The following is a 110,231-nucleotide window of genomic DNA, read 5'->3' as shown; positions in this document are numbered from 1 at the left end:
TGTGCTCTCGTTCCCTTCTGAGTGACCGGCTGGGCTGTGAATTTTTCAACTTGCTCATAGAGGAGCAATGTGAGTTGCTGTCAGAGAGCCTTCAGGAGACGCGAGAATTGTTCATCCACTGCTTCCCAGGAAGCAGGAAGACAGCCCTAGCCATAAAGATCATGGAGAAAATCAAGGACCTATTCCACTGCAAACCAAGAGAGATCCTCTACGTTTGCGAACATGACTCCTTAAAGGATTATGTGGCGTGAGTGTTTCGCTGACTAAACACAGTAAATGTGTTGAGTCAGTCTTTTCAACAATATCACCAAAGTAATTTGTATTACTTAAGATTTTGCAATGCCTTAACTATGTAAGTGCAGGAGCCCAAACCTTTGCAAGTGACCAGGTAGTTGAGCTATAAATGGGTACTTTGCTATTTCCAGCCTTCAGTATTTCATCATAAATCAGCCAAGTCTGCCTACATTTAAGTTTATGTAACTAGGAACAGTTTCTCACAATCTGTGGTCTTAAATGTAAAGAAAAATAGAAATGAAACTATCTTGATTTAAGGAAATATTTTTCTTGCTGTTTAATATTTTAAAGCCACAGTATATTTCAGTTGATGAGACATTCTACCACTAGCAACTTGAATTTAAATACCATTTGATTTTGTTTATAAAATATTTTCATTTGTTTGACTTGTTCTGAATCAGTAATTTTAGAAGACATACAATTCTGCTTCTGATTTAAATCTTTAGGTTTTAATTTAGTAAAAGCATTGGTTGCTTTGTAATTCAGCAAATGAGGGCAAACTCATTTTAATTTTTGTCTGGTTTACTTACTTATTTGACAAATCTTTTTGAGCACCATGTATATGCTAGGTACTGTGTACACTGAGTGCTGGTGGGAATAAAGACATTGAAGACCTGGCCATAAAGCCCAAAAAAAGGGGACAAAAAATAAAATAAGCAATGTGAATATTATATAATTAGTATGGCAGTAAAGATATGCTTATCTTAACTTGAGCTGAAGGTTGGTCAGTAAATTCTCCCCAGTGAAGAAGATCTTTAAGAAGGATACACTCTTTTTTTTTTTAATTTAATTTAATTTATTATTATTATTATTTTTTTAAATATATTTTTTATTGATTTTATACAGAAAGGAAGGGAGGGAGATAGAGAGTTAGAAACATCGATGAGAGAGAGTCATCGATCAGCTGCCTCTTGCACACCCCCTACTGGGGATATGCCTGCAACCAAGGTACAATACATGCCCTTGACCAGAATCGAACCCGGGTCCCTTCAGTCCCCAAGCCGACGCTCTATCCATTGAGCCAAACCAGTCCCGGCAAGGATACACTCTTAAGAAGTCAGTAGGGAAAGTGAATAAAATAAGGGCTTTTTCGGCAAAGGGCACAGCGTGTGCAAAGGCATGGATATGTTTAGAGAATCAAGAGGGTAAGTCTAACTAGAGCAGTGGGGGTGGGGTATGGTTATGTAGTAGGTGATGGAATTGGAAAAGGAGGAAGATGCCATATTATGAAAGATTTGTAAATTGTGCTATGGGTTAAGTTCTTTATTGTGCTCTATAGGTAAATTTAAAAATGCTCCGGTCAATTCAACAAATATCTATTGAACCCTAGTGTGAGAAGGATACAGAGAATGGCTGGGAATCATTGCTTTTCTTCAAGATGTCTACACAGTCCAAACTGGAAGAGCAAAACATGACCAGTTGTGATTCAGGGAGTGAAGCCCCAGGGACTGCGGATGTAACATCCAGAAATCCATAGACAGGAGTGATATTACCTGGATCCAAATTAGAGGAGGCAACAAGCAAACTTGATTGTTTCTTGCCTCCTCTAAGGTGTTCCTCCTCCTCTGAAATGCTAAAACATACTGTAAAGGGAACCTGAACACGCTAAACAGGATTATAGCCCTGTAGATTTATTACCCAGTTGACATGTCATGGAACTCAGCAGCCTCTTCCTGTTTTCCTTACCAAAAGCTAAAGAGGCTTCTGGTTTTGTACTACAAGTAAATGGAGTGATGGGATTTGCTTTAGAGGAATTTGTATTTACCCATACCTCTTTTCCACATAAAAAAAGAATGATATGCCTCCAGATATCTGTTCTCTAGCTTTAAGAAGGACAGAAAGTGAAGAGCTTGTCTTCAGGGATTATCAAGCAGCAGAATTGTTACTAATAGAAAAAATAACGTTCCTACCTAGGTTTATTTCAAAAGTTTCACATGCATATTTAAACTAGGTAAACCTGAAAAGTAGGGTTTACAATGAAGTGTTCTCTCTATCAGGTAACTTGTAAGTAGAGCAGTTTTGTAGTATTCCGCATACAACTGGCTCAATGAATCATCATTCAGGTGAGAACTAGTCTCTAATTTCAATCCTGAGAGTAATGAGTGCATGGTGCTCCCTGAAATCCAATTCTCTCTTTCATCCTTACAGCCAACAAACCACCTGCCAGGCCGTGACCCGGAAAACCTTCATGCAAGGGGAGTTCCTAAAGATTAAACACATAGTGATGGATGAGACCGAGAATTTCTGCAGTGTGTATGGTGATTGGTACAAGAAGGCTAAGGGTATCACCCATCCAGAGGGGAGGGGAGCTGGAAGGAAAAACCTTCACCATGGGGTTCTCTGGCTCTTTCTGGACCCCTTCCAAGTCCGTCATGCTGATGTCAACGGCCTCCCCCCTCCATCTGCTCAGTTTCCTCGGAAAACAATCACTAAAGGGATCCACTGTTCTCTGGAAATAGCAATGGTCATGAAACAAGAAATGAGGAAGATCAAAGAAAATCCTCCCTCCAACATGTTTCTGGACACACTGGCACTCTTCAGGGAAGCTGCCTACGAGGCAGCAATGTGTGCCCAGGCTCTTCCTGGGGTGTGTGAAACGGAGACCAACCTGACAATAGAACAAATCGCAAAGTACGTGGCAGAAAGATGTCACCACCTGTTCCAGTGTGGCTATCTGCCCAAAGATATAGCAATTCTGTGCAGGAGAGGGGAGGACAGAGGACGCTACGAGCTTGCACTGCTAAAAGCAATGGAATTAATTGAGACCCGCAGAGCCGCAGAAGTTGTGTTCAGCCAGGCCTCTGGTGTTTTGGGCAGTCACATCATTTTAGACAGCATTCAGCAGTTTTCAGGCCTAGAGAGGAATATTGTGTTTGGGCTTAGTCCAGAATGCACTCCTTCAGAGGAAACGCATAAGCTCTCCTTCGCCTCAAGAGCCATTAAACACCTCTACCTGCTTTATGAAAAGAGAACAGCCTTCTGAAAACCATTTCAAACAAAACAGGAAGCCAAAGGAGCAGAGTCCCTTCTCCTAGGCAGGCTGCAGGTACTCCTTTTCACATATTACAAATGGGAAGATCAAGGCACAATCAGTATGGCAGAGAGCCACAGACACGTCTCTTGGGACTGATCCTGCCACTGCATTTGCAGTGTCACTGTCCTTTTCCCAGTCCACTTCACCTCCTCTATGCACACTTACAACAGACTTATAATTGGTCCCCTGCCTCTGGTTTTTCCTTGTCCAATCCAGCTTTCATCCTGTCAACCAGAGATGTTCTTTTCAAACAGAGAACTGATTTTATGACATTCCCTGCTAATGTGTCTTCAGGGAGTCCCTGCAATGTTTAAACCAAGCCATTTTTCAATGCTTTCCATGATATACCCTGACTTACTCTCTTAACACAGTATTTTTCTCTCCCTTCCTCTCTCTAACATCAGTTATTATATAAATAAATAAAAAAGAAAAAGAAGAGTAATATACTTCTATTGTGTTAAATTTGAGAAATGGAGAAAGGCAAAATAAAAAGTACTTATTATCTTGTTACCCAGGCCCAGTGATTTTTTTTTTTAAATTTTTGCTTACTTATTTCTATTCTTTGTTGATAGGCAAAAATATTTTTACATAGTTATGGCCAAGTTGTACAATCAACTTTATATCATGTGCATATGTTTTTCCACATCACCTTTTTGTTATAGTCTATACCAGCATTTCCCAAACTTTTGACATAGGTGTACCCCTTCTATAATTTTCATAACGTTGAATACCCCTCATACTCATGAGAACGTAGAATTAGGCGCAGCTAAGCACGGTGCAGTGCATATCCCCACCAAACTCTTCCCATACCCCTGGGGGTACACGTACCACACTTTGGGAAACACTGGTATACTATTGTTCCCAATACTTCTCCCTCTCCCTCTCCCTATACCCTTTATCGTTCCTAACATTACAGTTGGAGTATATTTTCCCACCCCCTTGATATGGGCTTGGCCGTGTCACTTTATTTGGCCAAGGACATGTTAGTGCAGAGGCTTTACGCATTTCAGTATTACTAAATCTGTTCTCTTGGCTTCTGCTACTGTGAAGACTGTGCTTTTGGCATCCCATCAGTCACCGAGAAATGAGATGTGAAGCAAGCAGTCTTGAACTCAACTCTTGATGCAGAGCCAAGTTGGACTGATCCTAACTAGATAGCCAAAACCCAACTGATTTGCAATGTGTAACTGATAAATAAGTGCTTATTATTGTTTGAGTGAGATTTCAAGTTTGTTTCTTTTGCAGCAGTACCTGACTGATGCAGGCATTTCTTGATGTTGTAGCATCATCTTAAAAATTACCATTTTAGCCCTGTCCAGTTTGGCTCAGTGGATAGAGCATCACCCCATACTCAGGCATACAAAACTAACTTTTCTTCCTTTGGCATATTTATAAAGCCCCAGAGATTATATTATTGGATCAAAAGGGTGGCCTAGATAAAATATTCACTTTATTTATATTGGTTCTGATGGAAAGTGCATAGACAAACCCTAATCATTGTACCTGACAACATACAGATTTGTTGCCTTAAGTAACAGAACAAACAGGTTCTGAAGCAAAAAAAAAAGGACATCGCTATCTCAGAAACAGGCGGCTTAGAACGTGCTGTTTCTGGAGAGTGAAACCAAGGCTCATCACCCTAGCCCAGAACCCTAGAAGAAGGGAATTACAATGGAAACATGAATTATGTAACCAAACATTTTGTAGGAAAAAACTCTGATCACCTGAAACTGATGTACGTCACTGTCTCAGAAAAAATACAGTATGCCTCAACAGCACTTCTTCTGTTGTTGTTAGTCCTCATTCCGGGATATTTTTTCCATTGATTTTTAGAGAGAGTGGAAGGGAGGGGGAGAGAGAAAGAGAAACATTGATGTGAGAGAGACACATCAATTGATTGCCTCCTGCTTTTGATCAGGGCCAGAGCCTGCAACCAAGATACTAGTACATTCCCTTGGTCGGAATGGGACCCAGGGCCCTTCAGTCCACAGGCCGATGCTTTATCCACTGAGCAAAACTATGTAGGGCGACTTTTTAAAATTTTTAATTTTTTTTTTAAAGAGAAACTATGGCATGGAGAAGCCCATTTAAGAAAGGAAGAAGAAGCATAAACTAGATTTTTCTATAAAGTTGAGCTCCCTGTTTCCTCAAGGTTTGGGGGAGGCCAAACATAAAATTATTATTTTAAAAAAATATATTTTATTGATTTTTTTACAGAGAGGAAGAGAGAAGGATAGAGGGTTAGAAACATCGATGAGAGAGAATCATTGATCAGCTGCCTCTTGCACACCCCCTACTGGGAATGTGCCCGCAACCAAGATACATGCCCTTGACTGGAATCGAACCCAGGATCTTTCAGTCTCTATCCATTGAGCCAAACCGGTTTCAGCCATAAAATTATTTTTAAGAAGCTTCAGTTGGGAAATAAGCACATTTATAATAACTGTATGTTACTATTTATTGAGATATCACTACAACCAGCTACTACCCTGTTTCCCCCAAAATAGGACAGTGTCTTATATTAATTTTTTCTCCCAAAGTTGTGCTAGGTCTTATTTTCAGGGGATGTCTTATCTTTCCATGCGCTAGGTCTTATTTTCGGAGGATGTCTTATTTTCGGGGAAACACGGTATTTGCTAATGCTTTGTATATTTTCACAACTACATGAAGTATATACATTTTATCTCCATTTTATACATTATGAAGCACAGAGAATTTAACTTTCTCAAAAGCACATTTCTAGTAAGTGTCTAAGCTGAGTAAATAGAACATCTAAATAGAATCCTTGATGGGGTCATCTCAATCTTGAGAATGTGAGAACACTCTGAAAACACTCCCCAGAGCTGAGAATACTCATGTTTGCTTTCAGGGCCCTCTGTCAAGTTCTCATCTCTAGAGAGCATTGACTTCATTATAAGTGAAAACAGCTGACTAAACTGTTTCCTATACTAACAGTTGAGGTTTCTCCCTGAGTCACCTGATCATTCTAGAAAAACCTTACTTTCTTCTTCTGTAAAGCTCAGAAACAGACTCAGTTCATATTCCTGACTCGTCCAAGGTCAGGCACTCTGACTTGAACTGCCAGACCCACTCTAAGGCTGCTGCATCTTGATTCAATATCTTCAGTTGACGGAAGCAACATGATTTTGAAATAAATGAGATCAGTTTTGCTTCTTCTTTCATTCTCAGCCTGAAATGGAAGTGAAAAATAAGGAATTAGGACATGGCTATTGCGTACTTTGTCTTATTGTTTACTGCCTCAGGTCATTTGCATTTAAAATGCACCCTCACCCCTGCTTTAATCAGGGCAGGCTATCTTCTTTGCCCAATTATACAGACTGGAAGAGACATGAGTTAGAGGGGGGCAGGGAGGCAAGCAAGGGATCCCAGGTATGACAAATAAACCCATTAGTCAATGGCTAATTCATCACAATACCTCTATAGCTCCATTCCTATATCCTCTGATATCCTATATAATAAATAGGTAATATGCAAATTGGCCATCACTCCAACACATAAGATGGCCACCCCCAGGTGGACACAAGATGGCCACCACAAGATGGCCTTCAGGGGAGAGCAGTTGTAGGTGATCAGGCCAGCAGGGGAAGGCAGATGGGAGGGACCAGGCCTGCAAGGGAGGACAGGTGGGGGCGACCAGGCCTTCAGGGGAGGACAGTTGGGGTGGGGGGGAACCAGGCCTACAAGGAGGACAGTTAGGGGCAACCATGCCAGCAGGGGAGGGCAGTTAGGGGTGATCAGGTTGGCAGCGGAGGGCAGTTAGGGGCAATCAGGCTGGCAGGGGTGTTTAAGATGTGATCAGGTTGGCAGGCAAAAGCAGTTAGGGGCAATCAGGCAGGCAGGCAGGCAGGCAGGCAAGCACATGGTTGGGAGCCAGCAGTCCTGGATTCTGAGAGGGATTTCTGACTTCCCATTTAGGCCCGATCCCACTAAACAGGCAATTGGACATCCCTCAAGAGGTCTCAGATTGGAGAGGGTGCAGGCTGGGCAGAGGGACACCCCCTTCCCCCACCACACACACACACAAATTTTGTGCACTGGGCCTCTAGTATAGTATAAAATTATAGTTAACAGATAGTAAATGCTTACTATGTGTCAGACACTGCAAAATGTTTTAATTACATTATAACTTTTATCCTACCAGCAACCTTTGAATTATGTTTAGCAATACTATGTAAAATAAGATAACGTGGTGTTAAGAGCACAAGTCCTAGAAGCAAACCAACCCTGGCTTTGAATTCAAACTCAATTCTTAATTAGCTGGATGACTTTAGACAAGTTAATTTTTCCCTTTAAACCTTGGGTTTCTGGTCCCTGGCCAGGTAGTTCAGTTGTTTAGACTCTAAACTTTAGAGCATTGTCCTGATACACCCAGGATGTGAGTTTGATCCCTGGTCAGGGCACATACAAGAATCAACCAATGAATGCATAAATTAGTGGAATAACAAATTGAAGTTTCTTTCTCGCTCTGCTTCTCTTTTTTTGCCTCCCTTCCCCTTTCTCTCTTAAGTAAAAAATAAAATAAAAAAATAAAAAAAATAAATATATATATATATATATATATATTTTAAACTCAGGTTTCTCATCTGTAAAGCAGAGATGAAATTCAGACCTGTGCCTTAAGATAAAGATGAGGATTGAAATAAATAATCCATTTAAATAAAGCCTGACATACAGAAAGCTCTCAATACATTTGGCCCTGATTAGCTTTAATTTATAGTTGAGGAAGCTGTGGCTTACAGGTAAATACCTTGCCCAAGATCACAGAACTATGAAGCCCTGAACCCGTGTCTGCCTGACTCCAAAATCCATTTTAGCCTCTATGCTTTTCTGCCTTCCTGTACATCAAAGTTACAGACACGAGTCTCCATGATCTGTGATCTGATGTTAAGACCAGGCTTGAATATATTTATAAAATTTGTGATATTAAGCAACATGGTTATTGTTAGTTTCTAAAATTTTCCTACAAAATTGATAGAATTAAAGTGACTTACATAACAAAAATGTTTAGAGAAAAACATTCAACACTAAGAAACTTAATATACCTTTCATTTCTAAGTCTGTATAGGCTTACAGTTCTGATGGAAAATTATGCAATAATTAATAAATAATAATACAAGAATAAATTTTGTGCTTCTCATATTCACAACTGTAAATCTACTTTTGCCCTACCCTGGTTAATGACATCACGGAAAGCTTAGAAAATATGGGACAAAAAACAACAACAACTCATTCCCAGTATTACCACCATACCACACAGTTTGTCATTTTTGCTTATTCATTTCCAGTGTGGGTTCATTGACAGATATATTTCAGCAGAGTTGTAATCATTGTGTACATTCCATTTTTTATCCTGTTTGGGTCGATTTTTCTGGAAGCCATTCCTATTCTTCATTGTGTGAGACAGTTTCCACACTGCAGCCTAGGATGGGCAACTTTGAGTAGAGAGGAGTCTCCCACGTTCCATTTGATTTCTTGGCCCAGTCCACCGTCAGAGAGGAAGACGGTGACGAACAAGTGAAGGATCCAAGGTGCCTTACCAAGCTCCATGAAATATGGAGGTGGGGTGGAATGAAGATGTTTTAGGGAACTCAGCAACAGAGCTCCACAATTAGGACTGAAGCATTCTTCTTCCCTGGCTTTGGTGGCTGTGCCATCCTCACAAAATGGCAGCTTGCAGGAGCACAACTCAGGAGGTCTGTAGGACAAACCTTCACTTACACAAAGCAACCTAAACAGAGTTTTCCAGCTTTGCCCCATAAAAACTACCTGGTGTGATTGTTACAGTCCCAGGTCCCTCTCAGCGCTAGGACAGGTGCCTGAGACTAATTTGGAGATCATGTGGGAAATATTCCATTGAATGTTGAAATGGGTAGAAAAACATCCACCCACTACTTAGAATCCTACCCGGGGATGACCAGCTTCCATTTGATGGAGCTTTGGGGTACCCAGGTACTAGTGTGGGTTTAAAGTCAGATGTGACAAGGTTCAAATGTGATCTGGGCAAATTAACTGGTCTTTCTTTAAAAAAATAAAATCTATATCTAGGTATGTATTTTATTGATTTTAGAGAGGAATGGAGAGGGAGAGAAACATCAATGATGAGAGAGTATCTTGCACTCCCACTGGGGACCGAGCCCACAATCAGGACACATACCCTTGACCAAAATAGAACCTGGCTCACAGGCTGGCACTCTACCCTCTAAGCCAGTGTTTCCCAAAGTGTGGTAGGCATACCCCACACTTTGGGAAACACTGTGTTTGTGGTAGGGGTACGGGAAGAGTTTGGTGAGGGTACGCGTTGCACCAGAGTTTGGTGGGGATATGCACTGCACCATGCTTAGCTGCGCCTAATTCTACGTTCTCATGAGTACGAGGGGTACTCAGCGTTACGAAAATTATAGAAGGGGTACACATATGTCAAAAGTTTGGGAAACACTGCACTAAGCAAAACCAGCTAAGGCTGAACTTCCTTTTGTAAAACAGAAATAATAATATATCTCAGATGATTGTTGTGAAGATTAAGTGCTTTGTTTCATGTGACTGGCACAAACCAAAGTGCCTACAACCAGTAGCTATTAAACTCAGTTCTCAGTGCCTGGCCTATAAATGGTCAAGGACTCAGTGATTGGGAGATGTCACTTTATCAGCTTTGTTACTTAACCTTTCTGAAGCATAGTTTCTTCCTAGAGATAACCAACGTGTAGGATTTAGCACAACATTAAATCCTCTGTAAACATAGTTAAGACATCCTCTGGACTCTGTTGAGTTTTTCTCACTGGATATTTTTAGAGCATGATTTTTATGTGTTTTTATAAAATTGATTTTGAGAGAGAAAGAGGAAGGTGTAAGGTTTGAGGCACAGGAAACTGACCACCAAGGAGTTTTAAAGTAAAGTTTATAATGAGCGGGACCATTACGGAGGTAGAGAAATCAGAATTGAAGGAGTTGGGAGGGGAGATGGACCTAGCTGGGCTGCCACCTGGACATGGAGGATCAGCAGCACGTGGCTGGTCTGGGGGTCTTTTTAAGGGGAGGAACAGGAGAGGGTTGGACCCAGGGCAGAACAGGAAGGGGTGGGCTCCAGGACACTTTGGCAGGCGCTGATTAATGGCTCAATGTCTAGGAGATGTCTCTGTGACAGGTGCCAGTAATGCCATAACTCCGCCCACCAGTTGGGAGGAGGGAGAACCTTATAGAAGAGGGAGGGAGAGAATTGGTTGTCTCCCACAGGTACCTAACCAGGGATCAAACCCACAACCTGGAAATGTGCCCCAACCAAGTGAGCCACAACAGCCAGGGCTCAAGTTTGATTAAAAAAAAAAAAAAAAAGCTGTGTTTTCAGGGGGTAATTTATAGATTGTAATATTTTTCTGCACTAAGAGTTACTCTGTTTGACACACATAGGCAACATCATGAAATGATAATGATGGCCATATTGGAAACAGATTTGGTACAAATTGGATTTCTGTGGCAGACTGTGATACTACGGTAGTAAGTTCTGTGACAATCCACCATGAACTGAGCCTGGAGACTGTAATAATGGGAGGTGGAAATGGAGTACAATAGTTCCTGGCTGATCAGAATTACCCGGGATCTTAAAAATAGATCCACTGTTAGATTCTGTATGTCTAGGGAGGAGCCCTAGAATCTGCATTTTTTAAAAAGTGTGCTAAAAGATTGGGAACTTAGTTGTGTTTCGCCCGGACTTGGTGATCCCCAAGGACCACCAGGGAGCCGAGTCCGATGCAATAAACAAAAGAGCCTCTTCCATGCTAGCATGGGCTCTGCCCCACTCATGCCGACAGCATGGCAAAGAGAGACCGAACTTCGACAGGTCAAGGAGTTTTATAGGGGTGGTGATGTCACTGCTTTGGCTGACCCTGATTGGTTGGGTGAGGGCTAGGGCCCAGTTACACAAAATGGAGGATAGCTCCGTCCTGCTCCTCCCTGCCCACAGTATGAAATGGAGTCAGGAGTTAGCCTCGCCCGGCCCGCCCCACAATCTCAGTTGTAATGTATTTTTCCTTTTGCACTGTAAATGACTCACGTAAATGCCAGGCATCCATTTCAAAGAGGATCTACTTCAAAGACGACAGTCTTGAATAAACACATTACTAACCAAGTGACAAGGTAAAGAGATAGGCCACCTCCTCCTCCTAAGACTCCTTTGTTTTAGAGATCTTGGTTGATTTCATAACTGATCATTTGGGCTGCTGTTTCTTTAAATTTTCTCTTGCTTTAACTTCCTCACTCTAATCCACCAATCAGAAATGAGCCCGCGAAACCTTATGCTCCACCTTCAACTTCAGCTTCAATAAAAAGCAGATCAAGCCAATTCCTCTTTCTCTAACTGAAACCTCGCCTTGTGACTCTGTGCTTTGTGACTGACAGGTCCAGTAAGTAAAAAACCTTTATGTTTTTCAGTTACCTGATGATTATTGCTGAAGGAGGTCTTATGAGACTGGCATAAAACACTGGTTCATGACATCTTAAACTAAATTCCCTCTAGGACACTTTTCCTTTCCTCATAGTTAAAAATTATTACTAAAGTCATATGTACTAATAAAAGGATAATATACTAATTAGCCCGGGTTGACTGGACATCTTCCAGATGTCTGACTTCCTTCCGGACAAAGCCACGGAGGAAGCGGGAGTGTGAGGGTGAGGGGGGAGGCGGTTGGGAGTGATCAGGATGGCATGGGGCCAGTTAGGAGGCGATCAAGCCAGCAAGCAGAGGCAGTTAGGGACAATCAGGAAAGCAGGTAGAGTGGTTAGGGGCAATCAGGCAGGCAGGCAGGCAAGCGGTTAGAAGCCAGTGGTCCAGATTGTGAGAGGGATGCCCAACTTTGGAATGGGGCTGAACCTGGCAGTCAGACATCCCCACAGGGGTCCTGGATTGGAGAGGGTGCAGGCCAGGCTGAAGGACCCCTCCCCCACTCCATGCACAAATTTCATGCCCCAGGTCTCTAATACTGTAATAATTCTTGAAATCTGTATGGACGGACATATGAAAGAAACCAAACAAGAGCTTTCTGCTGGATTTCCTATTATTGATTTGGCGGCAAATGCTGTTGCTAATCGTTCTAAGTTTCTTCCGTTTATCACATTGATTTGTAACTCCCCTCCACAGCCTACACAAGTCACTTTTCTCCACGGGGGCTCTTCCTGCTGAGGGTTATCACAGTCCTCGGTCCTGACCCGAACAGATCCGGACTCCAGGAGTTTTCTCTAACATCCCAACCCAGAGGAATCTTCTAATTCCCAAGGTCAGTGCAGACTGTCTGGAAAGGCCCACGCCTTGGCAGTTCAACAGAAAGGATGGTCTCAAATAGAGATTTAAAAAAACACAACTCTGCCCTGGCAAGTGTGCTCTGTGATCAGAGCGTCACCCACCCCACCCCTGCACCAGAGGAACTAGGGTTTGATTCCCGGTCAAGCCAGCAAGCAGAGGCAGTTAGGGACTGCTGGATTGCAGGTTTGATCCCTTGGCCCCCATTGTGAGAAGCCAGTAGATGTGTCTCACATCAGTTTTTCCCCCCTCCTTCCCTCACTCCCTTCCTCTCTCTCTCTAAAAATCAATGGAAAAAATATCCTCAGGTGAGGATTAACAACAAAAAAACCTCTAACATGAAAATCCACCCTGTGACCCTTCCCAATATATCTTGCCTGTATATTTAGGCAAGAGAGGCTGAGGTGGACACAAACAGCCACACATTTCTTAAATGAATGAAATAGACAGAACTGGTCTGTAGATGGGACTCACCTTGTTCAGGCCAGCAATGCAGGACTCCAGTCCAGAAAACCTGGCAGAGTTCTGAGACAGACAGTGGTGTAAGCGGGTTATATAGGACGAGCCAATCAAAGATCTGGGGGGTGGGGGGGGGGGGACTTTCAAATAGGACAGGGAGGAGCTATAGCTTTGGTGGGAAGAGATGACTGTTCAAATTATTTCTGTTTTTTTATTGTTTTTTTGCTTTTGTTTTCATAGTATATACATTTTCATTCTCAGGAGAAACTTAAGCTATATTGATTGGGAAGCTCTGAGCCATTTGGATTTTCCAGGTTATTTTTGCAAGTGTCAAAAGTACGTGTGCTGTTTTGTTCACCAACATTAATCAAAAGCACCAGAAAGTGCTTTTAAACAAGTTGCTTCTTCAAATCTTTCTAGTGTTGGGGCACGAATGAATATGCGGTATAACTATGAGTACTTCAGCAGGTGGGTAGTTGAGAAATAGTTGGCATTCTACAATAGAAAACGATGATCTGTAACAACAGATGTTTATTTTACAAGGCACAAGCAACACCTACATACATTCTCTAGCCACTATGACAACATAAATGTTTCCATTATTTCAGCCATAAATGTAAGATGATGATTTAGACCCAAATTAAGTAGACGATTTCCGTATATGTGTGAACAAACTACTGGAGACAGTAATTAGGCAATGAGGTGGGGGAAAGAAAGAAACCAGAGGAGCTCACGTAAATCCCGGCTTAACTCCTCTGTGTGAAATACACACACACAGCATATGCTTGGGGCAGTGGAGCCGGGATCTAGGATGCCTGGTTGTGGGCCCTAATCTTCTGAGTCCCAGGGGACCCTAACCTATTTCCTGATTCCGTTCTTCCCGGTGGGGCCGCGGGCAGAGGCTCCCCACACGCCAAGCCACTCCTTAGTAAGGTGAGCAGACGTCCTGCTTTTGAACAATTTGTCCCGCGGCGTTTTAAAAAAGTCCCGATTTTTGGAAAGACTGAAGCGGGATGTCTGGTCACCTTATTTAGGCCGCATTTCCAGAGCAGCAAACACTCAGACACACACCAGCTCTGGCCCCGGACCCCGAGCTGCGGTGCCCAAGCTGCCCTGCAGGAGCCCCGCTGGCAGAACTCCCGCGGGCAGAACTCGCGAGAGCGGCGCTGACCTTGGACATCGGGGAAGCCACTCGGTTGGCGGTGGCGGAGCCACAGAGAAGCAACACTGGGCGGAGGTGCTGGTCAGGAGCCGGGGAGGCGGGAGGCGGGGAGGGCGGGGAGGCGGGGAGGGCGGGGAAGGGCGGGGAGGCGGGAAGGGCGGGAAGGCGGGAAGGCGGGAAGGCGGGAAGGGCAGGGAGGAGGAGGCAGGCAGTGTGTACACTGATGCTGCAGCAAGGCTTTTTTTTTTTTTCTTTTTTTCTTTTTTTAATATATATTGATTTTACACAGAGAGGAATTGAGAGGGATAGAGAGTTAGAAACGTCGATGAGAGAGAAACATTGACCCACTGCCTCCTGCACGCCCCCCACCGGGGATGTGCCCGCAACCAACGTACATGCCCTTGATCAGAATCAAACCAGGGACCCTTCAGTCCACAGACCGATACTCTACCACTGAGCCAAACCGGCTTCGGCTGCAGCAAGGCTTTCTTAAGTTAAAACATGTTCCTGTTACTATTTTTTTTTTTTACACTATTACAGATGTCCCTCACTCCTGTGACTCTTTTTAAGTAATGCTTCTCTAGAATAATTTGTAAATAGTATCAAACACATGTTTAATGTATTTAGATATATTTGACTTTGTATCAATTGCCCATGTCATATTTTATATCTGTTCGTGATGTTTCTTGTATGTGAAACCATTTATTCTGTGATAAATGCAATTTTAATTGGTGCAGTATGTGTCTGTGTGTTTAACAACAGCAATAATAAGAAACTTAAGTACAAATATAACAAACACTCCTTTTGTTCCCTTAAGTTTTGTTACCCCATTACCTCAAAACCATGAATATGGTAATAATATGTTTAATTTTGTAAGAAACTAGAATGTCTTTTAAAGTGGCTGTACCATTTTTCATGTTGTTGGGTTTTTGTTTTCTTTTTTAAACCATTTTAATAGGTGTGTTGTGATATTCATTATTGTGTTAATTAGCAAATTCCTGATGATGAATCTTTTCATATACTTATTTGCCATCTCTATATCTTTTTTGGTAAGATGTCTGTCCTTATGATTTGCCCATTTTAAGATTTGGGTTGTTTTATTGTTGAGTTTTAAGAGTTCTTTGTATATTTTAGATACCAATACTTTATCAGGAATGTACTTTACAAAAATTTCCTCTTCATTCTCATAACAGTCTTTTGTGCAACTTATTGATTTTAATGAAGTCCAACATCAACTTTTTCATGGATCATGCTTTTGGTATTGTATCTGAAATGTCATTAGCAAACCCAAGGACTCAGCGCCACGCCTGCACAGAGGCTAGACCTATTCCCCAGCTGGCCTGGCCCCAGATCACTGTGGGGCTAACGCTAAGAAGTGAGGGCCAAGGACCTGCAGCTGCGGCAGCTGGCAGTGGCAGCAGCAGTGGGGTGATGGGGACAGCAACCTTCTCCTGATTGGCCCAGTTGCCTCCCGCTGAGGAGGACATCCCCTGAGGGCTCCTGGACTGTGAGAGGGGCAGGCCTGGCTGAGGGACAAACCACCAGTGCAAGAATTTTCATGCACTGGCCCTCTACTGTTGAATAAGAGTGGTGAAAGGGGATATCCTTGCCTTGTTCCTGATCTTAGTGGGAAAGCATCCAGTTTTTCACCATTGAGTATGATGTTGTTAGAAATGCTCTCAACAATGTCACAGGAATGAGACAAACACTTGAAACTGGATCAGCCAGGCAAATTTACTCCTGTGCAGAGTGTGCTGTTGTCAGCTGGAAATTCATGGGCAAGGAAGTCCACTTGGGTTTTATTTCCTAACACAGGTCTTCCATCCCCTCACTCTGAACTCTGACTTGTTGGTCAAGGCTCAGAGCTCAGATTCCCATTATTACATGATTGGCTAACTCAGACGAAGGGGAGAGGTAAGACAGAGCCAAAGATGGCAACCCCCAGGGGAGGTGGAAGTCATGGGAGCCAAAATGGTGGCTCCCTTAACTGTTCTTTGACAGAAAAGATTACTTGTTTATTCTCACAATATTAGCTATATATATATATTTAAAATATATTTTATTGATTTTTTTACAGAGAGGAAGGGAGAGAGATAGAGAGCTAGAAACGTCGATGAGAGAGAAACATAGACCAGCTGCCTCTTGCACACCCCCTATCAGGGATGTGCCGGCAACCAATGTACATGCCCTTGACGGGAATCGAACCTGGGACCTTTCAGTCTGCAGACCGACGCTCTACCACTGAGCCAAACCGGTTTTGGCAATATTAGCTATATTTTTATACATGTTTTTTTTTTAATAGAGAAAGACACATTTAATTTTATTTAAGTAAAATCACAACACTTTATTTTCCAACTGCAGCAAAGTGAATCTACAATTTGCTATTACAGATCTACTTTTTTAATTTTTATTTTATTGTTTTAAGATATTACAAGTAGTACATATATTTCCTTTATTTCTACCCCCCAATTGACCTCCCCATTGCCTCTCCTACCCCTCAGCATCTGCCCTCATCCCCCCCCACCCCAGGGTCTTGCATCTGTTGATTGTGCTTATATGCATGCATACAAGTCCTTCTGTTGATCTCCTAACCCATTTACCATTGCACCAAGAAAATTAAGATACCTAGGAATAAACTTAACTAAGGAGATAAAAGACCTATACAGGACACTGAAAAAAGAAATAATGGAAAATGACAGGACACTGAAAAAAAGAGATAGAGGAAGACGTAAACAGATGGAAGAACATACCATGTTCATGGATTTGTAGAATCAACATAATTAAAATGTCCATACTACCCAAAGCAATCTATAGATTCAATGCACTCCCCATTAAAATGCTAACAGCTTATTTCACAGACCTAGAAAGAACTCTCCAAAAATTCATCTGGAATAAAAAAAAAGATCCCTAATAGCCACAGCAATCCTGAGAAAGAAGAATAAAGTATGAGGGATTGCAGTACCAGATTTCAAGCTGTATTACAAAGCCACTGTTCTCAAAACAGCCTGGTACTGGCACAGTTAGGTGTTTACCTATGCTGCCATCTTGGTTTCTCCACCCAGATTCTCCTTTTTATTAACAATATAAAATTGATCTGTTTCTGTTTCTTCTTTTATTCTTGGAATCATTTGTCTCTGTACAGTGAAAAAGACCAATTCATTTCAATGTTAAAATTATCACTTTCTCCAAGACAAATGAATATGTTTGAATATTTCAAAATTTACATCTTTACTGTCTTCAACACAAAATTCAATAATGACGTAGTTCCTTTGATTCTTTCACTTGCAGAAGCAGGCTGAGGGACAGGTGAGTGGGTGGGTAGGGTGGTGCAACGCTTTCTCCTAGGTGCAGCCTCTTTACTTCCCTTAAGCAACAAGCAGGCTAGATAGATCTGTGTCCCCAGAATGCAGCATTGAGAACTGACTCCTCCAGTTGACAAGATGAAGAAAGTGACAAAAAGGGGCTTGAGGGTGGGGAATGACTGCATGCAAATGAGTGAGGGCTGGTGAGGCTGTTGACTCAGCAAAATGCCCATAAATATTCTTTTTTAATATATATATATATTATTGATTTTTTACAGAGAGGAAGAGAGAGGGGTAGTTAAAACATCAATGAGAGAGAATCATCAATCAGCTGCCTCTTGCACACCTCCTACTGGGGATGTGCCCGCAACCAAGGTAGATGCCCTTGACCAGAATCGAACATGGGACCTTTCAGTCCACAGGCCAATGCTCTATCCACTGACCCAAACCGGTTTCGCTAAATATTCTTTTTTTAAATGTGAAACCATTGCCTATTATAAGAGGTTGGATTTTGGCAACCTCCATATGCAATAAAGAAATGTGTCGGGAGATCCAAGATGGCTGCGCCCAGGTGAACACCTAGCTGCAGCCGCACACAATTTCAATAAAATACAACTAAAATATAAACCGGACATTGCCCAGAACTACAGGAAGGTTGACTGACTGGAAATTCTACAGCGAGAAGCAAGGAGAAAACCAGAAGGAGGCGCGGAGGAGCTGGAAAAGCCCAAGGTACGGAGACGAGGCGCGGAGAGGACGGAGCCAGAGAGGAGGAAGGCCGAGTGCCTGGCGGGGGTTCCCAAGCTGGAAGGAGATAAAACTCCGACTGTGCTGGGCCCCCGACTGCTCTGAACCCCAGTTTTAGGCCAGACCCCGGGGACTCAGGCTCAGCCATAGGGAGCCGGGCTATAAGGCGGAACCCCGGGGAGAGGGGAAAGGAGGTCCCGGAGGCGCGCACACTGCGCGCAGAGAAGGGACGGTCGGCTGTGCCGGGGGATTGCCCTGACGGGAAGGAGACTGGGGCTCCAGACTGCTCTGAACGCCACCTCCAACTCCACTTCCAACGGAACTGAACCCCAATATCGGGCTCATTGGGGGAGAGCATAGACTGTTTGGCAGCAGACGAAAATCGAGGGCACCTTTCTCTCAGAGGCGTCGGCAGCAAGCGCTGAAGGACCCGCATAGGGCGGGGCTGACGGAAGCCAAAGCTGCAGGTTCCACCCTGAAACCCCATCCCATCTGTAACTGCGAAATGCAACAACAAAATAGATCACAAATGAAAGAAATGGAGGACAAAAAGCGTCTGGATATAGAGTTCAAATCTACGCTTACAAGGTTTTTCAAGAATTTCCTAGAAAAGATGGATAAGACCTATGAGGACATGAAAAGAGATCAACTAGAATTAATAAGGAGTCAACAAGAAATGATAAGGGATCAACAAGAAATGATAAGGGATCAACAAGAAATAAAGAATACATTGTCTGAAATAAAAAATATTTTACAGAGTCCTAAAAACAGAAGGGAAGATCGCAAGAATCAAGTCAAAGATTTGGAACATAAAGAGCCAGAAGACACTCCTCCACAGAAGCTAGAAGGCAAAAGAATCCAGAAAATTGAAGATAATGTAAGAAACCTCTGGGACAACTTCAAGCGAACCAACATCAGAATTATGGGGGTCCCAGAAGATGAGAGAGAGCAAGATATCGAAAACATACTGAAAGAAATAGTGACAGAAAACTTCCCCCACCTGGTGAAAGAATTAGATTTACAAGTCCAGGAAGCGCACAGAACTCCAAACAAAAGGAATCCAAAGAGGACCACACCGAGACACATAATTATTAAAATTCCAAGAGCAAAAGACAAAGAGAGAATATTAAAAGAAGCAAGAGCAAAGAAGGTAGTAACCTATAAAGGAGCACCTATACAATTGTCAGCTGACTTCTCAACAGAAACCATGCAGGCCAGAAGGGAATGGCAAGAAATATTCAAAGTGATGAATAGCAAGAACCTACAGCCAAAAATAATCTATCCAGCAAAGCTATCACTCAGAATCGAAGGCCAGATAAAGAGCTTCACTAATAAAAAAAAGCTAAAGGAGTTCACCGCCAAACCAGAATTATATGAATTGCTGAAGGGGGTTCTTTCAGAAGAGAAAGTAAACAAAGATAAAAATTATGAACAACAAATACGTAACTATCAACAAGTGAATCTAAAAACCAAGGAAATTAAAAAAATCTGAACAATATTAACTTGAATATAATAGAATCAGAGGTATGGAAGGGGAGTGAACTGATGATTCTTGGGGAAAAGGGGAGAGGGGGATGTGGGAAGAGACTGAACATAAACTGTGCACCTATGGATGAGGACAATGGGGAGAGGGGAAAGGGCAGAGGGTGGGGTGGGAACCTGGTAGAGGAGAGCAATGGTGGGGGGGGGGGAAAGGAACATTTGTAATAATATGAACAATAAAAACTTATTAAAAAAAAAAAGAAATGTGTCTACACAGGGTGAATAGAGTATTATCTTGCCATTATCTCTCAAGTCACATCACCTAGACCAGTGGTCGGCAAACTCACTAGTCAACAGAGCCAAATATAAACAATACAATGATAGAAATTTCTTTTTAAAAAAATATATTTTAAGTATATTTTTATTGATTTCAGAGAGAAAAGGAGAGAGAGAGAGAGAGAGAGAATCATTGGTAGGTTGCCTCCTGCATGCCCCCCACTGGGGATCAAGCCTAAACCTGGGCATGTGCCCTTGACGGGAATTGAACCTGGGACCCTTCAGTCCACAGACTGATGCTCTATCCACTGAGCCAAAGTGGCTAGGACTCATTTTTTATCTACCACTTAATCTCCAGCTCCCAGCACTTAGCAGGAATCAATAAATATTTTCAGATAAATTAATGAATGAATGCATTTTTATGTTCTATGTAATGTACTTCGTCATCAACATGAGATGTTTTAATGGTTTCTGTTGCAGAACAAACATGAAGAAACATAATCCATCTTTGGTGGTAGAATCTTCTTACCCAGACTTGGTCATCAATGTAGGAGAAGTAACTCTTGGGGAAGGAAACAGAAAGAAGCTGCAGAAAACTCAGAGAGATCAAGAGAAGGAGAAAGTGGCCCGGGCTGCCTGTGCTTTATTAAACTCAGGAGGAGGAGTGATTCGGATGGAAATGGCTAACAGAGATGAGCATCCTGTGGAGATGGGACAGGATTTAGAAGAGTCTTTGAGAACACTTACTCAGTCTTCAGACTTCCAGGATTTCTTTGAGACTAAGCAACACGGGAGGTGTTTTTACATTTTTGTCAAATCTTGGAACACTGACTTTTCCCCTGAAGATCGTTTCAAGCCCCGAATTTGCAGCCTGGATTCTTCATTACACCGTAGATTTGCCACCAAAGTGCTTCTCATGGATTCAAGAGAAGCATTTAATTTTCTGGAAAACAAGAAAAGAAATGCAAAATTTTTAGGGGAAGAACCTTCTAGTAAAATTCTCAGGGATGCAAATCAAAACTTCCATGACTCGAATCCTGCTCACCTAATTTTCCAAAAAGACCAGCTTGAGCATGGTGAAATCCTGCCTTTTCCTGAGTCTCAATACGTTGAGTTTAAACAGTTCTCTACGGAAAACGCTCTAGTCCGTATAAAAGAGATGGTTCCAAAGTATATAGCTGCATTTGCAAATACTAAGGGAGGTTATCTTTTTATTGGAGTGGAGGATAAGAGTAGGAAGGTTTTGGGATGTGCTGAAAAAAACATTAAGGGTGAGGATTTGGAAAAAGTAATAGAAGAAGCAATAAATAAATTACCTCGTGCCCATTTTTGCCAATCCAAATGCCAGATAACTTTTACAGTCAGATTCTTGAATGTGTTATCCAAGGAGGAGTTGAAAAGTTATGTGTGTGTGATCAGAGTGGAGCCATTCTGTGGTGCAGTGTTCTCAGAAGCCCCCAGGTCATGGATGGTGAAAGACGGGGAAGTCTGCTGCCTGACAACTGAGGAATGGATAGACATGATGACGGACACAGACCCAGGTGAGAGGGGAAAATACCTCCCTCCCTGCCCTTTTCTTGCTCTAGTACCTCATACTAAACAGGCTTTCCTTTGTTTCCTATGGCTTTGAACTTCTCACACCCACTAGACTCTATTATTCAAATCTCCCAGTATCCTGCTTTCCATACATGGTAAAATTTTGCCAGGTAATTAGAAGCCCAAATCAAGTGTCTTATAATAGGCAATGTTTTCACATCAAAAGATGAAAAGAAAATTTGGGGAATTGTTGCTTTGTAGTAGCTCTGACTGGCTCAAGGGTCATTTATTAATATTTCAAGAATTTTTGTGAGCCAGTTGTTAAACACAGTCATTATTATATAAATTTATAATTAAATTATATTAAAAACAAATGCAAACTTACAACTTCTGAATGATTTACTACATTTTAATTGTATCTTTGCTTGTGAGGTTTTTTTTACATCTATTGTATCTGTATGGTAGAAATATTGTAAAAGGCTGTGCTATTGTGTTTCTTATCAATTCTGCACTTAGTGATGTCAGTTTCATTGGTAGCTTGAAACTGTCTGTGATGGGAATATTTACACCAAAGAAATACAAATGAAATGCTAGCTAGACATAGAGAGTGAAGAATTATATTAAATGGGAAACACATTCAAACTTCCAAATAATGTCTCTTGGTTGTTGAATTTTGGCAACCTCCATATGCAATAAAGACATGTGTCTGCACAGGGTGAGTAGAGCATTATCTTGCCATTATCTCTCAAGTCACAACACCTAGACCGGTGGTCGGCAAACTCATTAGTCAACAGAGCCTAATATAAACAGTACAATGATAGAAATTTCTTTCTTTTTTTAAAAAAATATATTTTATTGATTTTTTTACAGAGAGGAAGGGAGAGGGATAGAGAGTTAGAAACATAGATGAGAGAGGAACATTGATAAGCTGCCTCCTGCACACCCCCCACTGGAGATGTGCCTGCAACCAAGGTACATGCCCTTCAGTCCGCAGGCCGACGCTCTATCCACTAAGCCAAACCGGTTAGGAATAGAAATTTCTTTTGAGAGCCAAATTTTTTAAACTTAAACTATATAGGTAGGTACATTGTTATTAACTTAATTAGGATATTCCTAAGCTGGCCTTTGCTAAAAACTCAAGGGGCCAAAGAGATGCATGTGACTCGTTTGCCCACCACTGACCTAGACAGTCATAGAACACACCTACTTATAAGGCTTCTTGCAGTGGTGAAAGAATGGACTAACATGTCAAAATAACGTGAGATTTTTTTTTTCTTAAGAGCTTCAGAATTTGTCCGAAGACTTTGAATCTCAGCTGAGTCTGTCTAGCAGGCCTCCTCGTAGCAGCCCGGTGTACTCCAAGAAAGGCCTGGAATACAAGGAAGATCTCCAGCGACTTTTATTTTCAGGTAGAAACTGTGGTCTGCCTACTTGACACCAGCCAGTTTCTATGCTAGGATAAAGGGGGGTGAAGGGGGTGTTAAATGGTTATGCTTGTTTTTTAAAATCCTGAAAATATACTCTCCAAACCTATACAAGATGATGATGCTACCAGTATATCGGTAATAAGTAATTTAGAAATGAATCTTCACTGACCCCACTGGCTGAGGCAGTACCACAGATGGAATCCAGGATTATTATTATCCTTAAAGACTATTGTTATTTGGTCTTTAAGTTCTCAAATTACACTGATCAGCAGTATTTCTGATTATTTTTAAAAGTATAGATACCGGCCGGGACCAGTTTGGCTCAATGGATAGAGCGTCGGCTTGGGGACTGAAAGGTCCCGGGTTCGATTCCGGTCAAGGGCATGTACCTTGGTTGCGGGCATATCCCCAGTAGGGGGTGTGCAAGAGGCAGCTGATCGATGACTCTCTCTCATCGATGTTTCTAACTCTCTATCTCTCTTCCTTCCTCTCTGTACAAAATCAATAAAATATATTAAAAAAAAAAAAAGTATAGATACCGAATTCCTCACTCCAGATTCAAGAACTTAAGACTATCTGGGATATGTCTCAATGTACATTTTTATCAAGGTTACTCGCATGATTTTGATATCCATCCATCTAGACTGGAAATCTTTTTACCTAGTGAACTAGAGGCGTACACTGCACCAACAGAAACAAAAAATTGCCCACCTCTGCCATATTTTCCAGAGAAGTAGCTGCTATGAATATAAAAAAGAATAAAGATTTATATCAAGTTGTAACACAAGCCCTAGCTGGTTTGGCTTAGTGGATAGAGCATTGACCTTTGGACAGAAAGGTCCCAGGTTTGATTCCCAGCAGGAACATGAGAGGTTTTTCCATTTATTTGCATATCAAATTTATATTTTAAAATTGTCCACAATAAATTGTATTAGATACAAGAGTAAGCATAAACATTGATAACTATTTTCAAAAACCAATAAGCTCTATTTTAGTAGAGCTTATTACCATGGAATAAGTTATAACTAAAACAAAACAACAGATTATATGCAACAATCTATTTTTCTTATATAAAAATCAAATTTTTGCTCCAGCCAGTTTCTGTCAGTGGCTAGAACATGTCATCAGCCTGTGGAATGAAGGGTCCCAGGTTTGAGCCCAGTCTAGGGCACATGCCCAGGTTGTGGGCTTGATCCCTAGCAGGGGGTGTGCATATGGCAGCCTATCAATGATTCTCTCTCATCATTGATGTTTCTATCTCTCTTTCCTTCTCCATTCCTTTCTGAGATCAATAAAAATACATTTTTTAAAATTCAAATTTTCAGGAATTGTACCAAAAATCTAAAGAATCATTTTTAATCCTCACCCAAGGAGTGAGGATATTTTTCCATTGATTTTTAAAAAGAATGGAAGGGATGGGGAAGTGGGGAAAGAGAGTGAGAGGGAGAGAGAAAAACATCAATGTGATAGAGACACATCAATTGGTTGCCTCCTGCTCTCACCCCAACCAGGGCCAGGGATTGAACCTGCAGCTGAGGTACATGCTATTGACATGCAATCCTTCAGTCCCCAGGCCAATATTCCAAGCACTGAGCTAAACTGGCTAGGGTGAAAGAGACTTCTTGCCTTGACATAATTTTTTTAGGAAGCATGTTCTATTATATAGTTAAAGTAAGACCTATTCAATGATGAGATAAAACTCACTTGGTTTGAAATTCTTCAGTGCTTTTCTCCATTTATCTGGAGGGATAGTCTGCAGGGCAGTGCAGTAGAGTGGAAACCACAATAGTGCCTGAGGCTTGGGTTTGGATGCTGGCTCTGCCATTTCCTATGGGTGTGGCCATGGGCAACTCACCTGACCTGTCTGAGTTCCAGTTTTCTCATAAAAAAAAAAGGATAAATGAGTATATATCCCTTGCACAATTGAGAGACCCAGAAATGTCCATAATCCCCCTAGTACAAGCAACAAATGATATGTTTTCTTTTTTAAAAAATATATTTTATTAATTTTTACGAAGAGAGGAACTGAGAGGGATAGAGAGTTAGAAATGTTGATGAGAGAGATACATCAATCAGCTGCCTCTTGCACATACCCCACTGGGGATGTGCCCGCAACCAAGGTACATGCCCTTGACCAGAATCGAACCCGGGACCCTTCAGTCAGCAGGCCGACACTCTATCCACTGAGCCAAACCGGTTTCAGCATGTTTTCTTATTTTATACTTCTTTTTGTTTCTAAAGTTCTATTTTAAACATATCCTTATATTATTCTATTTCATCCATTCTAAGCAGTGTGTTTCCCCTGATGTTTCATAATGGATGCCATCTCCCACTGGCTATCATCCAGGTTGCAGACATAATCAAGTCTTGTGAACACGGGGTACAAGTGAGAAAGCATCAGCAACAGCAAGACAATAAACAATTACCAATGAACTTTGGCTAATTTCACTTAAAATTACCACTACAAATCTGACACCGTGCAACAGGATAAAACAGTCTTTTAACTTCCTCCTCCAATCTTTGAACAAATGACCATTGAAAGAAGCTTAAAACCCTACATTATTCTCATGTCACATCATTGTTCCTTGCTCCCTCGTGACAAAGGGAGACTTTGTGCAAAGGGATGCAGTCTCACCCTGATGTGTGTGATACCAGAGTTTAGCTTCAGGAGGGTTAGCTCAGGGCCCAACTCCAGGGTCTCTCAGGCCAGGACCACAGGGAATTCTCTGTGAATAAAAGGTTTAACATGGCTCCATCTTTTCCGAAAATACTTACTGAGCACCTTCTTCCAGGGAGGGCTCCTCCTACCTCCATCAAGGGGAACTGTTCAGGGAAAAATTGAGATTCAACAGAACTATATAACATTTCCCAAGCAGCAATAATGAACCAGATATTTTATGCTTTTTATTTATTCCTCACCATGAGAAATGTGCTATTTGTTAATGCGGGTCTTTTTTTTTTTTTAATTTTATTTGTTTTTTGTTTGTTTGTTTTTTTGTTTGTTTTACAGATGCGGGAATAGTCTTATAAAAACTAAGAAATTTCCCAAGGTTATAAACATAATAAGCACATAGATGAAGTGTGCCAGGTTTTCAAGACTTCTTTTCCTTTATTATAAAACAACTAGAGGCCTGATGCATTCCTTTCTTCAGCTGCTGGCACCTGCTTCCCTCCTCTGGCCTCCAGCAGGCACCTGGGACCCGGGCTTCCCTCTGGCCCCGGCTTTGTCCAGAATGATGTCCAATATAATTAGTATATTACCATTTTATGATTATAGATAATATTTATAAAAGAACATATACCAAAAATATTTAATTTATCATAAGATTAATTATGATTGAGTATAAGTATAATAGTTACTTTTATTATAGTTAATCATGCAAATAAATATCCATTTATAACTCTTTCCATATCTAGTATCTTCAGTAGACTTGCAATTTACTCCTGAATCTCTCTTGGAGGAGCTGTGCTCAGAGTATGAAGGCCTGGAGGAATTAATAAAGAAGCAAATTCATCCTTTCTCCCGAGGGATTTTGATCCTTTCCAGAAGCTGGGCTGTGGACCTGAACTTACAAGAGAAACAGGGAGTCATTTGCGATGCTCTGCTGGTAACACAGAACAGCCCCCCCATTCTCTATACCATTCTCAGGGAGCAGGATGCAGATGGGCAGTTGTACTGCACCCGTACTGCCTTTACCTTGAAGCAGAAGCTGGTGAACATGGGGTGCTACACCGGGAAGCTGTGTGTCATGGCCAAGGTCCTCCATCTGAGTCCTGAAAGCAATGCAGAGTCCTTTGAAGGTTCAGACTCTCTGATTAAGTACCCTAAGTCCTATTACCTTGCAGACACCGAGGAAATGGAAGCCTTGCTGCAGTCCCTTGTGATTGTCTTGCTCAGCTTCAGGTCTTTCCTGAGTGACCAGCTTGGCTGTGAGATTTTAAATCTGCTCACGGTCCAACAGTATGAGATCATCTCAAAAAACCTCCACAAGACCCCAGAATTGTTTATCCATGGTTTACCTGGCTCAGGGAAGACTATCGTGGCCATGAAGATCATAGAGAAGATCAAGAATACGATGGGTTGTGAGATAAATAAAATTCTCTATGTTTGTGAGAACCAACCTCTGAGGGACTTGACTGGGTAAGCTGTTGGGTTGACACCAATGAGGTTCAGTTTGAAATCATTCCATGTCTCCTTCTACTCAAATAATTTTGTTCCTTTTTAAAAAAATCCTCATCTGAGGGTATTTTCCCATTGATTTTTAGAAAGAGTGGAAGAGAGAGGGAAAGACAGAGGTAAATATCAATGACACATTCATTGGTTGGGAAGGGTTCAGGCTGGAGAGGAGCCTGCAACTGAGGTACGTGCCCTTGACTGGAATCGAACCCAAGATCCTTCGGTCCACAGGCCTATGCTCTATCTACTGAGCAAAACTGGCTAGGGTATCACTTTGTTCCTTGACAATAGGGTGGTAAATTGATCTGTATAACAGTCCTGTGTTTATAGGAGTATGATATAGTAATTTTCCTCCTTTATATACTTAGAGAAAACCTGATTGTGTCTTTTTAATTTTTACAGTAAAAAAGGTATCTGCCGGGCAGTGACCCGAAAAGCCTTCATGAAAATAAATTCAAACTTTGAAAACATTCAACACATCATCATTGACGAAGCTCAGAATTTCCAAACTGAAGATGGGGACTGGTATGAGAAGGCAAAAACCATCACTCGGAGAGGAAAGGGTGGCCCTGGAATTCTCTGGATCTTTCTGGACTACTTTCAGACCAGTCACGTGTACCACAGTGGCCTCCCTGACCTTCAGGACCAGTACCCAAGAGAAGAGCTCATCAGAATGGTCCGCAATGCAGAGGAAATAGCCAACTACCTGAAAGAAATAATGCACAAAGTCAGAGAAAATCCACCACCTAACATTCCCTCCGAGTCCCTGAACATATTCAGTGAAGCTGAATGGTCTCGAGGTGTTCCAGGCAACTTTAACTATTATAATTATAAGGATATGGAACAGTTAGTGCATGATATAGAAAAACAATGCCATTTACTTTTGAAGGCTGGATATTCCTGCAAGGATATTGCTGTGATTTGCAACACAGTAGAGGATGTACAGGAATATAAATCTAAGCTTGAAAGTGCACTAAGGAAGAGAAAAAGGTCTCGGTCCAGGGAGGAATCTAATCTGTTAGTAATAGAAGATGCATCAGCGATCACGGGCAATCACATTGTATTGGACAGTGTCCGTCGATTTTCAGGCCTGGAAAGGAACATTGTGTTTGGGATCATTCCAAAAGCAGCTCAGCCAGCTTTTTCCTACAGCCTTTTGCTCTGTCTAGCTTCCAGGGCAAGGAAATATCTGTATATTTTTATTCCCTCTGAAGAAATGACTAATTCTGCATCATTTTAATAATGGTCTTAATTTTTCCTATCAATGAGCACAGTATATGCTTCCACTTATTTGTATCTCCCTCAATTTCTTTCTTCAGTATCTGATAATTTTCTTATTACAGGTCTTTTACCACCTTGGCTAAATTTACTTCTAGCTACCTTATTTTTGTTGTTGTTGTAATAGTAAATGGATTTTTTCCCCCTTACTTTCTCTTTCTTATAGTTCATTATTGGTGTATAAAAATGAATTTATGAACACTAATTCTGTATACCACTACTTGGCCAAGTTCATTTATTAGATATAGTAGGGTTGTTTTTTTTTTTTATAGGATCTTTAGGATTTTCTATGTACAATATCATATCATCTGCAAATACTGTCAGTTTTACTTCCTCCTTTCCAGTTTGGATGCCTTGCTTGAGTAAACCCAGCAGAGATCACTCAGGCTGTCCCAGGGCAGACAACCAATACAACTTATAGAATGTTTAGCTAGCCGAAACTGGTTTTGCTCCGTGGATAGAGCATCAGCCTGCGGACTGAAAGGTCTAGGTTCGATTCCGGTCAAGTGTATTTGCCTTGGTTGGAGGCACATTCCCAGTAGGGAGTATGCAAGAGGCAGCTAATCAATGACTCTCTCTCATCGATGTTTCTAACTCTCTGTCCCTCTCTCTTTCTCTCTGTGAAAAATCAATAAAATATATATTTAAAAAAAGAATGTTTAATTATATAAATGGTTATTGTTTTCTACCATTAAATTTTGGGTGGATATGTTAAACAACAAACACTGATAGAATAACTTATCAAAGAGATATCTGCACACCCATGTCTATTGCAGCATTATTCACAACAACCAAGATATGGAAACAACCTAAGTATCTATCAAAGGGTGAATGGAAAAAAATGTGGGATATATACACAATGAAATGTTATTCAGCCATGAGAAAGAAGGAAATCCTGCCATTTGTGACAACATGGATGAATTTTGAGGGCATCATGCTAAGTGAGATAAGTCAGCTGAGAAAGACAAATACTAGGTAATGTCACTTATATGTGGAATCTAAAAAAACTGAAGTGGAGAGAAGAAAAGTGGGTACAGCAGTTGGGGACAAGGGGGTTGAGAAGATATTGTTTAAGGTTATGAACCTGCATCTAGTAGATTAAAAAGTTCTGGAGATCAAGAGGACAACATAGTGTATATCGCGAATAATTCTGTATTATAAACATCAGGTTTCTCAGAGACTAGATCTTAGTTGTTCTTACCACACACACAAAGAAAGAAATTATAATTATGTGACTTGAGATAGTCACTCTACAACATAAAAATGTGTCCAACCAATATCTTGTTTATCTTAAACTTATAAAATGTTATGGCAATTAATCTCAATAAAAATAAATAAATGTTAGCTATTGCTTTTATTACTATTGGATATAGCAAGTTGCATTAGCTCTATACATAGTACTGTTAAACAAAACAACCTTAAGAAGAAGGTTTAAAATATACAAACTTGCCGAAGCCAATATGGCTCAGTGGTGGAGAGTCGGTCTGCCTGAAAGGTCCCAGGTTCGATTCCGGTCAAGGGCATGTACATTGGTTGCGGGCACATCTCCAATAGGGTGTGTGCAAGAGGCAGCTTGTTGATGTTTCTCTCTCATCGACGTTTCTAGCTCTCTATCTCTCTCCCTTCCTCTCTGTAAAAAATCAATAAAATATATTTAATTATACACACACACGCACACACACACACACACACACAAACTTAGCCCTAACTCAATAGCTCCATAGGTTAGTGTCATCCTGATATGCTAAGATTTCATGTTCGATCCCTGGTCAGGGCATGTACACAAATCAACCAATGAATGAATAAGTAAGTGGAACAACCACTCTCTCTCTCTCTTTCTCTCTCTCTCTTCCTCCCTCCCTCTCTCAAAATCAATAAACAAAAAAATTTGAAAAATAAAATATATAAACCTCATTATACTTCCTTGAAAGACTAGAGGCACAAATTTTGAGATCAGATTCAATCCCCACTAACAGGAAAATGGGGAAGAAAAATCTTTGTTCATTGTTACTGAACTTACACAATAACGAATAATAGCCAGATTTATTGAGCAACTACTATCTCTTCTGGGCACTTTACTTCTACACACTCCCTCAATCCTTCTCACAGCTCTATAATGTAGGTACTATTACCTCCGTTTTATGGATGAGAAAGCCAACTCAGGTCACAAAGAGATGACATTGAAAAGTCCAAAGTTGTAGAACTGTTAAGTGACAGAGACAGCAGACCCACTGTCCTCACCACGATGTACTGTGTTCCTCTCCAAGGGACTCTTTCACTCTAGGCCTGGAAAGTGCACCAGTTTCGGAGAAGACAAGAGATTACGAGAGGAGCCCATGGCCAAAGACGTAACTGGCCTGTGTAGACATGGGACACAGGTTTTGGAAAGCATCAGCTGTACCTCCGGTTCAAAAACCTGCTGATGGGGATTCTTCAGCTGGCAAAAGAAGAGGAGACACTGCTCAGAAAAGTTAGAAGTTCCAGAGCAGGAGAGGACAGGAGTAGCATCAATCAGCATGCCATGTGGCCAAAAAATTATCTTGGAATATTGCTAGGTAAGACAGGAAGAAGAGCCCTAATTAAAAGGAAGTAGGGGTTGTGTGACCAGAAAGGAGGTGTGGGCTTTGATTCAACTCAGAAATAGCAGGGAATGGGGAAAAGGGGATATGGAAAGTAAGGTTTCAGAACGCATGGGACTGACACTGGGAGGCAGTATGTGTTGAGGAATATCCTGAGGACTGGAGTTGCCATCACTGCAGGAAGCAACCGATCAATATGTCTATCTCATATTGATATCTCAATCTTATCATCCCCCCACCCCTGCCCTTCCATTCTCTAAAAGTCAATGGAAAAAATATCCTTAGGTAAGAATTAACAATCAAATATATATATATATATATATATATATATATATATATATATATATATATATATATATATGTTCATATATATGTTCATATATATTTGTTCATATATATTTGTTCAATATATAATTGATTTTTTCACAGAGAGAAAGGGAGTGGGATAGAGAGCTAGAAACATCAATGAGAGAGATACATCGACCAGCTGCCTCCTGCACACCCCCCACCAGGGATGTGCCCACAACCAATGTACATGCCCTTGACCAGAATCGAACCCGGGACCCTTAAGTCCGCAGACTGACGCTCTATCCACTGAGCCAAACAGGTTTTGGCGAAATTCTTTTGACTGCCAGCTATCTCCTTGGGGAAAAGGTCTTCACCTTCGGGCCATGTAGGGATTGAACTCTTACAAGGGGGGGCCTGAGTCCTGAGGAACATCAGCATCAGGTTGTGAGGCAGCTGGCCCCAAACCTCTCAAAATGCTTCTTTGCCCAGGAAGGCAGCTTCTCTTGGGCTCGGTGTGCCTGTCCTTCTAAAGGTACTTGGGGGTCCAGAGTTCCCAGCACTTCCCCAAACATCCTCTTTCATGACTCGGGGTCTCACTCCTTCCACACCCATGCCCTTCCCTCAGTGCAAGAGACCTGGTGTGGTTGTAGGCTTTCACACTGATCTCAGCAACCAGAACCATCAGGCCTTCGGCATGGTGCTCAGCCATGTCTGTCCTGCAACTACAGGGGATGAGGGACTCCTGCCAAACTGTAAAGGCCTTTGAGTTTTCCATGGATCTTTTGAATAGTTTTGTTCACAATCTCTGTTTTTTATTATTGTTATTATTATTATTATTGTTATTGTTATTATTATTATTATTATTACTTTACTGTTTATTCTTTCTAGAGCCATCAGAGAGTTTATTCCATAGAAACTAAATGCCTCAGACTAGAAGGGGGTCAAAGGGGAACATAAGTAATACTTTCAACAATAACATTAAAAAAAGAAGAAGAAACTAAATGCCAGTCATGTGATTTCCCAGTGCCTTGTCCTCCACCTTCATTTCATCCTATGCTACTCCTGATAATAATGATGCCACCGTGTGTGTGTGTGTGTGTGTGTGTGTGTGTGTAAAATTGTTATCAGGTAGCTTGCAACTATCCCCACTAAAGCCATGGTGGTTTCTGCTGCTGGGGAAAGGGGAGAGAAGTTATAGAGGAAAGACAAAACAATGAATTCAAATTTCTATAAGCTATTTTATTTCTTTTATTTTTTTAAAAAGTTTGAAACAAATATAAAAAATTAGCACTTATCAATCCTCTATAGCAAAGATGTATTATACATAATTTTTAGAACTTTTTGTGTTGTTTAAATTTTATCCCTCCTCACTAACTACACATACATCCTTATTCATTATAATCTTGAAGGGCTGTTCCCATAGTATGGGTTAATAAAAAACTAAGAAAGTAATTCATAAAACCATTACAAACAAGTACAAACACACAACTGGCAAAATCATATCATTAACCAAAATATCTGCACTGCTCCAAAACCAAAAGTCATAAAAATCAAAAGCTGTCTTTTTCTCATCTGTGTTCCCTCACATTCATTTGTCCTTCCCTAGAGCCAAACACTATTACCAGTTTTTTTAGTACACTTTCAAAAATATTTAATGTATTTACAAAGACATCTTCATATCAGTTCTATAAGTCAAGGACATTTTAAAAACATTGCTTTGTTCAACCTACAATATATCTTAAAGGTGATCCCACATCAATACCTCATAATATCAAAGTGTGTTGGTATGACATATGTTAATCAATTCAACCTATTGAGGGGGATATTTACTATTTTGCAGTCTTTCACTATTAAAGATAAAGTGAAGTTCAATGAACTGTACAGAAGTCAATGCACATCTTTGAACATATGTGTAGAATGGCTACCTAACGGGAAATGTGCATTTAAAATGTTGGTAGATAATAAAAAATAAATAAAATAAAATGTTGGTAGATTGTTCTTGATAGAAGTTGTACTACTTTATAGCAATGTCTGAAAGTGCTTTTCCGCTGCCAAACAGTAAAATCATTAAGTTGGAATGTAATGATTTTGTCAATCTAATAAGTGGAAGGGAGTGATACATTGTTGTAGTTTTTAGTTGCTATGTCTATATTATGACTAAAGATTCCATGTTTAGAAACTTTTAAATTCCTTTTCCGAGTTCTTCTGCTTCCTCACATCCATTGCCCCCACCCCCCCTTTTTTTTTCTTCTTTGTGATCTTAGAATTTTTCTCTTTGTTTTTAAAAACTTGTTTAAAAATAAGGAGTAAATTATTTATTTATAACTTTTGTTGCAAATATTTGTCCAGTTGTGTTGTTTGTTTCTTGGCCCATTTTCATGGTGTTTTTACTTCGAAGATAATTTTGTTTAAAATAGTCAATATTTTCTTTCATGGTTTCTAATCAGGGACTATATTTAGGCCTTCCCTATCCTGACATAATAGAAATTGAATGTCCTACTTTGGCTTCATGTACTTTCATCACTCCATATTTTTACATTTAAGTATTGAATCCACCTGGAATTTATTTTGCTGTCAAGTATAATGTATATAGCCAATGGCTAATTTTTTGCAGATAGGTACCCAAGTCATTCAAAATAACTTGTGGAATAACCCATCTTTGCCCAACAAAATTGAAAGCCACCTTTAACATATACTACATTCCCACATATATTTTAATTTATTTTTGGACATTCTAATCTGCTCCATTCCTGCCACCTAATAAAACCACATTGTTGTAATTATTGTAGCTTTATGTTCTAACATTTGGTAATGCTAATTGCTCTCAGGTTTTCCCATTTTTAGATTTTTCCTGGGTGCTCATGCTTTTTATTTTTCAATAAACTTTAAAATTATTTTGATGCTTTGGGGAAAGTTCTGTAGGTATTTTTATAGGATGATATTGGATTTATAGATTAACTTAGTAAAAATAGATATATTTATGATTCTGAGTCTTCTTATCCAAAAACATCCTGTGCTTTTTATCTGTTCAAGTTCTCTTTTGTGTTCTTCAGTTTCATTTCATGGTTTTATTCATAAAGAACTTATGCATTTTTTATTACAGTTATTCTTAATTAGTTTATCTTTTTTGTTGTTGTTGGAATTAGTACTGGGCTTTTTTCTTTCAGAATATCTTTCAACTAAATGCAGTTTGCATATAGGAAGGCAATGAGATTATTTGCCAATTGACAAATAAAACATATAGGTTTACCTTATATTTTACTGGTTTATTTGTTCAACCTTCTTCCTTGAAACCACTACTTTCTTCCCAGTTCATTTTTTTTTTTTTCTTACTGAAGTACACTATTCACTAATTATTTCAGGGATGGGCTATGAATGATTAAGAGAAAATCCCAAGTTGTTACAAGTCTGAAAATTTAATTATTTTGCCCTCAACCTTGAGTGACAGTGTGACTGGGGAGAAGAGCCTAGGATCCAAGCCTCCAAACCTGAAGAGAAGGGCGCACAAAACATATTGGATGGAATAATGACTAAAATTTTTCCAAATTTGGTGAAACTATTTACCCACAGATGCAAGAAGTTCTTAAAAACCTCAACCATAAGAAATTTTCTTAATTGCCAAAGATCATCATAATTATTTTTCTTAAGTCAATAATAAAAATGAGAAAATCTTCAAAGTACTCAGAAAAAAATGACACATTATGTGCAGAGGTACAAAGATAAGGAGGACAGCACATTTATCACTGGAAAAGAAATAAGATAGAAGACAAGGGAGCAACATATTTAAGTTACTGAAAGACAAAACTATCACCCTAGCCCTCTACCCAGCAGGTATCTTTCAAAAACAAAGGTGAACTGAAGACTTTGTTTCATACGTACAAAACCTGAATGAATTCAGCAGCAGCAGACCTGCCGTATCAGAAATGTTAAAGTAATTCCTTTGAGCAGAAGGAAAATCATGCAAAATGGAAATCTAGATTTACACAAAGGAATAAAAATCACCAGAAATGGTACTGCATAGGTAAGTATAAAGAATTTTTTTTCCATAGTATTTAAATCTCTTTAAAAGATAATTGGCTGAGCCGAAACCGGTTTGGCTTAGTGGTAGAGCGTCGGTCTGCGGACCGAAAGGTGCCAGGTTCGATTCCGGGCAAGGGCATGTACATTGGTTGCAGGCACATTTCTGGTAGGGGGTGTGCAAGAGGCAGCTGGTCAATGTTTCTCTCTCACTGACGTTTCTAGCTCTCTATCTCTCTCCCTTCCTCTTGTAAAAAAATCAATAAAATATATTTAAATATATATATATATAATTGGCTGAAAACTTTGGCCCTACAGGTTGCTTGTTGTCATTAAAAAAGAAAAAGAAAAAAAAAAGATAATTGGCTGCTTAAAGCAAAAATAATATCAACATATTATGGTATTTATGACATATATAGAAGTAAAATATACCTTAACAATAGCACAAAGGCTTGGAAAGAAAAAAATGGAATAATTTTTTTGGAATTGTTGTGGAATAATACCACTTGGAAGTTCAGAGATATACACTGTGGCCTTGGCCAGTGACTGTTGGTTGGTGCTGTGCCATGCACCAAAAGGTTGGCCTTTTGATTCATGGTCAGGGCACCTGCCCTGTTGTGGCTCAGTCCCCAGTGGGGGGAGTGCAGGAGGCAGCCCATCAATGTTTCCATCTCACATAGATATTTCTCTCTCTCTAAAAAAAGGAACTAAAAATGTTTTTTAAAAGATAATATACTATGAACTCTAGGGCTATGACTACAATAACCAACCAAAACATTATAACAAATATGCCAATAAAGAAGATAAAAATGTAATTATTTTAAAATGCACAATTAAGTCAAAGGATGCAGAAGAAAAGAAAGAAAAAAAAAAAAACAGAAAGAAGGGACAAAGAAAAAAATGGAAAAATAGCAAACAAAGCAGAGCAGATGAAAACCTAAATCTAGCAATAATCACATGAAAATTAAATGGCCTAGGAAGGGGTGAAAGATACAGGGGATCCTTCTATACAACCTGGCACTACACATTTATTGAATGTTTATGTCATGAGGTTGAGCTCCATTCTTTGCCTCTCTCTCTTTTTTTTTTAATCAATCTTTATTGTTCATATTATTACAAAGGTTCCTCATTTCTTCCCCCCTCCACCAGGTTCCCACCCCACCCTCCACCCCCTCCCCATCCCCCATTGTCCTCATCCATAGGTGCACAGTTTATGTTCAGTCTCTTCCTCCCTCCCTTTCCCCGATAGTAAATCCCTTTTCAGATAGTAAATCAGTTACTTAGCATTTTCTCATATCAATAATACCTCCACATGCCCAATGATACATTTCACACAAAAGACATTTCCAAATAGGTCAACCAGCCTCATCCAGGCCCTACCCAAGGCACTCACAGATCAACACCCCAGCACTATACTAATTCAACACATCCAGATTTAAGCCTTCATCACTTGATTCAGCAGACCCTCAAGTTCCCACAAAAGTTTCCAGCCATGTCTGAGAGGCAGCCGTGGGGCAGGGGCAGGTGAGGAGCGAGCTGTTCCGGGCCTGGCTGCTCCAGGCCTGGCCTCTGTTGCTCTGGTTCATTCCACAACCAGCTGCTCCGGGTCTGGTCACTGCCGCTCCTGACCTAGTTGCTCTGGACTTGGCTGCTGCTGCTCCGGGCCTGGCCGTACCCGACCCGGCTGCTCTGGGCCCGGCCGCTCACAGCCTGGCAGCTCCTGCTCCGGGCCTGGCCGCTCACAGCCTGGCAGCTGCTGCTCCGGGCCTGGCTGCACCCAACCCGGCTGCTCCAGGCCTGGCCACTCCCAGCCTGGCAGCTGCTGCTCTGGGCCTGTCTTTGCCTCTCTCTTAATGGTAAACTTTTGGCTATAGTTTTACTATTTTTTTCAATTCCTTTTAGACATTGGTAAAGAGACAGTCTGTGAACTTGACTGATCTAGCTTTGTATTAAGAATTGTCAATTTTTGTATTTATTTTATTTTAAAAGTATCTTTCTATACTATTATATTCTAAGTGATGTGTAACTTATTCCACATTAGCTGCACATCATCTCACAATAAATTAATTCCATGCTTCCTAATGGGTGTGTCTCAAAAATTTTAATATTATAACCAGCTGCCAGAAGTAACCAATGCTAGCTTCATGTTCACATTTCTTATTGTACATTGTTATTTCAATTTTGTTGGTCATTAAATTAAATGAAAAATACAGTGTAACCTTGAGTTCAGTACATTCATCCTCTTAGGGCCTCTTTCATTTAAAAAAAAGAAAAAACACACAAAAGCGCACAAAGAAATGGCAGTGGGCCCTCACCAGTTTGGCTCAGTGGATGGAGCGTCAGCCTGTGGACTGAGGGGTCCCAGGTCCAATTCCGGTGAAGGGCATGTACCTTGGTTGCGGGCACATCCCTAGTAGGGGGTGTGCAGGAGGCAGCTGATTGATGTTTCTCTCTCATGATGTTTCTGGCTCTCTATCCCTCTCCTTTGCTCTCTGTAAAAAAATCAATAAAATATATATTTTTTAAAAAGAAATGGCGCTGGCCCATGTGGCTCAGTTGGTTGGATGTGCACCGAAGGTTGCTAGTTCAATTCCCAGGCAGGGCACATGGTCGGGTTTTGGGCTTAATCCCCAGTGCGGAGCATGCAGGAGGTAGCCTATTGATATTCTGCTCTCACATCAATGTTTCTCTTTCTTTTTCCCTTTCTTTCTCTCTAAAAAGGTAATTAAAATATTAAAACACACACATACAATATGTCTCCCTGAGCAACTGTGGCAATCTTACCTTCAAATAGTAATCTAAGATTCTTCACAGGAACAATATTAAGAAGCAGAGCTAAAGAACTGAGGTTTGCCCTGACTGGTTTGGCTCAGTGGAAAAGCATTCGTCTGCGGACTGAAGGGTCCCAGGTTCGATTCTGGTCAAGGTCATGTACCTTGGTTGCAGGCACATCCGCAGTGGGGAGTGTGCAGGAGGCAGCTGATCGATGTTTCTCTCTTTCATCGATGTTTCCAACTCTCTATCCTTCTCCGTTCTCTCTGTAAAAATATATTTAACAAAAAACAACAACAAAAAAAAGACCCTGAGATTTCAAGAGAAAAGCACACATAATTTTTTTAAATTGTGTTACAAAAATACTAACACCATTAAAAGGAATATAATGAAGTAGTGTATATGGTGTTTAAAAAATTATAATTTGCACCTTGGCTGCCTTGCTCAGTGATTAGTGCGTTGGCCCACACAGCAAAGGGTCTCAGGTTCAATTCCCGGTCAAGGACACACACCTTGTTTGCAGCTTCAATCCCAGGCCCCTGGGTGGGGGCTAGTGCTGGAGACAAACAATTGATGTGTCTCTCACATCGATGTTTCTCTCTTTCTCTCCCTCTTCCTCCCTTCCACTCTCTCTAAAAATCAATAGAAAGAACAACACCAAATGTAATTTGTGCCTTCTCGTCATACATTTCGAAACATGCTACAATCATTCCTGGCCAATAAGAGCCCAGACATACTACCTGTTTCCATTCCTCATACCCTCCCAGAATGTCATAGTCAAGCATTTCTGTCCCAGGGCTGTGTTAAAAATAATGAAAATAGCCCTAGCCAGTTTGGCTCAGTGGATAGAGCGTTGGCCTGTGGACTGAAGGGTCCCAGTTTTGATTCTGGTCAAGGGTATGTACTTTGGTTGTGGGCACATCTCCAGTAGGAGGTGTGCAGGAGGCAGCTGATTGATGTTTCTCTCTCATCAATGTTTCTAATTCTTTATCCCTCTCCCTTCCTCTCTGTAAAAAATCAATAAAATATATTTAAGAAATAATAATAATGAAAATATCTGAGTCTGCCTGGCACGTACAGCTCAGAGATTTTCTCATGACTTCCCTCACTGAGCACTTCTCAGACCACCCTAAATAACCAACCCCTCTTCCTATCTACCTGCCTACCTACACACACACACACACACACACACACACACACACACACAATGTCTGCATCTCAGGTCCCTCCAATTACTAGTCTGGTGTCCTTTACTACCATTGAAATTTCTTGAATTGGTTTGCTCTCTGTGAATCTAACCTGTCTTATTTGCTAACCATTCCCCAATCCCCAGTACTTAGCTCACAGTGAGTCTTCATTAAATATTTGATGATTAATGTTTAAATCACATAGTTTCACACTTAACCAGAAATGAGGGCTACTTAGATTAGGATCTTCGCTTCAGTTGGAAAACTTCAGAATATACAGCTGTTTCTTTGCCCTAGAAGCCAAAGAGAGCAGAAGATTGTGGAAAACAGCTGGCTGAGCTGTCATTGGATTGATCCCAAACACAATGTTCCTTTCCAGGCCTGAAAATCGACGGACACTGTCCAATACAATGTGATTGCCCATGATCGCTGATGCACTTTCTACTACTAACAGATCAGATTCCTCATTGGACTGAGACCTTTTTCTCTTCCTCAGTGCTCTTCGAAGCTTACCTGTATATTTGTGTACATCACTTGCTATGCTGCAAATCACAGCAATATCCTGGCAGGAATACCCCGCCTTCACAAGTGAATGGCATTTTTCTGCTATATAATCTACCAACTGCTCCATGTCCTTGTGCTCGCTAATCTCTAAGTAGCCTGGAACACCGCGAGACCATTCAGCTTCCCTGAATATATTCAGGGACTCGGAGGAGATGTTAGGTGGTGGATATTCTTTGACTTTTTGCATTATTTCTTGCAGGTACTTGGCTATTGGGTCTGCATTGCGGACCACTCTGCTGAGCTCTTCTCTTGGGTACTGGTCTTGAAGGTCGGGGAGGCCAGAGTGTTCCGTGTGACTGGTCTGAAAGTAGTCCAGAAAGACCCAGAGAATTCCGGGGCCACCCTTTCCTCTCCGAGTGATGGCTTTTGCCTTCTCATACCAGTCCCCATCTTCAGTGCGGAAATTCTGAGCTTCGTCGATGATGATGTGTTGAATGTTTTCAAAGTTTGAATTTGTTATCATGAAGGCTTTTCGGGTCACTGCCTGACAGATGTTTTTGCGGCTGAAAATGTAAGAAACACAGTTAAGTGTCCCCAATCAAGAAAAGGAAGTCAATTTTACTCTTAAACTAAGGTGACCAGACGTCCCGCTTTTTAACAATTTGTCCCGCGTCCCGCCAAAAGCGGGACCCTGGTTACCTTATCTTAAACTCATCTTGACATAGTAAATAACAATATGAATCTTAGCATGTAAACTCAAAGCCACACCGGCTGAACGTACTTAAGAAATGAAAATGAATGCCGTCAGGCTACATACCTCACGAATTCTTTCAGAGGCTGGTTCTCGCAGATGTAAAGGATGCCACCTGGTTGACAGTGAAACACATTCCTAATCTTTTCCATTATCCTAAAGGCCAAGATGGTCTTCCCTGATCCAGGTAGGCCATGCACAAATAGCAACCTGGTCTTGCAGAGGTTCATTGAAAGCAACTCATATTGTTTGTCGGTGAGTAGGTTCAAAACCTCACAGCCCAGCTCCTCACTTAACAAAGATCTGAACCCACCCAACACTATCAGTAGGGACTGCAACAGAACTTCCATGTCCTCCGTGGTCATCCTGCAGTAGGACACAGGGTAGCTTGGCAGTTTTGAACCATTAAGGGCTTTTGCTGTTGTGTCAGGATTCAGCAGGAAGGCCTTGGGAAGAAGGCACAATTTTCCAGTGTAGCCACCGGTGTTCACCAACTTCTGCTTTAAGGTACGGGCGACTCTCATCGTATAGTCCTTCCAGCAGCCATCGTCCTTTCTGAGGATGGTGTAGAGGACCGGGATTTTTTCTTGGGAAAGTAGAAGAACGTCACAGATGACTTCCTGCTTCTCTTGCAAGCCCACATCCACAGCCCAGCTTCGAGAAAAAATCAACAGTCCTTGAGAGACACCCTGCATTTCCTTATTTATTAAGCGTTTGAGTCCTCCATTTTCTAAGAAGAGCTCCATGTAGAGTTTTTGTGGAACATATTCCACGTTCTCCGATGATACTAGACAAGGAAGGAATTGGAGTAAATGAGAGAGTTCGCAGACAAGCTAGTCTTCATCATTCTATGTAACAGATTCAGTCCACACTTGGGTCTACCATGTGTTAGGACTAGGTTTGCATTAGTTAACACAAGCTCAAACAATTCCAGTCCGAGGGAACTGACAAGCAACGGGCATAAACAGAAACAGTGATAGTCACACAAAGTAGTAAATTAATGGGAAAGCATTATGTGAACACCACGGAGGGGTGCAGCGTAGAAGAGAAGAGAAGATGAAGAAGGTGACCCCTTACAGGACGATTGAAGTTAGCCAGGTGAAGGAAGGGAGAATAGAGAGATGGGAAAAGGGTATATGAGTAAAGCATGGAGGCGAGAAACAGCAAGGGCCGTTCAGGCAACTCCAAGCAGATCGTGTTGCTGATGTCTAGAGTGAAAAGCAAAAAGGTGGAGATGAGGAGGAAGGCATTATAGTGCTATTTTATTTATTTATTTGTTTGTTTGTTTGTTTGTTTGTTTGTTTTTAAATATTTTATTGATTTTTTTACAGAAAGAAAGGGAGAGGGATAGAAAGTTAGAAACATCGATGAGAGAGAATCATCAATCGGCTGCCTCTTGCACACCCTCTACTGGGGATGTGCCCGCAATCAAGGTACATGCCCTTGACCGGAATAGAACCCAGGACCTTTCAGTCCACAGGCCAACACTCTCTCCACTGAGCCAAACCAGTTTCAGCTATAGTGCCATTTTAATACCTGGCAGTGCTCACTATAGTTAATAATACTGTATTATTATATAATACAGTTAAGACAGATCTTAGATATTTTCAACACACACACACACATACACACACACGCACACACACACAAATGGTTAATTAATCTTATTGTGGTGGTCATTTCACAATATATAGGTGTATGAAAGCATTATGCCGCACACCTTATACATTGTGTTACCTGTTATAACTCCACAAAGCTGGGGGAGAGGGGGACCTAGCAAATGTTATATACAATATTAACTTCATCTACATGGCACCCTGTGAAAGGCAAAACTATAGAAATTAAGAACAGATGAAACCAGTTTGGCTCAATGGATAGAGCGTCGGCTTGGGGACTGAAGGGTCCCGGGTTCGATTTCGGTCGAGGGCATGTACCTTGGTTGCGGGCATATCCCCAGTAGGGGGTGTGCAAGAGGCAGCTGATCGATGACTCTCTTTCATCGATGTTTCTAACTATCTCTCTCCCTTCCTCTCTATACAAAATCAATAAAATATATTAAAAAAAAAAAAAAGAAATGAAGAACAGATCAATGGCTGCAGGGAGTTAGGGGTTAGAGGAAATTTTGACTACAAATGGGCAACATGAAGGAGCCTTTTTGTTGTTGTTGTTAATCCTCACCTGAGGAGATTTTTTCCATTGATTTTTTTTTTAGAAAGAGTGGAAGGGAAGGACAGAGAGGAAGAGAAGAGAAACATTGGTGTGATAGACACACATGAATTGGTTGCCTTTTCACATGCGAACAGGTCCAGAATCATACCTGTAACCCAAACTTGCCCTTGATTGGAAATCAAACCCATGACCCTTCAGTGCACCAGCCCAACATCCTAACACTGGCCAGGGCAGGAGCCATTTTTTTTTTTTGTGATTGAATTGTTCTGTATCTTGACTGTGGTGGGCACACAAATTATACATATTTTAAAACCCTTAATCTGTTTACAAAGAAAGATCGATTTCACATTTGTATTTTTAAAAAATTATTTAGCTGAAACCGGTTTGGCTCAGTGGTGGCTAGAGCATCGGCCTGTGGACTGAAAGGTCCCGGGTTCAATTCCGGTCAAGGGCAAGTACCTTGGTTGCGGGCACATCCCCAGTGAGGGGTGTGCAAGAGGCAGCTGGTCGATGTTTCTCTCTCATCGACATTTCTGGCTCTCTATCTCTCTCCCTTCCTCTCTGTGTAAAATCAATAAAAATATAAAACAAACAAACAAACAAACAAATTAATTATTTAAAGTGCTTTTTAAAAAAAAAGTTTGGCTTTTCCTATATGTATATAAAACCTTTTGGGGTCAGGAGCCCAAATTTGGAATCTAACCAAAACTATGAATCCTCTTCTCAGAAACACACACACACACACACACACACACACACACACACATGGGGAAGAGACAAGGATGAATCCAGATTTCAGTGCTTGGCTGGGTGGAGGATGGATTCTCTAATTGATAGAGATAATTTGAAAAGAATACTTAATACAGAATAATATGAGGAGTATAGAGAGGAAATAGAAGATTGTTAGAGTGGGAGATTGATTTTGGAAATGCTCAGCTTGGGATACCTGTTGAACATCAAGCTATCCAGCAAGCCATTGGACACACCAGTAAAATTTGTCTGGACTCAGAATTACTAGTGTTATCCTATGTGATAAAAGGCTAATATGCAAAATGACTGAACGCTGGAATGACCAGTCATTACGACATGAACTGACCACCAGGGGGCAAACGCTCAACACAGGGGGAGCGCCACTCAGCAAGAAGCCCTGAGCTGGGCTCACAGCTGGCAAGTACAGCAGCAGTGTCAGGAGCCTCTTTCAATCTCACTGCAGCACTAAGGATATCTGCCAGCTTAGGCCCGCTACCCAAGTCAATCAGACATCCCCCAAGGATTCCTGGACTGCGAGAGGGCACAGACCTGCCTGAAGGATCTCCCCCGCAAGTGCACAAATTTCATGCACCGGGCCTCTAGTTTTCTACAAAAGTGAACGAAACTAAAGGCACTTCCTATTACTACTTCCATTTAATATTATTCTGGAATTATTGGCCAATGAATTGAAATAAGTAAAAGAAATAGTGTATATAAATATAAAAAAGTTCAAAATTACTTTTGCTTTTGCATTAATAAAAGTATTATGTAAAATGTTTGGAAATGGCATAATCTAAAACTATGAGCTTTCCTACATGCCAGCAATTCACAATCAGAAATTATTTTCGTATAAAGATCTCATTCTAGAAATAAAATTTAACATATATGGTAACAATATGAATAAAACTTTGAAACTATTAAGAGGCATACCATATTTCATTAATTATAAGTGTACTTTAATATCTTTTATTCTCAAAGAGAATTTTTTTATTGATGAGAGACTTGCTGTTTCACTTATTTATGCATTCATTGGTTGATTCTTGTATGTGCTTCAACCAGGGATTAAATTTTTAAGTAATAAGGCTGTTTTATGTAATTTCTGTGTATATATAGTATATTCCACAATAAAAACAGCTAGAGCTGTTGAGGAATATTATAAGATATTTTCTTTCTTTTTTTTATTTTCTTTTTTTTTTTTATTGATTTTTAACAGAGAGAAAGGGAGAGCGATAGAGAGCTAGAAATGTCGATGAGAGAGAAACATCGACCAGCTGCCTCCTGCACACCCCCCACCGGGGATGTGCCCGCAACCAAGGAACATGCCCTTGACTGGAATCGAACCCGGGACCTTTCAGTCCGCAGACCAACGCTCTAGCACTGAGCCAAACCAGCTTCGGCAAGATATTTTCTTATATAATAAAAGGATAATATGCAAATTGATCTTAACTGCAGAACGACTGGGAACAACTGGTCACTATGATGTCACCAACCATCAGGGGGCAGATGCTTAGTGCAGGATCTGCCCTTGATGGTCAGTGTGCTTCCACACGGGGCACTCTGCTCAGCCAGAAGCTGGCTCATGGCTGGCCAGTGGTGGTATTCTCTCCCATCTCCAAGGAAGCACTAAAAATGGGGGTGAGTGGGCCCAATGGGGGATGTTCACCTGCCGGGCTGCCAGAGAGATGTCTGACTGTCAACTTAGGTCCAATCCCCCAGGGAGTGGGCCTAAGCCAGCAGGTGAAAATCCCCTGAGGAGTCCTGGACTGCGAGAGGGCACAGGCCAGGCTGAGGGATCCCCAGAGTGCACAAATTTTTGTGCACCGGGCCTCTAGTATAATCAATAAAAGAATTGGGTAAATCTGTGAGTTAACTCATGACAAGATGTACATATACATTACTCAGATTTAGCCCTATGCTTGCATATAGCTGTAGTATATTTATTTTACTACTGAATGATAATATTCTGTTATGTGAATATATTACAGTATATTTATGAATTATTGTGATAATAGATAATTTGGTTGTTTCCTAGTTGGTGCAATTGCAAACAGTGAACTTATGAACACTATGAGATATTGGTAAATATCCAATTATATGTATTTACTGATGTGTATGCCCACATTTTTCTTTAGAAACTAGAAAGAATTGCTAGAGTATGTAAATAACCAATTATACAAGGTAATATCAAGTTTGTTTCCCAAAGGGATTTGGCCAATTTAAATTCCCAGCAGCAATATTAAAAAAAGATCCTGATTAGCTACAACTTCTCCAATGCCTGTTATGTGGTGAGCATCCTATCTAATAAAAGAGAAACATGCAAATTGACCATACCTTCGCAATACCCACAAGCCATGCCAACCAGCCAATCAGGGCAAGTATGCAAATTAACCCACCCAAGATGGCAGTTAATTTGTGTATCCAGGCACAGAGCGAAGACTGAAGACAGTGTAGAAAGAAGCCAAGTGCTGCAGAGGGGAGGGAGGCTGCGGAGAAGCAAGCAGGCGGGGTGGCGGAGACCGCGGCAGGAAGCCCTATTGCAGGAGTCTTCTTGCAATGGGCCTCTAGTTTCTTCATAACTGTATTGGTCATGTGTCTTCTTTTCTCAGAAAGTCATCTTTATAACCATTTCCCATTTTTCTATTTGTTCTTTTGAAAAACTATGTAAATTATTTTAAAAATATATATTTTATTGATTTTTTTTTAATAGAGAGCCAGAAACATCGATGAGAGAGAAACATCAACCAGCTGCCTCCTGCACACCTCCCACCGGGGATGTGCCAGCAACCAAAGCATGTGCCCTTCACTGGAATTGAACCCGGGACCCCTCAGTCCTCAGGCAGATGCTCTATTCACTGAGCCAAACCGGTTTTGGCAAGATTATGTAAATTCTTTATATATTATTGATACAAATTCTTTGTCAACTACATGGATTGTACATGTCTTTCAAGATTGTAGTTAAATCTTTTCACTCTTTTGAGGAGCATAAGTTCTTAATTTTAAAATAGCAAAATTTATCAGTCTTTTTGTTTAAGTTTAATTCTTTTGTGTCTGGTTAAAGAAACTCTTTCTTATCTGAACAACACTAAATTATTCACATATATTTTCTAATAAGAGTTTGAAAGGTTTGTTTCTGACATTTATTCCCCCAAACCTTCTGGACTTGATTTTTTTTTTCTTTTCTATAACTTAAAACAAGAGTCCAATTCTGTTTTTTTCCATGTGGATGCACAACCCACCTGTTCCTAAGCAACCACCGATAATGAATTACCTGGAAAGTAGCGTTTTTGCTGTTCTCTCAGAAATTCCAAATTCTTATGAGTGCACACACTCCTGCTCTTGGGTGTGGCGGATGACACACTCAGCTGAAGGACCATGTCAGAATTTCTGGAAAGATCTTAGGAAACAAGAACCAAGGGTTTAATATGCAAAAAGGCTGAACCCCAACTTAGAGTTGCACTGTGTTGCACAACCTTTCACTTAGTCTTAGAACTCAAAGTCTTGGCCCACAGATATTTGATTTACATCCCAAGTCAGCTCAGAAAAACCTACTGATATTTGGGGGTGGCAAAGGGACTAGTGAGTGTCACATGTTGGCTCTCAAAAAGGAAAAGTAGAAAAGGAGGACAGCCATGGTATGGTCATCTTTTAATTTTCTTTAATCCTTACTCAAGGACATGCTTTTGATTGGTGAGAGAGAGAGAGAGAGAGAGAGAGAGAGAGAGAGAGAGAGAGAGAGAGAGAGAGGCAGAATGAGAGAGAGAGAGAGAAGGAGGTAGAGGGAGAGAGAGAAAAGGAGGGAGAGGGAGAGAGGCAGAAGGAGGGAGAGGGAGAGAGGCAGAAGGAGAGAGAGAAACATTGATGTGAGAGTGAAACATTGATCGTTGCCTTCCACAAGGGAATCAAACCCACAACCTGGGTATGTGCCCTGATGGGGAATCGAACTTGCAAACTTCAGTGTACAGAACAATGTTCCAACTAACTGAACCACAGGGGCCAGGGCAGTGTGGTCATCTTTTAGCTCAAAAACAGAAGTGGGACAGTAAGAAAGGGAGAACATTTAATCCAGGGAACGGGCCATCGTGGGGAGGAAGTGGCAATAAATTAAAGAGGACACGTGAAAAGGAATTTCCTGAATAATTATAAATGTGAGTTTATGATCAGAAAAAGCAATACCTCCCTTCCCTGCCTCCAAGCCCCCCACCTAACATTACACTTTATGTGGATTCTGCTTCCTGACCTGGGTCGGTTTCTATCATCCAAGTTGCCCATTCCTTTGGGGCCAGCCGTATCACCCAGTTGTCCTTCACTTGCCAGGCACTGGGCTCTTCGGCAAACACTGCACAGCAGAATTGCTCCACTTTGACGGCACAGACATATCCACGGAGGGCCCCTTGGTTTTTCACTTCAAAGAACTTGATGGCATATTTTATCTCACACCTCTGGGTACAGAAATGATGGACGGGTAACTTTCTAATCCAGCTACCGATGGAGTCCCTCATGGTGGTGGGATCTATTTTCTCTTCTTCACATCCGATAACTTGCCGTGTCTCTTTATGCACCCCCCAAAATATGTACCCTCCTTCGGTGTTTGCAAATGCAGACACACATCTGGAAAGTTCCTTCTCAAAATGTTGCAATTCCTCTTCGGAGAACATTTTAAACTCAACGTGAGTGGACTGAGTGAAACTGAGTGTTTCCAAGTACTGGAGGTGATTTCGATCAAATAAAGCAGCAGCGGAGGCCTTTATGTCTTCTTCGCTTTGTACACCATCCTGAATGTTCTTTGGGCTTAAACTGAAAGTATTCCTAAATGTCTGAGTCTTCTCTCTGAGAAACGCCAGTGCTTCCTCAGATGTCATCTTATTCGTAGATGTTTTATGTCTCTGGTACAAATTGGAGGACAAAGTGGCAAGCCGTACCCCAGAGGCCTTTGCATTCCATGATTTCACAAAAATAAAAAGGAGGTTTTGGTCTTCCTGTTGGAGCTCGTCCAGATAGCCTTTGAACATTGCAGGCAATTCCAACCCTACTCCGTGGATTCTGTAATCGTAGTCCTCGTTCGCAATCTCAATCTTGATCACTCCTCCACCAGAATTCAGCAGCGCACATATGGCATGCAAGATGCTTTGATTCTGTTCTTTCTGCAGGTCCGGGTCCATCTCACTCCTTTGCTTCTCCCCGAGGATGACTTTTCCTGCGTTTAAAACACACTCAGCAAAGTTCGTTTCCAAATCAGTCTTGAGACTCATCTTCTTGGCCCTTTTCCTATTCTTACCCCCGAAATGTTCTCCTAAAAAACAGGAAGGCACAACCATTAGAATAGGATACAAATAGGGGCAGTAGAAAATTGACACTCTTTTAAAGAGGATGACATAATTTCTTTCCACTGAGCTTGAGGCCAGACTCATACATGAAGGATATACAACAGGTTGAGGAACTAAGTCCGCTGGGAGCCCGTTGCCACCACAGAAATGATCAAGCGGCTATTTTTATGTTTCTGCCAAGTTCTGTAAATGACATTTCTCAAGACACCTGCAGAAAGCAGGAAGCACTGCAAAAATAAATACACACAGATAAGAGCTGCAATGCAACGGAAAAGATTTCATGGTCAAAATATCTTCGCTATTTAATGTTATTCTTGGTTCTCGGTCACGGGTTCGATTCCCAGTCAGGGCACATCCCCGGGTTGTGAGCTTGATCCCCAGGAGGGAGTGTGCAGGCAGCTGATTGAGGTTGATGATGAGAGAGAAACATCAATGTTCCTCTCTCTCTCTCCCTCTTCCTTCCTCTCTCTCTAAAACCAATAAAAATATATTTTTTAAAAAGAATAATGAGCCGAAACCGGTTTGGCTCAATGGATAGAGCGTTGGCTTGGGGACTAAAGGGTCCCCGGGTTCGATTCCAGTCAAGGGCATGTACCTTGGTTGCGGGCACATCCCCAGTAGGGGGTGTGCAGGAGGCAGCTGATCGATGACTCTCTCTCATTGATGTTTCTAACTCTCTATCCCTCTCTCTTCCTCTCTGTACAAAATCAATAAAATATATTATAAAAAAAAGAATAATGAGACATCACTCCACATCTACTTGGATAGTAGTAATAATAGTAGTAGTAGTTAAAAAAAAACAACAACAACAAGAGTTGGGGAGGATGTAGAAGAAGCATGTCAAACTCGCAGGTCGGCAGGCTGCAAGCCTCATTTATAAATATATACTTCTTAAACTTAAATCTCTCTTAAAATTAGAGTACTGGCATTCACTGATTTCAAGCCTTTTTATAGAATCACAGTAACCAAGGTAGTATAGAATTGGTATAAAGATGAAAAAATTTGTCCATGAAATAAAATATGGCATCATATATATATAAACAATGAAGGTGCAAAGTGGGGAAAATATAATGTTTTCAACAAGTAGCACTAGAACAGTTGGATACCCACCTACAAAAGAAATGAACTTCAATTCATAGTTCACACCATTTACAAAAGTACTCAAAGATGTCTTAGACCAACATGTAAAACCTAAACCCTGTGGAAATAAATGAAGGAGACCATGCAGAGGGTATTAATTCATCTCACTGTACTTAGGAAAAGAGCCATGGTCACTTGTGGTGGCAAAGGAACGCTTTATAGTTTAAAAAGGGGAAGGCTCAGGAAGGCTGATTTTTGTTGTTGGCTTTTGTGTGTGTGTTTTAAAATAATTCCTTATTGTTGAAGAATTTTTTACTTTATTTCTCTCCCCCCCCCCCCCCCCCCCATTAACCTCCTCCAGCCCTCTCCTGCGCCCCCTCCGGCCCCAATGTCTGTGTCCACGGGCCATGCATATATGCATACAAAGTCCTCCACCCACCCACTCTCCCCTGCCTTCCCTCCGAGATTTCAAATTCTGTTCCACGCTTCCACGCGCTCTGCTAGGAGTATATCTGTGATAGGATTAGTTTCTCTTTCCCAACCAGGGCAGGCGAAGCTTCGCCTCTTCCCCCCTTAGCCACCGCACCCATTTCCTCCTAGAGACTTGGCTCTGAGGTCAGGACGGGTGCAGAAGAACCCGCAGGAGCCAAGCAGAGGTCCCGCCGTCCAGCATCCCTTCCCTTCACACCAGCCCCGAGGACTCCTTTCTGACTCCTAGACAGTCATGTGCAAAAGCGGACCAGAGCCGCTTGGTTAGAGCTTCTTTTTACCCCAAGGTTTCGGGTTCCATCCCCCCCACCCAATCAGGGCACACACGAGAACCCGCCCATGGGGATGAGTGGTGGGAGGAGAATCAATAGGTGAAAGCAGAACTGAGCGGAACAAGTCAACGTCTCTCTTTCCTCTCTGTCTCTCAAATCAATTTTTACAAAAGATTTACAAATATAATAAATTTTAAAAATTATGTATAGTATTATTTTATTCTTTGGCATGTTTCTCATTGGAGTGATTTTATTTTTAATAGATTGCTGTCGTTGTTTAAAAGGTCATGACATTTTTCACCAGGATTTGTTAAATTATATTTCACACACAAAATGGCTTTCAAAGCCTCACTTAATTGTGATTTTTCTGGTGTCCACACTTTATTTACCGTAGGGAAAAAAAACAAAAACACCCGCGTTCAGTCGCAGCATTTGGTTCCTGGTAAGGACAGCGCGTATTCCACAATTCTAACAGCTGATCAACCATGGGAACTTGGATAAGCAGTTCTCCGCAATGATTTGTTATTATTAAAGTTTAACATTGTAACATTAACAAAAACAACGTAAAACTCATATCCTGGCTAAATAGCCACATGGCCGCCGAAAAACCGTATATTCCCTTCCCGTTCTCCCGCCGTTCCCTAGCTTGTCTGCATTCTTTCCAAAAACCGGGACTTTTTTTTAAAACCGACGCGGGACGCGGAACAAATTATGAAGAATTGGGACTGTCCCGCCAAAAGCGGGACGTCTGGTCAACTTGGTGTTTTCCAAACTTTTGACATATGTGTACACCTTCTATAATTTTCGTAACGCTGAGTACCCCTCGCCCGCATGAGAACGTAGAATTAGGCGCAGCTAAGCTCGGTGCAGTGCATGTCCCCACCAAACTCCGGTGCAACGCGTACCCCCACCCAACTTTTCCCATACCCCTGGGGGTACGCGTACCACACTTTGGGAAACACTGCCAGGGCCCACAAACCCAGGCTCCCGGCCGGAGAGGGGCTCCCGGGATGGGCCCCAGGCCCAGGGCTGCACCCCGCCTTCACCCCACCGCAGGGTCCGCACCTGCGCGAACCTGGGGAGGGGAACCGAGTTTTGGGGGGACCTGCACCAAGGGGCGCGGGGACTCCTTACCGTCAAGGTTCCTCCTCTGCAGCGCGCCTCCCTCCAGAGAAAGCGATGGGGCGCCCCAAGTCCAGAGCCTTGGCCTTGACCCTGCAGGGCCAGGTCCTCAAATCACCTGAGATCGGGGACACTTCCTGGGGCGGGCACAGCAGGCAGAGGACAGCCCAGGGGGTTCGCTCTGTGGACCCGGAGCCCCACTTCTGCAAGTTCAGCCCCCTCGGCGATCTTTGGAGGGTACCTGCGGGGTGTGTTTATTGGTTTCGCATTAGTGGGGGGCGGTACTCGCCTCCTCCAGGGAGGGATTTTCCGGTGCAATCCCCTCCTCCTCTCGCCCTGCCCGGAAGCCCCAGCTGCCCACGGCTGCAGTTCTCTCCCCCCAACGCCTCCAGCCTGGTTTGGGGCTAGAGGTGCGGGATCAGTCGCCTGGTTTACCTACTTCTTCTTTTCTTGTGTTTTCTTTCATTGGTAACCCTATGCTGTTACTATTTCATTTTTTTGAAATATTGGGGAAAATTTTTTAAAGGGAGTGAAACATAGATTTACCACCCAAAGACTGTATCCATCTGGCCTTTATTTCTTTAAAAAAAATTTTTTTTTCAGATCAGGCATTAAATAATAGTGCATTTAAAAATATTTATTGTTCCTGTCTATAGCAGAGGGAAATGTAAAATATCACAGCAGAGTTCTCTCTGGTTTCTTTTTCACACATTGCGCAAGCGTGAGAGGGAGAAACAAAACCACAAAAATGCAGACTCACCGAAACCGGTTTGGCTCAGTGGATAGAGCGTCGGTCTGCTGACTGAAAGGTCCCAGGTTGGATTCTGGTTGCGGGCACATCCCCAGTAGGGGGTGTGCAAGAGGCAGCTGGTCGATGTTTCTCTCTCATCGATGTTTCTAGCTCTCTATCTCTCTCCCTTCCTCTCTGTGAAAAATCAATAAAATATATTTTTTAAAAATGCAGACTCATTGTCTGTGAAGAAGGGCTCAGGGCTTCCAAGGGCAGTAGAGATGAGGACACCAAGAGAGAAACCTGCATCTGCAGGTGCTGGCGCAGCCACAGGAGGGGGCGTCTCTGTGGTGAGGGCCTTACAGACCCCGAGAAGGAAAAGCAATGGCTGCTTGTTAGGAACAACCAGACTGAAGGGCTTTTGGAATTTTCTTATCCCTGGGTAGATGGCAGAACTGGCAAAAGAGGCATGATATCTTTGAAATCACTGGTCAGGGCTGGAAAGCATCTGTGAGAGAGAAACAGCTCTGCCACTGCCAGCATTTAGCCTCTTAAAAGAGGGAAACTACACCAACCCTCATAACGGTTCATTATAAAACTCCACGTTATATTTACTGTGAATCAGGGAAAGGTTTGTGCCCCAAGCATTGCCCAACTATACTCGTGCAGGAGACAACAATTAACCCCCAGAAGGAGGGGGAGAAACTGGATATAAGGCCTGACTGGGTAGGTCAGTTGGTCAAAGTGTTATCTGATACGCCAAGGTTGTGGGTTTGATCTCCAGTCAGGACACATACAAGAATCAACCAATGGCCTGGCTGGTGTGGCTCAGTGTTTGAGCATCGACCTATGAACCAGGAGGTCATGGTTCGATTCCCGGTCAGGGCACATGGCTGGGACATGGCTCGATCCCCAGTCTGGGGCCTGCAGGAGGCAGCTGATCAATGATTCTCTCTTCATTGCTGTTTCTTTCTCTTCCTCTCTGAAATCAAAATTAATCAACCAATGAGTGCATGAATAAGTGGAACAATAAATGGATGTTTTCCTCTCTCTCACTCAAAATCCATCAATAAATATATTTTTTAAAGTTAAACCCTGGCTATATGGAAAGGAGGAGCCCAGTAGGACAGCTGAGGAGTGGGCCTACAGATCCTACAAATCAGGATCCAAAGGAAGAGGGTTAAGGGGAATATATCCAGAAGATCAAAATTATTGCTAACGGTAATGTGTATAATTAACAACAAGTTTTCTTGCCTGAGGCAGAGAATTTGGAAGTTAGTTAGTGTTAGATAGATAGAAAACTAAACAAGCATAAAGTCAGATGATTATAAATCCTGAGTCAAGCAGAAAAGTGTACAGGAAATGAGATGTACTCACAATGTATGATCTAACACAGCTGTGGTTAGAGACTCATAACACGATAAACATTGAATATTGTTCTAACCCAAAATGGTACAATCATATTGGCAGGATGTGCATAGTGGTAGATAGAAAGGAAGATTTGAGAGTTAAAAATAAAAATAAAAAGAACTAGAACTATTTGACTCCATTAGGAAGAGCAAAATAAGAATAACCATAAGCCCTGGCCGTGTAGCTTAGTTGGTTGGGCATCATCTTGTGTACTGAAAGGTTGTGGGTTTGATTCCTGGTCAGGCTACATGCCCCAAGCTGATCAAGAATTCTCTCTCATCATTGATGTTTCTATCTCTTCCTCTCCCTTTCTCTCTGAAATCAATAAAAATATGTTTTTAAAAAAGACACTCATCACTATTTTTTACTTTTATTTTCACATACATTTCAGAAACAGCTTACCAGTCTCTGTCTTCCCTAACACCTCCAGGCCCCCCCGCCCCCCGCCCCCCCTGCCACCTGCCCCTACCAAAGGCTCAGAGTTTAGTTGGTATTTCCTAGGAACATGGCAAGTGTTCTATTGTATAACATGACAGATAGAGGGAGACAGGGAGCAAGAGAGCCAATGGAACAGACACACTTTGGGAGAAGGAGGAGATTTACAACTCAGGGAACAATCAAGTATTTTTTTTTTTTTTTTTTTTAACATGGAGACTTCATTGTCACTACCACGATCCCTAGACGAACTGACATTCCAAGAGTTCCCAGCTCAGGACTCTGCACAATACAGGATCAGCCCCAGACCCCTGGTGGGCTCCTGTCTAAGACACTGGTTTAATGAAGCCATAATCCATGCACTTGATGAGACATTCCCGGGCTGTCTGAATCACCGCTGCCCTCTTCTCGTCCGGTTCCTGTTTGCCCACCACAGTCAGGATCTCCAGCAGCTCACTCTCCACCAGCTTCTTGGCCAGCTCGGCATCAGCCTGCAGCAGGTTGTAGGCAATGACCAGGCCCCGGTGTTGAACAGACAGCTGGTCATGCAGGCAAAGCCGTTGTAGGATCTCCAACCACTGGGTTGTCTGGAGGGGGAAGATGGATAAGGAAGGATTGGAGAAATCCGTGGGTGGACCGAGAGAGAGGAGAATTTTGGACAAGATAAACAGAAGGCATTGGCCAAGCCCAGATTCTGGACTCTGAAAGGGCGAGGGAGCGGGGACTCTGGTTATGTGTGTATGGGACTCAGAATATGCCTATCTTACCAGAACCCGAGCAGGAATTGGAGAACTAATAGGAACTTGAAATAATCCAATCCCTTTCATTTTATAAGTGGAGTGATTGAGGTCCAGGGAGGGAAAGTAACTTAGCCATCTATGGTCGCACATCGGGAAATAGTGGAAAATAAATATCCACACTTCTATTTATTTTTTAAGCATCTGAACAAGCAGAGGGACAGGATCACTGCATGCCTGAGCAGAATGAGGATGGAGGGTCTCAAAGAGGAGGATTCTAACGCTGGGCACAAGGTCAAGGCCTGTTTCTGCTAACCCAGGTGCCCCTTGAGACAGGACCTCTAGGTATGCACTCCACCAGCCTTGACTTCAACTGGATCAACACAGGAATTGGAGTGTATCTTCTCCTCCATCCCTCTCCCCCTTCTCTCCGTCTCTCTCTGTCTCTCTGTCTGTCTCTCTCTCTCCCTCTCTTCCATTCTCAGGTGTGAAGCATCCCAACCATTGTGCATGGGAAGACAGGACTCCAGATCCTCCGGTCACCCCAGGAGACAGAGTAGGAGCTGAGAATAAAACTAGGAGGCTTGGCTCTTCATCATTCAACAGACATATGTGGGGAGCAGAGTAGAACAGTTATCAGCATGGGTCTTGGAGTCAAAAAGACAAATGTTCAGGTCCCAGCTCAGCCACTTACCAATGGTATGACCTGGGCTAAGTTATCTAACCTCTGCCAGCCTCAGGAGATGATCGTGGAAAGAGCTTAGCATGGGAGCTAGAGCACAGTGAGAGCCCAACAAATGAAAGTGGACAGGAATGATGATTGTAGGCACTAACCCAAAGATTTCCTCTGTGCTTCCTGTTACCACTCCCTCCATTAAGAAGCAGAAAAACCTTCCGACATGCACTGCTCTCAGATGGGGAGAGGACAGGGGGAAGAAAAGGCAAATTCTTGACTTTCGAGCTTCTAGGTAGACTTTTGCACCGAGTCTCCGATCACAAAGAAAGGAAGTGAAACTCTACACTGAGTCTCCTACTACAAAGATAGGAAGGTGAGGTTCAGCTAGCTGTGGTAGGTTCAGGAAATGATTTGATGCTGGTGGACTGACTGATAATGCGCCCAGGGTCCATCAGTTTCTGGAATGAGCCGCGGGGGGTGAAAGGAAGGGCGATAATCCTGTTGGGATAGGAATCCCAGCAGGAAAATCTATTGCCTGGCTTCCCAGGACATATCCCAGCAGGTGTGAGACTGAGAGAGGCCCAGCATCCAACGTGGCCCCAGGGTTGTGCAAAAGATGGGTCTGGCCGGCTTCGAGGGGTCATCAGGACACCATTGTAGGGACAGGAATGCAGCCAGTATTTCTGAGCCCCTTGGGAAGAAGGGAGACGTGGCCAGGAGAGGGTCAACAAGCCCATGGGATTCCACTTCCTTCCCGACTGACTAACTGTGTGGCCTTGAGCTACTTTTCTGCACTCAGTCTCCTCATCGGTAAAATAGGGATCATCATCATCATCACACCCACTGCACGGGGCTTGGGGGAGGATGGAGTGATTTGATAGATAGAAACACTTAGAGGGATGCCTGGGGCCCTGCAGAGGAGTGTCCGTAGGGGCTGTGTGGCCAGGTGCTTCACAGAGGCTGCTTAGGGCCGCAGTTTCAACGTGGTCTCCAGGCTGGAAGCACCCCACCCTGATTCCGAATCGGAATATCTGGGGAAAGTACTTTGACCAGCCCTCCAGGTGACTCTTGCACACCCCACAGCAGTGTTTCCCAAACTTTTGACATATGTGTAACCCTTTTATAATTTTTGCAACGCTGAGTACCCCTCGTACTCATGAGAACATAAGAATTAGGCGCAGCTAAGCACGGCGCAGTGCATGTCCCCACCAAACTCTGGTGCAACGCGTACCCCCACCAAACTCTTCCCGTACCTCTGGGGGTACGCGTACCACACTTTGGGAAACACTGCCCTACCGTGTTGAGAAGCTTGCCTCAAGGAACAAATGCTGAAGCCCCTTATGTGGTAGGAGCAGGGGGGCTGGGGGTGGTTACCACGGAGACAGGCTTTGCCCCCAGAGGATCCCCCAGGGCAATGTGGTCGGGATGAGGAGAGATTCCCTAGAGCCCATGCCCTCGCTGGCCTCCAGGCGCACTCTCACCACTTGGGTCATCTTGAGGCACAGTTTCTTGTGCGCCGCTGTCAGCATGGCCAGGGCCCCTGCGGCCGCATTCTGCAACTTGTCATCATCCTCCCCGCAGAGCAGGACCACCAGCTTCAGCCGGTCATTGCCATCCGCCAGGAACCTCTCCTGGACCTGCGGGAGGGAGGTACGTGGCTCAGGAGAAAGTGCCCTCCCCTGCCCAGCCTGGGGCGGGAAAGGTGCACCTGCAGCCGCATTCCCCGGCCCCGGGGTCTCTGGGCGCTTTCCTCTGAGCAGCTCACCCATGCCGCCGCCCCCTGGAAGTCTTTCCTGATTGGCTGGATGAAGGGGCTACCATCTCCTCCAGCTAAAAGGTTAGAGAAAGTAAAGGATTCCCCAGAGAGCGTGCTCCACAACCTCTGTTTGCATTCAGCTATCCACCCAGGGAAAGAGGCCCACAGACTCAAGGGTAGGTGTTGCCGAAACAGGTTTGGCTCGGTGACTAGAGCGCCAGCCTGCGGACTGAAGGGTCCCGGGTTCGATTCCAGTCAAGGGCACATGCCCGGGTTGTGGGCTTGATCCCCAGTAGGGGATGGGCAGGAGGCAGATGGTCAATGATTCTCATCATTGATGTTTCTATATATCTCTCCCTTCCTCTCTGAAATAAAAAAAAAATTTAAAAAAAAAAAAAATATATATATATATATATATATATATATATATATATATATATATATATATATTTTAATACTCTAGCAGGATGGAAAAGAGAAGACATGTGTTCACCACATGGTTACAATTTATCCCATTACTGGACCATAAGGTCATTGACGTGTTCTGGATTCATTTTTACTATTATAAACCCTGCGATTATTCTGTGAAGAGCACAGATAGAGTGAAATGTAGTTTCTATGGAAACAGCAATATTTCATTCATGTTAACGTGTACAATATTCTAAAATTGTAACTATTTTCACATTTCTTCCATACATCTTCAATGCTGCCTCAGTACATTGTAACAACCCCAGTCACGCCCGGCCTGGCCCATGGCCTGACTCTCCAGGCCTCTATCGCTGCCCAGCCCCAGGCCGAGCCCCCACACCTCCTTGTTCAGCACCATGTTGCACATGCACTCGGTGGCCGCCTGCCGCAGCTGGTCGTGGTTCTCAAACATGTAGTTCTCGATGTCCGGCAAGGCCTTCTCCTTGAAGATCTTCTGCCTGGGGCGGGAGGAGTGGAGCAAGAGAGGCCACTGAGTTCTCTGTCGTGAACATGTGGGATTCTGGGCCACCTCCGCGCCCTTTCCCCATCCCAGCGGTACCCCTCCCACATCCCTGGCCAGCAGCGCTCCTGTGGCACAGATCCTGCCCCCAGCGCCAGGAGGGGCGCCAGTGGGCATGGACTAGTTGATGTGGCTCAGCATCCTGGCCGCAGTGACGGGTTCCAGAGTGAAAACGTCACTGCAACATGAGCCCAGACTGGGGAGAGAACCACAACCATTTGGTGTGACCCTCCAACCAACGGAGCCACCCGGCTGGCGCTGGAGGCTCTTATCGCTGAAGAAGAGAAATTCTCTTTGCCTCTCTTTCCTGCTGGATATGAAGATGAAGCCTTGTGACTGAGGGAGAGGGGGAAAGCCCATCTGAGAGTTAAAACACAGACAGGAGCCCAGCATGTGGTTGAACGCTGACCTGTGAACCCTGAGGTCATGGTTCAGTTCTGGGTCAGAGGACATGCCGGGTTGTGGGCTCCATCCCCAGTGGGGGGCGTGCAGGAGGCAGCCGATCAATGATTCCCTCTCATCACTGATGTTTCTATCTCTCTCTCCCTCTCCCTTCCTCTCTCTGAAATCAATAAAAATATGTTCACACACACACACACACACACACACACACATAAACACACAGACAGGAGAGGTACAGAGAACCAGGACAGCTTTTAACCCCTGCATCAAGTTCACCTGAATCCGGAGTGCCCAGACTGTGTTTACGTGAGCCAGTAAATACCTTTATGCTCAGACCAGTTGGTACCAGAGGAAGCTCAACTCAGTACTATACCCTGCACCGTCTCCTGCTTCAGAGAAGTAACATACTTCTCCCTACCCCTCCTCCTGGGCATCTTTTTACAACTTAAGAAAGAAGCCTTTCTCGTCTCCTCTGGCTTGTACGTTCACCATGTGGTTTTTCCAAGTTGATTCAAGCCCCTCCCACTGTCTTTCTTCCGCTGCTTTTGACCCAGCCCTTGGAGGGGCGCAGTTTTCGCACGTGGTATACATATGTGCAACTCAACCGGACACTCCATGGGAGCCCTGTCTTCACGCCTGCTCCCTCCACACCCGGCTCACCGCAGTTTGTCGCTCCGCCCGGACAGGTTGGTGAGGCCGAGGAGGGCCTCGTAGTTCTGCAGCCCGTCCCTCTGTGTGTCCAGGAGTCTCACCAGGGGCCGCACCACCTCATACACCTGTGGGGGAGGGGGAAGCGGGGGACAGGAGGCTATGATTCCCCTCCCCCTCCCGCCAGCCCCTGACTTTTACAGGTGTCCAGCTTTACAATTTCCAAAGCGCTTGTCCACCCATGGGTCTGGTTGGACCTTAATGCCGATCCTGAGAAGCAGGACCCTTCCCTTTACTTTGCAGATGAGAGGAGTTCCCCAGAGGCCAGCCCCGGGAGGCAGGCGGAGCTAGGCCTGGACGCCGGGCACCTCCAAGTCATTGCCTCTCTGTGACACCACCATGGCCCTCCCAAGCCAGGAGCAGGGTGACAAGGAGAAAGGCCCCTAGGAGCAGAGGAGACCGCTGCCACTGCCCCATCCCACCCCACCCCCAAACACCCACCCGCTCCCCCGGGAAGGCGATGTCCGGGTTGGAGACGGCAGCGATCTTTGCTAGGGCGTGGGCTGCCTTCACCTTGCCCACGTCCGTGCCCTCCAAGGCCAGGGGAATCAGGGCCTGCAAGAGAGGGCATGCTCACTGCTGGGTCACAGACACCCTGTGACATTCTGCAAAGTGTGTGCCTCCCCACCCTGTTTTACAGACGCGAAAACTGGGGCTCAGGGAGATTGAGTCGTTTGCCCAAGGTTGTGCAGCAGCTGACATGGGGACGGACAAGGACTCCATGATGAGTCTTCCGTAGCAGCGGGCACAGCCATGGGACCTGCACCAGGCTTCCTCCCTGTCGCCGGGAGAACAGATGGGATTCCACAGGAAGTCCCATGACCCATCCCAGAATCAGGCAGAAACGGGGTTGGGGCCATGAGAACAGACAGCACAGTTTCCAGAAGGACCATATTCCAGGGGGTCGGGTGGGGACAGAGGGTACATTTATTCTTGAGTCAGGCATAGAGTATGCATGCATGTGCGTACACACACACACACACGCACACACACACACACACGCTCCTCCCCAGTAGAGCACCTTTGAGGATGCCGAGAACCTTATCCCACCCAATTACCTTGCCACCACCTTGAGCCACAACGGTGCCTCGGTCCTTCGAGCTGTCACACAGTGCCAGGAACACCCTGTGGAGAAAGGATAGAGGGCATTTAATGTGCCAGCCATCCTCCTGGGCATCAGCAGGCCAGCCGGCCAGAGCCAGAGAAGCCCTGGAAAGTGCTGCCGGTGTGCGCGTGCCCTTGGGAAGTACTGCCCAGAACATAAGTGGCACCCTAACCCCCTAACAGGTTTGGCTCAGTGGATAGAGCGTCGGCCTGCGGACTGAAAGGTCCCAGATTTGATTCCGGTCAAGGGCATGTACCTTGGTTGCAGGCACATCCCCAGTGGGGAGTGTGCAGGAGGCAGCTGATCGATGTTTCTCTCTCATTGATGTTTCTAGCTCTCTATCCCTCTCCCTTCCACTCTGTAAAAAATCAATAAAATATATTTTTAAAGAACATAAGAGGCTATGGAGGAAGTGCGGCTGCAAAGGGGCCCCTCATCCTTATTCAGGGAGAGAACCAATGGCTCCTTGCTGCCTACTCCCCCGGAGAAACACCCGGGACCCCTGGGACCTGGCCCTTGCCTCCCTCCCTCTCTGGTCTTTTTAAAAATATATATATTTTATTTATTTTTTACAGAGAGGAAGGGAGAGAGATAGAGAGCTAGAAATGTCGATGAGAGAGAAACATCGACCAGCTGCCTCCCACACACCCCCTACTGGGGATGTGCCCGCAACCAAGGTACATGCCCTTGACCAGAATCGAACCTGGGACCTTCCAGTCCGCAGACCGACGCTCTACCACTGAGCCAAACCAGTTTCAGCCCTCCCTCTCCGGTCTTACCTAACACTGCTCGTTCCTGTGCACTCTGTGCTCCAGACACATAGCAGGAAAACCCCAAATGCACTCTTTCTTCCTCCATCCTTGGTGCCTTCGTGTATGCTGTTCCACCCACCTGGAGCCCTTCCCTCCCGGCAGTGGAGTGGCTCCTTTGAGTTGTCACATCCTCCAGGAAGCCTTCCTGGCTGCCCACCTTTCCAGGCTGGCTGGAGGGGTGCCACTGCTGTGCTCCAACCAACACTCTGCCTTCCCCCTCGTGGCACCCACTGCCTTGGACTCTCCCGTGAGCCTGGCTGCCTGCCCCGCCAGGTCGCACAGATACGGTGCCTTCCATCTCTGGACTAGCAGGTCCCACGCAAAACCGGGGAACCAGGCAACTGGACAGTGACCTCTTTCTTCCTGATGCAAACTTGCACTTGTGAGGACCTGCCCGCCATGTCACTTTCCATGCTGAACCCCTTTAGGCTGCTCTCCAGCCCCCCCCGGCCCCCCCCAAATGGCTCATTCCCTTATTAACTCCGGGCCATTTCTATCTCCCTGCCCAGCCAGAGCCCAGCCCGGCCCCCTGCAGCCACACCTGGCCAGCAGCTCCTTGGTCTGGTCGGTGAGGATGGCGCTGTCTGCCTTCACCATGCAGGCCAGCGCCGAGATGACACCTGCCTTCAGGAGCCGCTTCACCCGCATGTCCACGAAGTCCTTCTTGTCCTGGGGAGACAAAGGGGGGCAATGGGCAAGGGGCCCGGGCACCAGGCCAGTCCATATTGGTACTAGGATGGCACATTTCTGACTTCTTGGGGTACTTCCAATAATGGGCCCTCCAGGTGTCCGTGTCCTAATCCCCAGAACCCGTGAATATGTTACCTTCCACGGCACAAAGGACTTTGCAGATATGATTAAGTTATGGATCTTGAGCCGGAACCAGTTTGGCTCAATGGATAGAGCATCGGCTTGGGGACTGAGGGGTCCCAGGTTCGATTCCGGTCAAGGGCATGTACCTTGGTTGTGGGCACATCCCCAGTAGGGGGTGTGCAAGAGGCAGCTGATCAATGACTCTCATTGATGTTTCTAACTATCTCTCTCCCTTCCTCTCTGTACAAAATCAATTAAAAAAAAAAGTTATGGATCTTGAGCTGGGGAGATAGTCCTAGATTATCTGGGCAGGCCCAATGTTATCATCAGGAACTTTATTTTTATTATTTAAAAATATATATATCTTATTGAGTTTTTACAGAGAGGAAGGGAGAAGGGTAGGGGGAAAAAAGCGGGGGAGGGAAAGGTGCAAGAAAAAAACAAAGCCTCTGGAAGGTAAAGTAACATACCCAGATGGCAAGGGTTGGGGGGAGGGGGGGTGATGTCATTGTAAATTCTTAATTTCTTTTGTCTGCTCTCCACCCTTTTATTTGTGTTGTAACACAGTTTTATTACTTTGATCATTTAAAAAGTCTACTTTTTTTCTTCTTCTGGTGGGAATAGGATGTATATGTATTCATATGCAAACCATAAGCAAAGTATACCATTGTGTGCAGGGAATCATGGGGGATGGAGGGGAGAGAGGGCCTCTAGGGAATTTGTGACATCTTGGCCACTGCTGATCCATGTCTCTCCTCTCATTTTTCCTACTTAGCACCCATATCTCTAAATCCAGATAGCCCAGAAAATAATTTTTGTGTGTGTTGGGAACATAAAATGCAACTGTCTGATGTCCATCAAATCAACAACATACATGGCAAAACGTTCATCGTGGCTGTTAGTTTTCTCAGGCTTACAGATTGCCTTCCTAAACCTCCCCCAAATCAAACCGCTCCCACCTCGCCAAGACAGAACATTAAAACTAAGAAAAGACACGAGCGCCACCTAGTGGGAGACATGCACCATGATCCTCTCCTGTTTACCTTGTGCCCAATTCTCCCAAACACACCCAAGCAACACCCAGACCCCGTTATCTTCCCTTTCCACCGCCCTGCTGGACGGGTAGGTGGCACAGACCCCCCCTGCGCCGTCCCCGCCCCCACCTTGGGGTGCTCCTCGGGCACGTGCTGCTTGGAGAACTTGGCGAGCTGGACGAGCTCGGGGATGACCTCCTTGACGTCGTAGCTGTTGGTGCAGTTCACCAGGATGGTGGCCACCGAGTACAGGATGGTCTTGTCAGAGGTCTGAAGGCACCGGGGCGGGAAAAGGCAGAGAGAACACTTCAGAACAAACTTCTGCTCCCAAGAAGGCTCCCCGCACGGTCCACAGGTTGGTTTGGGCGGACGGAGTGTGTGGCCCGAGCAGTTCAGCTCGGAGAAGTGCCAGCGGCACAGAGGGAAGGGGCTGGCTCCGCTGGCACAGGGGGCACCCTCAGCAGCACCCCGAAAGCATGGGAGGAAGTCCTCTGAGTACACCCCTGGCTTTGAGCCTTCTTGAAAAGTCCCGGCCAAAACACACGTTCACATGGTGGGACTACCTCCCCTGGGCTGCGTGGGGATGGGATGGGCCGTGTACACCCTCTGGCACAGACTCTCCCACATTTCCCCCTTTAGCGGTGAAATGGAGGAGGAACGGAGTCTGAGAGGAGCTCGGGAGGGGAGAGAGGACCCAGAAGAGGCTAGGTACTGCTTCTTGGTCCTTCAGACCTCGCTTCCTGAGGATCCCAGGGGGATAAATACCATCTTCTCTCTCTCTCTCTCTTTCTCTCTCTCTCTCTCTCTCTCTCTCTCTCTCTCTCTCTCTCTCTCTATTTAAAATATATTTTATTGATTTTTTACAGAGAGGAAGGGAGAAGGATAGAGAATTAGAAACATCGATGAGAGAGAAACATCGACCAGCTGCCTCCAGCACCTCCCCCCCTCCCCCCACTGGGGATGTGCCCACAACCAATGTACATGCCCTTGACTGGAATCGAACCTGGGACCCTTCAGTCCGCAGGCCGACGCTCTATCCACTGAGCCAAACCGGTTTCGGCAAAACACCACCCTCTTGTTCATCCTCCCACTGCCGGGAAGGCATGGCGAGAGCTGTGAGCCATGTTGTAGTCAGGTAAAATACAGACGAGAAAGAGGCAAAGGACTGGTCCAGGTTACCAGGGACTAGAGGGGGCAGCCAGGCTGAGGACATGCTCAGCGGGAGGCCCTGTGAGCCGGGATCTGATGGATCCCTCCCGGGGCCAGAGGCCAGGGCCTACTCGCCTTGGCCATCTCAAACATGGCCTGCAGGGCAGGGATGTCCTGGACGAAGTCATCCTTCACGTCGGCGTCCAGCGTCAGGTAGGCCATCCCCTCCACGGCCCAGCGCCGCGTCCGCGTGTCTATGGACGCATTGCACAGCCACCTGGGTGCAGGAGGGAGAGACGTCGGGGCGGGCGCCAGGGCTCCTGTCAGGCGGTGAAGCCGCTGCAGGGGAGTGGGTAGCAGGTGGGGGCCTTTCCCAATCTGGTGGACATTAGGGCACCCCCCCGCCGGGGGGAGGAGAGGGCCGGCCTGGGGAAAATAGGACCCCCTTACTTGCGACACTGTTTGGCCAGCTTCTCCGTGGACCCTTCGGCAAACTGTCTGAGGCCGTAGTCTGTGCCACCTGCAGAGCCGAGCTTACAGAGTCCCTGCAGAGGAGGGGAGACGGCGGACATCTGGAGGACCAGAGGCACCAAAGCTTGGGAACAGTGCCCTGCTCAAACAGGTCCCTGCGGCTGGGACACTTTGCCCCTTTCTCTTTGCCCGGATAAACCTCTATTCATACTACAAAACTCAGCTCAGTGTCACCTCTTCGGAGATGCCTTCCCTGAGGCATCCAGGTGAAGGAAGGTGCTGGAAAAGCTGGAGAGATATATATATTGTGTATATATATATATATATATATATATATATATATATATATATATATAAATTGATTGATTTTAGGGAGAGGAAGGGAGAAGGAGAGAAACATCAATGATAAAAGAAAATCATTGGTTGGCTGCCTACTGGGAATCAAGCTCACAACCCGGGCATGTGCCCTGACCAGGAATCGAACCCTGATCTCCTGGTTCATGGGACAATGCTCAACCACTGAGCTACCCCAGCCAGGAAAGCTGGAGGTTTTTACCCGGACCCTTTTCCTCCACCATTTGACCCCACAGATGTTTTGAATGCCTTTCGGAAAAATCAGCACAAGATAATACTAATTTTATCTGAGACTGCAGTGGAGAGACTTGTCAGAGCACAGAAACTGGCAGAGAAATCCTATCTTATGGGTAACAAATGCAGATGTGCAGAGTTTTGCTCAGGAAATTTGGATTTATTTTAGAAAAAAAAAAAAATTCTTCTCTAAGAGAAAACTCACAATACCAGAAGCTAAAACTCGTCTTTTCTAAATTGATACAAACAAAAGAAGATAAATGACTCAAATCCTCACTATAATTGTTCACGAGGAAAAAAAAAGGTCAATGAAAATAACTTCTGTAAAATGAAGATGGAAGAAATAAAGCAGGTTTGACTGTGCCATATAGGAAGTGATTAATCAAATAAACTGACTTTCCAGAGTTAGCTCTGAAAATATTTTCTGGATAAAACTCCTCAGTGTCCATGCCTTTCAGAAGCATGGAGGAGGTGCAAAGATGAAGGGATTAAGAAAAAAGCCATTTGGTCACACCGTCTTGTGTGTTTGCAGGTAACACTCTGTGGTTCTGTGGATGACTTCAGGAAAATCACAGCGTGACTTACGGGAGTTTCACCAGTTATTTTAAATTACTTTTCCTGATTATAAAAGTCATATGCACATATTATTAAAACTTGAACTCTACAGAAAGGATAAAGAAGGAAAATAAATCCCCCATAATTTCTAATGCCAAAAAAATAATAAAATCCACAACTCTAGACCAACAACAGTAGAGTGATAACCAGAGAGGAAGGAGAGAGTGGGGAGGTAAAAAATAAAAAAGGAAAAAAGGAAAAAGAAAGCACAGAGGTGTCGGAAGTTAAATGTGGGTCCGCCGTTCTGAATCTATGTTCTCACAGCCTCCTCCATATCACACTGCTCTGCGGGACCCCATGATGCCCTCAGACGGTGACCTCCTCCATCCTGATGTCCCTGGTGCCTGGGTGTGGTGTCGGGCCCCGAGCCCACTTACCACCAGGGTGCGGATCTTGATCTTCTCGTTCTTGGTGGTCTTGTAGATCTGCTTGAGCAGCGACACGCCGTTGGTGATGATGAAGGTGGCGCGGCTGAGCTTGGTAGAGGCATGGATGAGGGCCTCCACGGCCACCAGCTGGTCTACCTCACGATCTGAGCCACACAGCGCCACCATCATCTCCATCACACCTTTAAGCCCCAGCAACTGGTTGCCCAGGTCAAAGGGGCCTTGCAGGACTCCCGACACTGTCTGGATGGCAATCACATTCTTGTCCATGTTCTGGGGGTCAAACTTGGCCCTAAAAGAGAAGGCAAGGGTAGTAGAAAGTGTGAGATTTTTGGGGGCAGACACGGTTGGATTTGCATCCTGGATTCACCACGCATATGCTGGGTGACCTTGGGCAATCCACGGAACCTCTCTGAGTCTCAGCTTCTTGATCTGGAAACTAAGGGTAGTACTACTACTTCACAGACTTACGATGAGGATAGAGGACATAACAGATGTTTCAGGGGGTGTGTTCCCCAAGAAGCACACTCTGAGACGGGGATGGGCATGTAGGAAGATGGTCACCCAGGGAAGAATAGAGACCTCTCATCAACAGCCAGCACCAGTGTGCCAGCCAGGTGAGTGCACCATCTTGGAAGCAGATCTTCCAGCCTCGGTCAAGCCTTCAGATGACTGCAGCCCAGACCAAGAGAACCCAAAGCCAGAACCACCCAGCAAGCCATTCCCAAATGGCCATCTTTTTATAAGAAATGGTTGACTGTTATTGTTTTAAGCTGCTACGTTTAGGGGTAATTTGTTACAGGGCTATTGATCACTAACACAGAGGCCGACCCATGAGGCCTCCGGGAAGCTCACGTGATGTACTCCTCACAGATCTTGCGGAAGTGATCGCGTTCAGGATCGCAGCGCAGGTCGTCATAGAGCTTGTTGATGAGGATGGAGGCCAGCATGCGGGTGTTGTCGGTCAGGGGCAGGCAGTTCGGCAGATCTGGAACCTGCCCCACCACCTTCAGGATCTTCCTGAGGCCTGCAGGACAGATGGCAGCGGCAAGTGTAAGACCCCTGCAGGGCTCTGTCCAGCCCAGTTTGCAAGACATACGACCTCAACATCGCAGCTTTTCACCAGCATGCCAGGATTTTAAGTCCACATTTTTACACAAGTGCTATTCATTTTGGTGCCTAGAACGATACTATGTCATCCCACCCTTCCTACACCATAAACCATGTGATTGGGCCTAGAGCCTCGCACAGAGGGAAGAGGTCTGCTGTTGTTGCTCAGCCTTTGTAATATATGCAGAGAAGACCAGAACTGAGGCCAATGTGTTGGGGTGAGGCTTAAGCACTAGAGTAATTCATTAAGGTGCACTTTGCGGAGATCTGTGAAAACCAAACAAGGGAACTGCAATATCAAAGGAGAATGAATTCCAAGCTGGTAAAGCTGACTTGAACCTTTAAGAACAATGACTAGTGTAAATGCCATTAAATATGCAATGTGCTAGAGGATTTATTGTAGCAGATTATACAGCCACAATAAAAGACGTTAATTAAGGAGAAGATAACACCCTGGAGCTAACAAATTCCTGTTTGTTACAACCGTGGTTGGCAAACTCATTAGTCAGCAGAGCGACAGCCACCTGCGGCTCTTTGGCCCCTTGAGTGTGGCTCTTCCTCAAATTACCACGGCCTGGGCCGGTCTATTTTGAAAACGTGGCGGTAGAAGAAGTTTAAGTTTAAAAAATTTTGTCTCTCCAAAGGAATTTCCATCGTTGTCCTGTTGATATTTGGCTCTGTGGACTGATGAGTTTGCCGACCACTGTGCTAGAACATTCTCCCTGGGCTTGATATGACGCCCAGGTGATGCCATCTCCCCCTTCCAGAAGGCCTTGCCAACCGTGAGACTTCGGGAGCGTGACCCTGTGGTTGGTGGAATCCTGTTTGTCCCTGAACACGTACCCCCGTTTGTTGGGACACTTCACCCAGACCAGATGTGTTTGGGTGCATTTAGACATTTTCTGGGTATGGCCAGGCCCGTAATTCAGAGACTTGACCTGTACCTTCACCAGCCCGCAAGAGGATCCTAGCATGCTGATGATTTTTCCTGGCTTTTCCATTGGGATTGAAGACTTCTTCCACTTTCTGCCCAGAACAAGGGACATCCACGGGGAATGCTGGAGTGAGCCCAGACCCGCCCGCCCCCTCACCGTTGTCCACCACGTAGATGGTGCGTGAGTTGTCGTGAACAGAGAGGTTTTTCCTGGGGACGTTCTTATTGAGCAGGTTCAGGGCCTGGTCCCTGCCCTGGCCGGACACCTTCTTACTGACCAGCATGTCGAGCAGGTGGTTGGTGATCTGCTTCAGGTCCTTCTTGGTGTCTGCGGAGGAGAGAACAGGGATAAAGAGAGAGGACCAGAGAGCCTCGAGTATTTAGGACCAGGAATGGAAGAGGCTTCTAGAAGGACTCTGGACATATCAAATCTACTGCTTCCTGGCTGGTGGAATTTCCCAGGAGAGTCTAGTATGGTCCATCGCAACCCCCAAAAGGAGGGAACTCCCTAGACAGCACTGGGGGTCCTCCTGCCATTCTGAGCTCTGACGTCTATCAGAGCCCATTCCATCCTTGAACAGCTAGTTTTTCCTTCCAGATCACGACTGGCAGGGGCCCAGGGATGTTTCGTGTGGTTTTTAATGAACTGACTTAATAAAACGTTTTCCCAGGAAGGAAATTTGTGCTCCTTACAGACATCTTACTGCGCACAGATTCAGGCAGGCCAGGCGCCCGAATGCAAGCCTCTGTCTGGGGTGCCCGGTCCTCCCTGCCCGCAGAGAATCTCAGAAGGCAAATGCCTCGTCCTGCTTTGCCCTGTCTGACCTCTGAGACTTGGAGACTTTTGTTCTCATTCTAGGTTGGAGCCCAAAGGCAGGCAGGCGGGCAGGCGGGCAGGCAGGGAGGAAGCTTTCCAAACCGTGTCATGTAAATAGGCGATGAAGGAATGAGGCTATCTGGCTAGAGAAGGAAAGATGTAAGTGGACATGGCAGCCCGCTTTCAGACAGAGGTTTGTCACGAGGATGAGATAACAAACAGACTTACTCTGTAAGGCTGAGGAGAGCAAAATTGGGACCTGAGGTGGGTGTAAATCAATATATAATATATATATAAAATATATAAGATATTTTGTCAAATAGATATTTATATGGATGGATAGAAAAAAAGGTTAACAGGATGGGTTGTTGTTGTTTTTTCATGTTTACATATTTCTAAATTTTTCCAAATTTCTCCAATGAGCCTCTGTTACTTTTTAAAATTGTGGTAAAGTATATATAAAATAAACATCATTGTGTTTTTAAGCACCGAGTTCCATGGCATTAAGTACATTCCCATTGAGGTGCAACCATCACCATCATCCATTCCCCAAGCTTTTTCATCTTGCAAAACTGAAACTCTGTACCCATTAAATAACTGCTCATTTCCCCTACCCCATTCCTGGCCATGCCATTCTACTTTCTGTTTCTAAGAGTATGACAATTTCAGAAGCTGCATCTATATGGGATCATATCAAGTTTGTCTTTTTGAAACTAGCTTATGTCACTTAGCATAATGTCCACAGGCTCATCCATGTTGTATCATGTGTCACAATTTCCTTCCTTTTTAAAGCTGAGTAAATATTCCAGTGTGTGTGTGTGTGTGTGTGTGTATAGTTGTTGTTGTTTATCCACTCATCTGTCAATAGACACCCGATTTGCTTCTACCTTTAAGTCATTGTCCATAATGCTGCTCTGTACCTGTTACTTTTATCACCAGAAAATAAGTATGACAATCACACCAGACAACGTCCGCACACAGGAAATTCCCCATCTGAGGTGGTAACAGACTCTCCCTTGCTCCCAACCTCCGGAACCAACACTGAAGGCTGTCTCCTACCTAGAACCAGGGCCTCCTCCTTCCCTTGGTGCTCCCGCTTGTCTTCCCCAGACAGGGAGTCAATGATGGCCTGGAGCAGGTTGCAGACGGCCAGGGACATCTCCTCGTTGTCCACCGCCATGAGGCTGCAGAGTCGGTCTATGTGGACCGCGTGGAGAAGCACCGTGGCCTAGGCCCCAGCAAACCACAGTCAGTCGTGGGTCCCTCCCTTCCAGCTGCCGTGCAGGTTAGGGAGTGGGAGGTCACCTCCCCATAAAGGAGGGAAATCAGCCCGTGCCTCCTGGCCCGTGGCCTGGGAATGCCCTTGACACAAGCCATGGCCCTTTCCAGAGGTTCAGAGCCACTGGCCACCTGGAGTCAGTGAGCATGAGTACTGGGGCCGTTCACGTCGAGAGAGAAAGGTGCTATGAGTGCAAATTATACACTGGATTTTGAAGATTTAGCATGAAGAAGTGTAAACTATCATAGCCTTTGCATTCAGCTCTTCCTCACAGATGACTTTCAATAGCCTCATGTTCACATAGATCCATTTCCAGCTCTGAGGAAAAACAGAGGCGCGGCCAAAACCGGTTTGGCTCAGTGGATAGAGCGTCGGCCTGCAGACTGAAGGGTCCCAGGTTCGATTCTGGTCAAGGGCATGTACCTTGGTTGCACTCCCAGTAGGGAGTGTAGTGTGCAGGAGGCAGTTGAGTAATGTTTCTCTCTCATCGATGTTTCTAACTTTCTATCCCTCTCCCTTCCTCTCTGTAAAAAATCAGTAAAATATATTAGAAAAAAAGCAGAGGAGTGGTCTCTGTTGAATCCGGGACGGTAGAACCAAAGTTGGAAGGGACACTTCAGATTTCGTATCAGGGTCCATTTATGCCAGCCACACCCTGCCCTCATGTCACCCTTCCAGGTCCTTGGCCGAGCAGCCATTCATGCCAAGCTCCCAGACCCGGGCCCACACCCAGACCCTCACCCTCGCTCGGTGGCCACTGCACATGCCCGACAGGGTCCGCACTGCAGCCAGCACCAGCTCAGGCCTCTTCGTGTCCATGAGCTGCAGAAGCAGGGCCACGCCGTTGTTCTGGAAGATCCTCTCAGCCCCTGCCTCTTCACGGCCCAGTACGATGAGGTTGTTGGCAGCCTGAAAGAGGGAAGAGGAAGTGACGGTCTGGAGGAAGGTTTGGCTGCGGAGGCCTCGGCCCTGGGCCAAAGGCTCAAGAACTGGGTCTTCAAAACATCTTTCTATTCTTCCTCCCTATAAACTTACTCCCGGACACATACCCCACGAACATAATTCAAAAGAAAGACACAGTAACTTGCATAAAGACCAACTTGATGAAATATATTGCAACTATAAAAGATATAAATAAAAAGACTACCAAGCAACTTATAAAATAAACAATGCTTAGCAGAATCAGAATCATAGATTCAACTCCGATTGCACTAACGTTCAAATAAAACTGGGTAGCCCTAGCCAGTTTGGCTCAGTGGATAGAGTGTCAGCCCGTGGACTGTAGAGTCCTGGGTTCAATTCCAGTCAAGGGCACATGCCTCGGTTACAGGCTCGATCCCCAGCCCTGCTCAGGACGCATATGGGAGGCAACCAATCAATGTGTCTCTCTCACATCCATGTTTCTCTCCGTGTGTCTCTCCCTCTTCCTTCAGCTCTAAAAATTAATAGGAAAATATCCTCAGGTAAGGATGAACAAAAATAAATAAATAAATAAATAAATAAATAAATAAATAAATAAATAGGTAAATCCTACATAATAAAAGGCTAATATGCAAACTGTGTCCCCAGGAGTTCAACCAACCAGGAGTTCGACTGCTCGCTATGATGTACACTGACCACCAAGGGGTGGCATGGAATGCAGGAAGGCCTCTGCCAGCAGCTGGCAGCCAGCAGCTGGGGAAGGAAGGCCCTGATCTATTGGCCCTGGTTGTTAGCCAGGTCTAGGAACCTTACCTGTGCAAGAATTTCATGCACCGGGCCTCTAGTAAATGAATGAATGAATAAATAAATATAAATAAATAAATAATAAAACATTTCTGCTTATGGGTAAGGACTTTAAAAAGGAAGAGAAGTGTTAAATTATAATAATTAAACAAGGCCAGCGCTCACCTTCTCCAGCCTATCAGCTTCACTCTTTTCGTCCAGGAGGATATCAAACATATTCTGTACCCTGGAGTCTGTGGAGAACTGCACGTGCAGCTGAGGAAGGAAACAGGCAGAGGTCCGTATTTCAGTCCGCTCCGTGGGACGTTCTTCTCAGTGAATATTAGGGTGTCTACTCTGGACCCCCCCCCACTGTCATTCATTCATTTATTCACTCCTTCAACCGTTTCCTGGACAACTACTGCGTGCCAGATGCTGTTGCAGGTGCTCAGATGCTGGGGAGAGAACTGTGGACAAAAGCAGGTCTTTGCCCCACAAAGCTCACCATCCAGTTACATCCACCCTCCCATTTGGTCCTCACACATCTTGGAAGGCAAGGGATCATCACCCCGATTTTGGAGTCTAGTAAACGGTGAGCTATGAGACATTTCAAGATGGGCTAAAACAGAAATATGCCTCCAGGATCAGAAACCTGAAGCAGTTTGAGAGTGGCTCCGCAAGCAATGGAAACCATTATGTTTAGATGCCTCGTCCCTCACAATCCCAACCCCAACCCCAGTGCTCTGAGGCTTTCATAAAATGACCAAACGGATCATCTTCCCCATCTCACCAGCTCCTTCTGTACCTCCCACTGGGTGGCTGTGCTGGCCCACACTCCCCTCTATTTCCATCCTGGCCTTCAGGGCGGGGAGGGGCTCCCACGCACTCACGGCCCTTTCTTTGATCACTCCTTCGTTCGCATTCCCTCAGCTCTGAGTCTACACTCCGGACAGTGGACCCACTGTGGAGTCCCACCGTGGGGTTGCCCCAGGCACATAGGAGTTACTGAGTCCAGGAGCCGAGAGCTGAGCGATTTGTCACCCTCCTGGTCCTACAGAGGAGAAACCGCCCCCAACAAGGTCCCTCAGAAATTGACAGCTAAGGCAGGAGTAGATGCAGGAGCTCTCATCTCTGGTCCAAGTTCTCCTCTCGGCACTCCATCTTCCCAGAAAAGATGTCCTATTCCTACTGGCTCCTGACCCCATCTGCCACCAATCACCCCCTCCCCCACTCCCAGGTATCTCATGCTGCCTTTATCCTCCTAGAAATAGGGGACGAGTTGCAGTTATACTGATGCAATTTAAAAAAAAAACTAAAAAAAAAAACACCACCACCACCACCACCACCAAAACCTCCGTCTGGAATGTAAAAGTTCTAGTCGTGCGGGCTCAAACCCTTAAACAAGCATCCCCGCATCTCTGGTCACTCACACACGGGGTACCCGCTTGTGCCACGTGTTCACAAGGACTAGCCTTGCCCTGGGGTCCTGCTTCTCTGACACGCCCCTGCCAGGAACGGGGGAGGTGGCCAAGACCTGTGGGCAGAGGTCGGGCTCACCTTCTCCTGAATGCTAGCATTGAGCCTCCTCAGGGTCTCCTGGAAGTTCTGGTTCCGGGGCTCAAGGGCGGCGCAGCGCTGCACGTCTTTGAAGGCCTGGTCCAACTTCCCCAGGTGCTCCAGCGCCTGGCATCGCCGGAACAGGGCCTTGATGTCCGAGGAGTTGATGTCAATGGCTAGCGAGGGTGACAGGCAGGGCCTTAGGGGCCGGGCTACAGACCGTCTTCCCCCCCTCCCATCCCCCCAATCTCTTCCTTTGAGATTACCTACCCATACAGACGATTGACCCAAAGCTCCCCTTTGTTAAGGGGAGAGTAAAAATCATACTTTCACCGAAACTAGTTTGGCTCAGTGGATAGAGCATCAGCCTGCGGACTGAAGGGTCCCAGGTTCGGTTCCGGTCAAGGGCATGTACCACCGGATATGTGCAGGAGGCAGCTGGTCGATGTTCCTCTCTCATTGATGTTTCTAACTCGCCATCCCTTTCCCTTCCTCTCTGTAAAAAATCAATTTTATATATATATATATATATATTTTCCTTTTTAAATATATTTTATTGATTTTTTTTTTTTTTTTACAGAGAGGAAGGGAGAGAGATTAGAGAGTTAGAAACATCGGCCAACTGCCTCCTGCACACCCCCTAATGTGGATGTGCCCGCAACCAAGGTACATGCCCTTGACCAGAATTGAACCTGGGACCTTTCAGTTTGCAGGCTGATACTCTATCCACTGAGTCAAACCGGTTTTGGCTATATATTAATATATTTTATTGATTTTTTTTTTTTACAGAGAGGAAGAGAGAGGGATAGAGAGTTAGAAACATCGATGAGAGAGAGTCACCGATCAGCTGCTTCCTGCACGCCCCCCACTGGCGATATGCTCGCAACCAAGGAACATGCCCTTGACCGGAATTGAACCCGGGACCCTTCAGTCCCAAGGCTGACGCTCTATCCACTGAGCTAAACCGGTTTCAGCTATATATATGCTATCTATCTATCTATCTATCTATCATATATATATATATATATATATTTTAAATCATAGTCTCAAGGCTGGGAGGAAGTTTGAGGGTCATCTTGCCCAACCCCTGATGTTCCAGAATCTGCTACCCGATGATCCCCGCCAAGCATCCCTCATCCAGCTGGCGCTTGCATCCCTCAGGCCGTGGTGAGCTTTCTCCTTCCCCAGGTCGCCTGGCCTCCCCACCATCGAGCCCTTCCTTCCCTTTTCCGCCCTGAAACCTCTCTCTCTCTGTCACATGGCCCTTTTGTCCTGCAGGCAGCCCTGGAATCCCCGAGGTGAAACCCAGTTTCTCTTCCTCATGACGGCATCTGCTTGTTGGGGGTTTGAAGACAATGTTCCGTCCCACCTGGGAGCTGCCTTCTCGGAGCTAAATATTGCCACTCCCCTTGCCTGCTGTCCACAGGATGTTCCCAGTCCCCTCTTCAGCTGTTCCCGACCTTCCGCACTCACCCCAGGCTCTGTTTCCCCTCAAAGAACGGTGACCAGATCAAAACCCAACACAGACCTGCAGCCCAGAGAAGCCTTCCCGTTTTGATCATGCGTACGCCAATGCTGACCTATGTTTATTTTGTTATGTTTATTCCTCCCAGTGGTCGTGGCACAGGGAAGCCTGGCTCCCCCGGAAGAGGACTGGGCTGATGGACCCGGTTCTGGGGGTCCCCCATGGCAATATCCTAATTTTCAACAAACGGGGTGAGTGCCACCCCATGGAAAAGATTCCCAAAAACACCTCTTAAGCAAGGAAGAGGCCACGGCACCATATTTAACAGGCAACTCCATTTGCACAAATGGGACTTATATATAGATGGCACATGTGAAGCCTGCCATGAAGTTCACACAATTTGTAATTCCTTGGAGCAGTGGTCAGCAAACTGCGGCTCAAGAGCCACACGTGGCTCTTTGGCCCCTTGAGTTTTTAGCAAAGGCCAGCTTAGGAATCCCCTAATTAAGTTAGTAACCATGTACCTACCTATATAGTTTACGTTTAAAAAATGTGGCTCTCAGAAGAAATTTCCATCGTTGTACTGTTGATATTTGGCCCTGTTGACTAATGAGTTTGCCTACCCCTGCCTTGGAATGTCAAGAGCCTCTCAAACAAAACAGGGGGGAGGGGTGGTGCAAGGGGAGGCTCACCTCTGGAGGCATCTGAAGCGGCCTGAGCATAGCTCTCCTGAGAAAGAGAAGGAGGAGACTCAGTTAATGTGGGCCCAATGCAGAGAGAGCCTGAGGGGGTCTCCACGGGAAGGGGGCAGGGGCAGTGGCTGGGAGCTTCCGGCTGTCAGAGGCCTCGGGGAGGGCCCCTCGCTGGCTGTGGAAAAGTGGGTGAGCTTTGGCATCAGGCAAACTGGGGTTTGCATTCGGGCTCTGCTACTAACTCCCTGGGAAATCACTGAACCCTCTGAGCCTTGAGATTCTCACCTACAGTGCTGGCAGCTACCTTCCCAGGCTGTGGTTCAGATGCCACACAACCTAAGGGTTTGGATTTGGGGGAGCTGCTGTCTCCAGAGGAGTGGGCCGGGCGGAAGGTCTAGGAAAGCAGTGAGAGGTGCCCCTCTCCAACCTGAAGGGCCCAGGGGAGAGGGCTGGCAGGATGGAGGGTGGATAATGCCTGCATCCCAGTCCCCTTCTCCTCCCCCCCGCCCCCAGCCTCCATCCCCCGGCCTCCCGCCCCCGGCCTCCCGCCCGGCTCCACACCGTCTTCAGGCCACAGGCCGCCCGGTTCCGGTAGAGGGTGGCCAGCAGCGCCTTGTCCTTGGTCAGCTTCAGGGCCTGGCTGTAGCTCTTGGCCGCCGCCTTGTAGTCCTGGAGCTGGAAGTGCCGGTTCCCTTCCTCCTTCAGCTGCACAGCTTCTGCCTCCGCCATCTGCCGGGAAAGGGCGGCTCTGGGTGGACAGCTACTTCCTCCAGACCCAGGGCTGGATTCCGGGCTGGAGGTCTGGAGCTCCGGGGGCCCCTTCCACTGGGACGGACAGTGAGGACAGCACCCCTGAGGCCATGGCCCAGAAGAACTTGGAGCTTGGAGCATGGGCCGCGATGAGAGGGGTCTCCGCATCCCTGTGCCCCCCTCCCAGCTGGGCAGGTGAAGCCACCATGACAAAGGCCTGACCTCTCACTGCAGACCCTAAAGGTCCGTGCCAGCCCCCCTCTCCCTCCCCGTCCTGGGAACAGTCCGATGGCTCCTCACTTTCTCACAAAGACAATGAATGCTCTGGGTCTGTTCTCCTGCGACACTGCTCCTCTGAGCTCCGCGGTGAACCCCAGTCAGCCAGCCAGCCTCGGTCTGCCCCTCCCAGGAGACTTTATCGCCCCTGCCAGTGGCTCCAGACCATATTTGGACACAGGGGCAGGTGCCCCTGGAGCCTGTCATTGATACCCAGGGCCCTCCCCCTGCCCAGACTGGACAGTCAGTACCACGTGGAGGTGGGTGCTGACTGACGTCTGCCCCAGCACCTTGCTCAGGGGCTGTCCTAGGGGCTCAGGCAACTCATACCCCAAAGAGTGAGAGAAAAATCCAGAAGGTACGGGAACCCCCTCCAGCCGATCTGCTTCTCTAGGCACAGCTCTGATGCCCCTTCTCCACCTCCATCCCAAATAAACAATCTCTCCTCCCTCCCCCACCCACAGCTATTTTGGGAGCAGAGTGACAGCTGAGGGGCTGACAGACGTGGAAGCACAAGGACAGCTGCCCAGATCCCGGAGGAACTGGAGGCTTCCAGAAATGCCCTCTGGAGGGAGGAGGGAAGAAAAGGGAGGAAAGTTCCCTTGTCCACAACTTTCCTACCCTCTGGCATTCACTTGTTGGAAACGCCCTTGCTTTACAGAAAGACCAGCAGACCTGTTCACTCTGTGGAATGTAAGTGGGTTCGGAGGCCAGGGGAGGTGGGGGAGGTAGAAGAAGGTAAAGAGGAGATAAGTGGTGATGGGAGGAGACTTGAGTTGGGGCGGTAAACACACAATACAATATATACAGATGATGTATAATAGTGTAGAATTGCATACCTGAAACCTGTATCATTGTATTAACCCATGTCATCCCAATCCTATATAATAAAAGGTTAATATGCAAATTGACCAAATGGCAGAACGACCAGTTGCTATGAGATTCACTGACCACCAAGGGGGCAGGCACTCAAAGCAGGAGCTGCCCCCTGGTGGTTAGTGCACTCCCACAAGGGGAGCGCGGCTCAGCCAGAAGCCTGGCTCACAGCTGGCGAGGGCAGCGGCAGTGGTGTAAGCTTCTCCCGCCTCTGTGGCAGCTCTCCGGTGTCTCACTGATGGCTTAGGCCCGCTCCCTGTGGATATCCCATCAATTGGACATCCCCCATGGGTTCCCGGACAGTGGGCAGAAAAAGGTTGTTGTGAGGATTAAGAGTTATATGTGTAAAGCACTTAGAACAATTGCTATTATTGTCATTATTATTGTTATTGCTTGACAGTAATGAGAGCTGTAGACATTTTATGCTTTTGTACTCATCAATTTTTAATTGATTTGATCAATTTAAAAAATAATGATAAGGGGAAGGGAGTAGGGGGAGATTGAAGAGGGTAAAGGAGGTCAAATATCGATATATGGTGACAGAAGCAGACTAAACTTTGGCTGATGAGCACATAATGCAATATTCGGATGATGTATTATAATACTGTGCCTTTGAAACTTATATTACCTTATTAACCAATGTCATCCCAATAAATGTAAATGCTTTTAAAGAGTGATTTATTTCTGAGTGTGTGAAGTTATAGTGATTTTTATTTTATTCTTTTCCTTGTCCATATATTCTAATTTTTGTAAATAAACATGTATAATAAAAATACAATAAAAGTCACGTTTTTCAAATAAAAAAGAACAATAATTTCTGCCCTCAACCCAATAGCCTCTGGCCTTATAACTCATCCCCATACAGGGCTGCTTGCTACCTGGAGCCTATTCAGTCTTCTGTCATTTCCTACCTCTGTGACCTTTGAGAAGATACACCGCTCAGAGCCTCAATTTTCCCCTTCTGTAAAGTGGGGCAAGTATCCCTGTTCTGAAGAGACAAGTCTGCATTCTGCAAGGCACTGGGAGGGACTGAGCCCGGGCGGCGGCTGCTGCGAGCTGTCCGAGGGAGGTCCTGGGTACCAGGCCTGGCGCAGCGTTGCACTTCCCCTCCGCAACACCAGGGGGCGATGTCGCGATCCGCGGCCCCACCCGCCCGCAGGGGCGGCGCTCCGCCCCTCCAGCGTCTTTCTCCTCCTCCACGTGGGGACGCAGGATGGCGGCGGCCGTGGCGGTGGGTGTGCGTGGATGGGGGCGGGGGCGCTGGTGCCCGAGGTCCGCGACGAGGGAGGGAGGGAGGGAGGGAGGGAGGCGGGAGCGGGGACCCTTCCCTGCCGGGCGCGTGGCTGACGCCCGCTGCGCGTGTCGGCGCAGGACGGGGCGGCGGCGCGCGACGCGCAGCGGCTGCTGGTGCAGTTCCAGGATGAGGGCGGGCAGCTGCTGGGCTCCCCGTTCGACGTGCCCGTGGACATCACCCCGGACAAGCTGCAGCTCATCTGCAACGCGCTGCTGGCCCAGGTGAGCGGCGGGCGGCGCCTCCCGGGGGCGGGCCCGCCGGGGATCCAAAGGCCTAAGATCGGGGGCTCCCGGCCCCCCGTGGCCACCCGCCCCCCCCGTGGGTGATGCACCCCTGCGCGAGCCCGTGGAGGGCCGCCCACCCCCGGGGGAGGGTCAGACGGAGACATCGGGGTGAGAGCCGTGTACATGCCGGCCGGACAGACCATCGCGGTCCACTCGCGGAGGGAGACTGCGTTTGGGAGGCATCGGATGCCTGTCAGATGCAGAGCCCTCGCCACGGCCCCTCCTGGATCCGCCCCGTGGTGCAGGGCAGCCCGGAGGCATTGTCATTCGCACGGTGATGCTACGCGGTAGACGGTGCTTTGGAGCTGGAATCCAAATGTGTCAAACTCAAAGCCCATGCTCTTTTTTAACTCCAGAGCCAGTGTTTCCAAAGTGCTGCCCTCTGTTGGGGTGGGAGGTGCTTACAGGTGCAGAATTTGGACTCCACCCCAGACTTACCACATCAGACTGGAGCGGAGGCCTAGGGCTGAAGCAGAGCCTGCATTTCCAAGCAGCTTTTTGGATGCTGCTTCCACATTGTACAGCGAGGTGTGGTGGTTCGGGAAACACTGCATGATGGTGTATACTAATCCTGGACTCGAGTGTTCTCCTCAAAGAACACTAACGGATCTGAATTAGTCATGAGCAATAGGATGTTGGACTAATTTCTTAGTTGCTGAGGTTGTTTTTTTTTTTCTTCCATCTTTCAAGTGGGAATATGAATGCCTACCTCCCATAGTTGTTGTGGGATGCAGAGAAGGGTTTTACAGTGCTGTGTCAGCCACACACACACACACACACCCGTTGTTCTTGGAGGATTAAGCAGGTCTAACTCAGTGGGGAATGATGGGGGTTGAACAGAAGGAAGTGTTACCTCCCACCGCGCCCTGGGGAGCCGCCCTGTTGCAGGGGCCCCTGCCGGGCATTTGGTGGGAGAGTTGCCCTCTGCCCTCCAGGAGGATCCCCTGCCACTGGCTTTCTACGTCCACGATGCCGAGATCGTGTCCTCGCTGGGGAGGACGCTGGAGTCCCAGGCGGTGGAGACGGAGAAGGTCCTCGACATCGTCTACCAGCCACAGGCCGTCTTCAAGGTCCGCGCCGTGACCCGCTGCACCAGCTCCCTGGAGGGTCACAGCGAGGCGGTCATTTCCGTGGCCTTCAGCCCCACAGGAAAGTAAGGACAGCTGCCCAGTTACGGAGGGGAGGGGAGGGGTGCAGCCTCTGGGTGTGGTGAGGAGGGAACCCCCAAGTGATGATCCGTGTGGCCTCGGGCAGCCTATCCTAGACCCAGCTCTGGGCTCAGGTTCCAAGTGGGATTTCCCAAGGGAGGTTTGCCCCACAAAGGCCAAGGCCACCTGCCTTGGAAGAGGCCTTCCTGGACTTGATCTCGGGAGACTGAGCCGCATGAGCTCAGCTCTGCCCCTTCTGGCTGTGTGACCTGGGCAGGTCACGTGACCTGAGTTACTTCCTCCTCATCTGTGGAACTGGGTTTTATTGCTCCTCATTGTACTGCGAGGATAATGAGAAGCTTAAAAAAAATTAAAAAAAAAAAAAATATATATATATATATATAAAATTGATTTTTTATAGAGAGGAAGGAAGGGGGATAGAAAGCTAGAAACATCAATGAGAGAAATAGAAACATCAATCAGCTGCCTCCTGCACACCCCCCACTGGGGATGTGCCCGCAACCAAGGTACATGCCCTTGACCGGAATCGAACCTGGGACCCTTCAGTCTGCAGGCCGAAGCTCCCACTGAGCCAAACTGGTTTTGGCTAGTGAGAAGCTTTACATCTGGATACAGCTGTGGCCATTCCCTTCGGGAAGGAAGAGAAGCGAAATGACCTCCTGGGGTCTCCTCCCAGGTGGCAGCGGGGGTGCATGTCTCCTTCTCACGGGAGAGGAGAGTCCAGTCCCAGACTCTGGCCCCAGAAGACAGTGGCACAGGCAGCAGAAACGGGCAGTGCCTCGGGGTCAGAGGTCAGGCCGTCCCTCTCTTCTCCAGGTACCTGGCCAGCGGCTCTGGAGACACCACCGTGCGCTTCTGGGACCTCAGTACCGAGACACCGCATTTTACGTGCCAGGGTCAGTGTGCGGCTAGCCGTTCAGGGGGTCTGACCAGGGGGACCTGCTCCAGCTCTTTAATTCCTGAGGAGGCAGATTCCAACTCCTTCATGTCCGCTTAGTGATTTACCTGTCCCCGAGTAGAGACTGCACCCTTGAGCCTAGCCGGCCTCTTAAAAACAAGCAGACTAGACCTAAGAGTAAGTGAGGGGGGGTGGGGAGGGGCTGACTGGCTAGTAGCAAGGAGGACCTGGCTTACATCCAGCCTCTGCCATAGTGGTTCTCAAACGGAAACAAACGCTCATCGGAATCGCCTCTAGTGGTGCTGCTGATGCTAGTCTGGGGGCCGCACTGGCGAGGCCTTGTGTGTATGGAGAGCGTACGCCCTTTTTAAGCTTCTGTTGTCTCTTCTGGAAAAGGGGGCTGATCGTTCCTGCTCTGCCTCCTACCTTAGTGCTAGTGTGAGAATTTCAGGGGATGACATGCATGAAAACACTTTAGGTCACATGTCATGTGAGGAATTACAGTGTTATCCGTACAGCAAGACGCATGGTTCTAGCACTTGGCGTGTGTTCTCCTGCTGCCTAGGAAACCTTGTCTCTCCTTTTCCCCGATCGTCCACTCATTCAGCAACGAGCTTAGGAGCTCCTGCTGTGTGCCAGGCGCTGCTAGGAACTGGGGGTGAGAACAGGTGTCTCTCCTTTCTCCCTCCCCTTCTTTCCCAGGACACAGACACTGGGTCCTCAGCATAGCCTGGTCCCCCGACGGCAAGAAGCTGGCCTCGGGCTGCAAGAACGGCCAGGTAGGTGGTGGTCAGGGTGACGAGGCGGGGACCCGGTCAGTCGGGTTCCGGGTGCTGAGGGAGGTGGGTGGGTGGGGCAGGGGGACGTTGGGGAGGCTCACGTGAGCTTCTGTCTTTCAGATTCTCCTGTGGGACCCGGGGACAGGGAAGCAGGTGGGCAGGACCCTCGCCGGCCACAGCAAGTGGATCACGGGCCTGAGCTGGGAGCCGCTCCACGTGTGAGTGACACGGACAGGGCGGGGGAACGGGGAACGAGGGGTTCAAAGCTCTCCCCCTGCGCACCTGACGCAGACGGGGCCGCTCATCACGGGGCCCGAGAGCCGCCTGCAGGTGCCGCTGAGGCTTGGGGTCGAGAAGCTGTGCAGACGTGGTCCTGACCGTGGACTTGGGAATGGGGAGGCGCCGCTGGAAGGCGGGTGCTGCCGGGTCTGACGTGGGGTCGCCTCTCCCTTCCCCTCCCAGGAACCCCGAGTGCCGCTACGTGGCCAGCAGCTCCAAGGACGGCAGCGTGCGGGTCTGGGACACGGCCTCCGGCCGCTGCGAGCGCATCCTCACCGGGCACACCCAGTCCGTCACCTGCCTGCGCTGGGGAGGCGACGGGCTCCTCTACTCCGCCTCGCAGGACCGCACCGTCAAAGTCTGGCGGGCTCACGACGTGAGACCTGGGGGGGTCCGAAGCCGGTCTGGGCGAATCTCAGGCCCCGGGGCACCCGTGCGGGGGCGGGGAACACGGACGGGTGGCTCCGGAGCATGTTCTGAGAGCCAGGCCGAGGAGACACTGGGCACACGGGGCCCTGTGGCTGGTGCTGCGCCGTGAGACAGGCTGCCGTGTCTGTTAGCACAGGCGGGCTCTGGGCCTTCCTGCGGTGGGAGGCCTGTTTCCCTCTATTCTAACCTGACTTGGTCGGAGCCCTTTCGTTCTGACATACTTCGCTTCCTTCCATGAGGCATGTTTTCAGAAACATTGCTCCGGGCCAGGGCTCTCTTTTTACCAGTGAGGAGAGACTTGAGGCCATGAGGGTGGTTTGATGAAGATCCCAGTGAAGGAGGGTCCTGACTCAGAGTGCCCTGGGCTAATCTGGAGGTGCGGTTTCCGTGGGCTAGAGAGTGGCACGTGCGTCTGACCTATCTGACCTGCCTCCTCCTCCTCCCCCAGGGTGTGCTCTGCCGGACTCTGCAAGGCCACGGCCACTGGGTGAACACCATGGCCCTCAGCACCGACTACGCCCTGCGCACAGGGGCCTTTGAGCCAGCGGAGGCCTCGGTTAACCCCCAAGACCTGCAGGGGTCCTGTGAGTGAGCGGGAGAAGGAGGGGAGAGAGCTGCTTGGTAAAGAGCCAGTTCTCTAACTTAACGTGTGAGAGTTGGACTTAGGCTGGGGTGTTTGCTGTTTGTGTTGGATTTTCTAACTGGCCTCCCGCCTCACCGTCTCTCCCCTCCCGTGTGTGGACACAGTGCAGGAGCTGAAGGAGAGGGCTCTGAACCGGTACAACGCCGTGCGGGTGAGTGTGTGCCAGCCGCTGCCACCCCCACCTCTGTGCTCGTCTGGCTTAAGAGCCTGCAGCCCTCTGCAGACACTCGGCCCCTCTGCCTCTAGCCCCGCCCCAGAAAGTGCTTCTTCTGGAAAGTTGTTCTTGAAAATCGTAGTCTATACTTCCAAGGTCTTCATGTGCTGGGGGTCATTTTATTTTATTTTGTTCTGTTTGTTTCTCTGTTCATTGCGTTCCCAAGATGCCTCTCTCTCTTTTATTTTGTTTAGTTTAGGTAACACATTCACATGGCCACAAGTTCAAAGAACACAGAAAAAGAGAGATAGTGAAAAATATCTCATCCGTTCCTTTTAGAAGCATCTAGTGCCAGAATTTTGTTTTTCCTTCCAGACTTCATATATACACACATGCATGTATACACATACACTGTATACAATACGTGCTGCATAAGGGCGTTTCCGTCAACAACAGACTGCATGTGCGATGGTCATAACATTATAGTGAAGCTGAAAAACTGCTGTCGCCTAGCGATGTCCCCGTCCCCACGTCCTCACGCAGTGCATTGCTCGTGTTTGTGGTGATGCTGGTGTAAGCAGACCTATCGTGCTGCCAGTTGAATAGAAGTATAGCATGAACAGTTACGTACAGTACATAATACTTGGTAGTGATAATAAGCAGCTGTTACTGGTTTGCATATTTACTGTGTTATTGTTATTAGCGTGTACTCTTTTTTTTTAATATTTTTATTTTTATTGATTTTTTACAGAGAGGAAGGGAGAGAGAGAGTTAGAAACATCAATGAGAGAGAAACATTGATCAGCTGCCTCTGGCACACCACCTACTGGGGATGTGCCCGCAACCAAGGTACATGCCCTTGACTGGAATCGAACCTGAGACCTTTCAGTCCGCAGGCCGACGCTCTATTCACGGAGCCAAACCGGTTTCGGCAATCCTTCCCCCTTTTTAAAAAAATATATTTTATTGATTTTTTACAGAGAAGAAAGGAGAGGGATAGAGAGTCAGAAACATCAATGAAAGAGAGACATCGATCAGCTGCCTCCTGACACCTCCCACTGGGGATGTGCCCGCAACCACAGCACATGCCCTTGACTGGAATCGAACCTGAGACCTTTCAGTCCGCAGGCCGACGCTCTATCCACGGAGCCAAACCGGTCCCGGCGTTCCTTCCCCTTTTTTAACACACCATTCCGTACCTGGCTTTTTCATGGAATTACATGACTTAGAAATTGTCCTGTGTTCGTAAAGTTTCTTTTTGGGGCTCAGGGGAAGTAACTCCCAGGAGTTGGTAGCTGGCCCAAGCCTCACTGCTCGGTCCTGGCCGCCGTGTTGGCGTTGAGTAATCAGTAGCGTGTTTGTTGCCGAGGTGAGGCTCTCCGTCTGAGACCGTGTTTAACGCTGTCTTTCTGCCCCCCTCCTCCCCCCCTAGGGCCAGGGCCCAGAAAGGCTGGTGTCTGGCTCCGACGACTTCACCTTATTCCTGTGGTCCCCAGCAGAGGACAAGAAGCCCCTGGCACGGATGACGGGACACCAGGCCCTCATCAACCAGGTGCTCTTCTCCCCGGACTCCCGCCTGGTCGCCAGCGCCTCCTTCGACAAGTCCATCAAGCTGTGGGACGGCAGGACGGGCAAGTGAGTGGAGGTGGGGGAGGGAGGGGAAGGCCACTGTTCCTCCGGGAGGGCCTGGTTCTGCCACTGACCAGTGTGTGGCAAGTGTCTGTGTTTCCTAAGCCGCTGTGTCCTACTCTTTCATGAGAAGACACCTGGCCCGTCAGCTTTGTTACCAGGGTTGAATGAAATGGTGTATTTAGCAGCAGCACTAAGTAGGCACTGAAAATGCTAGTTCATTTCACATCTGAGGAGAGAGATGATCTTAACACTGGCCTTCCTCCAAGTGTGGTCCAGAGACTACTGGCAACAGTAACATCTGGGAATTTGATAGAAATACAGAATCTCGGGATCTCATCAAATCAGAATTTTAGATTAATTTTCCAATTATATTTGGCATACAATATTACATTAGTTTCAGGTATACAGCGTAGTGACTAGACATTTAGATACCTTGTGAGGTAACCACCCACGAAGTCTAGTACCCACCTGACATTATACGTGGTTATTACAATGTTATTGACTATATTCCCGCTGCTGTTCTCTGCATCCCCAGAACTGTTTTGTAATTCAGTTTGTTCCCTATCTGAGTTTGTTTTGTTTGTTCATTTATTGTGTTTTTTAGATCCCACATATAAGTGAAATCATATGGTATTATTTCACTTAGCATAATACCCTCTAGGTCCATCCATGTTGTCACAAATTTCAAGATTTCATTCTTTTTTAAAATATATATATATATACACACACACACACACATATATATAATATTTTATTGATTTTTTACAGAGAGGAAGGGAGAGAGATAGAGAGCTAGAAATGTCGATGAGAAACATCAACCAGCTGCCTCTTGCACACCCCCTACCGGGGATGTGCCTGCAACCAATGTACATGCCCTTGACCGGAATCGAACCTGGGACCTTTCAGTCCGCAGACTCTACCACTGAGCCAAACTGGTTTTGGCAAGATCTCATTCTTTTCTTTATGGCTGCATAATATTCCATCGCATACATGCACCCCATTTTCTTTACCTGTTTTCTGTCAGTGGACGCTGAAGTTGCTTCCATGTCTTGGCGATTGTAAATAATGCTGCAGTGAGCACGGAGACGCATCCATCTTTTAGAATTCGTCTTTTGCATTTCTTTGGATAAAAGCCCAGAAGCGGAAATACTGGGTCCTACGGCAGTCCTATTTGCAGTTTTTTGAAGAACCTTCCTATTCTTTCCTGTAACGGCTGAACCAATTCACATTCCCACCAGCAGTGCCGGAGCGCTCCCTTGTCTCCACATCCTCACCACGCTTGTTGATTTATTGATGATCGGCACGGCACCTGCGTTTTAATAAGGCCACCAAGTGATTCTGCTGTCGCCAAGTCTGAGAAGCCCCGTGTAGTGAGCGAGGCGCAGTGCCCTCGGGGTTAATTAGTTTGGAGGAGAGGCAAGGGCACGGGCAGGAAGGAGCAGAGAAGCCCTTGGCACCTGTGTGTCAGTGTGTGTTTTTGCACAGCAGCCCTTTGAAACAGGCCACTCGGCTTCTTTGTAAAGTAGGAAAACTGCGTCTGAGAGATGCCTGATAACTTGTCCCAGTGGACACAGTTAGTCCGTATTGGTCTGAAAGTTCCAGGTGCGCCTGGCCCAGTTTCACTCCATGCCACCTGCCGGCAAGCAACTGTCCTATGGGGGGGATGCCGGGCAGATGGGCCAAGCAGATGGCGGCGTTGGATTCTAAGGCGTGCAAAGCTGAGTGGGTCCAATTGAGGCCTGGCAAGCGACGCCCTAGAAGCGGCTCGTTTGGAGAAGGTTTAAGAACTCGTAATGGGCGGTAACGATTCCGTCGGCCTGGGGCGGGGCCAGGCAGTGGGATTTTGTGAAAGTTCCCAGGTAATTCTAACGTGCAGCCGAGGTTGAAAACTTCAGCTATGGGCATAGAGGCCCCTTCAGGCGTGCTTGATGATCTAATCTCCATCATCATCGTCTTCTTCCCGTGGCCTAGGTACCTGGCTTCCCTGCGTGGCCACGTGGCCGCCGTGTACCAGATTGCGTGGTCCGCCGACAGCCGGCTCCTGGTCAGTGGCAGCAGTGACAGCACACTGAAGGTGTGGGACGTGAAGGCGCAGAAGCTGGCCACAGACTTGCCGGGCCACGCGGATGAGGTAGAGCCGACCCGGCGGGTATGGAATGGAGGCCTGCGCCTTCTCCCTCACCGCCTCACTGGCCCGCTTTCCTTCCTCCTCCTCCTCCTCCGTCTAGGTGTATGCTGTCGACTGGAGTCCAGATGGCCAGAGAGTGGCAAGTGGTGGGAAGGACAAATGCCTCCGGATGTGAGTTGGGGGGGTGGTGATGGGTGTGCTGGGCTTTGCCGTCACTCTGTGACTTTCCCTTCTGGCGTAGAATTCGGAGGGTTTGCCAGGTTCCCAGGATGGGGCGTTGTAGGGATTATGGGAGACCCGGACCGTTGTGAGGCTGCTCTGTGGAGGGGCGTCCAGGGTCGCTCCAGCACGAGGCAATAGTTCTTTGTGAGCACTGGACTTGGGAGTCTTAAGACCTCGTTCAAACCCTGGTTCTCCCTTCAGTGTGCAGTCTTGGAGGCCTTGGCTAACTGTCTCTTGGGGGTTATCAGACCTTAGCAGACAGGAAGAGCAGAGGTAGGCGGTGAACACACCTTGGCACCAGAGCATTGCGTGCTTGTAAACGACTGTCACTGTCATTGGAGAACTTGCTGGGCACCCCAGGGGCTGGGCCTGGTCTGAGGCCCGGGTGAGGCAGGCGGCGGGTGCCAGGCCTGAGTGAGGCTGAGATGTTAGCCAGGCCCTGGGTGACTGGGGGGAAACCACAGGTTCTCCCTGTGGCGGACTCCTGGGATCCCATGGCCGCTTCCCTTTCCTGCAGGTCACTCCCCAGCTGTCCCTCCTCTCTCCACAGATGGAGGAGATGACCCCCACCTGGACTTGGCCCGTGCCAGCTGCCTGCCGTGACAGACCGAAGGCCGGGGTGGTGACCCGGAGAACACGTGTGGCCTGCTGTCCTTGCACAGACCCCAGAGCAGAAGATCAGAGGTCACAGGAGGTGACCACAGAGCTCAGCCCTGGGCCGGCACCATCAGGGGTGACAGGAGGCGGGGCAGTGACTAGACCCTGCTGCCACCCCTGCCTTCTCTCCCAGCTGCCAGCTCTATTCAGAGTCAGACCCCAGGTTCTGTGACCAAATAAATAACTTATATTTTGTGTGTTTGGGTTATAATCCCTTGTCTAGAATCCCTGGGCTCAACCAAGGTCTGTGCTAAGTTCGTTTGTTTTGTGGTGGCCGGGCACAACATGAAGCAGAATGGAGACGTGCTGAGTGACCTGCAGTTCTTTAATGAGGGGTCTGGGCTTAGCCTGGATCTGGGGAGGGGGTGCCGACAGCTGTGGGCGGTGGCTGGCCTGGCCTGCAGGGCCCTGGGGCCCTCTCCCTCAGTAGGGAAACACGTTCTCCAGATCTTCCATCCTCCGCATCTCGGCCTGCCTCATGGTCACCGTTTTCCTCTGCGATTCCTTGCGCCGCACAGTGATCTGGATGGGGTTGTTCTCGGGGAAGCTGGTCAGGTCATTGGCCAAGGTCGCAAACTGAAATCACACGAGAGAACCCCTCAGACTTCCTTCCCGGACCTGACCTCTCTGTCTTGGCCGTCCCCGGTGTGGGTCTGTTAAATGGGATCTTAGTAGCATTACCAACCTACCTCGCAACACCAGAAACGGGTACAAGGAGGCATGACTCAAACCTGTGATATTCCCAACCACAGGTGGACTTGGGCCTCAACCTGACCCCATGCCCTTACCCACCCCCAGGCTGCTCCCTGCTTTGTCCCCCTTCAGCCCAGCCTCTGTCCTCTACCTGTCAATGCCCTGGACTTCCTGACCCATTCACAGTCATTGGTACCGAGTTGCAAGATGAACGTTAGAGTGATGCTGATGGGTACATTAGTTTGCATTCCCAGTGGGCACCAGAGTGGCTTACTCCTTAAGCTTCCCAGAAGGGAGCAACTGGGAGTTGAAGTGTATTTGCGCAGGCAGAGGGAAAGCAAGCAGGGAGATGTCCTGGGGGGATCGGGTGTCCCCAACCTCCAAAGCGCCTGGTGTAGACCTCTCCCTAGCCCCGTCTTCCAGGGCTCACTTTGTAGGGCTTGCACCACTTCCCCGCCCCCGCTGTGTTGATGGCCCGGACGATGAGGCAGTAGCTTGTGTTGGGCTTCAGCTCCATCAGCTTGACGGTGGTCCCCAAGATCTTGTGGAAGATCCACGGACAATTCTTGGTCTTGGGGGCCTTGTCGCTTTTCTTGGCCATCTCCTGCAGCAGGACCTGGTAGAAACTAACCGGCTGCCTGCTCAGGGCATAGGTCCAGGAGATCTAGTGGGGAAGAGAGCCCCCAAAGCTTCCTCAGACCTGGCCCGGGCTGTCCTCCCGTCCCCCCGACTCGCACCCCCCACCCCCACATGGGTGGGAATGCCCCTGTCCCATCCCCTGTCCCTGCTGAGCTGAGGCAAGTCTGATGGGAGGTGCAAGGTGTCCCAACCGGATGCGGAAACCACCAGCACATGCGGCTCTCCCTGCCCAGCCCCACTTACCGTGGAACGTGCCTTCCTCCCATTTCTTCTAGACCAGCGCTTTTCATCCAGTGTGCCCCGAGAATTGCTAAAACATGCCATACCCGCCAAAACCGGTTTGGTTCAGAGGATAGAGCATTGGCCTACGGACTGAAAGGTCCCAGGTTCAATTCCGGTCAGGAAGCAGCTGAATCAATGTTTCTCTCTCATCGATGTTTCTAACTATCCCTCTCTCTTCCTCTGTAAAAAATCAATAAAATATAAAAATTAAAAAAATTAAAAACGTGCCATACCTGGCACTAAATAGTCAACCAGTACCATGGCACATGCATGCTTTGAAAATTCTTGCAGCACATCAGGGTTGCAAATCGCTGTTCTAGACTACGTCCATTGAGAGGGACCTTGAGAGATGGTCTTGACCACCTCACTCATTGCAGATGGGTCAGAGGGTAAGTGGGTGGCCCACGGTCACAGAGCAGTTAAGTGACAGGGATCAAACCAGTAGCTCCAGAGCTCATGTGCTTTGTATTATACTACAGCAGCAGTGGTTGCCAAGCAAGCCTGGCTAAGGACCCCAGGGAGTTTTAGTAACTGCACATCCCTGGCCTGCTGTCCCCTGGCTGGTCTCCACTTACAGTTCCTCCCCTGTCTAGGCCAAGTAGTTCCCAAACTGGGGTGCACCAGAATACCCTGGATGACCTGTTAAAACAGACTGCTGGTCCCTGCCCCGACAGTCTGGAAGGCGATCGGGTGGGAGGGGGAGCGAGATTTAAATTTGTAACTAGCTGCCATGCTGACCCTGGGGGGGTCCGGGAACCACACTTTTGAGGAAGGCTGCTCTAGGCTTCCCAACAATGGAGCTTCCAGATTTATCTTCAAAAAAAACACAGCTCAGATTGCTTCCATCACCAGAAATCAAGCTCTGCAAAAAGCTGGTCTCGGTGGCTTACAGAAAAATCTTTAAAGGAGCCTGACTTCGGAGGACTTCTGGAAAATGACCGCACACTGACTTTTCCCATCTATTCTGCTAGGACAGCGCTTCTCAACCTGGGGTCCGGGGCCTCAGCATCACCTGGGAATTTGTCGGCAGTACATCTTCACTCCCACGAGGACTGGGAGTCTTGTTTTTAACAAGATGATTCGGTCTGCAGGCACAGGAGAGTGTGCACTGGGGCCTGAGTGTTTTCTCCCCCATCTTCCCACCCATGAGCCTTTGCTAAGTGCCAGCCCTCCAGGCAATGCCTTTCCCCCATCTCTAGATGTTTAAATCCTACCTCTGCCTGAGTGTTACCAAGAGCTAGTTCCTGCACCTGGAAGCAATGTGTCCTTCCCTCTGACTTCCTGGTGGGCCCGATCTGAACTCCTCCTACAGCAATGAGCCCTTTCTAGCTTGCACTGGAGTTCCTTACAAACATGCCTCTCCCCTAACCTATGAACTCGAGGTCAGAGTGCAGGGGTTAGGCATCCTCACGCTCCCCACAGGGCTCAGCTCAGCGCCTGGCACATTGCGGGCAGACAGTAAGCCTTTGCCAAACGCATGAGGAGGAGAACGCACCACGGCCGTGTAATCGCTGACTGTGTGTTCACAGATGAAGGGCGCCTCTGGCACGTCCGTGACCACGGAGGACTTGGAGGAGGTCGAGGAGGTGTCTGTGTCCAGCTCAGGGTTGTCCAGGTCCAGCAGGCCCGCGGGGGCTATTTGGGATGTAGGTCGATGGGGGCAGAGGGCCAGGTCCTCCTTGTCTGTATTCTTGGCCACCGAGGTGATGCTGAGCTTGTTCAGCTCGCCTTCCAGCAAGCCTGCAAAGAAGCTGCTGTTGGGCTGGGTCACGGCCAGTTTGATGGGATTCAACAAGGTCGACGAGATGGGGGAGATGCTGGTGTCATCGGAGCTGCATTCAGATTCCTCCCCTGGCATCGCCTTCCTGGAGTGCGAGGGGAGACAGGTGAGCTCCCAGCGGGCCCGTGCAGCCTGGAACCTCCTGGGCCTGGCTTGCAAGGGTCCTAGCTCAGAACACCCTTTCTGCTGAGCAGCAGCGCATCTGCACCCAGGGGCACACAAGTGGGAAGTGCAGATTCCTGGTCCCTGGTTGGGATGGGATGGGATGGGATGGGATGGAACTGGGGAAACTGATAAAGTTAATAGGATCCTCAGACTATTCTGAGCAGGTGTTCTGAGAACCACAATTTTAGAAACTGCTAAAACGTTAAGGCTTCCCTCCACAGTAGGGGGCAAAGTCCCAGAGGAGGACCACTGGAGCATGAGGTGTCCTATAAGCATCCATCACTTTAACCATACCTGCCACCTACAGGTTCTTTAGACAGTAAGCCTCTGCCAAATGCCTGAGGAGGAACACCCATATCCCTTTAGGGAATGGACACCATATCCCTTTCATATAATCAGGGCCAGCTATGTTGTTTGTGGGCCCCTTTCTTCAAAAATTATTAAGAATATCAAGAGAATGACAGCAGGACATTCAACTAAGCACAGGGCCCTTCTAAATGTGGGGCTGTGTGTGACCATAATGGCCACACATCATGAAACTGCCCTGAGATAACTTCCTCAGACTGAATCCACCCCCTTCGCTACTACCATATCAACACCACTACCACCCTCCCCAGCTTCCCTTCCCTTCCTAGACATTCAGCTCATATATCACTTTCTCCAAGAAGCTTGCCTTAACTGCACCCTCTCGCAAGCTATACTAAACCTCCTTCATTTTCTCAAGGTGCCCAGGCATAGCACAGACCATGCTATGGTCTGTATTATTCTTGATTTTTGACATATGCGTGCACACACACAGAAACACACACACACCATGCTGGGAGCTTCTTAAATTCTGGGCCAGACACTTTACAGGAGCTCAAGGAGTTTTGTGGAATGAAGTAAAGGGAACCCAGAACCACCAAGGAGAAGCAGTTAACCTCGGTCTGAAGACAGACAGATTATTGGGGGGACATAATCAGGAAGGGGAAGGCATCAAAATGGAGGATTGAGAGAGGGGAGCCATGGAAGAGTAGAAGAGGCAGGGGAGGGGGGGAGGACCCTGGGGAAGGTGGGGAGAGCCCTCACTAGACTAAGGGGATGAGGAGTCCTGTCAACAAATCTCTGGCTAATCCCAGAAGGCCTCCTGGAGTAGGAGGCCTCCATGTGTCTAAGAACGGATGTGGGCCCAGGAATCCATGGTGCAACCTGCACACATGCTCTCCCCGGGGAGTCCAGGGCCCAGGTTGTGACAGGTCCAGGAAGTACCCCTTCTTCAAGCCTCTCCCCACCCGCAGCTCCGGCCTTAGCAAGGAGGACAGAACCCGACTTGTATCTTACGGTAGATTGGGAAGGTCGATGGCATCTTTCTCCATGAAGCTAAGCAAGCTGCCCCTTGAGGAAAGAGGGAGTCCTTTGGTGGCAACCATCCTGTTCATAGACTTGGGGTTGAGAAAGGGCTTCGACGTTGGATCCAAAACAAGTGTTTCCTTTTTCATCATGTTCTCCTCCCCGTCTCCCACTTTACAGAACACCTCTGATGCCATTGAGTGAGTTTGGGACCACCGCCGACAACCAAGCTGGCAGGAAGTGAAGAGAAACTGGGGGGCAGGGGAGTTTGGCTGGGAGGGGGGTGCAATGAGCTGACTTCATAATCATCGCAGAGGGTAACAATTAGGGGACAGCCTCCCCCTTGACCTGAGGCCGCTGCTACCCAGGGCCAGGGCCAGGGTCTGGAGCCAGGTGGAGCCAAGGAACAGACTGCATCCCCCTTCCAGCTCGAATGCCCGGTGGTCAGGGGCCCTGCCCTTCTGCAAAGATCTCAGAGGCTCACCACCGAGGATGCCCTCTGGAGCTGCCCTGGGGAGGAGGAGAACGGCAGCAGGAGAGGCACCCTGGCAGGGAGAGAGGAGACACCGGAACGGGACTGGTCTTCGGGACTGGGGGACAGGGGAATGCTGAGGCCCCATGTCCAGACATTCTAGGCAGCAAACCCTCACTGTGTCCGGTCTGGAGGCAGAGGGAGAGCAGAGCTGGCCCATGGGATTCATGGTTCACATAGCCCCGGTTTTACTGCCAGAATTCTAAATGTGTCCCATGGGTCTTCCTGGGTTGAGTGACAGTGGAGGATGCTCAGAGGGATACACAGATGGACCAGACGTTATTTCTGTTCTCAGGGGAACCACTCTACGGTAGGAAAACATACACACAGCTTTGGCGGTGGGAAGAGAAACTGTTAAAGCAGCACAGGCTTTGCACTTAGAGGTGAATTTGCCGCTCTGAGTCCAGTTCTGCCCTTATCGGCTCTGTTACCTTTGACCCCTGACTTCACCTCCCCCAGCCTCCTCATCTGAGAACTAGGGGTAAAGATAGTGCCTATCTCACTGGGTTACGAGGAGATAACCCTGTAAGGTTGTTTTGTTTCTTCCAGAGGATGAGGCAAAAGCAAAGGCCATTCAGAATAACAAATCCTATGTGTTTTATATACTCAAGGTTTTTGTCATTTTTTTCAAGTGGTATATATAAAACAATGGTAAAGCCCTGGCCGGTGTGGCTCAGTTGCATGAGCACTGTCCCCGTGCACCAAAAGGTTGAAGGTTCTATTCCTGGTCAGGGCACATAGCTGGGTGGCAGCTTGATCCCTGGTCAGGCAGAGAGTGTCCGGAAGGCAACTAATGTTTCTCTCTCACATTGACGTTTCTCTCTCTCTCTCCCTCCCCTTTCTCTAAAAATAAAGTAAGTACAGAGACTCAGGTGTCTGTGTCCTCTGCTGTTTCTTAGCGCTCATCATAGACTCTGTCATATCCTCCCTGGTTGATTTCATTCCTCCTCGCTGTCTTGCCCTCACTAACAGGTGGGTCCCCTGAGCACAGGGACTGGTGGAACTTTCTGGCCTATAGAGGCACCTAGGTAGGTCTGCGTGCGTGTTTGGGAAAGGGGTAGAGGCGAACGTGAATGCCCAAGTGTGCACAGGGCTGATCCGCAGGGCCTGTTTGGCCGCGGGAGGGCGCGCATCCGCCCCGCACGGCCAGCAGGTGGCGCTGCCCGCCGGCGCCGGAGCCTGGAAGCCGGAAGAGGCGGTGCGGCCCGGGCTGGCGGGCCCTGGGCGCGGGAGACCCGGCCCCTCTGCGCCGCGCGTCCGGGCTCCGGGAAAGGGCGTCTGGACGGGGCCCTGCGGTTGCCCGCGGGGCGAGCGGCGGGCCCCAGGGAACATGGGCGTGCTCAGGGCCGGGCTGTGCCCGGGCCTCACCCAGGACATGGTCCAGCTGCTGAGGAGCCGCGGGATCAGGACAGGTGACCGCGTGCGCGTGCCCCCAGCTGGGCACACCGCGCCCTGCACACCGGGGCGGGGCCGGCCCTCCCTCCCCTGCTCCCCTCCCTCCTGGGGAGCCAGGCCTCCCTCCGTCGGGGGCGGAACCCCTGCGGCTCTGTGAGTGAGTTCCCTGGGCTCCCTCAGATAGCCTGCCTCGAGGTGGGATGGCCACCCCACTTTGCAGATGGGTAAGAGCCGCGCCCTTCGTGCCCATCAACCACACGTGTCTCGGTTTCAGTGGCGGCCCTGGTCTCCGCGGACCTGGAGGAGGTGGCCCGGACGTGTGGCTTGTCTTACAAGGTGAGCTGGTGGTCTGCTCCTTCCGAACCTGGGTGCCTCTATGCCTGGCCCCGAGCCGCAGGAGCAAAGGGAGCTCAGAGTTTCATCAGGAGCAGAGGGGGCCATAAGGGACGCGGGGTGCCCCTGCCCTCTCCTGCGCCTTGCTCCTTGCAGGGGACTCGGGTCCTCGGGGGTGGAAGTGCCCTACCCACCCTGAGTCCCCCCCCACCCCCCCTCCTCCGGCAGGCCTTGGTTGCCCTGCGGCGGGTGCTGCTGGCCCAGTTCTCAGCCTTCCCCTGCAACGGCGCCGACCTCTACGAGGAACTGAAGACCTCCACCGCCATCCTGTCCACGGGCATCGCAAGGTGTGTATGTGCCCGCGGGGAAGGAGGTGAGACGCCGCAGCACGTGGGTGCTTCCGGCTTGGCTTTTGACGCTGGAGTCTAGAGCAAGCGTGTCAAACTCGCGGCCCGCGGGCCGCACACTTGGTTGATTTGGCCCGCGTTAGCCTTTGAGTTTGACACGCTTGGTCTAGGGAGCAGGGATTGGCAAGCAGGGGTGAGGACATCAGGGACTGATGGTCAGGGCTCCTGCGTTCTCTTACCGTCTAACAGGGTTTCTCAGCCTCACACTCCTGACATGGGTTTGGTGCATCATTGTTTAGTGGTGGGGGGACCTCTCGTGAGCTGGAGGATGTTTGGCCGAATTCCTGACCTCTGTCCGCTAGGCGCTAGGAGCACCTCCCTCCTCCCCAAATTGTGCAACCAAACACGTCTCCAGAGCCTGGCAGGTGTGGCTGGGTTGTTTGGAGAGCCCTCCTGGACACCAAAAGGTGGTGGGTTCTATTCCCTGTCAGGGCACAAAAGCAGGTCGCAGGTTCCATCCCCGGTCAGGGCATGGGGGAGGCCATTGATCCACGTTTCTCTCTAACATCTGTTTTTCTCTCTCTCTTTCTCCCTTCCTCTCTATAAAATCCATTTTTATTTTTTATTATTTTTTTTTAATTAAAATATATTTTATTGATTTTTTACAGAGAGGAGGAGAGAGGGATAGAGAGCTAGAAACGTCGACGAGAGAGAAACATTGACCAGCTGCCTCCTGCACACCCCCCACCGGGGATGTGCCCGAAACCAACGTACACGCCCCTAATGGGAATCGAACCTGGGACCCTTCAGTCTGCAGAGCGATGCTCTACCACTGAGCCAAACCAGTTTTGGCTAATTTTTTTTTTTTTTACACATTTTATTGAGTTTTTACAGAGAGGAAGGGAGAGGGATAGAGAACTAGAAACATCAATGAGAGAGAAACATCGACCAGCTGCCTCTTGCACACCCCCTACTGGGGATGTGCCTGCAACCAAGGTACATGCCCTTGACCGGAATCGAACCTGGGACCTTTCAGTCTGCAGGCTGACCTCTATCCACTGAGCCAAGCCGGTTTCGGCTAAAATCCATTTTTATAAATGTCTCCTCCAGACATTGCCAGATGACACCCGAGGAACAAAATTGCCCCCGATTGATAATTGCTGTCGTGTAACACAAGATGTCAGTATTTTGTTACTATTCAGCAGATCAGAGCAGCTCTTCTTTGGCCCTACATCAGAGTTCACTTAAGAATAGGACAAGAGCCGAAACCGGTGTGGCTCAGTGGATAGAGCATCGGCCTGTGGACTGAGGGGTCCCGGGTTCGATTCCAGTCAAGGGCATGTGCCTTGGTTGCGGGCACATCCCCATTTGGGGGTGTGCAAGAGGCAGCTGGCCTATGTTGCTCTCTCATAGATGTTTCTAACTCTCTATCCCTATCTCTTCCTCTCTGTAAAAAATCAATAAAATATATTTAAAAAAAAATAGAATAGGACAAGAAAGAACATACAGGACTAACATTTATTGAGTGCCTACTGTATGCCAGCCATTGTATATAGGTTATGCAATCTCTTCAGGGAAACTGTGAATTCAGGATTATTAACCCACTTGAGTTTAGCCGAAGAGGAGCAAGAGGTGGAGTGGGGTTCAAGCCCTGGGGTACTTGACCGAGAACTTGGTTCATGCCCCAAACAGCAGCCGCTCTCTGACTGAGGGAGTCCCACCTCTTTCCTGGCCTGTTGGTGTGAAATGTGGTGAACTCTTACCATCACAAAAGCCTTTGGGCTGGTTGGGCCCTTGCTGCTTCCATCACACATTCTCTCGGCAAGGCGCACACAGCACAGTGCTGGCACCTCCTGGTTGGTCTGAATCTGTTACCCATCAGGGCCTCCTGGTTGCCAGGTACGTGCAGTTGATCGGTGTACGCGTGAGGCGAGGCTCCCGCACTGAAAGGAGTATGAGATCCCGTCCCTGGGCAGGAAGACGAGCAGGTGACCCCAGTACAGAGGAATAGAAATGTGTGAGGCAGCACAAGGAGGGAGTAACAGGAAGCACACTGGGCCTTTGGGCTTAGGGAGCTTATAAAACCGACGTACTCCGAGGAAGCATTTGGGGAGCAGTCCGGTGGTACCCTGGCGGGACGGCAGCTGCAGTGAGTCCCTGAAGGGGAGATCAGAGCGGCTCAGGAAAGCTCTAGGAAGGAGGCAGGCCTTGGGCGTGGAGGACCCGGTGGGCTTTCTCTGGGTGCTTACCAAGAACTGGGCACCGCGCTTGCCCTTCACAGTGTATTATTTCTTTATTTTTTTAAAAAAAATTTTATTGATTTTCCACAGAGAGGAAGGGAGGGGGATAGAGTCAGAAACATTGATGAGAGAGAAACATCAATCAGCTGCCTCCCGCACACCTCCTACTGAGTGGGGCCTGAGAGTTTGTGCTTCTAATCAATTCCCAGGTGATGCTGCTGATGGGAGGGCTGGCCGGACAATACCTGCCTCTTTTTAAAACGCCTTGGGTGCCCTGGCAGGTGTGGCTCAGGTGGGGGCCACCTGGAGAAGCACTGCTGTGATGCAACTGGGGTTCTCTGATCTCAGTGGGAGGAATGGGATCCAGGAATTGCAGAGTATGGATGCTTTTTAAAATATATTTTATTGATTTTTTTACAGAGAGAAAGGTAAAGGGGCAGAGAGCTAGAAACATGGATGATAGTGAAACATCGACCAGCTGCCTCCTGCACAGCCCCCTACCGGGGATGTGCCCGCAACCAATGTACATGCCCTTGACCGGAATCGAATCTGGGAGCCCTCAGTCCGCAGACCGATGCTCTATCCACTGAGCCAAACCAGTTTAGGCTGGATGTCTTTTTTTTTTATTTTTATTTTTTTATATTTTATTTTATTTTTTTTAAATCAATCTTTATTGTTCATATTATTACACAGGTTCCTCGTTTCTTCCCCACTCCACCAGGTTCCCACCCCACCCTCTGCCCCCTCATCCTCATCCATTGGTGCACAGTTTATGTCCAGTCTCTTCCTCCCTCCCTTTCCCCGATAGTAAATCCCTTTTCAGATAGCAAATCTGTTACTTAGCATTTTCTCATATCAATAATACCTCCACATGCCCAATGATACACTTCATACAAAAGACATTTCCAAATAGAACAACCAGCCTCATCCAGGCCCCACCCAAGGCACTCACAGATCAACACCCCAGCACTATACTAACTCAACACATCCAGATCTAAGCCTTCATCACTTGATTCAGCAGACCCTCAAGTTCCCACAAAAGTTTCCAGCCATGTCTGAGAGCAGCCGTGGGGCAGGGGCAGGTGAGGAGCGAGCTGTTTCAGGCCTGGCTGCTCCGGGCCTGGCCTCTGTTGCTCTGGTTCGTTCCACAACCAGCTGCTCCGTGTCTGGTCACTGCCGCTCCCGACCCAGTTGCTCTGGACTTGGCTGTTGCTGCTATAGGCCTGGCCACACCCGACTCGGCTGCTCTGGGCCCAATTGCTCCGGGCCCGGCCACTCCAGGCCTGGCTGCTCCCAGCCTGACAGCCGCTGCTCCCGGCCTGGTCGCACCAGACCCAGCTGCTCCAGGCCTGGCCGCTCCCAGCCTGGCAGCCGCTGCTTCGGGCCTGGCCGCACCCATAGGCTGGATGTCTTTTTAAACAGAGTCAGGGACAGCTGTCCTAAGATGCTACGGGGCTGCAGTGTTTTGACTGGCAGGGGTCTGTGGTTATAACCACGGGGTCCCTGGGATTGAAATAGATGGGGTGCTTACTAAGGTGCTACTTGGCATAGACAGAGGGGTCATGGGAGGTCTCAGGAACTATTTCCGAGGACTGGCACCGGTGAAGGTGATTGTAGGGTGAGCTAAGGGATGCTTGTGGACACGGAGGCATTGGTAAGGGCTCTGGTGTAGGAGAATCCAACCAGTAGGGTGGGCAGGACATGGAGGGTGGTTAGTTATTTGTTTCATGGTGGTTCAAGGACAGAACCCAAAATTAGGAATTGACCGTGTCTTGAGTTCCACAGCCAGAGTGCCAATAATAATAGGCCTAAATGGCATGTCCTTTAGCTTATTTCTCTGGGAATATTTATTGTGGGTCTCTAGTGTTTCAGGCACTGTGCCAGTGTTGCCTGGATGTAATACTGAACAAGGGCCAGTTCTTGCCCCAGAATGCCCTGGGCCACATGGGGAAGACAGACAAAAACAAGTAAATAGGAAATAATTCAAAACCCCTAGAATTAATACGTGAATTCAGCAAGGTTGCAGGACAAAAGAGTAACACATAAAAATCAATTGCATTTCTATATACTCAAAATGAGCATGTGGAAATGGAAATTAAAAACACAATACCGTTTAAAATTGCTTCCAAGAAAATGAAATGCTTAGGTTTGAATCTAACAAACCAGATATAAGATCTGTATACTGAAAATTAAAAATTGCTGGTGAGCCCTGGCCAGGTGGTTTAGTTGGTTAGGGCATCATCCCAAGGCACCAAGGTTGTGGGTCTGATCCTCAGTCAGGGCACATACTGAAACATAAATAAGTGGCCACATAAATAAGTGGCACAACAAATTAATGTTTCTCTGTCTTTCTTTCCTCCCCTTCCTCCCTCTCCCTCCCTCTCTCTAAAAAGTCAATCAATTGTATTTTTTTTTAATTGCTGATAAAAGAAATCAGAGAGGACCCAAATAAATAGAGGGACATATTGTATGTGTGGATTGGGAGACTGAACATAGCAAAGATATCATTTCTTCCCAAAATGATCTATAGATTTAATGCCAGCAAGGTTGTTTGTAAAAATGGGCTTATTCTAATAATTTTATGGAAGAGACAATGGCCTAGAACAGCTAAAACAATTTTGAAAAAAAAAGAATAAAGTTGGAGGAACCATTCTAGCAAATGTTAATGCTTACTATATAGCTGTAGTAATCAAGACAAATGTGATATTGGCAGAGAGATAGACATACAGATCAACGGAGCGGAATAGAGAACCCAGAAATAGACCCCAGATGTGTCCGACTGAGTTTTTACAGAGATGCAAAAACACTCCAGTGGAGGAGGAATATAGCCTTTTGAACAAATGGTGTTGGAGCTATTGAACATCACAGGTAATAAATAAATAAACCTAAAATTGAAAATGGATCATGGACTTAAATGTGAAACTTAAAACTATCCATCTTTTAGAACAAAACAGGAGAAAATCTTTGGTAACTAGGACTAGGCACAGAGTTCTTAGACTTGACCTGAAAGGATGAGCAATACAAAAATTGATAATACGCTTTTTTTTAAAGTCAAAATGGAAAACTGTTCAAAATTTAAAACTTCCTCTACAAAAGAGGATGAAAAGGTAATCTATAAAGCGGGGAAAATATTTTAAAGCCACACACTCAACAAGGGACTCGCATCTAGAATACGTAAAGAATTCTTAAACCTCAACAGTAACACAAACAGTCCAATTAGAAAATGGGACCTTAGCTGGCTTGGCCCAGTGGATAGAGCAGCAGCCTGTGGACTGAAGGGTCCCAGGTTCGATTCCGCCCAAGGGCACACGCCTGGGTTGCGGGCTGGATTCCCAGGGGGGGCCGTGCGGGAGGCAGCTGATCAATGGTTCTCTCTTATCATTGATGTTTCTATCTCTCTCTCCTTCTCTTTTCCTCTCTGAAATCAATAAAGAAATATATATTTTTTTAAATAGCAAAGAAAAAGGAAAATGGTCACCAAAACCAGTTTGGCTCAGTGGATAGAGCGTCGGCCTGCGGACTGAAAGGTCCCGGGTTCGATTCCGGTCAACGGCATGTACATTGGTTGCGGGCATATCCCCAGAGGGGGTTGTGCAGGAGGCAGCTGGTCGATGTTTCTCTCTCATCGATGTTTCTAACTCTCTGCCCCTCTCTCTTCCTCTCGGTGGAAAATCAATAAAATATATTTAATAAAAAAAAGAAAAGAAAAAGGAAAATCGTCAAAAGACATGAACAGACATTTCACCAAAGAAGACACACAGGTGGCAAATAATCACGCAGAAGGATGCTCGCCATCTTTGTTCCTTAGGGGAATGTAAATTAAGGCGCACTGAGATACTACTGCACGCTTCCCAGAACGAGTAAAGTAAAAATGGTGAGCTCTGGCTGGTCTCGCTCAGTTGTTAGAGCGAACTGTGACCTCCTGGTTCATAGGTCGACGCTCAACCACTGAGCCACGCCGGCCTGGCGGGAGAGATGATTTTTAGCTGTGAGTGAAAGGATGAGGAGGGCTCACGGAGGAACATTTAGCCACGCCCTTTCCCTGAAGGAAACTCTTCCTAGAGAAACCTCCTGGCCAGAGACACTGAGAGCATCTCCAGACAGAACCAGTGTCTTGCTTTTCTTCGTGGCTGCTACTTCCCTCTACTCTCCAGTACCCTGGGTTGATGCTCTTCCTTCCTCTTCTGCCATCAGCCTAGACAAACTGCTCGACGCGGGTCTCTACACTGGAGAAGTGACTGAAATCTCCGGCGGCCCAGGCAGCGGCAAAACCCAGGTAACACACACACACACACACACACACAGCCAGGAGCCAGAGGACTGGGAGAGGGAGGTGTGTACGATCCTGGATCCCCAGGGAAGCTTCCGCCAGTAGATCGTGATTCAGAGCTTGGAAGAGAGACGACGGGTGGTGAGGACTGGGTCTTGAACTTGACCCATTCATGACACTGGGATCTGAATGGATTCGGTGGGAAGCTCCCATCCTGGGCAGTCTTGGAGGGCTCAAGTTCACCCAGTGCCCGGTCTCTCCTCAGGTGTGTCTTTGTGTGGCTGCCAATGTGGCCCACGGCCTGCAGCAGAACGTCCTGTACGTGGATTCCAATGGAGGGCTGACAGCCTCCCGCACCCTCCAGCTACTGCAGGCCAGAACCCCGGATGAGGAGGAGCAGGTAAGGGGCAGGAGTGCTGGGTCCCTTTAAAGCGGCGACACAGAGACCCCAGGATCCTTCTTACGTTATAAGGATGTTAGCCGTTGGGATGAGTAGCTCTGCTGGCTCTGAAACTTGCTGTTCTAAGAATACTTCCTGGTATCCTGCCCGTCTCCGTGTTATAGCATCATCCCCACATGAATGCCCTTCGCACACGATCCCCCCCAGCTCCTTGCACACCTTCATTCAGGGCTGGCAAGTACCAGTGTCAGGGTTCCTATCCCGTTTCTTGCCCAGGGCAGACACCACCCATCAGTCCTGTCACTCTTCCCCACTGTGCTCTGACTTAGCTTTGCAGCTCAGCACCCCAGCAGCCACCACCGTGAGAACTGGCCCGTTAGACACAGCGTACTGAGTCCTTGTGTCCAGATGCCTCTTCCTGCTCAGCCTTAAAATCCCCCTTCGTCTTACTGGACCCTGCGCCCTCTTTTTTTTAATATACTTCATTGATTTTTTTTTTTATAATATATTTTTAATTGATTTTTTACAGAGAGGAAGAGAGAGAGATAGAGAGCTAGAAACGTCGATGGGAGAGAAACATCGACCAGATGCCTCTTGCACACCCCCCCACTGAGGATGTGCCCGCAACCAAGGTACATGCCCCTGACCGGAATCGAACCTGGGAACTTTCAGTCCGCAGACCGACGCTCCACCACTGAGCCAAACCGGCCTCGGCTACTTTATTGATTTTTTTACAGAGAGGAAGGGAGAGGGAGAGAGTTAGAAACATTGATCAGCTGCCTCCTGCACGCCTCCCATTGGGCATGTGCCCGCCACCAAGGTACATGCCCTCGATTGTCCACAGGCCGACGCTCTATCCAGCAACCAAACCGGCTAGGGCAGACCCTGCCCCCTCTAATCCAGAGCCCCCTTCTCTTTCCTGCCCCTTCAGGCAGGAGCTCTCCAGAGGATCCAGGTGGTGCGTGCCTTTGACATCTTCCAGATGCTGGATGTGCTGCAGGACCTCCGAGGTGCCGTGGCCCAGCAGGTGGGTCCACGGTCCCTCTCCTCCCAGCTGCACCCCGCTGGCCGGGTGCCGTCTATTTGGGGGCAGGTGTCCTACGGCAGACTGTCTGGGAATGCAGATGTGCAATCTGGCGACTCCAGCTGGGCTGGCCACTCCCAGGATGGGGTTCTGAGAGCTTCATTCATTCCTGAGAGCCTCGTTGTGTACACACTCATCTTCCCCGCCAAACAGTAAGCCCCTTGAGTGCAAGGAGCATGCCATGCTCATCTCTGCATTCCCCCGATGGATCGGTTTTCAGCTGCACGCAATAGGGTGTGACTGACAGACACTTACACTTGGAGGACATTTAATTATCTCACAGGAGTCTGGAGGTTGGCAGGGCCACACTATTAGGGCTTTAGGCTGGTGTGTGTGTGTGAATCTCTTGCGCTTTTTCCCTTGCGATTGCAAAGTGGCTGCTATTGATCTAAGCCTCCTATTTTTATTTATAAAAAATACATTTTTTTTTTATTGATTTCAGAGAGGAAGGGAGAGGGAGAGAGATATAAAAATATCAATGATGAGAATCATTGATTGGTTGCCTCCTGCACACCCCACACTGGGGATCATGCCCAAAACCCTGGGCATGGGCCCTGACTGGGAATCAAACCGTGACTTTCTGGTTCATAGGTCAACGCTCAACTACTGAGTCACGCTGGCCGGGTTAAGCCTCATATTTTAAACATCACATCCACATTCAAGGCAGTGAAAGCGGATGCCTCTTTTTTTGTACTTCTTCCCCTTTTCTCAGGGAAGAAAACCTTTCTCCAAAACCCGCTAGCAGACTGCCCATTTCGCCTCACATCTAATTGGCCTAAACAGTTATACGTATGTCTTAGACCAGGGGTAGGGCCCACCTTCCCTGATGTCAGATCTGTGTCCAGTACCCGACCACATCTGCAGTTCTGTTAACAAGCAAGAGGGGTTCGGAATGACATTTGGGTTGGTTCCCTGCAAACCTGCATGTGCCCTGACAGGATCAACCGTGACCTCCTGGTTCATGGGGTGGTTGCTCCATCACTGAGCCACACCAGTTGGGCTTTTCCCAGTTTATATTAGAATTAGAATCAAGCTTGTGTTGTAATGGGCGCCCCCTAGAGGCCAAGTGGTTTGTGACACCTGCTTCCCCCCGCCCAACCCCTTAGGTGAGTGATTCTTCAGGAACTGTGAAGGTGGTCATTGTGGACTCTGTCACCGCCGTGGTCTCCCCACTTCTGGGAGGTCAGCAGAGGGAAGGTGAGTGATGTGTGTGGCAGAGCCCAGGGTCAGAGATGTGACCTTGTCCCCCAGCTCTGGAGTCCAGTCTCCGGCCAGCCCAGTCCCTCATGCCCTCTCCCTCCCACTCTGCTTCTCCTCCAGGCTTGGCCTTGATGATGCAGCTGGCCTTGGAGCTGAAGACCTTGGCCCGGGACCTCGGCGTGGCGGTGGTGGTGAGGAAGGGTGCTAGGCCAGCGTGCTTGTCCTAAATCTGATCCCTGGGCTTTCCCAAGAGGGAAGATGAACCTGATTTCTAGCTGTAGCTAGAAATTTATTTCCCTTAAATGGCAGTTTCTTTATTGCCCATATACGGCAGCTTCTGGACCCCCAAAATGGCCCTTTAGGAAAGGGTCACAGCCCAACCTCCCTGGGTCATCTAGGGCACTGGGCCCTGAGGGGATCCCCCGATAAACAGCTAAGGGATCAGAGCTAGTCTTGTTTTTATTTTTATTTTTTTCTTGAAGTTAAGTAAATTCACGTAGAGTAACTTTCTTGTTTCAAGTTTAACTAACAGCCTTGTTTCCTGTCTAGACTGCAACCAAGAGACAGAATATCCATTTCTGTCACCTCAGAAAGGTGCTCTGGGCCTGTGCCCTGACTGGAGATCGAGCCCTGACCTCCTGGTTCATAGTTCGATACTCAGCCACTGAGCCACACTGGCAGGGCAAGAATGCCATTTTTAGCAGTCACGTGTTATCTTGTTTAATACCTATGTTACAGGGGCCAGCAAACCTTTTCTATTAAGGATCAGGTAGTAAATATTTGAGGCTTTCTGACTATACTAGAGGCCCGGTGCACGAAATTCATGCACAGATAGGGACCCCAGGCCTGGCGGGCGATCAGGGCCGATGGGGGCCTTCCGGTTGCCGGCTGGGGCCTCCCTTCCAGCTGTTAGCTGGGGCCTCCCTTCCCCAGCTGCCAGCTGCTGGCCAGGGCCTTCCTTCATTCCAAAACTCCTCTCCTCCCATACACAGATGCTCGCCCTGACACAAAGGGCTGATTGGACATGGTCTCAGGATACCTGTCTGCTGGATTAAGGGTGGGGGTAGTGGGCTCAAGACCACCACGGGCCTCCCTTCAGGAGAGTGCAGGCAGCACTGCTTGTTCCCAGACGCATGCCCCATCCCCTTGGTTGGAGTTGAGCTTGAGGCATTGCGGTTCAGTGGAAAGAGCTGTGCACAAGCCAGGACCCGGGGGTCTGGTTCAGGACCTGTATGGCTAAGTTATGGAGTCCTGGGGAAGGAGTGTCTCCATGCGAGGCCTCAGCGTTCCCATCTGTAAAACGAAGGCGTCAGAACAGGTGTCCTCTCTGCGAGCATTATAGATCTGTACGTCTTTGTTTCTTTCCTCTCCAGGTGACCAACCACATGACCCGAGACTGGGACAGCGGGAAGCTTAAGCCTGCCTTGGGCCGCTCCTGGAGCTTTGTGCCCAGCACCCGGATTGTGCTGGCTGTCAGCGAAGGAGCGGGAGCACCGGGCAGTGAGCGCATAGCGTGTCTGACTAAATCTCCCCGTCTGGTGAGTCAGTCCTAGGGGAAAAGAAAACTGATAACAGTAAATAAAAATGAAACTAATAACAATAAAACAGCCGAAACCGGTTTGGCTCACTGGATAGAGCATCAGCCTGTGGACTGTAAGGTCCCAGGTTCGATTCCGGTCAAGGGCATGTACCTTGGTTGCGGGCACATCCCCAATAGGGGGTGTGCAAGAGGCAGCTGATCGATGATTCTCTCTCATCGATGTTTTTAACTCTCTATCCCTCTCTCTTCTTCTCTGTGAAAAATCAATAAAATATATTTTTTTAAAAATTAAAAAAAACACAATAAAACAAAAACGAATCCTCTGGGCCCTTGAGGGTAGTATCTATGCCCATGAATGTCTTATAGAGGAATTCTTGGATGCTGAGAACCTGCAACCAAAAACTTGGGTTGCTTAACTAAAAAATGTACCCTTCTTTCTTGTCTTCCAGCCAACAGGTTCCCAGGAACCGGTAGACATTGGGACCTGGGGGGCTCTGGAGCATGGCCCATTGTCACCTGGAGAGCAGGCATGACTGTGCTGTTGATTGGGAAGGGAGAGGCCTCAAGGACCTCCTGTCCAGGACCGCCTGCCGCTCATTGCCAGCCAGCTCTTGGGATGCGGGAGACACTCTCGGGCCAGGCAGAAGGGAATCTCAGATTCTTCAGTTGTTCTCTCTGTGGAAACATTTAGAGCTACTGGCAAGAGAGGATGCTGTAGTGGAGGACCCAGATATTCCTGTTGGAGCCAAGTTTTCTTCCTTTGTTTCTACCATGCATGTGTCTCCTGGAGCCAAGTTCATTCACCCTGGCTTGGGGCATCTCTGAAGAGGCACGCCAGTGACTGGATGGATAACCTCCCACGCATCACCATCGTGCCTGCACTCCATCCTAATACAGTGACTGAACCATGAAACTTGCCTTTGCTTCTCTTTTTCTTGTGTTTTTTTTTTCCTCTGTTTTTTTTCATCTGTAAATGAGGCTCTCTTCCCCTTAGCTCTGTTTTTGAGTTACTGAGTTGAAGTAAATGCAAAACTCTTCTTCATTTAGGTCCTGCTCTTAAAAATATAAAAAGGAAATTTCCTAAGCCCCAGATCCACCTAATTTTCCCCCAGGATGTTGCATCCCCTTCCCTCCCCCCCAGCCCCCGCCCCAGTTTCCACCAGTGAGGACCCAAAGGCGGTTTGGCTCTTGCCGATTTGGTGTCACACACCGGGGGGCATCCCCAGGCCCAGGTGAGATGGAGCTCGCTGCAGTCCCAGCGCTATTATCTAGTGAAGGGAGGATGTGACCTGCTCCTGCTGAACCCGGACTCCTGTATAAGATGCGCCATGCCCTGTGGGGCCCCTCCATAGCACAGAGTACCCAGAGGTGCTGAACCATGCATGGCCTTGCCCATAAACAGACAGAGGAGAATTTGCTCAGTAAATAGAGCCAGCTGGGAAAATTGATGCTGGCATAAATAATACATGGCAAATCTAGTCTTCATGCAGAAATTCATTGCCGGTGGCTCCGAGCTGCAATATAATTACCCTTCTCTTCCAGCCAGCTCTACCAGAGCGTAGTGCCCTAGCATTTGAATTGCACCCTCCACCCCCAACACACACACACACAAACCCCTGTCTGTTTCCAGCATGGTAGCCATCCGTCTGAGAGCTGAGAGCTGTCACCCTGGCTGGGAGGAGAGGAGAACACTGGGGATGGGAAAACAAAAGGCAAAGCCGAGAAATGATCAGGATGTTTACTGAACACATTTTTTTTTTAAAGGAAGGCTGCCTTTCTCAGAGAGCCTGTTGTGTAATTAATTAGCTGTGTCTTGGCTGCAGGAAAAGGGGTGTCAGAATCATAGACCGATAATCTGACATTTAGGGATGCTAAATGCAGCAGGGACAGCAGCAAGAAGCATGGCGCGTTGGGAGTGCGTGGGACACTGGCTTGAGAGTATCCACCCGGGTGAGGGCAGGGTTGGTGAGCCTGAGGGAACCCTGGTGCGGCTGCTTTCACAGAACACCACGGGAGGAGTTAATCTTCAGTATCCTTTTTAATTCTTTAAAAAAAATTTTTTTAAATGTATTTTATTCATTTTTTATAGAGAGGAGGAGAGAGGGATAGAAAGCTAGAAGCGCCGATGAGAGAAACATCGACCAGCTGCCTCTTGCACCCCCCCCACTGGGGATATGCCCGCAACCAATGTACATGCCCTTGACCAGAATTGAACCTGGGACCTTTCAGTCCGCAGACCAACACTCTACCACTGAGCCAAACTGGTTTCGGCTTCAGTATCCTTTTTAAAGAATATATATATATATATATATATATATATATATATATATATATATATATATATATATTTTTTTTTTTTTTTACTGATTTCAGAGGGAAGGGATAGGGAAAGATAGAAACATTAATGATGAGAGAGAACCATTGATTGGCTGCCTCCTGCATGCCCCCTACTGGGGATCAAGCCTGCAGCTGGGGTATGTACCCTTGACCAGAATTGAACCCAGGACCTTCAGTCTGAAGGCTGATGCTCTATCCACTGAGCCAAATCAGCTAGGGTTTTTCAGTATCTTTATCCTGTGAGCAGTTGGCATTTCTGCAGCCGTGGTAGGAAATGGTACTTGAAGCTAGGAATGACATATCCCTGCCACTCTACCATGTGGGCATCCTGAGCCCACGAAGACATCACCAACCAATCAAGCATTCTTGTTTGCAGAGCTCACAGTGGTTTGCAGTTTTTCTCCACAGAGCACTCCATGTCATCTCAGCCAATCAGCTGGACTTGGCGTTCAGCGTGGAACCTGGTTGCCATCTCTGCCCTGGGGAGATGTGCCATGTTTCCAGGTGCTCAGCTCCTGGCTGAGGACCCTAGACTAACGTGGTTTGAGAGGCCTGTAAAGAACATCTGTCCCATCCTGTGACTTAGCAGAGAAGGAAACTGAGCCCCAAAGAGGCGTAGGATGGTCCCAGTGGTAGAGCAGGGCTGGAACCCAGGACTCCTGGTTCCTAGGCCAGGACTCTGTCTGTCCCCACATTGCCTTTAATTTCCAATCCCCACAGCTATGAATTTTGTTGTTGTTAATCCTCACCTGAGGATATTTTTCCATTGATTTTTTTTTTTTTTTTTAAGAGTGAAAGAGAAAGGGAAAGATGGAGAGAAACATCAGTGTGAGAGAAACACATCAATTGGTTGCCTCCTGCACAAGCCTGGGCCAAGAAAGAGTCTGCAACCGAGGTATGTGCCCTTGACAGGAATTGATTCGCAGGCCAATGCTCTAGCCACTGAGCCAAACCGGCTAGCCCCTCCACTGATTTCTTAGGGAATAACTTCCCCCAGAGAGTAACCTCTCATAGAAAACCTGGTGTTAGCATCC

At 47.0% G+C, this 110,231-nt stretch overlaps 7 protein-coding genes across 16 annotated transcripts in view; 4 read left to right on the top strand and 3 right to left on the bottom strand.

The window, feature by feature from the left end:
* Nucleotides 1-3,394, top strand: part of LOC118726237 (protein SLFN14) — a 10,494-nt gene extending 7,100 nt beyond the window's left edge. For all 3 annotated transcript variants that reach the window (XM_045586159.1, XM_036450675.2, XM_036450676.2), the window contains 2 exons: nt 1-247; nt 2,443-3,394. The exon at nt 1-247 is cut by the window's left edge and continues 471 nt beyond it. In XM_045586159.1, the coding sequence (XP_045442115.1) occupies nt 1-247; nt 2,443-3,277 (1,082 nt within the window). In that variant the 3' untranslated portion in view covers nt 3,278-3,394. The remainder of the gene's footprint in view (nt 248-2,442) is intronic.
* An 8,240-nt stretch (nt 3,395-11,634) lies between these two features.
* SLFN11 (schlafen family member 11) lies at nt 11,635-29,016 on the top strand. Of its 6 annotated transcripts, none has more exons than XM_045586156.1 (7): nt 11,635-11,745; nt 12,480-12,615; nt 13,359-13,433; nt 20,547-21,607; nt 22,883-23,011; nt 26,447-27,170; nt 27,609-29,016. In XM_045586156.1, exons 4-7 carry the CDS (start codon nt 20,554-20,556, stop codon nt 28,444-28,446), a joined length of 2,745 nt encoding a protein of 914 aa, XP_045442112.1. In that variant the 5' UTR covers nt 11,635-11,745; nt 12,480-12,615; nt 13,359-13,433; nt 20,547-20,553; the 3' UTR covers nt 28,447-29,016. The 6 variants fall into 6 exon arrangements, with proteins under 6 accessions (XP_045442112.1, XP_045442111.1, XP_045442110.1 ...); XM_045586155.1 differs by having other exon boundaries at nt 13,359-14,334; XM_045586154.1 differs by having other exon boundaries at nt 13,338-14,334.
* A 10,396-nt stretch (nt 29,017-39,412) lies between these two features.
* LOC118726241 (schlafen family member 5) lies at nt 39,413-49,465 on the bottom strand. The gene is made up of 5 exons (XM_036450686.2): nt 49,421-49,465; nt 47,739-48,791; nt 46,770-46,895; nt 40,649-41,369; nt 39,413-40,394 (listed from the first exon to the last, which is right to left on the bottom strand). Exons 2-5 carry the CDS (start codon nt 48,748-48,750, stop codon nt 39,581-39,583), a joined length of 2,673 nt encoding a protein of 890 aa, XP_036306579.1. The 5' UTR covers nt 48,751-48,791; nt 49,421-49,465; the 3' UTR covers nt 39,413-39,580.
* A 5,108-nt stretch (nt 49,466-54,573) lies between these two features.
* UNC45B (unc-45 myosin chaperone B) lies at nt 54,574-77,629 on the bottom strand. 2 transcript variants are annotated; one of them, XM_036450682.2, is made up of 20 exons: nt 77,518-77,629; nt 76,723-76,890; nt 76,162-76,198; nt 74,005-74,180; nt 72,634-72,723; nt 71,485-71,652; nt 70,524-70,692; nt 68,805-68,975; nt 67,459-67,630; nt 66,595-66,895; nt 64,994-65,088; nt 64,679-64,820; nt 63,524-63,664; nt 62,089-62,216; nt 60,689-60,755; nt 60,072-60,185; nt 59,583-59,698; nt 58,341-58,458; nt 57,258-57,413; nt 54,574-54,950 (listed from the first exon to the last, which is right to left on the bottom strand). In XM_036450682.2, the coding sequence occupies exons 2-20, from the start codon at nt 76,888-76,890 to the stop codon at nt 54,690-54,692; spliced, it is 2,790 nt and encodes a 929-aa protein (XP_036306575.1). In that variant the 5' UTR covers nt 77,518-77,629; the 3' UTR covers nt 54,574-54,689. The 2 variants fall into 2 exon arrangements, with proteins under 2 accessions (XP_036306575.1, XP_036306574.1); XM_036450681.2 differs by lacking the exon at nt 77,518-77,629 and adding an exon at nt 77,212-77,379.
* A 1,596-nt stretch (nt 77,630-79,225) lies between these two features.
* NLE1 (notchless homolog 1) lies at nt 79,226-88,828 on the top strand. Its single transcript, XM_036450695.2, has 13 exons — nt 79,226-79,294; nt 79,435-79,578; nt 80,577-80,794; nt 81,627-81,706; nt 82,411-82,487; nt 82,608-82,705; nt 82,950-83,142; nt 83,644-83,779; nt 83,943-83,989; nt 85,425-85,627; nt 87,596-87,755; nt 87,853-87,923; nt 88,525-88,828. Exons 1-13 carry the CDS (start codon nt 79,277-79,279, stop codon nt 88,535-88,537), a joined length of 1,458 nt encoding a protein of 485 aa, XP_036306588.1. The 5' UTR covers nt 79,226-79,276; the 3' UTR covers nt 88,538-88,828.
* Nucleotides 88,829-88,925: 97 nt separating this feature from the next.
* Nucleotides 88,926-93,716, bottom strand: FNDC8 (fibronectin type III domain containing 8). Its single transcript, XM_036450711.2, has 4 exons — nt 93,511-93,716; nt 91,741-92,110; nt 89,755-89,988; nt 88,926-89,207 (listed from the first exon to the last, which is right to left on the bottom strand). The coding sequence occupies exons 1-4, from the start codon at nt 93,714-93,716 to the stop codon at nt 89,055-89,057; spliced, it is 963 nt and encodes a 320-aa protein (XP_036306604.1). The 3' UTR covers nt 88,926-89,054.
* A 1,533-nt stretch (nt 93,717-95,249) lies between these two features.
* Nucleotides 95,250-107,902, top strand: RAD51D (RAD51 paralog D). 2 transcript variants are annotated; one of them, XM_036450703.2, is made up of 10 exons: nt 95,252-95,463; nt 95,721-95,782; nt 96,008-96,126; nt 102,561-102,642; nt 102,902-103,036; nt 103,968-104,063; nt 105,227-105,317; nt 105,441-105,511; nt 106,694-106,858; nt 107,310-107,902. In XM_036450703.2, exons 1-10 carry the CDS (start codon nt 95,382-95,384, stop codon nt 107,391-107,393), a joined length of 987 nt encoding a protein of 328 aa, XP_036306596.1. In that variant the 5' UTR covers nt 95,252-95,381; the 3' UTR covers nt 107,394-107,902. The 2 variants fall into 2 exon arrangements, with proteins under 2 accessions (XP_036306599.1, XP_036306596.1); XM_036450706.2 differs by lacking the exon at nt 102,902-103,036 and having other exon boundaries at nt 95,250-95,463.
* Nucleotides 107,903-110,231: the final 2,329 nt, after the last annotated feature.

The sequence above is a fragment of the Pipistrellus kuhlii genome, unplaced genomic scaffold (genome assembly GCF_014108245.1).
Source record: "Pipistrellus kuhlii isolate mPipKuh1 unplaced genomic scaffold, mPipKuh1.p scaffold_m20_p_22, whole genome shotgun sequence".
NCBI classification, from domain to species: domain Eukaryota; kingdom Metazoa; phylum Chordata; class Mammalia; order Chiroptera; family Vespertilionidae; genus Pipistrellus; species Pipistrellus kuhlii.
The sequence above is the reverse complement of the archived record's forward strand: the minus strand, read 5'-3'. Positions and strand labels throughout refer to the sequence as shown.

What these genes read in the sequence shown, in the direction of transcription:
- RAD51D (XM_036450703.2), top strand. Translation starts at nt 95,382, where the DNA reads ATGGGCGTGCTCAGGGCCGGGCTGTGCCCGGGCCTCACCCAGGACATG. An exon ending in GAGCCGCGGGATCAGGACAG is followed by an intron (nt 95,464 to 95,720) that starts GTGACCGCGTGC and finishes TCTCGGTTTCAG; the next exon opens with TGGCGGCCCTGGTCTCCGCG. An exon ending in CGTGTGGCTTGTCTTACAAG is followed by an intron (nt 95,783 to 96,007) that starts GTGAGCTGGTGG and finishes CTCCTCCGGCAG; the next exon opens with GCCTTGGTTGCCCTGCGGCG.
- SLFN11 (XM_045586153.1), top strand. Translation starts at nt 13,282, where the DNA reads ATGACTGTTCAAATTATTTCTGTTTTTTTATTGTTTTTTTGCTTTTGT. An exon ending in TATTTTTGCAAGTGTCAAAA is followed by an intron (nt 13,434 to 20,546) that starts GTACGTGTGCTG and finishes TTTCTGTTGCAG; the next exon opens with AACAAACATGAAGAAACATA. An exon ending in CCTCTGAGGGACTTGACTGG is followed by an intron (nt 27,171 to 27,608) that starts GTAAGCTGTTGG and finishes TAATTTTTACAG; the next exon opens with TAAAAAAGGTATCTGCCGGG.
- UNC45B (XM_036450682.2), bottom strand. Translation starts at nt 76,890, where the DNA reads ATGGCGGAGGCAGAAGCTGTGCAGCTGAAGGAGGAAGGGAACCGGCAC. An exon ending in AAGCTGATAGGCTGGAGAAG is followed by an intron (nt 71,653 to 72,633) that starts GTGAGCGCTGGC and finishes TCCCTCTTTCAG; the next exon opens with GCTGCCAACAACCTCATCGT. An exon ending in TCAAGATCCGCACCCTGGTG is followed by an intron (nt 65,089 to 66,594) that starts GTAAGTGGGCTC and finishes CCTCCTCTGCAG; the next exon opens with GGACTCTGTAAGCTCGGCTC.
- LOC118726241 (XM_036450686.2), bottom strand. Translation starts at nt 48,750, where the DNA reads ATGAGTCTCAAGACTGATTTGGAAACGAACTTTGCTGAGTGTGTTTTA. An exon ending in GATGATAGAAACCGACCCAG is followed by an intron (nt 46,896 to 47,738) that starts GTCAGGAAGCAG and finishes TTGTTTCCTAAG; the next exon opens with ATCTTTCCAGAAATTCTGAC. An exon ending in CCTCTGAAAGAATTCGTGAG is followed by an intron (nt 40,395 to 40,648) that starts GTATGTAGCCTG and finishes TTACATTTTCAG; the next exon opens with CCGCAAAAACATCTGTCAGG.
- FNDC8 (XM_036450711.2), bottom strand. Translation starts at nt 93,716, where the DNA reads ATGGCATCAGAGGTGTTCTGTAAAGTGGGAGACGGGGAGGAGAACATG. An exon ending in ATCGACCTTCCCAATCTACC is followed by an intron (nt 92,111 to 93,510) that starts GTAAGATACAAG and finishes CTCGCACTCCAG; the next exon opens with GAAGGCGATGCCAGGGGAGG. An exon ending in TCAGCGATTACACGGCCGTG is followed by an intron (nt 89,989 to 91,740) that starts GTGCGTTCTCCT and finishes CTTCCCCACTAG; the next exon opens with ATCTCCTGGACCTATGCCCT.
- NLE1 (XM_036450695.2), top strand. An exon ending in AGCTGGGAGCCGCTCCACGT is followed by an intron (nt 82,706 to 82,949) that starts GTGAGTGACACG and finishes TTCCCCTCCCAG; the next exon opens with GAACCCCGAGTGCCGCTACG. An exon ending in TGCCGGGCCACGCGGATGAG is followed by an intron (nt 87,756 to 87,852) that starts GTAGAGCCGACC and finishes TCCTCCGTCTAG; the next exon opens with GTGTATGCTGTCGACTGGAG.